Source organism: Rhipicephalus microplus, chromosome X, assembly GCF_043290135.1.
Source record: "Rhipicephalus microplus isolate Deutch F79 chromosome X, USDA_Rmic, whole genome shotgun sequence".
NCBI lineage: Eukaryota > Metazoa > Arthropoda > Arachnida > Ixodida > Ixodidae > Rhipicephalus > Rhipicephalus microplus.
In genome coordinates this window covers 418,436,463-418,580,641 of record NC_134710.1, presented here as the reverse complement: position 1 = coordinate 418,580,641, position 144,179 = coordinate 418,436,463, and the positions used below count along the sequence as shown (strand labels likewise).

Here is a 144,179-nt window from a genome sequence, read left to right as displayed (position 1 = left end):
ACAATCTGTTCTCAATGATGCAGTGCATTGAAATAGCAGAAATGGAACTCAGGCCCCTGTGGCTAGCATTTTTGGATATCAAGGGAGCGTGCGATAGCGTGGTTCAAGAGGACTTGTTGGGAATACTGGACACACTGGGTGTGGAAGAAGGAGTCAGTAATCTTTTAAAGGAAATCTATAAAAGTAACGAGGTAGTTATAAAATGGTAAAAACAGGTATCCAAGCCCACAGAGGTGAAACGGGGGCTTAGGCAGTGGTGTCCTCTGTCACCCTTGTTATTCATGACGTACCTACAAGGATTAGAGGCCAAATTATAGGAAGTGGACTTGGCTTCAACCTCTCTTTTGTCAAACAAGAAAACTCCTTGATCAGGCACTACCAGCATTAATGTACGCAGATAATATAGTGCTCTTGGCCGACAGCAAGGAAGATTTGCAGAAATTGATGAACATCTGCGATAATGATAGAGATAGGTTAGATTTCTGTTTCAGTAAGAAAAAATCAGCAGTCATGATTTTTAATGGTACTGAAGGTTGTGAGCTTAAGATACAGGAAGTCGCGCTAGAGATAACAGATAAATACAAATATCTGGGCGTATGAATAAGCAATGGGACGGAGTACCTAAGGGAACACGAAATATACGTGACGACTATAGGTAACAGGAATGCAGCAGTGATGAAAAATAGGGCACTGTAGAATTACAATGGGTATGATGTTGTGAGAGGAATATGGAAATGGGTCATGGTTTAATGTCTAACGTTCGGCAACGCGGGTTTGTGCATGAGATCAGAAGTTAAAGCGAGATTAGAATTAAAGCAACGTGGAATAGGTAGGCTTGCTTTAGGAGCTAACGGGAATACACCAAATCAGGGAGTACAAGGTGATATGGGATGGTCATCATTTGAGGGCTGGGAAGCTAGCAGCAAGATAAAATTTGAGAATCGACTGAGAGAAATGGGGGAGGAGCGTTGGGACAGGAAGGTTTTCAGCTACTTGTACATGAAGAATGTCAATACAAAAAGGAGAAAGCGAACCAGAAAATTTACTAGTAAGTACTTAGAAAACAGCAGGTGGCCAAACCAAAAAGAACTATCGGTTAAGAAGAAAGTGAAGGAAACGGAGACTATCATGTGGAGAATCGACATGATTAAGAAGTCCACACTGGAGATCTATCGAATTTTTCAGCAGGAGATTGCCAAGAAAAGGATGTATGATAATACTCGGGGCCGTTCGCTACTGTTTGAGGCCAGGACGGGAGTATTGCGAACTAAGACATATCGGGCCAAATACGAAGGGGTGGACACGGTATTCAGTGCATGTGGAGAGGAGGAGGAAACTGCCGAACACTTGATAATCTTCTGTAAAGGGCATCACCCTATATTTCAGGATGTTGGCGCAGAGTTTTTCAAAGCACTGTGGTTTAGGGACGGGGAGGGCAAAATAGACTTTAAGCGGGTAGAAATAAGTAGAAGAAGGTTATCTGATTGGTGGCTAAAGTCAAGGCATGAGTGAAAATTGAACCCTTCACTGCAAAGCACCAGTCCTGAATTTCACTATTTAAAGGAAAAAAAAGATAAATCTAGTGGTTAGTTCACTAAGTATTACGGCTAGTTGGCGTTAGCCGCCACCCGATCTAAAGGGTACAGCCACACCCATCCATCCATCCATCCATCCATCCATCCATCCATCCATCCATCCATCCATCCATCCATCCATCCATCCATCCATCCATCCATCCATTCATCCATCCATCCATCCATCCATCCATCCATCCATCCATCCATCCATCCATCCATCCATCCATCCATCCATATTGTGACGGAGCGAGGTCTTGGCTTACAGGACAGCGTCCACCGAGAGTCGGCAGTCGAACAAGATGTCTGAGTTGCCTCTCGTGCAAGCGCCTAACGCACAGGCGTCTTCTTCATCTTCGCTAAGTGCCACGCTTGCTCCTGTCGATGATGCACCGTAACATCACTCCCCTGCGGCGGAAGCGCCGTCACGGCACTTAGTACGGCGGCGACGAACGAGCAGGGTGATACGGTTTCAGTCTGGAAACGTGTACAACGTCTGTCTGGAGTGAGGTGGTCGAACAGGCATTGTTTAGGGGTGCGATCTCGTAGCTCACGTCACTAAGTTGTCGTAACACTTTGTAGGGGCCATGGTAGTGTGATAGTAGCTTCTCTGATAAGCCGACTTGGCGGTTTGGTGTCCAGAGAAGTACCAGAGACCCCGGCGAGAAGTGCACGCTTTGGTGGCGACTGTCATAGCGGTCTTTTTGCTGCGCTTGCGACAAGTGCAGCCGATCACGGGCAAGCTGACGGGCTGCATGGGCTCGAGAAACGACATCGCTGGCGTACTCAGTAGACAAGGGGGCAGCCGAAGGAAGGAGCGTGTCAAATGGGAATGCTGGATGTCGGCCAAATGGCAAATAAAACGGCGAATAACTAGCTGAGTCGTGCCGTGAAGAATTGTACGCGAACGTGACAAAGGGGAGTGCTTTGTCCCAGTCACGGTGATCTGGCGAAACGTACATTGACAGCATCTGCGTCAGCGTTCGGTTCAGACGCTCGGTCAATCCATTTGTCTGTAGATGATAAGCGGTGGTAAGCTTGTGCTCAGTGGAGCAGGCGCGGAGAATATCATCCACAAAACGTGAAAGAAAGTACCTTCCTCGATCAGTAAGCAGCTGCCGCGGAGCGCCGTGATGAAGAATGACTTCATACAAGAGAAAGTCAGCGATGTCAGTGGAACAGCTTGTCGGCAGTGCTTTAGTGATGGCAAAGCGTGTGGCGTAGTCTGTGGCGACTGCAACCCATTTATTTCCGGAGGTGGACGTAGGAAACGGGCCCAACAGGTCAAGGCCAACACGGAAGAATGGTTCCGTTGGTATGTCAATGGGCTGTAGGAGGCCAGACGGTAGCACAGAGGGGCGCTTGCGGCGTTGGCAGCGGTCGCAAGCAGTGACGTAGCGAACCACAGAACGATACAGTCCGGGCCAGAAAAAGCGACGTCGCACACGATCGTAGGTACGAGAGACGCCTAGGTTACCGGCTGTAGGTACGTCATGTAGTTGTTCGAGAACGCTGGTACGCAGGTGATGGGGAAGCACGAGTAGTAATTCCGAGCCATCAGCGTTGAAGCTGCGACGGTACAGAATGTTGTCGTGCAGTTCGAACCGGCGAACGGAAGGGTCTGTCGGAGCAGAGGTCAGACGCTCGATAATGGAGAGTAACGACGGGTCACGTCGTTGTTCGGTGGAAATATCACCCAAAGCGTGGATGGAGAGAACGCAGGGGTCTGAATCAAGGTCTGTCAAGTCGGGCGTTTCAACCGGATAACGTGACAAACAGTCTGCGTCTGTGTGGAGGCGCCCCGACTTGTAGTGTACCAAGAATGAGTATTCTTGCAGACGGAGCGCCCAGCGACCAAGACGTCCACATGGGTCCTTTAGCGATGACAGCCAGCAAAGAGCGTGATGGTCCGTAACAACGGAAAAAGTTCGGCCATACAGGTAAGGCCTGAATTTCGCCACGGCCCACACTAAAGCTAGGCATTCACGCTCAGTGATGGAGAACTTCCGTTCGGCAGGTGAAAGAAGACGACTGGCGTAAGCAATCACGCGGTCCTTCCCGTGCTGTCGTTGGCCAAGGACCGCTCCAATTCCATGGCCACTGGCATCGGTCCGAAGCTCTGTAGGTGATGCTGGGTCGAAATGGGCCAGTACTGGTGGCGTAGTCAGCAGATGGATAAGAGCCGAAAAGGCGTCCGCTTGCTCTATACCTCATGCGAAGGGAACGTCCTTCTTTAAGAGATCAGTAAGCGGTCGAGCGATGTCGGCGAAGTTGCGGACAAATCGACGAAAATAGGAACATAGCCCTACAAAACTTCGGACGTCCTTGGTTGAGCGTGGTTCAGTAAATTGTTGTACTGCTCGAACCTTTTCGGGATCTGGTTGAACACCATCGGCACTGACAAGGTGGCCGAGTATGGTGATTTGGCGACGTCCAAAATGGCATTTTGCAGAATTGAGCTGGAGAGCAGCTCTTCGAAAAACATCCAGAACAACTGACAGACGTGTTATATGGCTGTCAAAGGTGGGCGAAAAGACGATGACATCGTCTAAATAACATAAGCAGATGGACCACTTATATCCTCGGAGAAGGGAGTCCATCATGCGCTCGAAAGTTGCCGGCGCATTACACAGTCCAAACGGCATGACTTTGAACTGGTAGAGGCCGTCGGGCGTAACGAAAGCGGTTTTTTCACGATCCATGGGGTCGACGGAAATTTGCCAATAGCAGGATCGAAGGTCGATAGACGAAAAGTATTGGGCACCATGGAGGCAATCGAGGGCGTCATCAATCCGAGGCAAAGGGTAGACATCTTTGTGGGTCACTTTGTTTAAATGGCGATAGTCCACGCAAAAGCGCCAGCTGCCATCTTTCTTCTGAACGAGCACGACTGGGGAGGCCCAGGGGCTGGATGAGGGTTCTATTACGTCTTTAGTAATCATTTTATCCACTTCATTTTGAATTACTTGGCGTTCCTTGTGAGATACGCGATATGGACGCCGCCGTATAGGACTGGCATTACCAGTGTTGATCCGGTGAGTCACTGCAGTTGTTTGGCTGAGAGGGCGGTGGTCAAAGTCGAAAACGTCTCTATATGATGTTAGCAGACTACGGAGGCTGGCAGCTTGCACTGCAGTGAGGTCGGGAGCAATCATCTTGTTAATGTCATCTGCAGGCAGAGTGTAATTGCGGCCAAGACAGGGGGATGTAGTATCGGTGTCCAAACCAGTAACGTTGCAGCTGTCAAGTGGAGATAGGGTGGCCAAAGACATGTCTTGCGGAATAACTTGAGTCAAGAGACTCACGTTGAGTAGTGGTATAACCACTGTATTATTAGCGACGGCGACAACAGTGTGAGCAAGGGCGACGTCTCGGGCCATCAGTACGTCGACTATAGGAGTGACGAGGTAGTCATCGTCAGGCACATGACGTGAGCACGACAAAGTGACATATGTAGCAGCTTGCGGAGGCAAGCGAACGTGGTGACGAGAGCGTAAACGGGGAGAATAGTCTGCTGGAAAATCGGCAAACTGCGGCAGTTCAAGCTGAAGAGCACCAGTGGCACAATCAATGAGCGCAGAATGACGTGACAGGAAGTCCAAACCAAGTATTAGGTCATGAGGACACATTTCAATGACGGCAAACTGAACTAATGTAGGATGACCAGCAATAGACACACGGGCCGTGCACATCCCTTGAACATCAGGGGTCCTCCCATCAGCGACACGAAGTTTGTGGGAAGCGGCAGGCGTGAGCACTTTATGTAGGCGTCGGCGAAGGTTCGCACTCATTACAGAAATGTGCGCTCCAGTATCTATAAGGGCATAAATAGGCACACCGTCAACGGCAACGTCTAACAAATTTTGTCTCGTCGGAAGCGTCAAGCGAGGATTTGTGGAAGGAGTCGAAGATGCAGCGTCACCTCCGGGCGCTGCACCGTTTAGTTTTCCGGGTAGGCAGGAGCGGGGTTGAATGGAGATGACGGCCTGTGAGTCTGCGGTGAGCGAGACGACTGGCGACGTCCTGGAGGCGAACGCGACTGATGACCATGCGGTGACGGAGATCGGCTGTTGAACCTTCTGTAGTTGTTTTGCGAAGAAGGCTGCACGGCAGACGCGAAGCGGGTGTTGTCCTGTCGGTAGTGAGGTTGAGATGAAGTCCGAGGTGGCGAGGACCAGCGGTAATTGCAGTAACGGACGACATGACCGATACGGTGGCAATGAAAACAAATTGGTCGATTGTCGACGGTTCTCCACGCCGCAGGGTCGCGAGATCGGGCCGTGAACTGCTGCTCGCGATAGGACGAGGGTGGACGCCATGAAGCTCGCTGCGGGCTGGGCAAAGCGCACACCGAGGGAATACCTATGCTGGCGAGTTCTTGGCGGACGATGGCTTGAACCATGTTAGCAGTGAGTGGGGTGGTGTCACTTGCAGCGGTGTGAGCCGGAGCAGAGGCAATGGCTTCAAGTTCGCGCCGTACAATTCGGGTCACCTGATCCGATGAATCTAGAGATGGTGGCTGTGTTCTTGCAAGGTCTTCGCAAGATGATTGTCAGCCGTATTCGGAAGGCGGGTGAACACGCTGTTAATCCGCCGGCTCATCGCTTGCTCAAAGCACCGACATTCTTTAATAATGGCGTCCACTGTAGAAAAATTTTTGCAGATGAGGAGGTTGAATGCGTCATCTGCAATCCCCTTAAGAATATGCCCGACCTTGTCAGCCTCCGGCATATCGGCATTGGCTTTGCGACACAACGAAACCACATCTTCTATATAGGAGACGTAAGACTCGGTCGAGGTCTGCGCCCTAGACGCGAGCATTTTGTACGCGGCCATTTTTCTTACAATTGGCTTTCCGAACAGGTCTAGCATTTTCTCCCTGCACACTGCCCAACTCACAAGTTCTGTTTCATGGTTCTCATACCACGATTTGGCGGTTCCCCTAAGATAGAATAACAGGTTTGCCAGCATAAGAGTCGGGCCCCATCGGTATCGAGTACTCACACGTTCGTACTCTGCCAGCCAATCTTCAACGTCAACTTCATCTGGATCGCCGGAACCGCTGAACGTGCCAGGATCCCGCGGGGGTTCGAGCACAAAGGTTGTGGTCGCAGAAAGAGATGTAGTTACCGCATCATCTCCGGCCGCAGGAACACCAGGAGCAGATGCAGACACCGTACTCTCCGTCATCGTTGTGGAATGACCCTTCAAACGTCGGCTGCTGCGAAGTTCCGTTGAGAGGCGGTTGCCCAGCACTTCCACCAAATGTGACGGAGCGAGGTCTTGGCTTACAGGACAGCGTCCACCGAGAGTCGGCAGCCGAACAAGATGTCTGAGTTGCCTCTCGTGCAAGCGCCTAACGCACAGGCGTCTTCTTCATCTTCGCTAAGTGCCATGCTCGCTCCTGTCGATGATGCACCGTAACAATATATTCAACGTTGTTTCCACGTTTCCGACAATTTTGTCGGGCGCGTTTGTGCTCGTTTTCAATAGCGGGGGCCCTCTGATGCCGATGCTTCTGTAGGCACTCTCATAGCGCGAAAACAAAGTCATTGCTTTGTCCTGCGGTTCACTACAGGCTACAAGTCAGCTAAAAATAGCATGAGTTGTTCGATGTTCCGAAGGACGAGGCTCTGTTAGCGCAGTGGCGGAGAGCGATCCCGCGCTCTGACAAGCTAGTTCAAGAAAACTCGGCTGTGTGCGAGCTGCTCTTTGGCGAGGGGTACGTCGCCCGGCACTTCGAGCACACTGTGTTTGGCAAAGTTGTCCGCATTGAAAGAGGTAGACCCATATGGGCGTGCTTGCCGTTAAGGGGGGGGGGCGAAGGTTGAATGCAGGGCACCTCCTTTTCATTAAATAAGTGCATGAGGCAGATTTTACGCCCCCCTTTTAGATGACTAAAAGAGTGCGCTCTGCTTAGTGAAAGTATAGAACATATTTAGTGCCCCCCTCCCAAGTGGCCACCTCCCTTCGCTCCCCTCGTGCGGACGCCTATGGGTAGGCCTTTTGGAGAAGCTATCTTTGCATTTGTAGACGCCTTTTACATCACTTTTTCAAAGTGATTTAGCTACAACGAGCTTCACAATGACAGCTTGAAAGAGCTTGTTTCCTGCTTGAAAAAAGGGATGTCACACTGGGCGTTGCACAACATGGTCCGAACCTCACTAATCAAGTAAACGAAATTTTTCTGCTCGCCCATTCGGGTTTTTACACAAAGGCACTCCGGAAGGAGTGAGCATCTTCCTGTGAAAAGAGGAAGTACCTGAAGCTCAGGCACATCACCTAGGCTTGCAGCCCAATGTTCTGAGGGGCGCTTGTGAACTCTAAATTTTTTCTTGGTGATAAAAAGCATGTGCGATAAATTATTAAGAATACAATGTTGTAAACAGATAGTCAGTCACTACTCGGAAATGCATTGTATAACCTGTGTGAAGAAAAATAAAGGTTTTAATCAAGATACCGCTCGTGATTCCCGTCTCTGATTGTGACGTTTTGAATCATGCGGCTTCATTATAGATTAGTGCTTGAGAAAATGACGGTAGCCGTTGAAGGCGTTGCATGCATTGGCTAACAACTGAGTTTATTGTTCATCTCTTCTACTTCACATCTGTAAAATATTTCAGTGCCGCCACGCGCTCACTTTTGGCAAATTGTCGACCCGACAATATTTCACTTCAGTCGTGCATCCGCGTAGGCATCCTGTTTTTCAGTAGCTAATTACGATATTTTCCCGGTCGCCATTTGAGGCTAAGTACGAGCCAAAAAAATATATTTTAAATGTTTCAAATTGCCCGCACGCGTGGTTGTTGCCGTCTCTGCGCAGCGCATTGCCACCCGCCTCGGATACAGTGGCTAGAATAGGAAAGTGTGATGATTGCGCCGGCTAGCGCGTAACGTCTTGGGAGGAAACCGCCAGATGGCGGTGGCACACGTTTGCACGTCACCAATTGCGGCGATGCGCTGCGCAGAGATTGCAATCAACCACGCGCGCGGACATTGTGAAACCTTTAAAAAATATTTTTTTTTCTCCAGCATGGCCTCAAATGGCGATCGAGAAAATATGTTAATTACCTTCTGGAAAACACGGTGCCTACGCGGGCGCGCGACGGAACTGAAATATCCTCAGGTCGACAGGATTTCGAAAGTGAGCGCGTGACGGCACTGAAACATTTTATCGATGTGAAGTGGTAGAAGAGTGGAATGATGAACTCGGTTGTGGGTCATAGCTTGCAACACTTTCCACGGCGAACCATCATTTCTTCAAGCACCAATCTGTAAATAAAGCCCCATAATTCAAAACGTCATACTCAAAGACGAGATTCACGAGCGGTATCTGGATGAAAACCTTTTATTATCTGCACCGAGGTCATGCAACGCATTTCCGAGTAGTAACTCACTACCTGTTTACAACAATTCATTTTTAATAATTTGCCGCACGTCCTTTTTTATCCCCAAGAAAAAAGTTTTATAGTTCACAAGTACCCCACAGACCTATAGGTTGCAAGCGTAGGTGATGCGCCTGAGCTTCACGTACCTCCTCTTTTCACGGAAAGATGCCGCTCTTTAAGGAGTACCTTTGCGTTTTAAGGAGTACCTTTGTGTTTTAAGGAGTACCGCACGAGGGGTGCAAAGCGGGCTGGCCACCTGGGAGGGGGCGCTAAATCTGTTCTATACATCAACTAGGCAGCGGAGCACTCTTTTAGTCATCTAAAAAAAGGGGGCGTAAAGTCTGCCTCATACACTGATTTGATAGGAAGGAGGCGCCATGCGAAAAACCTTTGCCCCCCCCCCTCCCTCCTTAACGGCAAACACGCCCATGGGTTTACCCCTTTGAACGCGGACAATTTCGCTAATCACAGTGTGCTCGAAGTGCTGGGAGATGTATCTCTCGCCGAAGTGCAGCTCGCACACATCCGAGTTTTTTTTAAACCGCTTGTCAGCGCGTGATGGCTCTTCGCCACTGCGCTAACAGAGCTTCGTGCTTTGGAACGTCGAACACCGCATGCTTTTTTTAGCTGACTTGTAGCCTGTAGTGAACCCCGGGACGAAGCAATGACTGTTTTCGTGCCATGAGAATGCATACAGAAGCATTGGTGTCAGAGTGCCACCGCAATTGAAAAGCGAGGACGAACGCGCCCGACGAAACCGTCGGAAACGTGCAAACAACGAATAAACGATTGCGCACGCCCCCACACGGCTCCTCCTCGGAGGCTTCAGTGCGCTGTGTAGGGTCCGCTCGCCGCTCATCACACTTTCCTATTCCAGCCACTGTACCTCGGGTGACGTGCAAGCGTGTGCCAGTGCCATCGGGCGGTTTCCTTTCAAGGCGTTACGCGCTAGCCGGCACGTTCATCACACTTTTTTATTCTAGCCACTGTAACCTAGGCAATGCCCACAATGTTGCCGACTAAGAAGTAGCCGTCGTCTTGCGCACGCGCGAGAAATCTGGGGACGTTTGCGTCGTTTTGTTTAGGTACAATCGGGAAAGACGATATTTCTTGCATTTGTCTCTAGATTCGTAGGTGCTGGCGTGCTGCTGTCCCAAGATCGCGCCCTGCTGTTCTCTGGCCTTGCTCGAGTGAAGTTTTTCTTACATCGTGCTCTGTCTCCGCGAATCGTACAGCGCTCTTGTAGACAACGTAGCACGCAAATCACTGCCCCGTAGCCATTTCATCTACACCGGAGTGACTGTACTACTTCCTCGATCGACAGACGTAGTGAGCTGCAGTGCGCTACCTTGCCACAAAAGGTAAGCAGTCAATTGTTTAGTTGTCCTCTGCGAGGTTGATCGCTATCCAATATGTAATGGTCAGAAATACCTTTCATATCTGACAGCGTCACAAAATAAAGAGCTATGCTGCCGGGATTCGAGAACACTTTCCCAGAGGCTTCCATTGTAAATAAGCAATAAAGTGCTGAATTTTTCGGCGCCTGTTATAGCATCCTGAAGAAATGTGTAACTTGCTCCGAGTCATTCTCTAATCACGCTGATATGCGAGAATGGCGAAAGTAAACAGTGTGTCGCGTCGGCCATTTATGATTGGAGAATAACGCTGGTGTAATTCTAATGACTTCAAATGATTACATTGAAATATACATACTGTTACGGTTGTGATGGGTTTAATTACACTGAAAAAATGTCAGTGCTCTACCGTCACTGCCCAATCACCATCGCTCGAGAGCGTCCGATCTCTTCTTCTTCCTCGCTCTTTCAGTCCGCGTTACGAATGGTCCATGATGAATGGTCCTGAGTACTTAGAATGAAACTTCTGGCAAAGTCCCTTCTTTTAAACGGGCGTCCACAGCCAGATCAAATCACTTGTAGCGAAAGTCACGGGCGGGTGTTTTGCGTTGTAACGGTTTTTCACGCGAGCGTGGGCGGAAAGAGTTCAGAGCCGAGCAAGTCGACGAGCTTCTTCGGCGCGACATAAAGTCTGCGCGACACTGGCGTTTTCGTTTGTCGAAAAAGGATGTATGGTGTCAAGGAAACTTTGGGGATGACGAGCATAGAGAAGAAAGAAAGGCGCATAACCTGTGAGTTCGTGTTTCGCGGTAATAAAGGCGTATGTAACAAGAGGTAATACGGCATCCCAGTTCTTGTGATCTGCTGCGACGCACATTGAAAGCATGTTGATGATGGTACGATTGGTGCGCTCAGTGAGCCCGTTGGTCTGAGGGTGGTATGGCGTGGAATGGCGGTACTGACACACACAAAGCCGTAGCAACTCTTCGACAACCTCAGCGTTAAACTGCCGGCCGCGATCACTTATCACCACACGAGGGGCCCCGTGACGGAGTATGATCGAGTGCAGAAGAAACCATGACACATCAGATGATGTGGCTGAAGCAACCGCCATCGTTTCAGTATACCGCGTCAGGTAATCTACGCACACAGTATTCCAGCGGTGGCCGGTGTTAGACTTGGGGAAAGGGCCCAGTAAATCTATGCCGACTTTTTTGAATGGTGATGTCGGCGGCTTAACCGGCTGCAGTGGACCCGCCACTGTTGTGGTAGGTTGTTTGTGGCGTTGGCAGACATCACAACTTGTCACGTAGTGCTTGGTGGTCTTCCAGAGTCGAGGCCAGTAAAAACGTTGTCGGATACGGTGAAGCGTTCGGGCAAATTCAAGGTGCCCAGACGTGATGTCATCATGCATGGCTTGGAATACCGCAAGACGCAAGCATTCTGGCATGACGAGGAGTATTGTGAAACCATGGCTGGAGTAATTCTTGCGATATAGTAGGGCGTCATGAATCACGAATGGCGTGGCGCGTTTAGAGCTACGAGCCACATCAATCATTGGTTTGAGCGAAGGGTCACGCTGTTGTTCGTGACGAAAGACATCCAAATTTGGGAAGTTGGATAAGATTGCAGCCAGGTAGTTGTCAAAATCATCATCATCAGCATCCACAGGTGGAGATGGAAGACGAGATAAGCAGTCGGCATCTGCGTGACATCGACCGCTCTTGTAGGTCACAGAATATTTATATTCTTGAAGCCGTAAGGCCCAGCGAGCCAACCGACCAGCTGGGTCACGTAGTCCGACAAGCCAACAAAGCGAATGATGATCTGTGACGATCTTGAACTGCCGGCCGTACAAATAGTGTCTGAACTTTTGGACGGCAAAAACAACCGCAAGACATTCCAGTTCGGTGGCCGTATAATTCCTCTCCGCCTTAGTCAAAGTACGACTTGCATACGCCACTACGTGCTGGCGGCTGTCGTGATACTGAACTAGCACGGCACCAACATCGATACCTCTAGCATCTGTATGCAGTTCCGTGAGTGCCTCCGGGTCGAAATGGCGCAAGAGGGGCCCGGAAGTAAGCAAATACTTAATCTGCTCGAAAGCAGCCTCACACTCAACGGTCCATCGGAATGGGGTGTTTTCGCGGAGCAACTCTGCCAGGGGATGAGAAACCTGGGTGAAGTCTTTGATAAACCGACGAAAATAAGAACACACGCCCAAAAAGCTACAGAGATCGTTCACAGACGTTGGTTGCTTGGAGTCTCGGACAGCACTGATTTTTTGCGGGTCTGGCCGTATACTGTCCCTGTCGACTAGATATCAAAGCACAAGAGCTTGACGCTCACAAAAATGACACTTCTTTGCTTTTAAAACGAGAGCAGCTTGTTTGACGCAATCTAGAACAACGCTTAGTTGATGGTTGTGCTCGTGGAATGTCTTGCCAAAAATAATTACATCATCGAGATAACACATACATATCTCCCATTTGGGACCGCAAAGGATGGAGTCCATGAATCGCTCGAAGGTAGCTGGGGCATTACATAAGCCAAACGAAATAACGTTGAATTGAAATAACCCATCAGGCGTGACAAAAGCAGCCTTCTCTTTGTCAGACGGATGTATTGGTATTTGCCAGTATCCAGACCTTGACGGACGAAAAGTATGCGGCCGAGTGCAGATAATCAACGGCATCGTCGATGCGTGGTAGCGGATACACGTCTTTCTTTGCGACGGCGTTGAGACGGCGGTAGTCTACACAAAATCACCAAGAGTTGTCTTTCTTTTTTACCAATATAACAGGAGCGGCCCAGGGACAGCTTGACTCTTGAATAACGCCTTTCTGCAGCATGTCGTTGACCTGATAGGCGATCACTTTCCTCTCTGACGGGGCTACGCAATAGGGTTTCTGGCATATCGGTGTAGCATCTCCCGTGTTGATGCGGTTGTGCATACGGGATTTGGGCAACATGGAACAACGCTTGTTTTGGGTGAAATCAAAGACTCCCGCGTAGCGTGTAAGCACCTCCTCGAGGACATTCTGCTCAGAAGAAGGCAACGACTTATTTATCATACGTTTCATCTCGGTTGAGTAGTTGGGCGCAGTCTGACTGATGGCTGGAGACTCTGAGACCAATCTGACGTCAATTGTGGCCTGTTCCTCGAACGTTCCCAGTTTGAATCCAGCTGGTAGAACAACAGGCTCTGAGGCTGCGTTGAGCGCCCACAAGCAAGCATGTCCGTCGATGGCTGTAAGGACATACCGTGGGACCAGCACATTCTTCTTGATGGCGTTTGCATGATGTGGCTAAACAAGTCCAGTGCAGGGTCCTGAGTGGACATGAGGAGATGCATACAGGTACAAACACTGCTTTCCGACCAGACAACGAAAGCACATCGATGGGCAGAGTCGGAAAATTGTCAACTATTGCAGCTGGCAACGTACTTTGTAGAAGAATCTCTCCAGTTCCACAGTCAATCATAGCACCGCAGTCATGAAGGAGGTCTATCCCTAAAATGACGTCATGAGTTGCGCGAGCCAGTACAATGAATTCTACTCGGAAATTTTGTCCACCGATCGTGAGTACAACTGAACAAATACCAAAAGGGCATAACGCTATTCCTCCAACTCCACGAAAAGTTTCTTTACGATTCCACGCGAACATAACTTTGTGACCCAAGAAGCGATGTTTAAAATGATGATTCATAACCAAAAAAGCAGCACCAGTGACTACAAGAGCGAGAGTATCTACACCGTCTATACACACACGCACTTTGTTCATCAACATCACAGCAGACGGAGGAATTGGCGAAACTGACCGTCCCGCGACCGCACCTCCGTCGGTCGCACCAGTTAGTTTCCCAGCTGATGCGGGGAAGGTGACCGACGACGCGAAGACGGCTACCGGCGGGACCGTGTCGGAGGCGGCGTGAGGCTTCGCTCAGAGACGGGGGACTCGCGGTGAAATTCGTTAGGCCATTGCTGTCGCGGACGGTGGTCGGCAGGGTGAGAGGTCCAGGTTTCGTGCATACGAAGCGGGTACGTCGAAAAACGTGGCGACACAGGCGTTTCGTACATACGAGCTGGATACGTCGAAAAACGTGGCGGTGCAGGCGGCCGTCTGGGACAGAAGCGCGAAATATGCCCTGGGAGACCACATGTGTAGAAAACGGGGACTTGTCGGCTTATATTGGCAGGAGCAGAGGTGGCAGAAGTACGCGGAGACGGGTCGTGCTCTGCAGGAACATTTTGGGATGAAGCATAGTAATCCTCTGGTAGAGGCCTGGTTGACGACGGTTGGAGGTCTGCAGTGGCACGTCGAGATGATGACATCCGGTGGTGGCTGTGGCCCGTCGAGGAAAATGGAAACCACGGGGTAAAATTTGCAGTTTCCGTGCGTGGTCGGTTTTCGACGTGGCGCTCTGGTATTCAGTAGGGAGGTAGTTCGGGGCACGCGGCGGACGAGCATCGGTGGCGAACGTCACCTGCTTGAAGTCGTACGAGTTCTTCTCGAACTACCCGACGTACGAGGAAGGGAATGTCTTCGCAGGTGGCGACGTCCCTACGTGCAATAGTGGGAACGTTGTCCAGGCACCCGAACTTGGGTAAAATTCTCCGGGTCTTCAACGCCTCGAATGCGCGACACTGCTGCCTGAAAAGAGAAGGAGTGTTCAAGTTTTCTTTCGTTATCAAAAAATTGTACACGTCCTCGGCGATGCTTTTTAACAAATGGCCGACTTTGTCTTCGTCAGACATATTTGCGTTGACAATCCCGCAAAGCTTCAATAGTTCTTCAATGTAGGTTGAACACGTTTCGCCGGGCAACTGAGCCCTACGTGACAGTGTTTGCTCAGCTTTCTTTTTCAAGGAACTCGTGGCCCCGAAGCGGGCCTTCAGTTGCTTAACAAATATATCCCAAGCGAGGAGGACCTGTTCATGGTTCTCAAACCAAAGCAAGGCTGTCCCGGCAAGGAAGAATACTACGTTCACGAGCTTCGCCGGCGCGCCCCATTCGTACTAGTGGATCACTCTGTCGAAGTGTTTTAGCCAAGCGTCCACGTCTTCGTCAGTTTTACCTGAGAATATTCGTGGCTCAGGTGCCCAGTAGTCTGGTTGTCGAGGTCAACGGCCACCTTGTGCCGTGTCGGTGGCACTGGTGGATGCCGCAGCGTAGCACGTCGTTGAGATTGCTGTGTCGTCGTTCATGCTTATGTTGTCCAAGGGTGGGCCAGCTAAGCGTCTGCTTCTTCGAAGAACTTCTGCTGCGGGGTCCAGGATGGCAAGTTACCCAGCACCTCCACCAAAGCTGTTACGGTTGTGATGAGTTTATTTACACTGAAAAATGTCAGTGCTCTACCGCCACTGCCAAATAAATCACCATCGCTCGAGAGCGTCCAATCTCTTCTTCTTCCTCGCTCTTGCAGTCCGCGTTACAATACGTACGGTTTTGTGGAACTGTACTGAACTTAGTTCCCATAGGAAAAAAATCATTGCTTCAAGCGCGTTAAAAGAACAAACACCTTTGTTCTCTGGAGCGCACGTACAAAGGCAGTGAGGCCGAAATTGTGAATTTCAGTTTAGTCAATTTGTATTTGTATTTCTGTGGACTTCTGTGAAGCCGAACATGTGAATGCTAATTAGGTCATCTTGTAAATGACTTTACCCTGTGCTTCTACGCAGCGCACGTGCATAGCAGTGAAACCGAACTTGTTAATTCATTGCACTGTTCGCTTTTCTTCCAGGAATAGAGGTAAGCGTTCCAAGTTAAAACCAGTGTGCATTTTTCTTTAGGTTAATGCAACGACTTAAATTTTCTTAAATTATGTGCAGGCATTTGTCATTCACTTGCCACCAAAATCCTAAACTGTAATAATACGGAAGAACACGTCATCTTTTGGTGCTCTCTACACACTGCTGTACCAAGAAATCGACATGGAGGCTACCCCTCATGCAAATACTTACTGGGCGACAGAAGGGCCAAGGGATGAATCTGTAAGCAACTATTCAGTCGAGCGGACATCCTCAAAGCCCATATACTGGGATCACGCATTGACCCAAATTTACTGACACACTCACTGCTACGCTCCACAGTGTACCGAGATAAGTGCCCCTGGAGCGTAGAGGTGCTAACACTTACACATATTATGTACGGGTGTCCTTCATGTTTCAGCGAAGTGAACTCAATATAGACCAACACAATACCACATCAGTCGTTAGAATTGCAACTTTCTGAGGAGGCCTTGAAGATTCTAGTGGCTGCCTTGGGCCAGGCCCCAATAAGCGGGTAGTCGATGAAGCCCTAAGGGCCCTTCACTCTGAAGAACGCGTCAGCTATATAAATGTTTCCTTTACTCTCGCTACAGCCCAACATATGCAAGCTTGTTTGGACAACTCGCTTTGCTAACATCTGTGCCTTCTGCCTGCGCGGTGCAATGGCTTCTCAACTTTGCGGGCGGTGGCGTACCTTCTTAAGCAGGCTGTCTGCAACTGAAATTAGGTGTAGCTCGAGATGGCCAGCACCAGTAAGCCTTTCAGCTTGACACTCAATGGCTTCAGAAGTACAATGTGGGCAATGTTTGCCCAGAGTGCCTGTGGCACGACGTGGCAACAGCTTGTTTAACAAGGCTGACTTCAAAGGCAGTAGTGGTATGTTTGTGCATGGTTCATCGCACGAGCAGATCGTAACACCTGCAAAACGAAACTGGATATCTAAAAATATAATTTGGCCATTTACTGGAAGTTCTTGGGTTAGGCTAAATGGGATCATCTCATTGAAAAACACATCAAGTTGCACTTTGTTTCGTAGTTCTAAGTCATGCACGTCACAATTTAAAACTATTATGTAATCATAAGATACATATTGGAATATGCTAAGAACATTTTTATCGGTGATCGGACCATTGAGTTCACTATTGAAGTGAGCAAGAAGTCAGTCTCTAAGAATCGAGCAATGCAGGAACCAGTGCATACGCCTTGCTTCTGTAGGTGTGGGATCTCTTCAAACATTACATATGTAGACTGTTAATAAAAGCTTGGAATTTCTAAGAAACCACTAGCAGAAATCCCTGCAGAGTTTTGGAAAGCAATAAAACCGTGTTCCTTAGAATGCTCAACACACTCAAGTATTAGGTTATGTGGAAAGGTATAAAAAAAGATGTTTGATGTCAATCGATAAAGCCTGATAGCACTTGTCAGTGAAAGTGTCAAAGACGTCCGAAACCTGGTTAGATTTAGTCACGATAAAAAGGTAATAAAGATAAAAAGTCACGATAAAAAGTCACGATAAAAGGTAAAGCTTGAGATTACGCTGATTCATATTGAGGGACAAGAGTCTAAAAAGGTACGTTCACTTTTTGCATTTTTGCACTAAAAGAAATTTGAAAATTGTTTATGCTCTTATCGATTGCCTTAACCAAATTTGTAAGGTTAGGCTTGTCACACAGTCTTTTTGCATAAGACTTTTGTTTACTCACTGAAACATGGCAGTGAGAATCGACTGCAGCAATCGCTTCTCTTGGGTTTGATTCAAATATTTTTTCTCAGTAAAACCGTAAAACCACCTTCCTTGTCGCCAAGGAGAATGTGGAAAGAGTGGTCGCATAGAAAAGAAGCCGCTCAACAAACGGTTGGGTCGGGTTTATTGTTCTTGCAGCTGTAAAGAATGTTTACACCTTCTGAAAGAGAACGTGCACTATCATCGGCAGAGGCTTCATGCGAAACCCTATGAAGAAACGAAAGCTGTGCTGGCCTTGACTCCCTGAGTGCCACAACAAAACTTTGCTCCAAGGAAAAGAGCACAGGTTACGACGGCTGTAAAAGTTTCTTCATTGATGATGTGGGCATTGCATTGTGACTCTTACCTCTGTGGGGTAAACTAGGTCCTCAGTCTTTTTCAGAACAGTAACAATATACGTGCTATTTCCCAATAATTATTGTAGAAAATTCAGCGCACATTGTCGCCAATTGTGTTCGGTTCATTGTGTCTTTCTACACTGTAGTGCACCAAAACTCTTATTGTTTCACGAGTACATTCAAAGACCAAAACTGTCGCCAAAGTCTTTGAGTCTCACTATTTATGTTATGAAGGTGCATAATCATCTCTTTCGAGTACATGTGTGGTGAAACAGGCACCTTTAACTCTCATACGCCCTTCTGTGATCGGCATCTGCAAAGAGCTTCCGAGGTCATGTTAGCTGAACGTGACAAGGAAAAGTTTTATCAGCACCTTTCATTTTAAATATTGGTCTGCATTGACTAGTCAGTTTTTTTATTGTTTATAAAAAGAGTGTGCTCATTATCACTTCTTCATATGAGTGATGTAATTGATGATTAAAGAACCTTCACAGTAATACGATGAAAGAACATACGTGATAAAGCATGTGTGTCCCAGTGTGGCGAGATTGATGTTATGCAAAGTGAGACGGAGGGAGTAGAAAATACTCTGGGCAAATTTTCATAGCTTAAGAAAGCTGTATGTGACGCATTATGCCTACTTTATCTTAAAAAAAAAGATACCTTAATAGAGCTTTCTCCTAAGGTTTGTTTTTGGATCTTTCAGTTTTATTGAATGTTACAATTGTACCGTGCTCTCAAAATCCCCCCCCCCTATTTTTTTATTTTTAAGTACACCACAGCACCCCATCGGAAAATAATAGGCATGACCTTGGCCCTCCATGCTGCAATTTTTTCTGTAATGCAAACAAGATTCATTCATATGGATGAGGCAATAAAAAGTAAAGCAAACTTCAACAATGCACCGGTCTCTCTACTCATTTACTGAAAGGCAGCATTCTTCCATGTGGTCTAAAGGGAACTGTGAGCAAAACTACGTCAATTATTATAATTTTTTATTTGCTTTTGTTTAAATATTTTATCAATTATATATGCTTCCAATTTGCTCTACAGTCTTAGCGCTGACTATATGAAGGCATCTGGGAAGGCTTGTCCAACATAAGAAAGATGAAGGCACCTGAACTGCCAAAGGGTGTCAAAAAGAGAACGTTTTATTCACATTGAATGCACGTTTCATATAGCTCAATGTAAGAGTTCTCAGGCGTCAAAGTGACAGAAAAAGTTAATAATATATTAACTTCTCATGGTCACAAGCTTTAACTTGAAACTAGACAGAAGTACCATGCCTAATTATGAGTTGACCACCTGACGAGAAGCGGCTTGACCAATTATGTGTGAGAATACTGTAAAGAACAGATAAACTTGATTACAGTATTAGTGACATGGCTGGGTAAGGGGGGGGGGAAAGCCTTACACTCTAAAAAATATCGAGTAAAAAGGGTGTATTTTTGTCCCACAACAATAATCGTCATCAGGCTTGCGTGCGCTTCCTTTCTTGAAAACTCAGCGCTGGTCACTTTCCTATCGAGAATGCAATGTAACCCTGATAATGGGCATGTCGACCGTGACCGGAATATACCAGGCGCGGGGTGATAGCGCAAGGATGAAACCCAATATATATGACGATTATTGTTGTGGGACAAATCGACACTCTTTTTACTCACTCTTTTTTTAAAGTGTAGTCGAGGGCCCCATTGGCCTTAGCCGCCCGTTCAACACTTGCGCCTCCCTCTGCTCCAACGTGTGCGTCAGGGTCATTTCTGTTTGTGTCAAGTGTGGGGGATGCTTTGGGCAGCCCAAGCAAATGTAATAAAGTGTGAAACTTCTTCTGCAGTAGGAGCAGGAATTCAGGTAGCACATAGAGAACATGGCACGTATTTTTTTAAATGGGATGAACTGCAGTGTAAATTTTACTCTTGTTCATGACCTTCTTTTCAGTTAGGTATTTGTGAAGAGAGGCGTACACTTGTAGGGTGAAACACTGATGGCCAAGCAGGTCCATCGCAAATGTTGGGTTGCGATTTTTTTTAAAGTGTAGAGACTAGGAAACCTGCTGAGGTGGCCAGTGTGACTGCTCAGAAATTTCGGGCTGCACATACATCATCCAACCTCTTTTGTAGTGCCATCTGCTATGTTAGAACCCTACTGACCGCTGAGTTCATTGCTCTATGTATGCATGTATGCGCAATGTATGTGTAGTGTCCAGCCTCATCAACTGATGCTATAGGGCTATAATATTAGAGTGAATAAAAACCGATCTCTGTAACGTAAAAGGGAAATCACAGCTTTTTAATAAGTTATACCTGCGAAAGCTTCACAAAAATTTCATATTCTTTATTCTGCCTAGAATTTTGGTTTAACTTTGGCTCGTACGGTGCGCTAGCCCTCTTTTTGACTTATAGGCAGCATAAGAGCACCATTAACCTTTGCCACATTAAGCCTCCTTGCAGATTGCACGAACACCGTTATGTTGATTTATACAAAATGCATTAATCTGGCTGTCTTTTAACCATACCATATGTAATTGACTGAAACCTGCTTGTGGTTATTTTAGGGTGTGTACAAATGCCTGGAGCCTTTGAGAACAGTTGAAATTGCATAGTAGTTTTCCAGGGCCCTTCAAATTCCTGCATTTGTTTTCGTTCCCAGAAAAATCTTCAATTTTCGGCATATAATTTCTGGTATAGACTAGAGCAGGTGTTGTGTATATGTAAATGTTTGTCAGGTTACTTTGAGAGCACAGGCCATGCTCCTGTACTGGCTCCCACTAAGTGTTTAACCCTGTTTGTTTCCTGCTATTAGTTTCATCTCTTCACCAGGTCCACTTACAACTTTTCTCTGGGTGAGTTGACTTCACCTAAACCTGTTCTGTAATTTTTTTATTCTCCCATATCAAACTCTGTCATAAAAGAAGCTCATGAGGTGAAATTACACATCTTCTAGCTCAAACAGTGTCCACTGTTTCTATGCAGCACAAGCTTTAATAAAGTGCTGTGTGTGAGCCGAATAGTAATTTTGTATTCTTAATTTGTAAATAACCATGTTTCCAAACCATGTTTGTTTGGAAGCGTGGTTATTGCAAAAAAGATTTTTACTTGGAACATCGCTTTCTATTCTTAAGAAACCTTCCGTAGCGCCTTGAAAGTCTCAAAGTCTCTTGTATTTGGGCTACTGAAACTTGTACAGACCCTGCTACCTTTTAACTCTACATTTAACTAATGAACAGGTATTGTCATTCATATTTATGAGAATGAACGCAATATAGTTTTTACCTACATTTTAGCGTGTGAAAAAATAGCCTTTATTTGTGCAGGTGCGAAAAGAAAGCTTTTATTTGTGCAGGTGCCCATGCTGCAAGTTCTCTAAATTTCACAAGCACAGACACCCAGCATGTACGTGCACTCCATTCTATTGTGTAAGAATTCTTTTAGGCTGGGTGTTCTCAACGTTTTAGTCTAATTGTGTGAACGGTGTTTATTGTGCAAAAATAAAGCAGTCTTTATAACTGAAGTTGTGACTGTCTCTAATAGATTACTTCGCTTTCACCTTGTGCAATTATTAGCTTAAAATTAATTTGAACAACGGAATGAAAAGAATGCACTGACCAGTTGAAACAAAGTGTGGATTATGTTTTCGCATCCAGAATAGAAGCCCTATTGACAATAAATGCATAACCAGAACTGGTTAATTTTGTTTTGCAGATGAAATATAATAAACATTTGGTTTGAAATAGTCTCCGTCTCTCGCTATTTTTTTTCCGAGTACAAACGTTCGCTCAACTGCAGAATTTTTTGTTGAAAATTGCGTAAAAGACTAGGAGCAGCGCGATCAACGTTAAGATCTATTCAGTGTGTTCGAACAAAGCAAAAGGTCCACAAGAGCCTTACCATGGGGACAGTGGCTCATTCTTTTCACTACATTGCATTTTTCTCAATAAAGCTTTGAAATACAGTTTCTGTGATATGGCACAAGAAGCAAGAGCTGTTTGATGAGCGTGGTAGCTTGTAATGTTTTAATTGCCACAATCTTTCAAGAGTAGAAAAATTATCTCAATGGAGCCATTTATCTGTAATGGCAATCGCAAGTTGAATAATGTAATGGAGAAAAAAGTTCAAAAGCAAACTTTTGAAATTTGCGCCGAATACCCACTGCCCAACAGACAGCACGAGGTCGCATATCCCAACAATCTTTTATTTATTTATTTATTTATTGTTTATTTATTTACGGCTGGTTTCTACAGATCAAAATGTTACAAAGCCTCAGCTAGGGTGAAAAATTTTGAGACTAAGATCTCTTACTTCAACGCCTTGAGCTTAGCCAAATGTTTTACAGTAATAAATTTTGCCATTTAGAGAAAGTTTGCTTTGTGCATGTACGGTTGGAGCCCACGAGTGACAGGTCAATCAAAGAAGCTTATAAAATAGCGATTGCAGTTTCGGTTCTTGATTACGCGAAGCGCTACCTGCATCCCGCAAATAGGTGTCATGGCAACTTCCTGTTTACCTTTTTGGCTGCAAGGCGTGCGTTGAACGTCGAAGCTTCAGCGCCGTTCTACATTATATTGTGAAATGTATATGCATACAGACGTGGCTATCATACTTTGCACCATCCAGAACACTGAGTGTCAATATTTGATGTGCGAAACTTCGCCCACTGGTCGTCAGAAGGTAAGCAAAACGCCGCTGCTTCCTGCACAAACTTGCGCCACGGTCAGCGTGTTGAAGCGAATATCGGTTGCTTTCACGGCTACAGCAGTCGTTGCATTTTATGAATGATGCTTGGCCGCTTGCACGTTGCAATAGCGATCAAGGTCTGGGTCTTTATGGGAAAGAACGTGAGCTGCGCAAACACTGACCTCAGAGAAACAAACTACGTACCTCTTCGATGCATGTCCTCACGTATCGATCGATTCCTGCGACTTAGCGCAACTTTCTGACTAATTTTGTCAAACCATATCGGAGTCGTTCGCGAGCAGGGTCAGACATTGCCTTATCCCCCTCCCCCTTTTTTTTCTGCGCACAGAAAAAAAAATTGCTTAATATGCGCTCCTTGGAGTGGCCCGTGGTTGCATAAATTGCAGGAAAAGCGAGAGTTGGGCTCATTGGTTTGTGTTCTCTTTGAAACGGCGCAACGACTAAACACAGAGAAGAGAGCGCTCGTGTTGTCCAGTCTTCTGTGTGGGTCGTCTTTTGCTGTTTTAAAATGAATTTGCATGAACTGCATTGTTTACACGTTTTCTGCACCGCTCGAAGCCAATGAGGCTTTCGACACAGCGGCAAAAGCGAGCCGGCCTCGCACCGGCTGCTGTCGTTCTATGCTGGCGTCAGCCGTCTATTTTTTGTCGGTGCACTTATAAGCAAACCAGCTTCTGTTTTCGCCACTATTAGCACAACTAAGTGTGGACAGAAAATGCAGCCAACCATCTCGAGCACACGTGAACGCGATGGTTGAAAAAACAGACGCCCACACTATTTTCTTAATTTTGCAGGTTCATAAATTTGTGCGTACGCATGCACAGCTCAACAGGCGGAAAATACGGCGGCATACTCGTTTATTTACAATGACACGATATAAAAATCAGTTCGGAAAAATTGTGGGCAATTACTTTACTGCAGTATTTGACGTTCTTAAGTATTGTTGCAAGAATTTTTTTTTGGTGTCCTAAAAAGCGATTCAAAGTTACCATGGTGGGTAAAACCATCATGAATACAATGCTGCATGAATTAGAACCAACAGACGCTAATGCCAAATAACATCCAAGGGCGTTAGTTGTAGCAATTATCATATAAATGTGAAGTGGGCAAAAATACCATTTCTTGAGACATATAATTACTACAGATAATATCTTTTACACTTTTCTTGCCTTTACTGTTTGTTATCACGATTATTGTGTCTAACAACAAAAAAGTAAGCCCTTAAAATACTTTCCTCAGTACTGCAATGATTGTATTGAACATCTGCTGAATGCTGGAAAAGGAATGGTGCTTTCTCATCTCTCGCACTGGCGTGCACCTTTACGTCACAACATGCATTGTAGTGAAAGCAAAATGCCAATTCTGCACCCATTCTGCCATTTTTTTTTCAATCCTACAACATATACAATAGCGTCATACGCCAGCATAGTTGCTAGTAACTTTGTCAAATGAGCATGGAGGTCGATGGTAATGTAGTTTTAAGGAGTGGAAATGTAGAAAAATGTGTAAGTTGGGGTGTCACACTGCTTGGTACACCTTAATGGGAATAGATAGCAACATCAAAGTCGAAGTGCCAAAATGTCACTGAAACCTTTTCTTCAATCAATTCCGGCCGAAGAGAGCATTCGCATAGAACTACCCGCTCCGCTGAGTTGCCAACAACCCAGACCATGAATATTTTCAAACTCTCTAGCGTAACATTTCATAATGTAAATGTATTAACTACTGTCCTTTGTACACTGGTTTTGAGAGTATAATAAATTATTTATGTTTAGCTCATGCATTTTGGTGATGCAGTTGAATTAAAATTGCATGCTTGCACTTGTTTAGAAGGGCATACAAAGAAAGTGCTGCTTTTAGTATTTCCACAGCTTTCTGCATAGCCACCAATTCACCAAGTTCAAGAAAGTTCATTTAGATATATACTGTCATAGTTAAATAAAAGTACATAAACACTGTGGATAAACCTTTTATTTCAATTTTTCTTCTGTTATTTGCAGCTCCTCTAAAGCTGACTCGTATACATCATTTCTTGGAGCCGTATGCTGCTTCAGTTTCTTACACTTGGATCTTCAGCAAACGACCACTTTGCTCTGGAGCTTACAGCGCCAATGGAGAGCACAGAGTCCACAGGTCTTCCTTTGGCCAGATCCATTGGAGGCCTTATGTAACATAAGCAGTGTGAATGCATACTTAGCGTATTGCTTGCTCATCATACTTTTCATGGAGAGCCTGCAAAAAAAGGTGGGGGGGGGCGATGAATACCCAAAAGGGTGGTGCCACCTTACAAATATTGAGGCATCACTCTCAAAGACAGTACATTTGAAATTCAAGATGACAGAAATAAAGCAATTGGGGAACGATTTGTTCCTAGAAGTGATGAACAACCAGTTAAAAAGCAATTTGCCACTTTCAAATAAAAAAAACAAACTTTTGACTGTGGCGCTGTGAAAAATGTGAGGCACATCACAAAGACATGGACTAAGAAAGATAGTGAATCGTCCCGTCGTATTTCCTATTGCTTTTGTGTGCCATACCTTTTCAGGATTCATCACCAACCAAGCCTATCTTACATCTTGTCAATTTACCTTACATAGGTTCTCTTTTAGTTCTGACACTGATAGAAAAACCGGCGGTGGTTGTTTGACATAAACTACAACAAAATCATTGTGATCTTATCTGTCCGAGAGTTGTTTCCTCTGTCTTTCAGAACGTCACTGATATTCTCCATTAATTATGAAATAAGCTTTTTTAAATTCAGGCCAGATCACAGAAAATGGTGCGACATGTATGTCCCACTGACTCAGGAGGGTGTTTCAAAAAGTAGGAAAACACTGTCTCATGAAGGCACCATCTCACGATTGTGTCAACAGATATTTTGATTATCACAACACTGCTTTTGCTTTTCCCTTTCCGGGTATCCTCTCTCAAAGCCACTTTGCCCCTTCGCTGAGCACCCTTCTTGGTGCTTTTCGGTCCGTCACCTTGTTTTTTTAGGCTTACTTGATTGAGCCCCCCCGCCCTCCCTTCACATTCATGCACCATTTTTTTACCTCGTATTAACACGATGGCGTTAAAGAGCTCGTGTCGCAAATGACACCGTCGCACTGTTGGCTGTGAGGGAAAAATCAAGGAAGAAGCAAACAAAATAATAAAAGTTTTGGTTCCATTGAGGATTGAACCCGTTCGTGTGGCAGGCAAGTGTCCTATCCCAAAACCACAATGTTACTTGCAGCTGCTTCGGGAAAAAACACTACATGAATGTCATGTAGTAGAAGGACTCTAGTAACGCATTTTCTTCAACAGGTGTCACGACGAAAACAAGCCCATTCGGCGATTTGTAGGCACATTTCGGAGGCCATCAAACTATGTCAAAAAAGGCCTGGATATAGTGCAGCAATCGCCGCTAAAAACACACAGAAACTACAAACAGCTCAAAAAATCGACCACGACGTCCATCTAGCGGAAAACATATCATGCTTTTCCAGAGGAGTTGATCAAGCAAACAGCAAACGATAGATCGTGTGCTGCTATCTGTGAGGCAGCACACGATCTATCGTCTTTTAAAGTCTCACAATGCCATCTGTGAGGCATTGTGAGACTTTATGCCCCTTCAAGAAAATGCCATTTCAACAAACCACTACACTTGCGTAGATTTAGCTTTTCATTCTCACGACACCGTTAAAGAAGTGAAGTACTGTATTTGACATTCCACCGACCATAAGGCGATGCTTGTGGCGGTTGGTTGGAGCAGGTCGTCAGAAGACTAAGTCGAACAATTGCCAGATAACTAACGCAAGACAGATGACAGAATGTGACCATTTACGAATACAAGTGTCACGTCTACGCGCAGTTTAGAATACAGAACCATGTGACTATATCACGGCACATATTTTTCATGAAGTTGTTATGAAAACGCTGTTAAATTGATCAAAAACCTGTATTATTACTATAAATACGTCGCACTTGGGCGCGCGCGCGCGCGCGCGCGCGTGTGTGTGTGCGTGCGCGTGTGTGTGTGCGTGCGCGTGTGTGTGTGTGTGCGTGTGTGCGTGTGTGCATGTGTGCATGCGTGTGTGTGTGTGTAACAAAACATGTTAATAAGTATGCACTTAGTTGTTGAAGGGCACACTAGGGTCCGGTTTTCACTATCGCGTTCAACTCTTAAAGGCGAAGCTTAAGGGTCCCTCATTTTTTTTCCTCTCTACCCCAGTCTTCGTTCCCACGGCCAGTTTATTGAAAGCATTGATACAACATGCCCAGATTGTGACACCGTATCTACGTTAAACCACATGCTCTAGCAGTGCTGCTTATCACGCGATTCGTGGTACATAACTGAAGAGGAACGGAACCCTGCGCTCAGGAGCTCAGAACTTGCACATCAACTCTGGGCTGTCTAGAGGGCCCACAACGCAGCGGTGAGGCTCGGCTTAGCCGTTTCGACGTGGGAGCGGCCCACTGCTCTACCTCCTTGAGGTAGTGTTCCTCGGGACCTCAATAAAGTTCTGTGTCTGTCTGTCTGTCTCTCCTTAATTCTCTTCACTCTCACTGTTCTTTCGATTCCCTCGCGAGTGTGCAGTTGAGGTGTAATCACATGACAGGTAGTTATCGTGCACTCTACGCCACATTTTCTTACCTTTCTGTCTTTTCGAAAAGATTAAGCCCCTCCCCTCCACTATCACGTGGCATGCAGGTGTACATGTGGTCTCTGCGTACTTACAAAAATGTTTGCCGCGGGGAGGTTGCACACGCAGGAAACACAAAGAACAGCGAGGGCATGAATACGATATGCGTCAGAATGAGCTGTGCGTCACAAGGAGGCTGGAAAGGCACGAATTGTTTTTTTTGGAATGTGCGGCACATCGATGGCTCATAGTGCCATCACGAGTGGCATCATTGATTGTAATGACATTCTGCATACGATGCGCGTGTTTATTTGAGTGTTTGAAAAAAATATTGGAGGAGATTTACGGGCCCTTCAAGGAACTGCCCCATACAAGCACTAGGTCGGCTCCCTGTTTCCGATGATGTCAGCGATGGCCTAGGCCCACTAGGCAGTCGGGTCGGAGCAGCCAAGCAAGCCTGCGTCCCAGTCTTTTGAAGATGGGTAGGGTAAAATGGGTTAGGTTTGGAGCTTTTGGCACAACCATACCATGAGAAAAATGTCAGAAAATTTTCTCAAAGTCCCATGCACGTGGGGTCAAAGTGTGTACTATTCCTAGGCACAAAACAGTTTTCGTATGACAACAAAGGACGATTCACGCCTCTGCCTACCAGAGGGCCCTATTGGGTTCTAGGTATATGGGGCCGCAAGAGTTGATAAAATTGTATGACCTTCTTAAAGGTGTAGCTCAGAATTTATAGGGGTGAAGACAATGCTTGGAGAGCGAGTGGGCTGCCCTGCCGCGGTTGTCAATTGGCTAATGTCACTGCGAACTTCTGTGGCTTCTGACATCACATAAGAAAACTTCTGGAGGTGCTCGCGTTCTTTTTTAGGGGACGAGAAGGCAACGATAACAAGCAGAAATCTTGGCACCGATCGTTCATGAACTGGCGTCTGACGTTCGTGAGTCCAAGTGGGTGAAACGCAATCTTTACTCGACCAAGAACGGTGTTTTCGCAGCTCAGAATTGATAGGGGTGAAGACAATGCCTGGAAAGCGAGCGGGCTGCCTCACCACGGTTGTCAATTGGCTAAGGTGACTGCTAACTGCTGTGGCTGCTGACTGTTCGGTCGCAGGTTTGAATCGCGGCTGCGGCGGCTGCACTTTCGATGGGGGCGAAAATGCTGTAGGCCCTTGTGCCCAGGTTTAGGTGCACGTTAAAAAACTCCAGGTGGTCGGAATTTCTTGAGCCCTCCACTACGACGTCTCGCATAATCATATGGTGGTTTTGAGACGCTAACCAACACAGGCCCTTTTGTAAAGTTCATGAAAGAAATGTTGATAATGATCAAATATGGTGGACTTTTCCGTTTAAGCCTATACAACTTACCTCTAAAGTGCTCTGCGACTACTTTCTTCAATGTTTTTCACTGAGACTTAGCTCATGCAGGTCCTCCTCTACTATCGTACTTTAGCAAACTAGTTCTATAAACATCGTTGTAAAATTTATTTTGTCTTTGCATGAAACAACATGCCACGTTTTTACCTCGTATACTGCTAGTACTCAAAGCAGTCGCGAAAGTCTGTAAGGTACGTTTTAGTCGATGCACGTTTTGATGCTGTATATAATACTGGCACATTGATTTGAGTGGAGAGGGAGCGATAAGATTCAAGTTAAAAAAGAAGGCACAGCATATTACGTTTGTCTAAGCCCCAAACCGCGAATCTACCAGAATCAAAAAAATCAGTGAGACATTGTTTACTGAGGAGACAGATTCATGTAGAATGGAATGCCGCTGGAGTAATATGATAATGAAGAATATCAATAAACAAATTAGAAAAAAATGAAAATCTTGGAAAAGGCGGGTACAAGGAAGTGCCAGTTTCTTTATATCTTCAGGGAAATCATTTTTAAAAAGACTCGACAATGTCTATGCGAAAACAGCGGTGTGTGTATACAGTTATATATTTATGCTGCGGCCACACCGTCCCTTATTTGAGGCGAACCAGCGTACGAGCATACTTTTCAGGAATTTCTGGCATTTCGTGCAAGAAGCTGGTTTGAGATAGCATTCTCTTGTAGCGATTCGGCGAAATGTGCACTCACTGTACAATTTCTATAAACAGATAGTACCTGTAAACAACTTTGTGCTTTTTTTCGTCCAAGATTAATATTTTGATGGTAAAAACTCCTTCTGCTTGACAATATTTACAAAAATGGCTCACAGCTTCCAAGCAATGTGTTATTGTGGTAGCAATAATATGGACAGTCTCGGCTAATTTTTGGCGTCCCTGCTGCCGTCATTCACGTACATGTATGTACGTATGTATATATATATATATATATATATATATATTTATATATATATATATATACACACAGGGAAAGATGCGCTAGCCTCCTTTTTCTGCGGAGCGAACACCGCTGAGTTGTCCGCGCACGCGCTCGTTTCGTGAGCGAATAGGGAATGGAGACATGTGGTTGCCGTGCTATCGCGGCAACGATCAGCACCCGGCTCTTGCCCGCACAGAGGCGAGAGCTTCTACGGGATGCACTATCAACACGAAAAACGATCCCAAAAGAGTACTTGGAATACCCGTCTACACATACATGTGCTCTACACATATTAAACTGCCACCAGCGGCGAGACACGACGTATAGCTTTTAGTATAAGCATGCGCTGTCCACTGGAGGCGCTCCTCTTCATTGCCGCCACTAAGCACTAGCTTCGTTGTGGTCATCTAGTGTGACCATTTCGCAGGAAACTTGGTTACTTAACAAGTGCACGTTTACTGCAATTAATGTTGCTCCTAAATAAGCTAGCCTTGCTTCGTAAAACATTCGATTATGTTGGTATCGTATTCACTGCTTCGCCCTTTTAGCAAAACTGGGACTTTTTATAAAGCGCTGATAGTCAAATTTATGAGGAGTGTGCGGACACTGTCCTACCTAGTACGCAAGCGAGACGCATCCATTAGGGGGCGACTTCGTAATTGCTGGCCCCTTATACTATGATAGACTATGCTATACTTTATGCTCCCTAGTCCTCCTAAAATCATTCCTCACCCTCTTCTCATTTTCAAACCCTTTGCTATATTATACACTATGCGAATCTATGCTATGCTGGGAGCTGCATGGCATATATTTGCTTTTTTGGGTGCATATATCTATGGAGTTTTTGCGAACACCTCATGGCAGACCATTCCGCTGAAAGAGCTCTGCTTTACTGTAACATAAATCGCGAAGCCTCCGTGGAACACACAGCAGACTGTCACAGTGAAACCTTGAAAGGAGCAACCAATGCTAGCACACATGCCTGGTACCAACTAGGCCACTTTTCGTTTTGCGTGCACAGACCCGTGGGCATGATACTAATGCTGCCCTCATTAGTTTCCCAACTAATACCTTCTTTTTTGGTAGTGCTAGAACACCAAAGTATTACACTCATTTAAAATTACAATTGCCTGGCAGGTAAATGCACACAAAAATAGAGCGAAAGAATAAGCAATTACGATCAAGTAAAAAAGACTGAGTGCCGATATACAGGCTCCTAGGAACTTTCTTACACTGATGGGGCTGATTTTTGGCCTTCATTTCTGTTGTTGGTGCGAAAAAACGTGCCCAAAAGTTTAAAATAGCGAATATTTTTTTTGTTTACCTCCCTAAAATAAACATACATGCAGAAACGTTTTTATGTACAAGATATGTGCTGCATAAGTATCAATCATCGTGAAATAGTGAACTGTGTTAAAACATGTTTATTGAAGGATTTATGCTTTCACTATTGGGTCTCACCTGGCATGAACTTTACGCAAGACTGCAGTAACAAAGCAAAATGAGTTTTCATAAAAAAAGTTAAGGTATGGTGTTTTTTACTGTTCTAGTTTTGGTCTGGCCCTCGTGCCACTTGGCATTTACTGCATGTCCATGACTTCGGTGTACGATTAAGCTTAACACATTTCAAGGGAAAGTTTGCTGTACACAGGGAACACTGAACAATACGGCCTGACATGGCACCGTGAGAATAACATACTTATTTGGCAAACTTTATCTGCTTCAGAATTTATTTAGTGTGCCGTTCAGGAAAAACGTTGGAGATAAAAATGCTTGCTGCTCTAGGCTCTGCAAGTGACCAGAATGATTTGTTGAAGCTGATAAGCTCAATTGCTAGGAAAACCCCGGTAAATACTATACAGTAGGCACGGTTAAGGCTTGTGGCAGCCATTTGGGCTTGTACTTGGGGAAAATAAGCATGGTCTTGTCTCAACTGTAAATAAGTATTGAAATATCCTAGACACTTTCATTCATCTTTAAGGGGAGTACCTTTCAGGGATGCAGGGCACTTAATATCTACAACAGATTTCCAACAACATTCACAGGCGGCGAATTCATCAGAGGAAGCAGCGAGAATAGGTAGTGTTTTCATCACAAAGAGACCACACTCCATTAACTGAAAGGATTTGTGCTTTTTCCGCTCATCTCATAGAAAGGCCTCTTACCTTTTGGCTCCATTGAAACACCCTAAGAGAAGCTCGAGAGCCTGAGCGTCTTTACGTAACCCATATTTTCAGCCACAATGCCACTGATGCAACTTTTAGAAACTAGCACACGATGTAAAAAATAGGCCGTAATTCGGCCTTTCCGTTCGAGAATACATCGAGCTGTTCGTGACTGCCCATGGGTAACAGCTCAATTTCTGTGCAGCATTCCTTGCTTAGCTGGAAATTTCTCGCACTGTTAAAGTCTGAATTTTCATAAATGTCCCCCACTGCTGACAATGACGAACACTGCTAGTTTTTAGTTTTCCTTTCTTCTTCTGCAGTTTCCGGAGAAAGATCTGTGTCCTCACTGTCTGTTGTGCAGCTTAAGACAAGTGTGCTGGAGGAAAATGTCTGTAAATGAGCCAAATAAAAAAGCGTTCAGTGATCTTGCCTGTGAGGCCAAACAGATTTATTTAGGAATGCATTATTTTCAACAGAAAAAGGTAATCAAAGTGCTTGGGGACAGGTGAATGACATAATTTTAGCTTTCCAAAACTTGACGAAGCCAAAGAAGTCATTACTCTGTGCCTAGTTTGTTCTTTCCGATCGGAAGAATGCTGACTGAAATACATTGTCTATGATGTAAGATTTGAAAGCTTCAAGTTTGACCAGAATTATCTCTCATATTACCTTGACGTTCTGCAGGATGGTATGCACTTGATCCGAGCTCCATGTCGGGATAGGCACTTGTTGCCTTGCGACTTGTTCAGGAACGTTTCGTTCAGGACTTGGATTGAAAAATTACATTTTACAGACAGGTTCAGCCTGAAAATACATACCTCTGCTATTTTATAAAAGGAACATTAACACAAGAACATACGTATTAGGGAAGACAGTATAAGCTGCACATAAAGATACCCATTGTTGAAGAAAAACCTACCCTGCTCTAGAATTTGAACGCAGGATTGAGGACATTCTAGGATGGTTGCTTCAACATAAAAGCTAACCAGGCTGCTAGCAGATTACATTCTGAGGACATTTAATTCACAACTTGAGTGCGCAGGGGTCCTTAATTTTGCTGTTTCCTTATATTCGAAATTACGTAGATGCATTGATTGACTAAGACCTCACTGTGGTCCCGCTGCAGTGGTCTAGTGACTAAGATACTCGGCTGCGGATCCGCAGGTCGCGGGATCGAATCCCGGCTGTGGCGGCTGCATTTCAGATGGAGGCGGGAAGGTTGTAGGCCCGTGTGCTCAGATTTAGGTGAACAATCAAGAACCCCAGGTGGTCCAAATTTCCGGAGCCCTCCACTACGGCGTCTCTCATAATCTTATGGTGGTTTTGGGAGGTTAAACACCACATATTAATCAAACCTCACCGTAGATTTCTTCGACACTTTGGGCCACCTGCACGCTGTCTATGTTGGGAAAGGATTGTTCATCCCATGTTTTATGGCTGACTCTATGGTAAATAGTAGGGCAGCCACGTGTGCGCAGCATCCTCAGAGTCTGAATAAAAATGTTGGCACACATTTTATGTTTTAGCGAGCACTCTTAACCAAACAAGTCCTAACCCTTAGTACCTTGCACCACAAAATGTATACATTAGGTAGCTTGTCTAGAATTAAAAACTAAAATTAGGTGGATTTCGCTCATTCACCTGACAAGCTGTTTGCATAGTTCTAACCCAACAAAAATAAATAGTTAATACTGTAGTTTTATATACTGAAATTGAGATACAATAAACGCTGGGATTTATGTGCCGAAATCGCAAGATGATCATGAGACCCTCAGCTGAGGGGCACTACTGAATATTTTGTTCACCTTTCCATACTAAATAATACGCGCGTCATTGTCAGCATGTTTTTTCATCGTTTTTTTTTCAATATTGCTGCCACCATAATGCACCCACCATGGGCGACTATGACACCCGCACCTTGTTTCAGAAGCACGAAGCCGCTAAGCTTCTGCACTCAATCATGGGCACGTGAAAATGGGTAATGTAAATCGTGCTGTCGAGTAGGAAGCAGATTGTACTTACCAAGCCATGCACGTTCACTGAGCGCTGACAACAGTACCGTCCTTTTTGACGCACTAGGGCCGGTATATTTTCAAGAGCTGCTGGCGGGCATCCACTGATGCAGTTAACAAGACGACGTGAACTCCGCGTTTGCCTGCCTTTAAAGACATCACGCACTGAACTTTCCCACTAAGGAAAGGATTGTAAGCGTCGTTCAGTTTGTGGCTTTTGAATTGTTTCTTGGTGTAAAAACAGGCTGCTTTCACCAAATAAACAAAAATACCGCTGCTGTGCGAGAAGGAAAGCTCCTTGAGCCTGACGAAAAACGGAATTGCACACCATCGTCATCCAGTGGGTCCGGCATCTGTGGACTATTGAATTACAGCTTGTCCTGGTACCGATCCTATGTGGTCGTGTCGAGGCCCTTACAATATGCACCTGTCATGCTTGGGAAGCAGTGCTTAGGGGCGAACGACAGCGCATACTACGAAGGAACATCAGCGATTTGGTGCACGCCACGTGCTTGCACAAGAATTTTCGCTCCGCAGGCGGGTGGAAGTTGTTTGCTGGAAGTGTCGCAGGAACACCAATAAGACGTGCACGCGATTTGTTTACAAACATGAAAAGGGTGTATAGACTACTGCAGAATGTAGGTGTTGCTGTGCTTTGAGCTGTGATTTTCTGTGCTAAAAACAAGTGTAAACAGGCTTCGGAGGTTCGAAACTGAGCTGGGGCCCTCGCCTACCACAAATTTAATTCGGAGCGGTGTCGCCTACATTCAACGTAGGCTTCTCCCGTTGAGTTCGTAGAACGCAGCTCATGGGCGGAACGTTGGTTCTAAAAAATTGACTGTAGTTTCCGTTACAGCGTAGACACAATATATGACGCCCGAAACATCGCGTAGAGCGTACCATGCAGTTACTATTCGCACTGTGTTTGTTTTCAACAAATGTATTCATCTTTAGTGAAAGCTTTTTGCACTAGCCGACACACAAAGGGGATGTGAAACCGTCGGTACTTACATAAATGTATAGATTGTACGACGCTGAAACATTCGTGAGCTTCGGTGAAATGGTTTTCGTGTGTTGACAAGCTATAAACAAGCGTTCGCTGGTTGGTAGCAGTGTGATGTAATTTCGTGCCGGGCAGCAGCAACACTGACGCATTCTGCTGTCAGCGGTCTCATTCACATTCATGCATAAGACAGAAACTTGAACGTGCGTTGCTGTGGTGATCAAAATAGAAAGTTGCAGGGTAATGTGCTGCTCGTATTGCCTAACTTTTCTATTCTTGATTTTCGTTCTGCTTCTCTGCCACGGTCAGGGCAGCATCCTAACACGCACATTCTTTCTAGTACATTCTGATACTCGTTCAAAAATAAATAAAGCATTTGAAAATAAAGAGATGCAACATCTGAAAGCGTTCTCCGCAGTTCTCGGTTCCATTCCTATTAACAATATCTGTTGCATTATGAAGTGTCGGGTGAGGTCTGTGGCATTGGGGAGCATTTTTGGCTGCAGACAACATCAAAAGCCTACAACACGAAGTTCAAGTATAATTTATCGTTATGACTGATATCTGTCACTTCATGAAGCAGTGGGTGCGCTCTGTGAGTGTACAGAAAATTTTGGATTCCAACAACGTCAAAAAGTCTTCCATAGAGTATTCATTGCAGTATTATGAGGAATATGTGTGACATAATGAAGTGCCAGGTACAGTTTGTAGCGTCGGAGCGTAATTAGACTAAAAAAATACCCAAAAGCATTCTACACAGTGCTTGATTCTTATTCTATGCCAATATCTTTTGCATCATTAGGAGGCAGGTGTACTTTATTGTATTAGAGGATATTTATAGCCCACACATACACATCATTAGAAAGCTTACTGCAAAAGGCTGAATTGCATCCTTATGAACCTAATCAGTAACATCATGAAGTGTCGGGTTCACCTCGGTGCATAGGATAACATTTCGACTGCAGACAACTCTCAAGAGTGGTCGTGTCGAGGGTTCAGTTGCCATCTTACGACTGAAATTTACAAGTTTATGAAGTTTGGGTGGCGTTTGTTGCTTTAGAATGCATTTTGAATGCAGACAACGTCCACAAGTCTTTCATACAGGATTCAATTACAGTTTTATTACCATTATCTTTCACATCAAGACAGACAGCCAAAGAACTTTAATGGGTCCTGGAAACGCTGCTCCTTTAGAGCAACATCACGGGCAGTTCACATGCAGGAACGGGGAGGCCTAGCCTCACCGCCGCAACGTGGGCTCTCTGGATAGCCCGTAGTTGTGGGACTGTGCGTTACGAAGTTCAGAGTTCTCTAAGTTTGAGGCATATAGTTAGTTGCGTCAGGGCATATTCTAACTATAGAAAATGCCCTAAAGCATTCTACGCAGTGCTTGGGTCCTATCTTATGACCAATATCTGTTGCATCATCAAGAGCCAGGTGTAGTTTGTTGCACTAGAGGATATTTCTACTGCAGAAATCATCCAAAAGCTTTCTACACAAGGCTCAATTGTAGTATTAAGACATAAATCTGTCCCATCATGAAGTTTCAGCCATGATTGTTAAATAATGAGTGCTGTAAAATATGAAGTGTATGTGCACGGAATGTACCAGCATACACACGATACAAATAATGAATCTGGTAAAGCAGGTATATGAATACGGAAATTTTATTATAAACCTTGGTGATTTAAAACCTGACTAGAGTGTGGCCGCCCTCTTAGTCAATGAATTTCAGGAGGGGGTGCAATGTCAACTCTAGAGACTATGTTATTGGAGACGGAGGTGCTAAGGGAGTCCCTAAATTGACATAATAGGGAGGGGGAGCCCAGCAAAAAACTTTCGCGCACTCCCTTAAGGAGTACTCTGCGCGTGCCTATGATAAACGTACAGTATCTTAGAAGTGAATATTCGTTAGCAGGAGCAGCGCATGCAACGATCTTGATTTCTGGCGCATACCGCACTAGTTATTTTGGTCACTGCTATCTTAATTATTTGATAAGAAAGGAGATTACAAGGACTTGAAGAATTACAGGCCCATCAGCTTGCTCTCTGTAGTATACAAGCTATTTACAAAGGCAATTGCTAACACAGTAAAGAAAACATTAAAATTCAATCAACCAAAGGAACAAGCAGGATTTTGAATAGGCTACTCAACAATTGACCACATTCATACTATCAATCAGGTAATAGAGGAATCCTCAGAGTATAACCAACCACTATACATAGCCTTCATAGATTATGAGAAGGCGTTTGATTCAGTAGAAATATCAGCCGTCATGCAGGCACTGCGGAATCAGGGCGTAGATGAAGTATATATAAACATTCTGGAAGAAATCTACAGGGGATCAACTGCTACTATAGTGCTTCATAAAGAAAGCAACAGAATACCAATCAAGAAGGGTGTAAGGCAGGGGGACACAATCTCCCCAGTGCTATTTACCGCGTGCTTACAGGAGGTTTTCAGAAGCCTAGAATGGGAACAGGTAGGGATAATTGTTATAAGAGAGTACCCTAATAACCTGCGCTTCGCTGATGGCATTGCAATGCTGAGTAACTCAGGGGACGAATTGCAACTCATGATTACGGAGTTAGACAAGGAGAGCAGAAAGGTAGGTCTTGAAATTATTCTGCAGAAAACGAAAGTAATGTACAACAACCTCGGAAAGGAGCAGCGCTTCGAGATAGGTAATAGTGCACTTGAAGTTGTAAAACACTATGTCTACTTAGGGCAGGTAATAACCGCAGAGCCTAACCACGAGATTGAAGTAACTAGAAGAATAAGAATGGGGTGGAGCACATTCGGCAAGCACTCTCAAATTTTGACATGTAGATTGCCACTATCCCTCAAGAGGAAGGTATATAACAGCTGTATCTTGCCGGTACTTGGCTACGGAGCAGAAACCTGGAGACTTGCAAAGAGGGTTCAGCTTGAATTGAGGACGACGCAGCGAGCAATGGAAAGAAAATTGGTAGGTGTAACCTTAAGAGACAAGAAGAGAGCAGAGTGGATTAGGGGACAAACGGGGGTTAAGGATATCATAGTTGAAATAAAGAAAAGGAAATGGACATGGGCCGTGCATGTAGCGCGTAGACAGGATAACCGCTGGTCATTAAGGATAACTAACTGGATTCCCAGAGAAGGGAAGCGGGTGAGGGGGAGACAGAAGGTTAGGTGGGCGGATGAGATTAAGAAGTTTGCGGGTATAAATTAGCAGCAGCAAGCACAGGACCGGGTTAATTGGCGGAACATGGGAAAGGCCTTTGTCCTGCAGTGGATGTAGTCAGGCTGATGATGATGATGATGATCATAATTACATCTAGAATAGTCAATACTGTGGCGCGTGAGGCACAATCAATATTAAAGACGACAGGCTTTCTTGGGGACCTTCGACGCAAAAATTTTGATCTGTCCGTCCGTCCGTCAGTCCGTCTGTCTGTCTGTCTGTCTGTCTGTCTGTCTGTCTGTCTGTCTGTCTGTCTGTCTGTCTGTCTGTCTGTCTGTCTGGTTGTCTGTCTGTCTGTCTTTCTGTCTGTCTGACTGCCTGTCTGTCTGTCTGTCTGTCTGTCTGTCTGTCTGTCTGTCTACTCTTAACGACATCGGGTATTCGAAAGGGCCGACCCTATCCGCAGCGCCCACCAAGGTCGCTCAAGGTTGAGCGTTCATGCTTGTGCACTTGCCGTTTAAGAAGCAATTTTTGCGCATGTCTGGGGCACCATAACAACACATATACATTCTGCATGTGCGTCTTTTACCAGAAAAGGCATATATAAGTAATTTTTAGAACCGTAGTGCTTATCACGCGGTGGTGACCATGCAACGCTTGCACAGACAGGCGAGTGTTTCCAACGCTTCGCTAAGATGGGGTGGTGGTGGCACCTACCCGTCGCCTTGCGTTATACCACTTATAACCTCTGAGATCGGCGCCCACATCCGTCTCAGAGCCACGTGCTTTATTTTCTTCGAAAAGTGCCAAATGGCGCTCTTGTCTCCAGAAAGAAAATAAGATATCTTTCTAAGCTGTAGAAGGAATGCATTCCTTCTGATCAATGAAAATATTGGAAGAAACGAACCTCAGTGGCGGGCAGAAGTACATAAAGAAGATAGAAAAACAGCTGTGAAATTTTCGAACCCTCTAAACTCCCTAAGAAATGAGACGAGCCTAGAGCAGAAGTTTATAACTACAGCTCAAGGTGCTAGGCTTGAAGGGGACGAAGCTATTGAATATAAAAGAACAAAGGTGACGGAAAATTTTCCACAAGAAGTACTTTATGCACCACAATAGACAAGGATGAATCAAGTGGCGCAATGGCTCCGTTTTCACAACAAGAGTGGGAAACGGCTGAGAAAAGTGTTCCTAGTAGTACATCAACAGGCCGAGACGGGATTCAATTATGCTGATAAAAACATTAGGTCCAAAACTAAGTGGGCTTTCAGAAAGGCAGTGAGCAGAAATAATAATCGATGTTGATGTCCCCGATGAAGGGAAACTTAGCATATTGAGCGTGATCTATAAAGGAAAGGGGGACAAAGCTGACATAAGCAACTACCGTTCTATAAATGTGACATCAGTGGTCTGCTGGCTGGCGATGCCGATTATAAAGGAAAAACTGCAGGCATGGATAGAGGATGAGGGGGTGTTGGAGAAGCTGCAGAATGGTTTTCGGAAACACAGGAGATTGGAAGACAATCCGTTCTCACTGACGCAGGGCATCGAAACAGCAGAAAAGGAACACAGGCCCCTGTGGCTAGCAATTTTGGATATCAAGGGAGCGTATGATAGCGTGGTTCAAGAGGACTTGTGGGGAATAATGGACACACTAGGTGTGAAAGATGAAGTCACTAATCTTTTAAAGGATATCTATAAAGGTAACAAGACAGTTATAAAGTTACACCTTGAAAGTATGTCGAAAAGCTTCAAGTAAAACAGTTTTGAATTTCTTAGCGGGTATACTTTACAGCTGATTGGGCTATGAAAAAAAGATAGCCCTCACACCTAAGGCTAAAAGCACATAGTTGTGATGAAACATCAGGGCAGTTTACTTATAGCCACAGCTTTATGTTACAAGTTCCACTTACAATTTGCATTCACTACTATTGCATTTACTTTTATAATGGCAGCAAATGAAAATAAAAAAAGAATTGTTCAACTGCGTTTTGAAGATGCAAGATATTTCTTCTGCACCCACTGCACCGACAAAATGGCGGCAGAAAATTTGGTAGAAAAATATTGCACATATACAGAAAGTATTAGTACAATAAAAAACAAAAACTGCAAATGCGAAATGTGCCAGAGCAGTACTACCACAACCAAAACTATGTCTTAGAACAAAAGGTGCCAAAGAAAATCTAGAGAATCAGGATGGGTGAAGACATGGGATATGGTACACCACTCACACCTTGCTCTATCCTTTCTGTTCACTTAGTACGAAAAAAAAATTGGCACAGTAAGAACATATAATTTTTGAATGAATGTCAACTTTTACAGCCTATGCCAAAATGCATTCGTGCATTGTTGAAATCCATAGTTCCTTGGTTGGGCTAACAAATGTCATGATTTTTACATTTGTGTCTTCTAAGGAGACAACTAACAAGCCAGAACATGTATATGGGCCTTTGTGTACTTGAAAAGGCCCAGAATTGGATCGTGTCCACTTTTGCAATTCGAGTAGGATAAGCATTTTCAAATGAAGTATAAAGCAGCTGCCCCGTGGTTATGCTTGGTAGCAAAGTTTCAGAGTCATTAGGTTGTTATATAATACCGGCTGATGTTCACATGACCAATCTCACACTTAACATTACAGGAAGTACACAAAACACATTCTCCCGCACTTTGTTCTTGCATAATAAAAAAGAGTTAATATTGAGAAGTGTTGCTCTTATCACAGCTACTGAAAATGAACAATTAATTATGGTACGTACACACGGGACCTCGGGTAATTTTTTCCATGCACTCTGTCATGTCAGAACTCGATAAAGTACACCCAGCTGTTGTGTGCCACTGTATGCATCATATGTTGCATATACCAAGACTCCATCGCCAACAAATTTTGATTAAAATTGTATCATATTGTTTTTGTTGTTGCCATTGAATGATTACACACTCTCAGTTGAAAACTTTCTATTGCAATAAAATGAACAAGCACACTAAAAGTTGGTTACTGTCATTTTAATATATAGAAAGCGACTACTAGAATTTTTAAAAGCAGAAGCACAGCATCTGCTGGAAATAATCAAGCTCTTCGAATCCACAGAATTCTGTTAAAAATGATAAGTGATCATTGTATGACTGGTAAAATCACTTTTCTAAGGTTAGGTAGCCAGCTGCATTGCATACGCTCTCATATTTTGCACTATTAATCTGCCAGAAGGAATAAAATTCATCGTAGTTAAACACTATTTGATTCGGAATGTTCAATTCAATATATTTGGACAGCCTTAGACAATTTGCAGGGTTGGAGTTCTCAAAGTGCAGATATTTTTTTATGTTGACTTTGCTTGTTTTCTGCAAAAAGCTTCTGTGCCATGTTTTAAGAAAACCTTCATATAAAGTGCTCTAGTCATCCTACAAAGTTTTTGCCAAGCAATTGTATTATTCATTTATACCTAATTTGGACAAGCATGCCTGTCTAGCTATGTGGTTTATATATTACCTCTCTTTGGTCTAGACAACTCGAAGTGTGGAGGTGGGTTGGTAATTGTGAAAGCTGTCCATAGTGAATAGAAAAATTTGGATTAATGTTGTGTGAAATGCAGGGCATGTCAGTCAAGAATTAATATGAGAGAAGGATGTCGGGCACGGGTTGTGACAAAACAATAACTGAGTGCACTCAGTTGGTACAATCAGATTTGGCCTGTGTTTGTACATGTTGATAATTCGAATGTGTACTAACAGCTATATCCTTGATATTGTAGTGAACTATGTAACCAAAAGGACTAGTATTGTGTGCTACGCATGTTAAGAGTAAGACAGACAGTTAAGAAGTTGTGAAGAATGAAAATGCGAATTCAGCTTTTGTCGTCCATAGTTTGAGTATCGTCTTTATGACTATGCACGATTGTTGTAAAAAAAACTGATTTATTCTTCAGTAAATGCAAAGCATAAATCTTTGAAGGTCATTCAAAATGTAGGGGTCATTTGGTTCCAATGTGGTGAATATCAATGGCTAAAGCTTATATTGGTGGACTTAGTTTAGCGAAAAGAAACTTCACTGTTCTACAGAATCACTGCTACTTTCTTAGCACTTTTCGTACCACCGCAGTGGTTTCATTAGTCAATCTGCAAAAAAGGTTACTACCTAGTAAATGAACCTGTAATAAACGGTGAGCTTGAATTTCTCACTCTTCGAATCTTACCCCGAGCCACTGTTTCAAGTTGAAGAAGAGGAAATAATTGAATGGTGCTGGCTCAGAACAGTAGGGCCTGCGTTCCCACCAGTATTCCCAACCAAAATATTTTATCTTCCCATTGGTTCTGACTCTGGTGCAAGAATGCATGTTGCCATGTAGGAGGACGATTCTGGTTGAAAATTCGTGATGTCATCAATGTTTATCATACTTCTTACTGTGGTGAGTGTTTCACACAATACGTCAGCTGTAACTGTGACCCATATTTTATAAAATAAACATTAAGAATGCCTTTTTTCGTTTGGAAAAAGATAGCCATCATTTTCTAATTGGAGTAGGCTAATTACTTGAATTTTTTTTCGTTTTCGTAAAAAAGAGTGGAGGCACCACTACAATTGTTTCTGCAATTGCGTACACTATAAAGAGTCGTCACCTGCGAGCAGTGTGTGAAAACAAATCATCTTTGTGGTAGCAGTCCAAAAACGCTTGTCTACTTGACGTCTTTTGGTGTTTGATTTGGTAGGTAAGCATTTTTGGAACCCAACTTGAATTAGCTTTGTGATGTCTGGGCATATCAGCTACAATAATGCAAATTGTAGTGAAGCCAAGAAGGGAAATTTTGTCTTACAGACCACTATTCGTTAGTTGTCTATCTATTGCAATATCCAGCCGACTTGAACAATTTGCTTCTTCTCGATGCTTGGCGTGGCGCTTCACTATTTGTCCTAGATTTTTGTGCATCCATTTTGGAAGTCTCAACACCGTGTTTTGATACTTGTTTTATTCTTCACAGTTGTCCATAAACAAAGCACAACTCTCCGTAAATGGCAAAAGCTAGTGATTATTTTGCATGCAAAGTGTAATTACAGTGTGCACCTCACAACAGATGGGAACAACAATATTCGCCAACACTGTTGCCTGCGTCCCCCGACCACGAGACTACTACTGAGCCAGAACAATCACTTAGGATCTTTCGCTGCGAGGTAGCAGATTGTGTTGTGCATATAACTCTTCAGTCTGACGTGCAAATATAGCAGGATTAAGAAATGGCCTTTACTTTATGAATAACCATCGTAGAAAATTCTATTATACATATTTGACTGAAAAGATTACTCACTGCCTATTTTTCCAACATAATTAATGCCATGACTTTCAGCACTTCTCAGCTGTCTAGTGTTACTAGTGTTTTATATGTTCCCATATTTCATGTATATGTCATGTGTGGTGTAGTGTGAGTGCTGTTTCTTGGTGCATAATTTCTTTTTTTACAAATGAGTGCTTTTTGAAGTATACAAACAGGCATCCATTATTTCGTGTATCAGCTGCTCAACAACGGGCGAGCAAGGGCAGCTCATAATCTGAACTTGTCATCCGTGATAACTTTCACAAGAATGTCGACTTGCTGAGATGTCTGACTCAGGCTCTCATTATTCGTAAGCTGTTGCTCAAAGAAAGTGTCTGTCACGGCAGCTTTTTTACCTCTCTTCAAGCGTTAACTATGTTTTCTTTTCAACATGATCCGGTAAATGGTATGTTTCCAGGACTTCCGTGCTTAGCACATCTACAAGTTGATCTAGTTAGTCGTAAAAAGATCGGACGCGCAGGCAAAACCATAGGAATCAAACACAATATCAAGAACAATTTTTTATGCAGATATTTCTAGTACAACAGCGTGGGCAATTTCTTTTTATTCAACGCGATGTGTCATTCGCCAGTGTGTTGTCAAATAACATATTGCGGCTCAGGCTAATCGTACTGACACAGGACTTTTTGGGAGCATGTGTGGGGAGAAAGACAACGGGCAGCACGGTACCAAGTACTATGCAAGGGGTGTCCAGTGTAAATATTGTTGTCTGACTGAACAAGACAAGAGAGAAAGTTGCACAATTTTAGCGGATCATTTCATAAACAGATGGATATTGGTGTTTTATTTGAATATATGGTTGTTTACTTCTATTCGCAGTACCTATTGCCTATAAATGGCGCACCTTGCAATTCAAAGTGGCCCCAATGCTTTAAAAAACTCAGCGCCATTATCTTCGACAACAGGGTGGAGCCCCTTAAAAAACAATATCAAATGTTCAGCCGTTTCCTCCTCTCCACACGCACTACATACCGTGTTTATGCCTTCGTATTTTGCTTGGTATGTCTTGGTCCGCAATACTCCCGTTTTAGCATCGAAGAGCAGAGAACTACCGCGCGAATCATCGTGGATATATTCCCTTGCAATTTCCTGCTAAAATGTTCGGTAGGTCTCCAGTGATGATTTCGTAAGCATTCCCATCTTCCACATGTCCCTTTATCTTTCCTTCACCTTCTTCTTGACCAATGCTTCTTTTTGGCTTGGTATTCTGCTGTTGTCTAAATACTTGCTTGACAATTTTCGGGTTCGTTTCCTCCATTTAGTATCCACATTCCTCACGTACAAGTAACTGAAAACTTTCCTAGCCCAACGTGCCTCTCTCATTTTTCTCAATCGCTCCTTGAATTCTATCTTGCTGCTAGCTTCCTTGCACTCAAACGATGTCCATCATGCTAGTATTAGCATTGCTATCTCTAGGTCGCAAAAGTTAGTTGACAACGCCCCCGCTACCCTTATTATTTTGCAAATTGTCTATGGTACAGTTTTCCTTCTTAAAATGGTAGTATATAGGTGTTTTGTCGTACTACGTTCTTGACACGAAACCTGCACGATTCGCGAAGCTCGGTCAAAGTCGCTCGAGCCGGGCACTAGCTTGAGAATCAGTCCTCACCACCGGCAGAGTATTGTTGGCGGTGTTCCAAAAAACACCACTGCTACGAACGATGCCACCGCGAAACATCCCTAGCTCAAAAAAGTATCAAAAAACCTCTTCTTAGGTAAGTATTCTGCAAAGTCAGTCTAAATAGGTCGCAAAATTCGGAACGAAAAGTGGTCTGAAACCTATTGCGACAGACATCAACAACCGCTTGACGATTGAAGCACGACTGGATAAGGGGAGGACAAGTAGTGAAAACTAGGAACTATTAAACGTTTGTTTGCAATATTTTTAAAATTTTATTCGTTAGAAAAATTAGTAGGTCACTTTAATAAATCGCCGGTCTTCGTGGTTGAGCACCTTTTTTTTGTTTGGTTTTATAAACAGTGGGTACATGCAGGCTGTCTGGTAACATTGGCCAACGAATGTGGGGGCGTATCCAGGCAATATGCTTGTGTTTAGTTCTGCGTGATTTTATCCCCTGTGTAGAGTAGCAGGCTAGAGCGAACTAGCTCAGGCCGACCTCTCTGCCTTCTAATAAATTCTCACTCTCTCTCTATCTCTCTCTTGATTCGGCATGCACATTACCAAGTCAACGAGGCATCACTCACTTTTCCGTGGTAATTTCGTGCGTAGCTTCACAAGTTTACTTATTATTTATGTGCATTTCCTAGCTCAACTAGCTCACAGAATGTGTAGATAGCCGCTCCTGTGACTGCCGACTGTTTTCGCTGGCGCACGGACGGCATGCTCTCGCCTTTGGTGACTGTGAACGCAACAGGCTAAGCAACAAAACGTACTCTAGGGCTGCCAAAGCTATATTTTCAAAACTGCTGTCTCGCTGTAGTGGTTTTCAAGGTTTCAGCAACGCGACTTTTTGAACTATTATTATTTTGCTCTCGTAAACAGTTGTTTGACTATTACCTCTGCTAACTTTCTTGTGCATATTGCAAGTATGCAAGTACGTCACTTGGCTAATAAAATAACATTGCTTCCTCAATCTTTGTTATTTGTATTTCTTTTATCTCACATGCAATTACATAGATACAATAAAGGCGCAACAACATTGCGTGATAATAAATGCACGTAGCAGGTCAGCAATAGGAGAAATGTTAATTTCGTGCCATGTAGGGCAAATGCGCAACGTCGCTATCACTTCCGGTTGTGACGTATTATTTTATGTTTATTTTTTGCTGTTAAATGTCCTCTCCTCACGTAGATGGTGACGGAGGCAACGAGCCGCCGACTACTGGATTGATGGGCTTCTACAGCTACCAGTCTACATATACCTTGGATTCTGTACGACAAATGGGCGCTCGAACAACCGACGACTATGTCGAAGCAGTATTTGCTATCATAGTGGTTCCTAACTCGGCTAAGTTTATGATGCCCTCTCGTTATCACAGTTCGTGATTACTTCCCGCTCGTGCTAAAATTCTCGTCACTTGCATAAGCTTATCACATGTGAGTCATGCTGTTTAACCCTCGCTTCTCACAATTATTTTGTCGGCTGCTCTGCAATCTCTGATAACGTTGTTCTATGGCTCACGTAGATGTTTTGGCCATTCTTTCAGTACCTATTATCTTTTATTAGCTTCGACTTTCATTACGTAACCATCGAATTCTTTAGAAAAACAGTGGCACATTCAGATTTGTAGGAAAAAGACATCGATTGTCTAACGTCTTGTGCACCCCATCTTGTTGTGCAGGGTATGGCTATTACCCTGTACCCTGCATTGGGTAATAGCCATAAGAACAGGTGAAAAAGAAGAAGAAGAAGAAGAAGAAGAAGAAGTAGCAGCGGGAGTGTAATAAACGCTAAAAAACAATAAGAACTCACCTGCCGGGGCCAACACCCTGCATTGGGTAATACCCATAAGAAGCGGTGAAGAAAAAGAAGAAGAAGGAGAGTGATTGCTTCCGATCTGGGATTCAGCCACGAGAACAATTTCTATGCAGTTTGCAAGTACCTTAATGAAAGTAAAAGAATTAGGCTTTTATTGCGTGATTATTATTCTTGCCGAAAATTCCAAAATACACAGGAGCTTTGTTTATACACGCTGATTCCTCTTCAAGTTAATGAATGATTGTACGATCTGAACAAGTCACAAACAATTATCGCACTCCTTTCATTCTGCCTAGGACGTCTTTTATTTTTTCTTTCTTTTTTTCTCTGGTAGGTGGTTTTAATATTGAATTGAAAAAAAAATCTTACTGAAATAAGTCATCGATTCTTGGCCAATCCCCCTGAGTGGGTACGAGCTATTGCTGTGGAATCATCATCATCGTCATCTTCACCAGCAGCAGCAGCGTGAGTACGTCTTGCCTCTGCGTGATCGCTAGGTCTACGAGATGACGCAGTCAATAGTCGTACAAGGTGAGTTCATTCTGTCTATAAAACTTTGAAAATCCCACGCACAGCGAAAATCAGTGGTATGCAAAGCACGAATGAGGAAGGCTGATACGTCACCTACAAGTCAGCACAACGTAAAGAGGCGGACATAAATCCTTCGTACACGACTACCACGTCATGATTATCATGTTTGAATGCATCATTTACCTTCATCATTTATTCACGTCCATGGCTCACATACATGAGACAAAATTTGGTATATGTTAAGCTAGTAAAACGGCCGCGAGCGTGCTATGAGCGCTGTCATGATTGAGATGACCCGTAAGCATACCATGATTATCATTCTTGAACTTGCCAATATTCTTTGTCGTTCATTCACGTCTCGTAATACCATATTTGTATATGCGGAACTAGCAAAACGGCCAAGAGCACGCTATGAGCGTACGATGTAATCATGTTTGACATGACACGCGTATTGTGGTTATCATGTTTAGACCTGTCATAATTATCTTCTTCGTCTATTCATGTCATCTAATAACAAATTTGGTATATGTGGAGTTAGCAAAATAGTCGGGAGCACGCTATGAGCGTAGAATGTAGTCATACTTTAAATGACCCGCATGTTATGATTATCTTGTTTTGACATGTAATTTACTTTTGTCATCCATTCACGTCACCTAATACCAAATTTTGTATCTAAGAAACGAGTGAAAGGGCCTCGAGTGCATCCTGATCATGGTATTTTGCCATGTTTTTACAAGACGCGTATTTATTGATTATCGTGTTTGCAACGATAAAATACCTTCGTCATCCATCGACGTCATGTAACACAAAATTTGCTATATGTGAAGCCAGTGAAATGGCCGCGAGCGCATTGTAAATGTGGCATGTAGTCATGTTCTAGCATGACAGGCATCTTATGAGTTATTGTGTTTTCACCAGTCATGTACCTTAGTCATTCATTCACGTCCCGTAATACTAAGTTTCGTATATGGGAAGTTACTGACACGACCGAGAGCGCACCGTGAGTGTAGCGTGTTGTCATAATATACATCACTCTTGTCATAATTTGCCCGTTAGTGTTTTAACTTGTGTTCCCCATGCAGTCATGTGATACCATACAGTTTTGCAACAAGTATTGTGAACCAAAATACCGCAAAAGCAGCGAGACAAGGAAATGTAAATCCTAACATTCATGACATGTCTAATGATTGTCATGTTATGACTAATCAGTTAAGCTCGCTCTACCGTCATGATATTACTTACCAATTTTGGTATTGATACCATTATCGTAATGGCTAAGAGAGTTAAAATTTGTAGGCGCCTCAATAGATAGATAGACATAGTTTACTAAAATTAACTAGAAAAGACTCTGGCGCTGCGATCGCTCAGGGACCATGGGAATGATGGAGAGTACAAGAATTTGCCTAATCTTCGTTGTTAATGGCTGGTTTCGGTTTCGTTTTCAAAGAAAGGATGAACTATTTTAAACTTTGTGACCTTATTCGAAATGGTAAACCTAAACGTACAAGGTGATGAAGCGCAACCACTGAACAATTGATGATTTTTGTTTTGTGAAAAAAGACCTCCAAGCCACACGAACACACACGGAGCCAGAAGCAGGCCAAAAGTAAGAAGATTAGAAGAAATATGTCTACCCATCATTTGCATGCTCGCTGAAGCGCCGTGCATTGCAACCAAGGAGGTTATAATAAAAGATTTAGTATAACCTTCTTGGTTTCAGCTCCCATAGGCACTAGCGCCAGAGTTCCCACTAGTCGTCTGTGTAGTTATTCTGTCTTCTTTGAATTTCCGAGTTTTACTACCCTTTTTATTAATATTATTCTTGTTTTTCAGTAGATGTGCACATAACTATAATCATTCTGTATCATTTTGAACCCGCTCCTGTAAGAGCTTGTTAAGAATTATAGTATGAATAAATAAATAAATAGTGTACATTAGAAAACTTTAGATAGATAGATACGCTACCTAGATAGGGGCCTTATAAGGTCCCTCTGAAATTGTGTCTTTTAATATTGTCGTGCATAAATGCCGTTATATGCAGCGTTCTGCACATGCTGAAACAAACTCCTCATTACGGTTTTACAGTCGGCCAGTGCGGGAATCAGATCGGATGTCGTTTCTGGGACCTAGCGCTCCGCGAACACACGTTGCTCGAAGATCGAAGTGTAAGTCACTCTGCTATCGCACGAGTAAACGCCTCGTCTCGTCACCTTGACGCCACCAGTTTTTGTCAGGGGACACCCATTTTCGATCCGTGTTTTTTGAAGAACGGGATGACGGTAACGTAGTTTACGTCGCCAGCGCGGGGACGGAACCCCACTCCTTATAGTACCAGAGCCGGTTCGCGTATTAAGTGTCAACCACTGGCACGCGTATGGTCGTGTCTACGCGTCAAAAACGTCAAATGCGCCTATCGGCGTCGCCGTCGGAGGTGCGAGGGATCAAGCCAGGCTTGATATTTTCGCCGCGCGTACAGCGCTTCGTATGCTAGAACGACTACGAAACTACGAACGACTGCGAGTGCTGCAAGCGTGACGCGGTTTCGTGCCTAGTTTGAGCGACGCCGACAAATCCAGTGAATGCCGGTCGGCTGTGCTTGCGCCGGTCCCGAGTGCGATAGTCAGCCGAGCGAAAACATCGCACAGACTACTGGAGCATGTCGGTGATATTGCGCTTAGATCTATGATTTTCTGTGCTAAAAACGAGTGTAAACAGACTGTGGAGGTTCGAAGCTTTGAGCGTGAGCCCTCACTTACCGCGGAGGATATTCAGAGCGGTGTCATCTGCAGCACCGTAGGGCCCTACCGTCGAGTTTGTATGAACCAGCTCATGCGAGAAACATCGGCTGAAAAAAATCGACGGTAGTTTCCGTTGCAACAGACACTCTATATACGATGCCCGAAACATCGCGTAGTGCTCGCGGAGTTTTTTATTTGCACTGTGTTTGCTTTTGACATCGGTATTGACCATCGCTGAAAACAAACCTCGCACTAGTCAACACATTTCGGTGATGTGAAAACGTACGTACCTATAAAAGTGTGTTCGCGGATTGTACGACGCTGAAACGTTCTTTGGCTTCGGTGCAAATCGTTTCTGTGTGTTACCAAGATAATAACAAGCGTGCGCTGATTGGTAGCAGTGCGATGTGACTCCGTGTCGGGTACCACCGACGCTGACACATTCAGCTGTCAGCGTTCTCATTTCCAGTCACGTACAAGATATAAACTTGAACGGGCATTGCAGTGGTGATCTAAAAAGAAAGTTGCATGATTAAGTGCTTCTGGTATTGCCTGATAATTCACTTCTCGATTGTTCTGCTTCTCTGCGACACTCAGTAGCACATACGTTATTTGGAAGCATTCTAACACAAAAAATCTGAACTTCTATTTCATTCTAATACTCATAGCTATAGGCATACAATGGCGCTTCTCCGTCGTTTTACAGTTTATTATAATATAACACGCGTTTTGTTTACAGCTGGACAGATAACTGAAAATCTTGTGAGAAGCACCTGATTTGAAATTAGCAGCACGATGACACGATAGTAGGAAGGGAAGGTCACCAAGTATTTGCAAATAATGAATGAAGGTTCACTAGTACTGTACTGCACTTTGTTCAGAAAAAGTGCAAAAAATGCCTCATGTGACCTATGAGGCCATTCAGAACTGTGCATGTATTTATCTGTTCCCACAGACTGTAATGAGCTGAAGAATTATGAGATAGATTCAAACAATGAATCTGTGTATGTGTTTGCAAAGACTGCTTCATTTCGGTTAAGTTTTTTATACACATTACCTTAAGCATATTCAAAGTATCAAAATATTCCGCTTAGCTTTGTTGGAAACTTACTAAAAACTTCTATACAGTGCTCTGGCGCAACCCTATGACCGATATCTGTCGTATCAAAATTTTGGGCACGCTTCATTGTATTACAGGGTATTTAGACTACTGATGACATGTGAAAGCCTTCCACGGAGTGCTTGGCTGCAATCTTATAACAAATATCTGTCTCATCAAGAAGCTTCCGATGCGTTTTGTAGATGTAAAGAATATTTAAACTACCAAAAAATTGCAAAATTCTTCAAGACAGCACTCATCAGATATCACAGTCCAGTTTAGAGTGATTTTAGTGCTCTCTAACACCTTCAAATAAAGCTTAAAAACACTAGAATGATATACTTGGTTTGGTTCGTGATACCAGTGTGTCTGACATTTTGGAGGCACTTGTATCATAATAGTGTTCTATTTCTCACACTTTTTACCGGGATGCGATCAGGGGGTAGTGATATTTGTTTATGTTAGCACACTTATTGTGATATTACTGTTAAAATTCCTTAATTTTGTAGTTAGGTACATCACTACTGCAGTAGCCTCGCATTGGGCTGGCATATTTGGAAAAAAATAGATATACCATCCGAAAGCGCTCTACACTGTTCTCGGTTCCAATCTTATCACTGATATTTAGTGCATCATAAGGTGTATGGTGTGTTTTATTGCATTGGAGAACATTTTGGCTGCAGACAATGTTCGAAAGCCTTCCATACAGGGTTCAGTTCCAGTATTATGACCGATATCTGAGACTTCATGAAGAGTTCGGTGCGGCTTGTCGCTTTAGAGAATACTTTAACTACAGACAACATTCAGAAGTCTTCCATACAGGGTTCAGTTCCAATACTATGTCCGATATCTGTGACTTCATGAACTGTTGGGGGCGGTTTGTCGCATTAGAAAATACTTTGACTAAAGACAACGTTCAGAAATCTGCCATACAGGGTTCAGTTTCAATATTATGACCAATATCTTTGACTTCATGAACATTGAGGTGCGGTTTGTCGCTTTAGAGAATATTTTGATTAAAAACAATGCCCACAAAATTTCCATACAGGGTTCAGTTCCAATATTATGACTGATATCTATGACTTCGTGAACAGTTGGGTGTGATTTGTCGCTTAAGAGGATGCTTCGACAAAAGAGAAGGTCCAGAAGTACTTCATACAGGGTTCAGTTCCAATAATAAGACATATATCTGTGGCTTCATGATTAGTTTTTTGTGGTTTTTCGCTTTAGAGAATACTTTAAATACAGACAACATCCAAAAGTCTTTGGTACAGGGTTCAGTTCCAACAGTATGACCAATCTCTGTGACTTCATGAACTGTTGGGTGCGGTTTGTCGCTTTAGAGAATAGTTCGACTAAAGACAACCTTCAGAAGTCCCTGATAGAGGGTTCTGTTCCAATATTATGACCGATATCTTTGACTTGATGAACAACTATGTAGAGTTTGTCACTTTAGAGATTACTTTCATTAAAGACAACATTCAGAAGTTTGTCTACAGGGTTCAGTTCCAATATTATGACCGATATCTATAACTTTATGAGCAGTTGGGTGTGGTTTGTTGCTTTAAAGAATACTTTAACTACAGACAACATCCAGAAGTCTTCCATACAATGTTCAGTTGCAATATTATGACCAATATTTGTGACTTCATGAACAGTTGGGTGTGGTTTGTCACTTTAGAGAATACTTCACTAAAGACAACGTCCAGAAGTCTTCCATACAGTGTTCAGTTTCAACATTATGACCGATATCTGTGACTTCATGAACTGTTAGGTGCGGTTTCTCACTTTAAAGAATACTTCAACTTAAGACAATGTTCAGGAGTCTTCCATACAGGATCAGTTGCAGACTTATGATGAGAGAAAATTTACTAAGCACTTATCATTCAAAATCCTCCACACTGGGCACAATTACAGTCTTGAGAAATAAATCCGTAACATCACGAAGATTAGGGCGTGGGTTGTTGCATTAGAGATGGGTTGTTGCATTAGACAACATTCAAAAGCTTTCCATACAGAGTTCACTTGCAATGTTATGACCGATATCTGTCACATCATGAAATGCCAGGCAGAGTTGGTTGCATTAGAGCACATTTCCAATATAGAAAATGCCCATAATGCATTCTACACAGTATTTTGTTCCCATCTTATGACCAATATATGTTGTATCAATAAGAACCAGGTGTGCTTTGTTGCATTAGAAGATATTTCTAACACACACATCAGCCGAAGGTCTGCTAAACTGGACTCAAATGTAGTCTTATGACTAAATCTTCAAATCATCACGTTTCAGGCGTGATTATCAAGTTAAGTGCTATAAAATGTGAAGTGTAAATGTACTGAGGGTTCCAGCACATTCACAATATTATTAATAAATTTGGTGGTGCAGGTATAGAAACCCGGTGGCTTATAAACTTGATTTGGAAGGCAGCCGCCGCCTCATTCACCGAAGAGAGGAGAGGGGTGCAATGTCTGCCCCATATAGTACCATAATGGGGAGGGGGCGCTAAGTCAGCCACTACATTGACATAGTTGGAAGGGAGATGGGGCACTGCGACGAATTTTCGCACCCGCCCCCTTAAGGAGAACCCTGCACACGCCTATGATAGACGTACAGTATCCTAGACGCGAGTTTTCATGCGCGGGAGTGGCACACGCACCGATGTTGATTTCTGGGGCATACCGCTGTAGTTGCTTTGCTCACTGCGATGTCAATTATTTCTAAAATAGTGAGAACTGTGGCGGCCGGATGAAGCACTACCAACATTTTAACGCGCTAATATATTTTCGGCGTCGTATGAACCTATTCCAGTTCAAAACACGCTGTTCTGTGCTGAACTAGGACATTTTCAAGCCAGAAGATCAAGCAACACTGTGGAACGGCCTTGGGCGCGTGGGCGTCAACACGGTTAACGCGTGCTAGTAGTTGCGCGCCCTTTTCCTCCACAGGCGCGACTAGACACTGCGCCAGAGGTTAGCACTTCACGCAGTATGCCTGTATTTTGAAATGCTGGCGCCGAATCGCACGCGAGAGCAAAAACAGAGTGATGAGCGTTCCAGCACCTCCAACAGTAGCGCTCGCGCGTTATTGGTTCCTCGCTTGACGTGACGCGGCTGGGCGAGCACGCGTTTGCAAACGGACGCACACACGCATGGAGCATTGTACGGCACTCTTTTCGGCTGTTCACCTATATAAAAGCACCCCCTGCCTTCGGCACGCGAACGTTGGGGGTGTAGTTCTTGCCCTTTGAAGGGGGAGTGCATACTCTGCACTTTACAATGACATAATAGGCAGGAGCTTTTGTGAAGAGGGAGTGGGGCTGACGGACCTTCACTCTCATCTACCTGTACCCTGAAGGAGAGCTGTGCACGCCACGTTCTCTACATTTTCTTTCTGCGTTCCCTTCCCCTCTCCCTAAAAGAGCTAAACTCAACCATGCTTCCGCTATGGTCGATCGAACCAACTCGCAACTTTCAGGGATTATAGGGGGCGCCACAAGAAAACCAATATGGCTGTCGATGCGGTGATCCCCTGCATGCGTGGTGCCTTCGTCACAGGCGTTCTCACTGCGTGGTTGCCGCTGCTTTTGGCTGGGATAACTTTCCGTGGCATTTAAATTGCCATCTGCAGCTCATGCTAGAGTGCATAAAGTGTGGGACACGTGGAGTGATCTTTTACCGGATTCGACGTCCAACGCGCTCGTGCAGCAGCCGTTTCGGTGACGTTGCGTCACATTGCATTGCCGGATTAGGCATCCAGTGTGAGTCAAACTTGGCAGATTTTTGTTATCCACTCAGTCCGCCGATTTCGCGGCCGAATATCATCCATGGTGAACAACACGAGAGACAAGTGAAATAGGGCCGCTTTTGCTACCGATTGTATCTTTACAACTATGATCAACTTCACCGAGGGTGCCGGTTTCATGCCAGCAAAGATGGGTTACAGTAGTTTTATTAGCAAACTAATGCTTAATCCAACAAACTTGTGCTCCAGTATGTGACTTATTCAAAACAGTGCCGACTTACAAGCTTCGAGCGAGCTTGGGAACCACGATGCTTGGACATTTTGCGGGCAAACATGCGGCACTGTAGGCAATCTCGCCAAACCGGATTCTTTGCTGCAATCTTCATACCATTTTTGTGGAGAAAACTGCTTGCGTATCTCGAAGCAGGCATAAGACTAGAAATGGCAATCACGTTGATGAAATTGACGTGATGACAATCACGTTGGTAAAAACCGCGGCGGTGCCGGGGCAACCTGCTGCGCAACCGACTCATGCTGCTCGCATGTGCCAGTTGCGGTGAGCTGTTACGTGTGTTTCACTCGCGAAAGCATAGTTGTATTTAGCATGTTGTTGTAACTCTCCTCCCCACTCCAACTCAAAAGAAAAAAAAAGGCACTTGCCAGTTGCCGCAAGATTAGGCACCATGGTATAGCACAGCACGCCTAGGGCAGTGTTGCTAACTTTGGTGGCATGGGCTAGATTGTCGGCTTCGTTGATGAATTTTGATAGGGCCAAATTCGAAAGAACAAACAGGTACTAAACTTTAAGAGCACTTCCTAAGTGGCCAAAATGACTCCCGTAGTCCTTACTACACCGTCTCATCACTCATCGTATCGTGGTTTTAGTTAAGAAAATCGAAGCAGTTTTGTTGCGTCCCAGAAGTGGCCTCATTGTTATTCTGACAAAATTCAAGATGTGCAGTGCGATAGTCCATAGCTTTACTGGTCGCCAGCCGAAAAGAAACTCAAACACGCTTATGACGCCTTTCACGGTGCGGTTTGACCATTGCAGCCTGCAGCACACACAGTTAATCTTGTATTATTTGCCCATTATTGAAGCTGAAAGGTTCCATAACCTTGCATCAACAACATTTATCGTACTCCTTTTCCCGCATGCGCAAGAAGTTGTCCGACAAAACGACGAAGCACGGCTGGCACGTTGTCGCCAGGCAAGTTTTCATTCTATCGCCCTATCACAGTTTTCGCCGGTTGCCGTATGCCGGCGCCAGAGTAGCTGAAAATTGCAAATTAGCACGACTTTTACAAGCTACTCACCACGCTTAACTAGCGCTCATACTTTTCACGGGTCAGAACCTTTTCCTTTTCACTTCTCTTTTATTTATTCCGACCATGTTCTCCTCTCTCTGTCTCTTTTATCCCCATCCCCCTCGAGTGTTTTTTTTTGTTGGGTGTCCTCCCTGAAACAGTTATTGCGCATTCCTCTCTCAATTTTCTACCTTTTCGCGCCAAAATTTTTTTCTGTTTAAATAAATAAACAATTACTCATCTGCAAAGGCTGTAAAAAAGAGTTCCTCTTTTCTTCAATCAACCACTTTATCATCCGTGCCATGAGCAAAGTGGACCCTCACATGCGAGTTAAAATTCTAACGTACCACCTAATCCTCGAGCTGGTTTCGATCAGCAACGTGCTTCCAACTGGCATGGAGAACTTCACGAGCGTTTCGGTGAACGACGTCAATCTGACCGACATTCACGTGCAAAATAGACGCCAGTTCTAAATGACCATCTAACGCGCTGAAAGGCCTCCGCGTCGACAAGTCACGGCCGACAAGTCATGGCGACAGTGATCCGTCACGGCCGATAGATCCCTGTGGTTCCGAAGTACAAGTCATATTCAGAGAAAACACCCGGTGTTCCTTCTCACTAATTCCCAAACAATACTGAGCTGTGCGGCAAGAGGCAAAAGAATATTGCGAGAAACAACCTCATCAGCAACGACAAGTCCGCATGGACAGTCGTATACAGCACACTTGCCCGATGATGACTATGTGCCTGCGTTCCGCATCAGAAAATTTACTTCTAACTGCGCGCGCGCCTTCTCTTTTCGAGAACTCTATCTTCCTGCGTGAGTCCAAGTGCATAAAAGCCTCGGAAAGGTCCTGCTTCATCAGTTTGGCCCTTACGTCAAACATCAAGGAAGCGAAAGGCGGACACCAACGAAAAAGATCTGGATGTCGCAACTTCACACGACGCTTTTTCCGAAGAAGCAGCAAGTGCTTTAACCCAAGCATTAAACAGCGACGCTCATCGGGTGGGTCGACACCAGACAATGATAGGACGATTCCGCCAATTGCGCTCCCAATAGTCGCACCATCGTTCAAAGTGCGAGAATGTTCAGCGATTGCTGAAGGAAGAAAATAATGCCTCCCAATATTATCGCGAAATCAACCACCACGCATGCGTTAAGAAAATTGCAGCAGATGCACAGAAAGGACAAAAATGGCTGTGTTTTTTTGCATCAATTACAATGTGACGAAAAAAAACATTCAGCGTACCCTGACGATATTGTAAGGGGTGTGTGGTATGCCACTTTTTGTCACAAACAGGCTGCGATCATGCGCGCACTTCGGGGCTTGTGACACAGCCCGCAAAGTGCACTCTTCATAGGTGTATAGGTTCAAGCCCAGCATCATCAGGTATGAGCGATGTCATAAACCATTAGTGTGACTTCAATGATTAAGCAACTCGTTTTTCAACGCGTGGTGAGTGGAGAAGACGCCCCAACTCATGTGCTGCCGGCGATCGCACTGCACGGGGCAGCGGGAGATGGCTAGGGAGCCTACATACGCCGCGCCGCGCCTTCGTCGTTTAGGGTGGTGCCACTCTTTGACACAGCTCGTGCCGCCTCCCGCCGTCGGGCAGCGTAGCCAGCACACGTTGCCATAGTAACGGGGCAGACACGGCGCCATCTTGTGCCCCAGTCGGTTTACTGCCGCCGTGTGCGCGTGTCTGCGTGCGTGCCGCCTGTAACTCGCCGTGACTTTTGTTGACCACGGGAAGCTTTTCGTAACCATGCCAGCTCGGTGAACGTGTTGGGAGTTGTATGAGCACCGAAAATGCCCGGCTGTTGCGTTCCGCAATGTACGAACCATTGCAGAAAAGGCATACGGATGTTCCGCTTCCCGGCCAGCCCGAACCGAAGAAAGCGCTGGCTCGTACGAGAAAAGGGACCACTGGGAGCTCACTGCTGCTTCTCGTGTTTGCGCTGTGAGTATTGCACCTCACTTTATGTTTTTCGCACGCGTACTTGCAGCTATATTCTATTATGTAAGTGCTATGCACCTGCAACGCTTTCAGCGAGCGTCGTCGTGTCCTCAACCTTTCCTCCGTCGCCGTTGCGCGTCGGTAGTGGAGGCCATGGCCTGTTTTGATGGCTTCCAGCGACGGCTGCGCATAGCCGAGCGGCAATTTAGCGTGCGAATGCAGCGTGCGCGCAAGTGGATGCTTTGCGTGGTTCGATTATGCCGGATTACGCATGCATGGAACGTGAATGTTCAAAACTAAGCCTGGTTATAAAACATCCCCGAAAGGCCCGGACCGTTCACGCTTGCTAAAAAACAAAAAACAAAAAACACGCGATTCTCGTCACTGTGACAAAAATTGGTCGAGACCAAGTGACAAAAGCGGTCAATAAGTGACTGCCAAATCTTCGAACGCGCGGCAATTCATAGTTCGGCAATCGATTTAGAAGCTGCTGTGGGCTGGATATTCATCGGGTTGCCAAAAAAATTGGCTGGCGATTTCCCCCTCTACCGTAGACTCTCCTCGTAGGTGTTGTAAAATCCCCCCTACCGCAGACGGGCAATTGTTCCCTGCGTTGCTTGTGCTGATATTCCGCGCGGGGGTGGAATATATGATTGATTCTTTCTTGCAACACTGCCAAACTGCGTACGAGGGGTAACTTAATTCTGCCAAGATTTCTGTGGCGAGCCGCCCCATAAAAATTGCCATACTGCAATTAGAGGGCATAATCAATTTCCATTCCAAAAGATAAAAAACGTGCGAAAGCGGGCATTATGCCTCGCTAGCGAGTAATTCAAATGCATTATGTGGTTTTCAAATATTGTTAAGATTGACTTTTTTATTGTAGGCACATTTTAAAGATTCAATTTTTGTGCAGCACCGACAAGATGGACTGAAAAAGCTGAGGCCGGATGCTGTCCCAACTCTCTTTCCCTATCGTGGTAAGAACATATCTGAACTTGTTATATCAAGCCATAGTATGGACACAAGTTTAATTTTCCTTTGAATTTGTGAATCTAGTTTGGGTCATTCAGAGAAAAGACACACTCATCTGAATGCAATGCCTCAATTGCACTGTGGCGTTTCGCTCTTATTTTCTTCTCGGAACATCTATAAGAAACAGTAATATGCTTTGTGTGGTGCAGACCATGCAAGAAAGTGCATGATAACATTTTGCTTGTAATTTTTAGTCTGCAAAGCGAAAATGAGTATTGGAACTGTTTGCTGAGTGAGATTGCATAGGCAAGCATGTTATTGTAGTAATGTTCGTATGTTTAATTTTTTCCAGCTGCTCCAAAACACCGGAAGTTCTCGAAGAAGCGCACTTCTGCCACGAAACCTGCGAATTCTTTTAACACCAAACGTGTTTGCCCATCTGAAGACATCCCACAGCAGCCTATGGATCCTTGCGACATAACAAGTTTTGAGAACAGTGTTCAGTTGAGTGCTCATGTTTCAGCAGCCGTTTTACAGCCAGATGCTCTTCCTAATGACACTGCTGAATTCGCGAGGGGTGATCCTCCAGAAGCCCACTTGCTGTCACGTTTGCCCACCAACAAGGCAGCAAGCTTCAGTACCAGTGATCCTGAGTTCAGGCTTGCTCACGCATTGGGAGCCGTGTCATTTCCTCTACCGCCTACAAACAATCTAGAAAGTGATGCGGACAGTGCTGCTGAGTGTAGGTGCGAGTGTACATCCGTGTGTGTGCCCCTGCCATTTGTTCCTCCAGCCAATGACGCAGACAGTGCAGGTGAGTTTCGGTGTCATCATGAGAGAGTAGCCGCTTCTCCACCCCACCTCTCTGCCAACAATCTAGCAAGCGACACAAACGCTACTCCAGGTGCATCCGTAGCCATTCTGAAACAGCTCCCTCCCAACACCGTAGCAAATGATGCAGGTCTCACTCCTGCACAAGAGCAGTCAACCATGCCAGCTGCATTTATGTTTGGAGGCAGCACAACTCCCACATTGTCGATGTTGCATCGGGAAAATTCCGAGCTCCGAAAAAAAAACGCCGACTTAAGCAGAAGGTTTAAAAACTTGGTAAAACTGCATGAGCAGACGAGATCAAAAATACGTAGTCTAAACAAGAAACAAAGGTTAGTTCAGCAAGAACTGAACGCATTGAGATCATCGACATTTCTTGCTGCAGATCAAACGAAGGCTCTAACAACAAAACGCAGAGTTCACAAGTGGTCAGTTCAGACTATACGCGTAGCCCTCCAAATAAAGCACGCATGTGGTACAACAGGCTACGAATTGCTCAGGTCTCTGTCGTACCCACTGTCATCTAACTGGACATTGATTAGAAGAATGCAAAACATTCGCTTTCTTCCTGGTGTATTTACTGAAGTGCTGGGTGTTCTGAAGCGCAAGGCAGAAACAATGGAGGACATTGTGAAAGATTGCGTCCTCTTCATGAATGAGATAGAAATTAGTCAAGGGTTTGAACATGACCGCTCTCTGGATTGCCTCTTTGGGGGTACGACACTTCCAGAGTTAACTGACAACGTTGCCAACCATGCTCTCGTGTTTATGATTGGAGGTCTTAACACGAGGTGGAAACAGGTCATCGCTTACCACTTCACTGGTCGTTCTACTGACGGAAGCCTTTTAAAGGAGCTTATATTTCATTTATTGCGCTTTTTTTGAGGTGTCCTTGAGAGTTCTTGTTGTAACAAGTGACATGGGAAGTGCCAACAGGAAAGTGTGGCAGCTGCTGGAGTTTTCAAGCCACAGGCACTCGGAAACTGTCTGCTCTATACCACACCCTCACTTGGATGGTAGGGAGCTGTATTTCATGGATGATCCTGCTTACGTTTTGAAAAACATACGTGGGCAGCTTCTCCGCTCAGGAAGTTTTACTCTGGGGAAGGAGACGACAGAGGAGCATTGCATCCCAGGAAAAACTGTTAGCCTTGAACATGTTGAGGCTGTTCTCCATTATGATAAAAAATGACCTCAAAATCACTAACAAGCTGTCGGACATTCATGTCAGTGATGGGCATTTCGCAAAAATGAAAGTAAACATCACCGTGCAGTTGTTCCGTGAGGCACCTCCTGCCATTCGCTACCAAATCAAGCTCAAAATCTTGAAGCCGGAAGATGAAGCAACTGCCTGGTTTTTGGACCTTGTCACTAAGTGGTACACTTTGATGTCATCACGACACCCCATCGTTGCTTTAAGTCATTTTGACCGCGCAAAGCACCAAGAAGCAGTTGGGACATTCCAGCTGGCATGTGCTACGTTCACTCGGATGAACATGGGAGCAACTGCACACTGGAAGCCATCGCAGGCCGGTCTTTTGGTGTCAACGACTGTTGTGCTGCGCCTGTCAGAGGAGCTCCTGGCGAGGCATGGGTACTAGTACCTCCTCACTGCTAGGCTGATACAAGATTGCCTAGAAAACATTTTTTCAGTTGTGAGATTGAAGAAGCCAGTTCCAAGTGCGTATGATGTCAAATGGGCACTGAAGGCCATTTGTGTGAGCCAGTTTGTACACACCCCTAAGACTTCGAGCTACAACATCGACGACAGCAATCATCTGGCTGACTTGCTTGACCCAAGCTTATAAAAGCTAGATCGCGACCCCATTCAGCAGGCTGAGGAGTTAGAGAACTTGTTTGTGATTGGCCTGGCGGAAGCAGAGTGCGACATCGTAGCGTACATCGGTGGTTTCCTTCTGAGGTCTGTCTTAAAGTTTATAGACAACTGCAAAAGCTGTAAAGCAGTACTGACTGACAGTGCTCCTGGGAAATACAGCAGCCTCATCCAGTTGAAGGAATACGTAAAAAATGCCGGAAATCTCATCCAGCCGAGCACGTCTGTAATGACAATTTTGATGGATTGTGAAGAAAACTTCAAAACTTTTGCAGAAATGGGTGAAGTCATGAAGGTGAAAAAACCATTTTCAAGCATTCTAAGTGCCCTGCAGAAGTCTAAAAATGCACTTAGGATGTTGCAGTTTGCACAAGCCTACTGTAGAGAAGCTGCTTCTCGAGAAATATGTCCGAACAAGACTAAAGTTGTATCTCAGGCAGCAGCATAAACACAGAGTAAATGGGGCAGCAAGCAAAACCTGTGCTGCGGCAAACTTGGAGTAGTTTAGCAGCCAGCTAGAACCGTAGAGCGTACGCAGCTGCGATCATTTTTTTATGTGAGGACACTTGAACGACCTGGGTGGTACGTTCAATCATAATTTAGGACTGCCTTTGTTAAGGACTCTATGCAACTTCATTGCCGTACAATGATGATAAAGGAAAATTGATGCTTATTTGTATAATTTACTTTATAGTGTCTTCAAAATAGCTGTGAAATATTTTAATGCTAACATTTTCTTTTGCTGTTCCTCAATACCAGCCCGAAAAAAGCATTCAAAACCAGGAACCCTGGTGTGCCTTTATTCACATTGCACCTTTCTCTTGAGACGTTGCTCTCCATTGTGTCAGTTGCTCACGACGTGTTTTTATTCTCGACTAATGTCATGTAATTTTCAGCGGGGTAATTTAAATTAACCCAGTGGGGCTCGGGGTTTTTTCTTATCGATTTATCTCCACAATATTTTGGTTCATGTAGGTATCTGTGCTCAAAGTACTATTTATGCAGCTGTTGTGTAAAATGCTTTCTTCTCACTGTCATCAGTGTGGCAAGCCGTATTCTTCTCTACTTGCTTTCTCTTTCATTAGTTATCTCTGCGTTGGTCTCATCAGCATTGTCCACTTGTGTAGCCCATCTGGGCTTTAATCTTGCTCGTTGCCTGTGTGTTCAGTTTTTTTTCAACAGCTTCATAGAAAAAAAGTCACAAATGAGTGATATCACTTTTACATGCATTAGTCTGCTACATAAAGTGCTTCCTGAAATTCGATGCCTTTATTAGCTCGGACACATTTACTTTGTGTGTTTGTTGTATTTCTCATGTACGCCTGTTGTTCAAGAAGGGGGCATCTGCATGTCACGCAAGCAATGTAATAAAATAATTTTACGTGAATTTTGTCTTGCTTTATGCGTGTAATAAAGTACGCTACAAGGCATGATGACTTGGATGTTCAGCCATAGATGTAATATTTTGTGTTGCCACCTCAACAATATTCTTGTTAGTGTGTGTAAACATGTTAAATTACACATTGGGCACGTGCCTAGTACGAGCAGAACGATTCAAGCATAGGCTGGGGAAGTTCTATGGGCAACAGTGGTTTATTCTGTGAGGGTCATTTTTCTTGTATCAGAAACTTTACTACCACACCGATATTTTCTATGCTAAAGCATTTGCGGGGTAACCTAATAACTTGTAGTGCCTTGTATCTGCACAAAAATGCGTAATTGAATAATAGTGCATAATAAATAAAATGGTAATTGTGCCAAAACAATTAAAATGATATAAAAGGCAAAAACCAAAACTGAAAGTGAAATTACCGTATCTCTAATTGGGCGTCATCGTGCAATTACCTTAACACAGAACCTTTCCGGGTTAAGAACGACGGCGAAGCAAGGCGACATAAAATCCCCGGCCATTTTCGCGCTTCTACGTGCTTCTACGTGCAGCTAGTGCCTCCAAAGGAGACACTGGCAAGCTTTTACCAAGGACGTGAGTGCTGCAATAAACGAATAATCCCGCGATCTCAACTGTTCCTAGCAGCAGGAAGTTTTTGGAAAGCTTCTTGGCGATAACCGCTAATCACGTACGATCGTTTCGAAGCAGGTCGTTCTAGAGATAGTCTGTTTCGCGCCTACGGAGGCGCGGCGCATGCCGGCTCCCTGGGTCGGGCGGGCACCAGGGGACCAATATGGTGGCCCGTCAAGTTTGGCGGCCGCCGCAGCCACCGTTAGGCAACCTTGGACTCTGTTGTCGCCACCCTAAACAACGAAGGCGCGGCGTATGTAGGCTCCCTAGAGATGGCCGGGTCGCAGAGCCCCTCTCGAAGGAGTGGCGAGAGCCATGTACTACACCCATTGCGAAGGCCGTAAGAAGGAAGCGCTCAGGTGCAGTTTAGCCTAAAGCCTTTTGATCTTGGGAAAGTATCGCCATCCACTGTACTCGCCACCGCGCGCTTGACCTCCTCTCTCCCTTCTCACCCCCTTCACGTCTTCCCGGTCTTCGACACTTTTGCATGATGAATGGTATTCTTCACAGTTGCCCTTGGAGATTCGTGGGCCCTACGCTTTGGTTGTGTTTTTCTTTTTCGCTCGCGCCACTTTTCGCCCACGCTCTGCGCCACAAACGTAGCGCGCGCTTTGATTTCAGTGCCTTGTGCGGGTGCCAAGCTGTGTTGTTGCACCTATGACTACAACAACCACAGTGAAAATGGTTACGCACTTTTTACGATACCCCATGGTAAGCGTAATGGCTTGCACAAACAGCAGTGGCTGCACAACATCGTCTGAAAAAACTTCGTTTCGACAAAGAACCGCGTACCTGGCGAGGTAAGGCGCCTTTTTATTGCTCGTACCAAAGCATCACCAAATGCTGCATTTGAAATATTGTTTCAGGCTGCTCATGAACATACGTGTTCTTTAGCGGCGAAGATTCTTACGCCATGGGTCATATGTGCCATGTCCTCGTAGCCATGATAGTAGCCAGTTGGAAAGCATTGGATGCCAATAAAAACGTTGTCACGGCATATCCACGGAGCTAATGATGATGAGTTGGACAAAGCGTCCGTCAGTCCGTGCATGCTTCTGTGCGTCTATGTGTGCATCCATCCGTGTGTCAATGTGTCCTTCTGTCCGTCCGTCTGTGCGTCTCTCCATCCGCACGCTTCCCCCCACTCGTCATCTGTAACCTCGTGGATCTGCTGTGATTTTTTTCTTTGCTATCCGTGTGTTGCTTCAAAGTGTAGTTGTCATCAATATACGAAATGTCTTTGGAAGAAGCTAATCCTTTATCAAACGATTGCCTCATGGGTAATTTTATTATTATCATTAAAAAAATTCAGCACTACTGCGGCGCGCAAGCTGCCGCAAATAATCCGCCTCCATTGAATTCTGTGGTGTGCCTACGGGAGCATCGCCGAAAAATGGCGCGTAAGGCGAGCGGGTGAGAAGACTTGAGGAGAAAGCGCGTGCGTGAATGAGAGTGTCGTTACTTTACCAAGATCGAGGGGCCTTAGCCTGGCCCGCCCGTGGCTTGAGACTCGCGGCGGCGCTCGCGTCGGCGGTGCGCGTTAATCACCGTCGAAACATCGTGGCAGCAGACGCGGTGGTGCCGGCGTACTTGTCCGAGCTCCTGACCATCAAGGAGCTCAGCAGCGTCGCCATCACTGCCAGGGAGCCTGCTGATCGTCGCAGCAGCGTCGGCTTCCTCCACGGCCTGGACAGCGACCTCACCGACTCGGAACTGACCACGGGTCTGGCATCGACTGTTCCGATTCTGGCTGCAAGCAAAGAAGGTAAGACGGTGCGGTCGCGGTTCGCCTGCAGCTAACCACCGGACCGGACCACCCTCAGCGATCTGCAGCTGCGGGTGCGGCACGCCAGGCCATGTCCGCTGCAGTGCCGGCAATGCGGTCGCTTTGGAATCGTATCGCAGAGATGCCTGCGTGCCGGCGCCTGCATCAAATGCGCCCATCAACACCCGGCCGCCTTTACAAGCCGTCCCCGCTCAGTGAACTGCGGAAGGGGGCATCCTGCTGACACGCTGACCTGTCCTCGCTGGCAGGAGGAGCGGAGAGTGGCCATGCTGCTGGCCATAGCACCAACGCTGCTCTCGAAAAGGGCAGTCAGGGCCGCAGTTTGCGAGGAGTACCAAGGGGTTCACTCCTAAGATGCTGCGGTCAGGGCAAACCTTCCGGAAAGCCCCACCAAGGATCCTGCCTGCAGCGCCCGACACCGGTGCCGCGCCGATCCATTCAGCCACCGGTGAGCCACTTTATATTGAGACCACCCCCTGCCCCGCCCACTGAACCCGCACTGGACCCGCGGGATGCCCTCATCGCTTCCTTGCTTGGTGCACTGCACGTGGTTGGCGACGCACTTCCTCGGGTCATTCGGTGTGCGCTGTGTGTCTGGCAGCGCTCAGAGGATAGTCCGGAACCACCCAGCTACACTAAGAGCCATGCCGCGGGGGCATATGTGCTTCACTAACATCGAGACGCTCCACAGGACTCTTGACTACTACTGGCTGCTGTTGATGCTGTGGCAGTTGCCCCTTCGACCATGTGTTGCCACCTGCGAGCTCTGCTGACTGCCTCTAACCCTACCTTCTACTTTCTTATTATTTATTCTCCTTCCTCCGTTCCCCTTCAAGACGCTGTGTCTTGCTCCCTTAAAAACCACAGAAATAAACGTCTTCCTTTCTTTACCGAACCACTACCACGCAACCAGCTCTGGTACAATGAGGAGTTCTGACCCGGTTTTGAAGAGAAGACAAGTAGGAAATCTCCCCTGAAAAAACCGGTAACGTCACAATTTCTGTATGTGTGTGTGTGTGGGGGGGGGGGGGTGACGGGTAGTTTGATAGCTGTGAGAACAAGCCTGAGTTTCCTGAGATTTTCAAGGGTAAGGCACCTGTCAATATTGCGCATTTTTGATACATTATCCTGTTTTTCGTTCGTGCCAATCTGCTCCAAAAGAATTAAAGTCTCGAAAATTGCACCAAACTGCTCCAAAGCAGTCTCGAAAGGTAGAACTTTCCTGCTAACCTCAGCTTCAGTGGAGAAAAAAGGCGAAGTTGGCTACATGATTTTCCGAGAAGCAGCAGGAATACCAAGAAAATAAGACGCATGCGAGCGATTTTTTTAAAGACGATAGTCTTTCCTGTAGACCTTCGACGCAAATCGTTTTTTTTATCTGTCTACACGTCTGTACTTTTGTCTGTTTGTCCACTCTTAACAGTCCCTAAACGGCATTCAAGTGACCAAATAATACTCCGAAGGGCCGATCCCATCCGCAGTGCCCACAAATATTGCTCAAGGTTCAGCGTTCGTACTTGTGGCATTGTCAAATAAAAAGCAATTATTGTACATATCTACATATCTGAGGAGCTATAAAAACACGTCAATATTATGTATGTGTAAATTTTACCAGAAAAGGCATACAGAGGTAATTTTAAGGATCGTGGCCTTTATAACGCTGCGCTGGCCACGCAATGCTTTCAGGAAACGGCAAGTATTTCCAACGCTTTGCTAAGATGACACTATGGTGGCACCTACCCATCGCCTTGCGTTCTACACCTTATCACCTCAGAGGGGGGTGCGCATGGCGCTCGCCCAATTTTACTGGATATCTGTCAGATAGCGCTCATGTCCACGTGTGACATTACTTGATGCGCTTGTTCACCTCCGCTGCATGCTAAAGGCACTGTAACACAGCGCCTCCAGAATACCATTCACCAATTTTCTTGCGCAGAACATCAAAAAAAGGTTTTGTTCACTCTCTCCAAACGCAAGAACATCGTCTTTCGACGACATTTGTGGTGTAACATGCAGATACGGGGCCAATAATTTCAACTTAGCAACTTTCTTGTGACAAAAGCTTCTATAGTGCCAGCATAATCTCCTCTAAGCGGTTTTAAATCCATGTGACCCTACAAAAGTGTGCTTCCGTGCATCAAGGGTGCTGCTTCAATTAGCTAGGCTGTGTGCTCTGGAGCCCCTGTCGTTTAACGAAAAGCACCGTGTTGGCCTCCCTATCTGAGTGGCAAGTGTAGCGGGGCTGACTCTCAGGTTATGATGTGTGATAGCCCGTTCCTTCGGTCGGTGCAGATTTCAAGTCGACGCTGCTGCGTGCGGTCACCTACACGTGCACGTTTGTCGTGAGCGAGTAACTAAAGGTAGAGTTACTGAGAAACGTGGCGCGTGCACATCAGTATCTGCAGGTAATAAGAGACCCACTTAGTTATTTGCGAGCCCGTGGTGACAGAATGCGTGTTCAAACCATTTCGAACAATATTAACCTCTAAGCTTTATTCGTGACTCATGACGCGTCGGTGATAACGTGGCGCAGTTTTACTAAATGGTGCCCTGTGCTTCGTTTTGTAATCGGAACTCGCAACAAGCTCTTTAAGAGACGTACCTGCGTGCCGGCTCTGGGCTGCACAAGCTTTTCGGCTTAGCTTTAAGTTCAACCAGTGTTTTTTTCAGCGGTCGTTCGACAGTACTTAATTCGTATTCGTTCTTCTTTTATTTTTGGAATCAAGCCGACCACTGTACGTTTGGCGGTTTCTTTGCGTGGACATAAACCTATTTCGTGCGCTGCGTGGTGCTATCATATGCTGTTATGTCAGGCTTTTGTTAAGCGGAAGCCTACTGTTACCTATAGAAATAACTACGATTCTTGCGCAATCGCTATTTCTGAATTTATTTTTAGTGTGATCCATCTATTTTTCTTTTGAAATGTTTCCGGGGACCCTATTTTTCAACGAAACATTTTTACAATATTATTGGACATGTTCTTTACAAGGGCTAGATAGCTCTGGTTGTATAAAAAGTTAGTGCACATCACATATATATATATATATATATATATATATATATATATATATATATATATATATATATATATATATGGCAATATTCTGTTGAAAAACTTTTTTCAATATCTGTTTCAGTGTTGTGTGTATTATCAGCCAATTAAAATATGCGCTGGTGCCCACACGTTGCTGAAATGTCTTTTCAAGCTCTCCCAGTACCACATAATAAATAAATGCCTTCTGGAGCCTTCAACTACGGCGTCTCTCACAATCATATGGTGGTTTGGGGACGTGTATATATATATATATATATATATATATATATATACATATATATATATATATATATATATATATATATATATATATATATATATATATATATATATATATATATATATATATAGTTATAGGATGTGGGAGTGTTGTCAACAAGGATAAATATTTTTATTCTTGTTGACAACGCTCCCGTTGTGCCATATCTCATACCTTCAAGAAGACTAACTGGCCCATTGAATTATTACTCCCACTATATATATATATATATATATATATATATATATATATATATATATATATGTGTGTGTGTGACGCTACGATGAATGAGTGACGTGGCGTGGCTCATACGCCATGTTTATTCTGTTCTGCCCTTCTTCCTCATCTACTTCTCCTAACCATCCCTGCCTTCTTACGTCACACGATTCCCCCTCCCCTCGAAAGAAGTCGCGTCAGACGAACATAAATGAAAACTGAACATGCACGGCATAGAACTGAGCACTGTCAAAAAAGAAAATCATTCCAAGTCCGAGGAAGTTTCCGTTAACACACAGCTTCACAGGAGAGGACAGCAATCCGGGGTATCAAATACAGCTCTGGAGGGCGAGGCTGGCTGTTGCGCTGTGGACAACATAAGCATGCTTTGAGCGTGGAATCATATGGAAACACAGCCGGTATTCTTGCGATGAATGAACGTGGTGTGATGGCCTTGAAGCATTGGCTGGATGATTTACGCAGGTGTCGTGCTATTTGTCTTGATTGGAACCCATGCGTCGCCACCCGTTTGCGTGCTTGTTGACCGAGGCTGGTGCGGTAATTTCTGCGTCCTTGCGGAATACAGGGTATGGTTTGGCGCCTTTCTCGACGTTGTATGTCGTGTTGCCGGAGTCTTGATCTAGACTGGAGAAAGCTTACTCGACGTCCCTTGGGAAAATATGCTGGATTCGATGCTTTTTTTGTTTTGAGTGAGAAATCTTGAATATGTCGTCGGTTTGGTTGACATGTTTGTAAACGGCTTTCGATAAACCGCGTGTGTTCTTCCGAAGATGATTCCATTCGTCGTCGTCCTTGTTCGTATAGTCCTTGGAATCTCTGTTGTTCTTGGGCTTGCTGGCATTGATGATGTTGCTGTGAAAAGACCTGAGGTGGCAGCCCTTTTTCACCATGACACTGACTTTCTGGGCAATCGAATGTGGTGTCGAGTGGGCAGGTAGTCGTCTCTAGGCTGTTGTGCTGCATTTCGGGTAATGAAGGTAATGCTTCAGAGTTGACAGATACATCATCAGGGGCTTCTTCGCTGTTCGCTGCGAGTGGTTCTTGCTCCTGAATCTGGATGGTAGGTTCAGGGCTTGGCTGAGTATTCTCCGAGCTCCGCAGCTCTATCCCGACCATTGTGAGCGTGCTAGATGTGAGGTGGGCGTTGTGAGCGACGAAAGAGCCAAGTGGCGGAAAACCAGGAGGTAGCCCAATTGTGCTAGATGGAAAATAAACTGATCCAATGTGTGAAGACTGATTTTCACTCTTTGAGTCGTCATGGCGTTGTTCGGCATTTTCCTCATGTGTCAGCTGGTCTACCATGAACAAGGCGTCCTTATGACACGAATAGTGACCGTTAGGAGCCTTTGAAGAGCTGCGTCGTAGAAAACCAGGTGGTGGACCATGTATGCGAGACGACGCGTGAAAGGCGTCAGTAGAGTGAGCGACGTCTCGTGTCGTATGTTGAAGCGATGACTTCGGAAATGCTGACTTTCGCGCAGAAGGGATGCGCGTTTGACGGTTCGGTTTTTCCCAGTATACGCATGGCCTTCTGTAAGTAAACGCATGTGCCACTTCGTCTTGAGGCACTTGTCGTTTCGCACTGGACTTTCGAATGCTTGAGGACTGCTTAGGAAGTTGACGATAATGTGCAGTTGTCTCTAGATGGTTGGCAATGAGTAAGTCTTGGTCATAGTCATTAAAACGGGTAATCATCTCCTCTTTGATTTTTTGCCATGACTCGTCGTTCTCGAATATGTGAATTAGGTAAAATTTGAATGCCTCACCGGTGACGTAGTCGCTGAAGTTCGTAACCATCTGCCGTTCCGACCAAGATGCAGCGGTAGCGTGGAACTCGAAAAGGGCGAACCAGTCCTGTACAGGTCCACCGTCCGCTGCTCCGAAGTACTTGGGGATGGGAAGGTCAGTAGATGCTTCTGACATGATGCTGGTCGATGCGTAATGCTAGGCGCTTGCACGGTTGTCCATGTGTGGTCAGGGTGTCTTGCGTAGAACTGCGTCGATGCTGAGCGACTGATGAAGGGGCAGGCAGGTCTCCATCCTGTCGACTAGTGTGACGCTACGATGAATGAGCGACGTGGCGTGGCTCATACGCCATGTTTATTCTGTTCTGCCCTTCTTCCTCATCTACTTCTCCTAACCATCCCTGCCTTCTTACGTCACATATATATTGAATTAACTTGCAGATAGCACATAAGAAAAGGATCGTATTTACTAACGTTTCGGCCGTGGCACGGCCTTCGTCAGAGTAAGTAGATATGATACAATGCAGCCGCTTTTATAGGCTCACGTGATGAACTCTCGGTATAGCAGCTAGGACAATCAAAGTAAAAAAATGGTAATCTGTCAGAATCTTGTGTTGACATGACTGACATGTGACGGGTGCATGAATATACAAGTCTCAAATTTCTTTGCGCATCGACACGCGAAGCACAGTATGGTTGGCAGGACATGCAATATATATATATATATATATATATATATATATATATATATATATATATATATATATATATATATGAAGAATGGGAGACGTGTGGTCTGGCTCATACGCCATGTTTATTCCAAAGCACTTATTTCTCATCTACTTCTCCTAACCATCAATTCATATGTCACACGATTCCCCCTCGCCCCGAAAAAAGGCATGGATATGGATTACGAACAAGAAAATGTAAACAAGTAGAGGTTAAAAAGTCACAAATGTAAAAAATTCACAATTGGTTCTATGCTCCAGGGGAGTTTCGTAAACATTCGAAGACTTCAGGGAAAGTGCAGCAGTCCTGTTAATGCACGAGTTCTGGTGGGCGAGGCTGGTGGATGCGTCCCGGATAACTTAAAAATGCTTTGGACGTGGAAACAGATGGAAATACAGCCGGTATTCTTGCAAAGGACCAACAAGATTGGAACGCTTTGCAGGATTGAATGTTTCGTATGCGTCGCATTTTTTGTCGTGGGTCCTACAAACGCCGTGCATGCAATTTGAGCGCCCGTTGGTCGTGGCTGATTAGGCGCTGCTTGTGTTCCTGCAGAGCACAAGCGGTTGTTTTGTGGCTTTGGGGGAGTTTTCTATGGTGATGACGCAGATGTTCAGACCAAAGGCGCATTCTTGAATGCTGGAGCCGAAAAGTTCCTTGGCTTTTCTTTTTGCAAGATAGCTCAGATGCACAATCAGTCTATTCTTTAGTGTATGTTGATCACGACACTCATCAGGCCGCAAGTATCCTTGAGATGTAGTTTTAGTTGTTCGTTGCGAATGTTGGTGTGGGCGTTTTAGCTGTTGGGTTTCCTCTTGTGGTGGCATTGCTGATGTTGCACTGTCTGACGTGGTGGACTTCCTTTGGAACCATGAGCCCGCTTTTTTGTAGGTTGACGTGACCAGCAAATAGTTGATACTTGTTAGGGTGTCGCAATTTCTGTCAGGCAATGAAGATAGTGCGCCAGAATTGGCGGAAAAATCTGCTGAGGCTCTTGCAACGCCATTCTTGAGGGATCTTTCTGGCACTGGGCAGTGCTTGAGAGTTGATCCTTGCAAGCCTCCTGTGTGGGTTGGGCACTCAGGTGGCTGGGAATTCGACGGCGACACTGCGAAAGGATCGGTTTGGTCATATGTTAATTGGGAATGACTGTCTTTCTGTGGAACGGATGTTGCGAGCTCTTCTGGCGTATGAAACTGAGCTGTAGGTGACGGGCTTGGCCGAGTGTGCTCGGAGCTTCTCCGCTCTATTCCGACCATAGTGAACGCGTGAGACGCGAGGTGAGCGTTGTGAGCGACCGAAGATCCACGCGACAGAAAAGCAGGAGGTTGATCAATGCATGAAGGCTGCTTTTGACTGTGACGACCAAGTGCAGCTGTCTCTGGATGGCGGATTAAAAGCAAGTCTTCGTCCTAGTCGTCATTGTATTCTTTAAACCAAACGATCATCTCTTGTTTTATCTTTTCCTATGACTTGTCGTTTTGAAATATGTGGGTGAGGTAGAATTTGAAGGCCTCACCGGAGACGTAGTCGGTAAAGTTGGTGACCATCTCCCGTTCCGACCATGATGCAGCGGTTGCGTGAAGCTCGAACAGGTCGAACCAGTTCTGTACAGGTCCATCGTCCGCTGCTCCGGTGTACTTGGGGATGAGAAGGCCAGTCGATGATTCTGTCGTGGTGCTGGTCGCTGAGTGCGGTTAGGAAATGATTGCGTAGTCGATGTATGATCAGGGCGTCTTGTGGAGAACTGCGTTGATGGTGAGACACTGATGAAGTGACTTCATCCTGTCGACATTCGTGTGACGCTATGATGAATGGGAGACGTGGCCTGGTTCATACGCCATGTTTATTCCAAAACACTTCTCGCTTCATACGTCACACAGACACACACACACACACACACACACACACACACACACACACACACACACACACACACACATATATATATATATATATATATATATATATATATATATATATATATATATATATATATATATATATATATATATATATATATATATATCACAGCTGCTAACTGCTCCCAATTCAGTCTCACTCGTCCCACCTCCCGATATCCGTCGGGTCCGTCCAGTCAGAATCGATTTTCTTGGTCGTGGTTGGCTCCTTTACAAAACTGCAGAAAGAGGCCAATCGCTGTGGCCAAATGTGATCCCGATTGAGCATAATCGTGATCAGCAGCGCCCTATGTGATACTGAGCTATGAAAACATGAGCTAGAGAAGCAATAAAAAGACTCAACGCAGCTGCCATGACTTTTAATTATTAAAGTATTGTTTTCCAGACCAGTAGGTTGATTTGTATAGCTACCTCTAGATGTAATCTATTTGGAATTTGAATGCAATAATCATGTAGCTTGTTGACTTCGAGTTCTAATCATACTTCTCGTGTTTTTTTTAGGACGCCGACATGTCAGCATGGAATTTTTTTCGCATGGAAGAGAATGGCAAAGATGAGCTGAGAGCCAGGGTAAGCTGGAATGACATCCACTGGACGCGAACAAGGCACATGAGACATTTATTTAGGTTTTTGGCTTCAGCTGCCGCACCATATTAAAACCATAGAAAAAATCATGAAAACGAGAAATGCTGGATTTTCCACTAACTTCAATTTCCTACACACCACCCAAAGATATACTTTCCAAATATGAACATGAAAGAACGTAGCACGTGAAGACTCACTACCTTGTAAAATATTCGCGTAGAAATATGGAAGGAGCAAGAAGATTTTTTTTCTGATACACTTGCAGCACTTCTAGGCCTGATGCTTCCGTGTTTTTTGCTATTGTGCATGTGTTCCGATACAGTATCACAGAGCTTAAGAAAGCATACTCAAAGAGCTATGGAGTTGTGTGATCAGGGACTTAAACACGATATGCTTTTGTATTTTTTTTTCTCAACAACAAAAGGCGGTGATGGTAGACACGGAGGAACGTGTGATTAACTCTATCCGGCGAACGCCTCTTGGGGGCATGCTGAGCAAACATCAGTTTGTGACAGACGTCTCTGGCTCTGGAAACAACTGGTGAGAAATTTCGTGCTCACAACTGACGATGAATCATTTGATGTCTCATAGTGCAGCATCAAAAGAGCCAGATCACAAGGTTATGTTCCTGGCTGTAACGATGGCATTCCAATGTAAATGTGAAAGTGCTCGCGCGTTTGATTTTGGGTGTGCAGTAGAAGATTGGGTGGCTGGCAGTAATACTAAGTTTTCCATTATAGCCCATCTCGTAACCATAGCAGCATTTTAGGCCACTGGGTAATGTAATGAAGAAATGCCGTGACCATTGACAGCGGGCATTAGCAAAACACTAATGAGTACCGATGTGCACAAAACAAGTGAATATCACGATTCTGCAGCTTCTGGCACTCAGCATCCATAAGAATTTTATTGCTAAGTACAAACTAAAAAACACACTGCTGCTTCTAACCTGTAGTTGTACCAAAAAAAAAGAAAGTACTTTATTGAGATAATACAATTTTTTCTCCCACGAACAGCAAATATATGCAAAATTTTCGCATTGTGAAGGTCAACTTTATTTTATTTACCAGAGCTGATATTTTAATAAGACAGCTAATTGACAGAAGTGCATTTAAGGAGGCCCTACTACATAGCAAAGACACTCTCAGCTTCAATTTTTTTCTTGGGAGGGGGGGACATTGTTTATTGCCAATATTTTTAGTAATAGAAAACATTGCTATATTATAGGAGTGGTTGTGTACTAACCTGCCATGCTAGGTTTAGGGCTATAGTATTGCCCTGTTAAACGTATGGGTTAAACTCTAGCAACAGCAGCTGCATTTCCAGGAAAGGAAATGTCGGTAATGCTGGTGCACATGCATTTAAAACTCTGAGTACAAAACAATCTGGAGCCCTATGCTAAGGCTGGCACCATAATTACAATATGGTTTTGATGTGTAAAGCACCAGCACATAAAGTGGAAGTACTATTTGTGTAATAAAAATGTTGTCTTGGATGTTTAATATTTAAGTTTAGCAATACACAGGAATCATCTTTAGTCTTGGCATTTTTTTTTCTCTCAGGGCTGTTGGCTTTCACGAGTATGGCGCAAAATATCGAGGAAAAATCGCAGAACACCTAAGGAAGGAAGCCGAACATTGTAGTTCTCTACAGACATTTTTCCTTCTTCACTCGTTGGGAGGTGGTAAGTGCCTTTCCTGGGCTCTCTTTGTGGGCACCTAGTGTACTCATAGAATGGGGTGCTTCGTACTATTCAATCTGTAAATATTTTACTGTTATCTGTGATGCCCATTTAGAAACTTACGTATATACTGAGTGATGGCTAACCTCATTCATCTTTCTGTAGTACTATCTTGCTTCTGCAAGGCAAAGGCAATGTGAAATTCTGATAGTGTTTTCCCGTAATTGATGGATCAAACGAGAAAACAAAGCTGCCTATTGCTGTGCTGAATAACTTGAACAAAATACAATTTCATTTTAAAGGGCCACTAAACCGCCTCTAACTTTTTTTACATCCTCTAAACAAGCTCCGAATTCGTACAGTAGACCACGGCAATCACATTTTCTAAATATTAGAGCGCTGTGTGCCGGAGAAATCCTCCATTTGGATAAACGATTCCCATGCCTCTTCCTGTCTGACCAACCACCCTCTTACCCGCTGTGACACTAACTTAGCTAGGGGCTACTTGACATGCTTCTGAGCTCGTACATTAGGCCTTGGCCGTACGAAATGACACCTTGGTGCTGGGGTGATGCAGTTTCAACTGTGAAGTCTGCTGTTCGATTTTCCTGTGCTGCCCTATGTGATTTTATAGAGCCTGACACCACCGAAAGAAGCAGTATTACCAGCAGGAAATCATCCAAGATAAAGAGGCGTCTTGCTACTTTGCGGCTAGGAGAAGGGTGATCCTTGCACCGCTCTACCTACCATGCCACTATGGTACATGCTCATGTCGAAGATGCCCAGCTCGGTCGTTGGCTCCACGCCAATGATGTAGCGCTGACGTCATGTCACACTCCTGAAGTGGTGGAGTCACGACGACGGGCTATACCTTTTAGCAGAGAAGGGTAATGAGGCCGCGTGAAGATGTGAAAGCAGTTGAAACAAATTTTGTAACCCCTGTTATTTCCTTATATAGCACGTGTTCACAAATTGTAGCGGCAGCAAGTTTACATACAAAAGTGCACGTATCTCTTTTGATAACACATTTTAGACCTCAAGATTGTTTACTGGCCCTTTAAAGTTGGAGCAAACACTCACCCCAGTGTTTATGATCAGTTTGGTCATGTTCGAAAAGCATGGTAAATTGTTTTGTTTGCTATTGTCTCACCAATATATGATGGTTCCTGTCGTTGGCATTGATCAGTGAATTTTTATGGCATGCAACAAATGTAAAGCTCTCGTCTTAGCCTCTTTCCCAGGATTCTATTAACTTGTGAAGCAAGGAGGGTTTTCTTTTCAGGTACTGGTTCTGGCTTGGGAACTGCTGTTCTGGAATTGCTAAGCGAAGAATTTCCTAAGGTGCTGAGGTATGTAAGTACGTAACATGACAAATTTCAGTACAGTTGTGATCATTAGGTTTCTCAATTTTAGGCCTTTGACCACGCGTGATATAGCAGATGTCAGCAACGTAATAGCATCAGAAAAATCATTTTAGGAGTGCTTTGTATCAGAATACTTCCTACTTTCGTTGCATCCTAGTAATAGAAAACAAAAAAAAGCTCATTTTTATCAATCCGATGCATATTCGCAACTCAAAAGAACATGAAGAGGGCACTACGAAGTTGCAGCATGGCGGATTCGTAGAGGTCACTGCATCCGCTGTCGCTAACAAAGTTATTGAGTTTTCTGCAGTGTGATTGCAGTTCACGCTGTTTTATAGAAGGGTGCAGGTTGTTGACGCTAAGCATATTATTTTAGTCGGCCCCAGTTGCCCCGCAAGCACGAGCGGCGTTGTTCAAGGAGCACTGACATCAAATTTCAAGATCGAGATGTGCCCATCATTCGATAGCTTGGTATGCATAGGTCTTCTTGGCCAAATATAATTGGCATAGATCGCGTCGAAGACATTTTATTTCGATTTAAAAGAGCGTAGAAAAGCTAGGGAGAAAAACAGAAAATACACTGCCCTGCGACATCTACACTATAGTGCTACGTGTTTGGTATGATACATTCTACAAATACCACCCTGGGTGACGATACACCAGTAACAATGACGTCGACGATCTGCGTGTGTTTGGAGCCGGCTTCCGGTCATGCTCTCACTAATGGCTCTCCTTGCTGTGTTGAAGCGTGCGTGTGATTGATCTTATCACATTGACTGAATAGACATGTGCTCCACAGCTTGAATACGATCATTCAGAGTGGCAAAACTAGCCAGAATGTCAAGGAACCGCTGTGCATTGAGAAGCTGCACATCGAGCTGAAGAAAAAGCGGAAATTGCGTGGCGTTTCATGCTTTTCCAAGCCACGAACCTCTACGCTGTCAGTGGGTTGACTTCAGACACGCCGTTGGACAGAGGAACTGCACACCTGTGAAGAACAGCCGCATTTGCTCCCTTCACTTTGCGGCGAGCTGCTACAGGGTAAATCCTGTGTTGGCGAACGAGTGGGGTTTCACTGGCAGTACGAGGCCCCTTCTCGAGGCTGGGGCTAAAGAGAGAGCGAATTACCGAGTTGGCGCTACTTATTCTAGCTGATGGAAAACGCGTGGAACGGCTTCAGCCTACATCATCAGACACAGAGCGGGATTGACTGCACGTGCGCTCCAAGCAGACAAAATGCCAGCGTGCGTGACGTCATAATTTTTTGTGAAAGCACCATCAGCTGTGCAGGAGCCTCGACATGACCGTGAGGTAGCGCTGACAGCACTACAATTTGGTGGGATTTTGGCCCATTTTGAACCGCGTTCGATAGCGGATATATCAATCAATATTACATATCTTTACTCGTACTTCATATGTTTTTTAGGTCGCAAATTGCTACTAGGGGGTCGATAGCTACTGGTTGACACAAAAGTCTTGACTTGAGTAAATTTGATGTCAGTGCTCCTTTCAAGCGGTCGTGTTGTGTGCCTAATGCACCAGCGCACCGCCTCTCTGCGAAATATGTTTACATATTTCGGGCACCGCAGCGACATGTAGTCAATGGATACAATTGTCATTTATTAGATCCGAGTTAACAAGTTAACGCTGGTGCCTCACCTAGAAGGAAGAAATCTGCTTAGTCGTTCATTTTTTTCGTCACGGGTGGCACCATCCAACCATGCTCCTGCCGTATAAGACTGGAGCTTCGACTGTTTAAACCTCAGTACGCAGCTTCACTACATTGTCACTAGGTGCCGCATGAATTGCTTAAGTCGCGAATAAAGGTCTAGTTGCTCAAAGAATGACTTATTTCGTTTTGTCTCTCTTCGTTCTTTTTATTTTTGTTCTCTTGCATTAACATGTGTCAGTAGAATATGTAATGCACTCGTATACGCTTTTCGAACCAGATTCTGCGCACCGGTGATCCCCTCTACTGTGGACGATGTTGTGACGTCGCCATATAACACAGTACTTGCTCTCGAGAAGATTTCAAGTCTCGCGAATATTTCCTGCCCGGCCGAAAATATGGTAAGTTAGAGATTTGAGTTTAACTACTCGTTTAGGGATAAAAAGATGTTTGCAAAAATAGTCCCAGTCAAAACGTATGACATCTCATGATTGTGCCTGTGCTTGAACTCAGTAAAAACTTGTAAAAAAAATCTGTAACAGTGTGTAGCTATCAATCGATAATGGTAAATTGTAAGATGCTATTTCATAGTGTCCTAATACTCAGTTTTCCAATGTAACCTAATTGTACAAGTAAATCATAATATGGCAACTTAGTACCCGTTTTTAACACCCAAGTCTGCCAAGAAAATTTTCGGATATTAAGGTAAATTTTGCTTCAGTATCTGAAGACGTTTGAGGTTAGAAAAAAATGTCATTTTTTAAAGTATACTCTGTTGATGTTCTTTGCTGAATATTTTTCGTTCACCTTGTAAGAGTTTATTGCTGCGTTTATACCTTGTCAAAACACATTAGGTTAAGTGGTGTCAATAAAAACGAAAAGCAAGCACTAGCGTTTTTTTTTCTTGACTGCGAAGGTTAATTGACGTAATATTTGCTTAAAATACCTTGTATTTAGGCACGGTTTTCCTCTTATCAAGCTATACTCTTTTTAATGGACTTTTATTCACATGCAAGCTGAAGGCATTTGATGATGCACTAGAGTCTGTGCCGTGGTTTATTGCAGGCACTGATTGGTATCTGTGATCGTGTTGCCAAGGCTGCAGCGAGCTTTAAGCAGACTATCGCAAGTAGTGCCAGTGGCATGCTGGGACAGAAAGTGACACCTTACGATAAAATGAATGACATTGTGGCGAACGTCTTGATCCATATGACAAGGTATGAATAATTAATTTTCTCTAATGTTTCTTGCCTGCTTTTTTCCTTGGAAGGCGTCTAGGGGATCGTTTCTTTTGATAAGCACTGCTAGTATGCTCAAAGGGGCCCTGCAACACTTTTCAGCATGTTCACAAAGTGGTGTCGATCAGTAGCCAAGGCTTTTTCGACCACGTGAGCACAACATATAACACCACATGCAGCTTCGCAGTTACAATTCTTCAATTAGCTAGAAATTGTTCTGTCTCTTCTGAACAAAGGATGACGTAGAACAAAGTCACTGGGCCAATAATTGAATGTCCCGACTATTGTTGATTTGAGCATTGTAAGCAGCGTAGTTACTGTGGTCGCCGTAAAGTGTCAGCACATGCTTGTGTGCATCATCGCGTTCACATCGAATGCAAGTCGCACTGTAAAAAAAATTGCCCGCAGCTTCCCTCGGGGGAACACCGAGGAGGATGCGGACCATATAATTGGTTAACGGGGTGTTAAAGTGCGACTTACTTGGGTCGATGGCTAAATTGGTTAACGTGGTTGTGAAATGGGGTGTTAAATTGCGACTTACTTGGGTCGATGGCTAAATTGGTTAACGTGGTTGTAGGAGGGGGTGTTAAATGAGTGAACACGTACACACGTATGCGAAAGGGCGGCGCTGGTCGAAGGGACGTCGATCATTGTGTTTGTGGATTCGTTGGAATTCATTCCACCGCAACCTTGGACGTCGACGCGCCGTACAAACCAACCGACGAGCGGCAACTGAGCGAGCGAGCGCCGACCTTGAGTATATATACAGCACGACGGCCAATGCACTGTCAGCTGTTGAATGTTCTCGAAGCGCGACGCCACATGCGCGTCCACTGGAGAATCAGGAGAATTGTAGATGTCGAACGCCGTGTGTAGAGGAGGAAGGGTGCACAGATGGTGGAGGAGTGAAGCGCGCGCGGTGTGTAGAGGAGGAAGGGATGCACAGATGGTGGAAGAGTGGGCGACGGCGCATGCGCGCGCGTCAGCTGTCGAATGTTCGAGAAGCGGTGCGGACAACGCACTACAAGGCGCGAGTATAAGATGCTCCGCATCTAAAAAGTGCTCAAGGTCATGACATGTGCTGATGAAAGCATCTTTGCCTTTTTGTCCTACCCCTTCTAGCGTAGCTCTCTGCACACTCGCTAGCACGAAAGGAGAGAGAAAGCACCTGAAGCGTGTGACTAATTCTTCTATCTCTCCTCGTGCGCGACAGACTCTGAATATTTTTGTGACAGCCAATACGTGAGGCAATAGGCTCTTTTAAAAATCCATTAGGTGATTACTCTAACAGGTGTTCCAGAGGTTCTTTAAATCATGCCGAGGCCTCTAAAAAGCTGATGCAAAGAGGTGGTACTTGTTTGTAACTCTCCCGTGAATATGAACACGTGCATAAAATAGTAGGCGAAGGTATCGTTGCCCAGGCAGGACTGACAATGCAGTGGCAAAATGGTGGGTGATGCTGCAGGATAGATGGTATCTGTCTATACAATGCAGCAATTTTGTACAATTTCACAACTGTGACCCAAAACACCAAGAGCTGTCTTTCATTTGCCGAGTGCGGAATTGCTCGCAACAAAGCGTACCTGAAAAAAAAAACCTCTTTAATAGTCCAGGTATTATCGCCGAACAATTATCCACTGGTACTGTTTCCGGAAATTCTTTGCTGACAGGCCATCCCACTGATTGAAGTAGCACAGCATTGTGGCTGTCAAATCCTAAACAGAAATGAAGCTTCACATCTCGATTCTAGATCATCACAAATTCAAATGCCAACTTCGCTGTTGAACTGCGACAATGAAAATTTTTCATCCATTTGCATGCAATGTGTTTAGTCTGTTAGGCGCGCATGACCTCCTGCTGGCCTTATAATTTATTACCATCAACATGACTGTCACAGGAGAGAAGAAACACAGGTGTGCTAGTCTGTGTTTCTTGTCATCTACACGATTAGCATCTCCTTTGTATGTTTTGTGTACAGAGATATATTGTTTGATTTATATGTTTGTATATGATTACCATATAGTCGATGCATTAAAAGCCACGTGGAATTATGCTTCACTGAGTAAATTTGATATCATCAAGTATTAACAAATTTGCTAAAAATGCAATCACGGCAAAGCCACAGGCTTTGCAATGGTGTAGTCGCATGTTAAAGAATTCTTATTAATCTAAAGAGAATGCTTGGGTATGTCGGTACTACACATCGAAAACCAACAGACCCAAAAGACGGAGTACAAGAAAAAAGAGGACTTAACAAAAAAAAGCTTATTCATCAGCCTCGTACGATATACAGGGTCCCCCACATAACTTGAGCCTAGAATTTGAACATAAAAGATACTTCAATGGTGACTTGAACCAAACGCGTACTACTCGCTCTAGCCTGTAGATACTCAGGCTATTTTTGATTTCTTCCTATAATAAATATTTTAAATTCCTAATTACCAAATTTTTTATATGGGCTGAAAACCCAAAATATGAACTCTGTGTGACAGCACTTTCAGAAACCACCGACTAATTTCTTTCTTGTGCGATACGTCTCTCGCTGTTGTTTTTTTCCGCGTTGTAAAGAAAGCCTACACCGGCACTATAGCGGTAAGTTAGTAGTCCGTCACACCGCGGCTTCTTTTTACATTTTGCGGGCTTTTTTTTACAGCGCGGAAAAAATAACAGCGCGAGACATATCATACAGGAAACAGTTTAGTCGGTGGTTGCTGAAAGGGCTCTACATCTCAGTGCTCATATTTTGGATTTCCAGCGCATAGTTTAAAAAAATAACCAATTTAGAATTAGTGTTGTGGGAAATGAAAAATAGCCCGAGTATCTACAGGGTAGGGCGAGTAGTATGCGTTTGGTTCAATTCGCCTCCTAAGTGCCTTTCACTTTCAAATTCCTGGCTCAAGTTATGTGGGACACCCTGTATATTTGTGCAGTCCTAAACGAAAGAAAGAAGTCATAATGACAAAAACAACAAACTATCACCTTCATGAGTAAAAAACCAAAGTGTGACGAAGGCAATAGTTTGTTTTTGTATCAGTTTTTATCATTCCGTATTGTTGTTTCTTACTTTTGCTTAGAACTTCGTAAATATATATTCCGCAGTGTTGATGAATAAACCTTGTAAGTCAGCACTGTTGTGTGAGTAGCCTTTGTGCTCCACCTAGTCAGCTGATTTGTTTCTTATTCATGCTTTAGATTCCAAATCTTATGCAAAGGTAACTTCATATGTATGGTCAGCGTCAAATGAAACCCGATCAGTGACAAGCCTTCGTGATGGTAGTGCAAGCCGTCCAGTTATCACGATTCAAAGCGTATGCATCCTGTCTGGCAGCTCCACGCATATACGAGTCATCCTGTCCTCTCTTCATTTCTGTTTATTCGCGCGCTTGAACTGACAGTTATACCATGCATATGCGACGTCTGTTAGAAAAGTATCTGACCTTTCGTGGAAGAAAAAAAACTGGCATATATGTACACTTAGATAACTGATCTCGCTCAAAGTAGTTCCCTTTGTACTTTATACACTGCTCACAGCGGTGCTGTCACATCTACCACTCTCAAAGTAGTCCCCTTTGGGCTCCACAGTTCTCCCTATGGTGCTGTCATTGTTGGTGGCATTCTGAGAAGGCTTCTTGCGGAATGAAGTTTAGCTCAGCTGTTTAGCAACAATAATGTTCTTTTTTGTCTGAAATCGCTGTCCTCTCAATGTCCTCTTGAGCTTCAGAAACAGCCAGAAGTCGCAGTGGGCCATATCAGGAGAGAAAGCAGCCTGTTGAACTACAGCAGTTTGACTTTTCGCCAAAAAAGTCTGAGCGATATGTGAAGAATGTGCAGCAGCATTGTCGTGATGGATGCGCCAGTCTTCTGTTGACCACAACTCAGGTCTTTTGCGCTGCACAGGACCACGTAGGCTACAGAGAATATCTATGTAGTATTCTTTGGTGATTGTTTGACCTTGTGGTGCGTACTCGTGTTTTACCACAGTATGAGAGTCAATGCAAACACTTATCATCACTTCAAAGTTGCGGCGCACTTGGCGGGTCTTTGGTTTTGGTGAGATAGAATGCTTTCTGACTATTGGGATTTGGTTTTCGGGTCGTGCCCATACAGCCAAAACACGTCACCAGTGATAATAGTGTTCATAAAGCTGGTGTCAGTGCTCGTGAATTTCAGAATGTCCTTTGAGACTTCTTGAAGTTGCTTTTGCTCGACCATGAGCAGTTTCAGCGTCAATTTCGCCTCAACTCTCTTCATGGGTAAATCTTCGGTCATAATGGAATTTGCAGAAAAAGTAATAATGCCCGCCTCTTCCGCAATTTTCCGGATAGTAACGCGAAAGTTCCGCATCGCTTCGGCAATGAGCTGGCCATTTCAGCATGTTGATAGCCAACCATATCATGGCTTGCTCTTTACTGCTGCGTAGCCATTTATAAAGCAGTTGTACCACTCTATAATATGTGTGCAGCACATAGTGTTGTCGAAGAAGGCCGCATTGATCTTTCGAATGGTTTGCACTTGGCTCTCGCCCAAGTTGTGGCAAAATTTGATGCAGTGGCACTGCTCCTGTCACTCCGTCATTTTCCTTGCAATAAAAAACCGCTGACAGCACTGTGCACTACCTAACTCAAACGCTTCTTTACATTGAGTGACGCTATTGGCAGGCAAAAAAAAATCACCCATATGCACAAAGGTACAAGGTGAACTGATGCAAGCGCACTTGTTTCAAATCGATGCAGTGTTCATACAAAAATATGGTTCCATACTACAGACCTCTTATGCGTGCCTGCCCATTGTGATTAGTGGATGGCGTGCAATATACCATCACGAAGGCTTTTCGCTATTAGAATTTTATTTGACGCTGATACTACAGTGTCTAAAACCATGAGTTTTATACAGTCTAAGCTTCATTATGGCATCACCTGCATTCGCAGTTCGGCACGCTTTCCGGGCTCCTTCAATGTGGACATGAACGACGTTTTCACCAATCTGGTACCCTATCCAAAGCTGCAATTCCTGGTGTCCAGCATCACACCCCTCCACACACTTTTTGATTTGAACCTTCCAGCTCGCAGGTGAGCCTTGCATTAGTGTACTGATAGGCAGGGAGCCCGATAAAAAGGTTAATTTAGTGTTTACATGAATGATGAATTCTAGGCATATTTACAAAAGCATTCTGCCAGACATATTTTGTAATGTTGCGGTCATATGCGATGTAGGTCATTCTTGGCAGCGCAAGGCTTGAAAAAGTGCCATCGAAAATCAGAGCTTGGTGGGACGCATTTTTCACTAGAAACGCCTATGCAGCTGTCCGGTTAATGATGTCGAACGGTATAATGTCTGTTGTAAGGTCATCAATATTGAACTATATCTCATGGTTTTTTGTAAACAAGCCGTCCTAAAGACTTTAAAGCAGCTGTTCAACATATGTTGCGCTTACTGTTTGATGTCTTCAAAAAAAGATAAAATCGTATCGATAGCGCGGCGTGTTTTTTTACCCTCAGACTGGACCAGATGTTCACGGATTCCCTTAGTCCGAACCACCAGCTAGTGGAGTGTGATATCAAGAAAGGAACTATGCTATCATGTGCCCTTCTGGCAAGAGGAGACATCTGCATGGCTGACATTCGCAGGAACCTTGACAGGCAAGTCCGGATCTTCTACCGAGTTATGTTGAACATCAAATGAAGTATCTGTTTGTATCCATTATGCAATGCGTTCAGTTCACAACAAGATCTTCATTTGGGCGAATTGGTTTATCGTGGTTGTGTTCTAGTTTCAATGTGAGAACTTCAGGCAGAGACAAAAACGACAGACAAGATCGCTGACTGTGCTCTTTCCTGTTCGTTTTGTCTCTTCCTGCAGTTGTCGCGCTGTTAATAGAACACAACATTCAGTTACATATTACTTTTGTGGAATATCTTGGCAAGTTATGATGAATCGTAAAATCTTTCCAAGAAGGAGCAGTGCAGTCACATATTTCAAAAACTCTTGTGACCATACAATGCTGCAAAGCACAAGCCAGCTAGCTCAATTATCTGCATTGAACCTACAGCTCTTCTCTAAAACTCTTGTTGATAGCTAAATTGTTATGAATAAAGGGCGCACCACGATAGAAGATTTCGCATTAAAATTGGATGCTTTAGTATGTCTCGTCAGGTAGTTGTATACTGATAGGTAGCACTACAGTATTAGCAGTAGCACATAGCATTAGCATACATCCGCATTCTACTATAACCGTATCTTCTGCATTTGAACAACGGCTGACGAGCACACTGTCTGTCTGCTTCTTTGTTTGCACACAGATTGCGAGGAAGCCTCAAATTTGTCCACTGGAACCAGGATGGCTGGCGGACAGGCCTGTGCTCAGTAGCGCCAGTGCGCCAACCACATTCCCTGCTCACTCTTTGCAACACCAGCTCCTTCCAACGTGTTCTGTGCCGACTGAAGTCTGGATTTCTCAAACTGTACAATCGCAAGGCAAATATGAACTTGTATATACATTCACACATGTATACTTACGCATGCATGCTAAAAAACGCACAAAAGAAAAAAAAACTGTAAAATTCTTCAAGCTAGGGACAGTCTTCTGATGACAAGCTCCCATAAAACTATGCTTTGCAGCTGTAATGTCTGCGCGCTGAACGTCTACTTGCTTGTTTTATGCATCGAATGCTGTGCAGATATGCCCTAAAGTGTTAGTGCAACACTGTTGTAGCCAGCAATTATTACATGTTCTGCAGGCGAACACTCTTGCTTACGATCTGCACTCTCAAAAATGATTAGAAAAAAAACATTTGATATAAAACACACACCACCACGGTGTTCTAGTGGCTAAGGTACTCGACTGCTGACCCGCAGATCGCGGGATCGAATTCCGGCTGCAGCAGCTGCAATTCAGATGGAGGTGGAAATGTTGTAGGCCCGTGTGCTCATATTTAAGTCCACGTTAAAGAACCCCAGGTAGTCAAAATTTTCGGAGCCCTCCACTATAGCGTCTCTTTTAATCATATGGTAGTTTTGGGATGTTCAACCCCACATATCAATCAATGAAAGAAAAAATTCCTGCGCTTTTTTTTTACAAAGTTGGCGTTTTTGCATAGCGACAAAGCAATGTCATGAAGCCACTTTTGCACACCAGCATCTGCAATGTTTGTTTAGACATTACATCCAACTTTTCTGTATATTTCATGCGATAGATTATGCATTATCAATGAACTCCATAGAGCCCAAACACTATAGAGAAGATAACAGCCCATGGCTTTGATAGGAGTATACTTGAACGGAATTCCGTGAAACAAAGCTGATTAAAGGAGCACTGACTCAAACATTTTCCATTTTGGTTTTTTTTTCTGGTTGCAATAGGTAGTTTATTACAGCTGGGAAACTTGTTTTCTTGAATGCACGATGGTTATTTATTTAAAGGCATTTATTTCAGAGTGCTCAATTGTAAACACTGTTTTATGTAGCACTGAGTTAGGCAGTCGCAGTACCAGAGGCAAGGTAAAAGTACAACTGCTCACACGGTCACCCAAAACCGTGACGGGAACGCCTCGCGCGAGCGGGCACCGCACTGCCAGCCAGCACGTAAGAAGCCGCAGGCAAGTATAAAGAAATTGCAGCTTGTGCACGAGCAAGCAACTAGCCAACAGGAACTCATGACTGAGGGTTTGTTTACATTATCTCCGTGTTGTTGCAGGCATCGCAGGGGGCTCCGAATCTTGTTCAGTCATGCGACATGTTTCATAAAACTCATTTTCAATCTGCTCTAGGTTACATTTTCCCTTGATATTTCATTGATGCTGTGTATGTCTCCACATAAATCAATCTTACTTACTATCTTGCCTTCGAGTTTTTGTGTCGGTGCTCCTTTAATTAAATAATGCACAGAATTGTCAAGTTATTTGTTTCAAGTACTTCTGATAACTGGCAGATAATTCCAGGATATAGGAAAATAAAGACTAGCTGTGCTTTTTTATCAATCTGCATGTGCAAATGATAAGTGAGAGCAGGCGAAATTTGGCACTAATTGTAGTAGATTGGCTGGAGTCTGTGCCGTGCTCATGAACATAAATCACTGCTTTGTTTTATAGGCGCACATGCACCACTTTCTCCAAGTGTCTTCCATGGAGGAATCTCACTTTCAAGATGCACTGGCAAGCTTAACCGAGCTTTCAACCTTGTACCAGTCTATGGAAGGCAGTGACTCCAGCGAGTATGATAATCCCAGGATTAAAGTTTTGCTGTGAGCTAAAGCGTGCCTTTACAGCAGCAACACTGAGTGGTACACTTGGGTACCAAGCACTTTGTGTCACTACTACTAGCACTGTTTTTACGCCATTGTTCTATGCTGTGCAATAATACTGATGATCATTGATAGAAATCAAAACTACTTGAATTTGCATCTAAGATCATCAAATTTCGAAGGCACCCTTGTTTGTATTGATATAACGTCGACATGGTTTAGTAGAAAAAAAATTGACGTTGAATTGCTTTGGTACTTTCTGTGGGCATTATCGCCAAGTCGAACTTAATAAGTGCACCACTTAGAAGTGTCAGTTATAGAACGTTTGTGTAACATGATATTTCTATGAGGTGCCTCTTTTAGCTAGACAAGTATTCTAACAACATTGCTGGATTATAGAATCATTGCTCAATTTTTTATGCCAATTTAGCAATTAATGCATGTCATCTACACGTTTGCTATGCTGCACTTGTTAAGCGAATTCAATGTTAACTCTGCATTGCCTTATCAAAAATACATTATAGAATGGAATGTGGAATACACTATGGCACGGAATGCGGAATACACATTATGCGCTGGCTCGGTGTGTCCATTGAAAATCATTTGGCATAGTCACTAACATTTCCCCCGACGGGTAGCATTATGGTTACGATGTTGCTACATGGGCAACACATCACAGGCTGCAAATGCTTTGCTACACTATGTTCACAAGCAAGTGATTATATGTTCACAACTGTAGACGGGGCTTCACATATTTCACTTCCAAATACTGCAAATTCCATTTGTGATGGCAGCCAAACAAGTTTACTCTTCGTAAAACACTGAACAGCTGCACTTCGCGCAAGTTCATTCTAACATACAAAGTGACAATTCCTATTTAAAACTGCTTTACAATACATTTTGAAACCCCCAGCTCCCGAATACTTGCAGATGTTGTGCTCTTGAGAAAATAGTTTTTGTTTTATTTATTTATTACATAGCATATTGTCCTACTTGACTTTTCTTCAAGATCAACAAAAAGTCACCCTGCTGGCTTGCCTAGGAGTCAATAGTTATAAGCAATCATTATTCCGAAATTCTAAATGAAAAACTTCGACGAGTACAGCCAGCAAACTGCAAAAATAAAACTGTAAAAACATTTGATAAGCGTTAAAGGCACAATAAACTGGATATGTTAATTGTAATGTACCAGCTGCCTTTTTGCAAGTGGGAGAGAAATCTTTGAGTATGTGCATATAAAACTTATGTGTCGCATGACATGTTGCTAGAATAATGTCAAATAACAAATAAAAGCAAACTCAAAAAGACCTGACAGAGCTGACTGTACAAAACCAAGAACATATTTTCCAATCTCCACGATGGCATTCCCACATCAATCTAGGACAGGCATAATGACTACGAATTCTAAACAATGCCAAAATCTCTACAGCACTTCATATTCGCTTGCGGAGTTGTTGCCTCGCCATTACAAAGCAGGCGATGGCTATTTCTTCCTTCAGGGCACCTTAGCTGAGGGAAGGTACACTTTATTTTCAGTATTTTGGATCTTCACTGCAGGTGTCTGTGCTTCTACAAAACGATATCACTCAGTTGAATTTTTTTGTTTACATCGATTAATCTAGTAATTTGTGGTTGTTTGTAATGCTGATGTAGTATTTATGCCTGGGTACCACTAAACTTATAGAGTACATTGTATGATTTTTGAACAGTAGCTCTAAAGACTGTTGAGAATCATCAAAATGCAATAAACAAGAGTACACGGGAAGCAAGTTACAAAGATAAAGCTGGTTGAAAACAGGTGCAAAGACCTAAGAACATGCAAACAAAATACTGTTGTCATAGATGGGATGAGTGGCCTGGAACAACCTTCAAAATGTTTCATGCTACAAATAAACTGAAATGGGAAAGTTAGTGGGGGAACATTAAAAAGTAAACGCTTGAAAGGGCATCATTGACTCGCAGCTTCACTCAAAATAGGTCTGCAGAAATCACAGGAATGGAGACAAAAAACGGTTACTTGCTGTAGAAGTTTCTGTAATGCTGCTTCTGTGCTGACCTAAATGAGTACACAGAAAAAAAAATACCGTTCCAAGAATCTATTGTTTGAGCTAAATTAGAGGTACAGGCACCACTCATGCTGACTAGTGTTTAAAGTATTTGCACATGCAAGCATTTTCCGTGCAATTCAGATCATGTTACTCGGAACTTTTCGTCGCACTGAACAGATACCCTCGGTTTTGGTCAAAATAAAACTCTGTAGTTCCTTCATGTAGTTCCTTCATGTAGTTCCTTCATGTAGTTCCTTCACTTCCCCAACAAAATTTATAATATAAAGGTGATAAACAGATTATAATAATCATCCATTTATTGTCATATTAGCTTCACCAGCATGACCTCAAGAGTGCTCTGAAAAACCAGCTAAATATTTCGCAGTATTGCCACACAGTAACTTAACGTGAATATCGTTGTCTTATCACAGACTACAAGAAAAACAGTAGTTCATCATGTTAAAGAATAAAACCTTTCCCGAAGTACTACGTCGATATGTCTAACACATCAAAACATCATTCTTATTACACTGCACTGATTTCCTTCTCAGGTTTGAGGTTGTAAACCTCAAGCAGAGATGACCACTCATCAAGCTGTGTGGAGGGAACTTAGCCCAAATCCGTCTCTTCACAACACATAAATTTAAATTGACCCCTGTTTTGGAAGGCAATACAAAAATACAAGCGCACTAGAATTTTCTAAATACACAGATTAGTGTGGCGAGTGAAAACAAAGTAATTGTGACGGGAAAGAGAAATCTGCCAGATAAAGAAAAGAGCACACACCACCCTGTAAAGACAAAGCACTGATTAGTGGTTCCTGCAGCTGCAGCTATGGGTTGACAGAGTGTCATAATTTAACATGGTTCGCCCTTTTTGCGTAACATGCATCCGCAGTACAATGTTGGCTGGCTAACGGCACGGGCGAAGTTTCTTCTTGATTTCGTTGCAAGGTCGACGGACAATGTAGCTTTCATCGATGTGGTGCAGCATGGCCACGCCCAACGTTTTGTCACTATGGCCTTTCATCATCGCGATCGCGTACTCAACTCAGCTTCAGTGAGGAAATAGTGTCTGCCTCTGTTTCGGGCCAGGCATGGGTACGAGCCGTATTTTAAAACAACGGCTGGGCGCAGGCGGGCCCATGCATGGCGAATTCGGGGCGGGCCCGGGCTGGAAAAATCAGTCCAGCAGTGCTCTATTGTGTCTTCACTTTTTTTAGCCCTGTTCCACCGCACATCACGAGTGCCTGTAAACTAACAGCGCGAGTTCGTGTAGTTTAGTATCATGCGAACTGCTCGTCCATCTCTTTGTAACTCTTTTTTTTCCTCTATCCTTTCCTTTATATTATTTCCTCCTTTTTCCACCCCAAGTGCCGGGCAGCTAGCTAACTGAGCAAAGCCTCCTTATAACTTCCCTATCTTTATATCCTCTTCATTTCTGCCTTATTCACTTACTGAAACTAACTTTGTCTTTCGTGTCATTAAAGTATTTAGTCTCAACAAAACGTTTTTTTCTGAAATCAATTTTCCAAAGTCTCATTCTGATCCTTACAATTAAAAGGTTTTGGTTAGGTTTCAGCAAAGGATTGCATTATGCTTATGTTTTGTGCGCTGAGAACGACATTACTTCAGCGCTCTAAACACAAGGGAGCTCCTTGCACTCAACAATGCCACTGCAGGAATATGAGCTACTGCTGTTGTCGAATGTTGTTGAATGGAAGTGCACTGTACAGGCATAGTCAAATTCCCTCAACGGTCGCGTGCTCTCGGCTCCCTGCGTGGCCATCCGTCGCATCAGCACAGGCAGGGCCCCAGTCAGGTTGCGCACCAGCAAGGTCAGGTTCCCCCTGGTCTGCTCCGTTAGCCGCGCCACGTCGGTCCTGGGCAAGGACCGTGTCACGTTTTGGATGTTCTTCAAGTCTTCCTGCGTTTGACCAACCAAGGAAAGCCGAGAAATGAATTGTATGAAAGCTTAAAAAGGAATACACGCGATACAGGATCTCAGCGGATGATGAAGGCTCGGGGACTTGTAAAACAGCTAAGTTAGGAATCCTCTGCCTGACAAGCATTTATCTACTGCGCTTTTTCATTTTTCAGAAATTTTCTTCACATATCATATTTTGCACCAGTGACCGCATTCACAAACGTGTTAAGATAAAAATATTCCCAAAACAGTATTTCAGCCAAGCACAATGCTGGAAAGCCAAGCCAGCTCTCTGACAAAAAAGAACACTTATGAAAACGAAGTTAGGTACATATACTGTAAAAAAATTACTCCAAGGTCGGAGTAAAATGCTTGTCCTCTAGCGTCCCCCTTATTCGGAGCAATTTTCGCTCTGGACATCCGGGGCAAAACTTTTGCTCTGGGTCATCGGAGGAAATGCGTGGCGCACCCGGAGTACTTTTAAAAGATATTTCACTCCGGCTGACCGGAGAAATCGCATGGCGCCGTCGGAGTACTTTTTACTAACATTTTCTTCCGGCTGGCCGGACTGATTACGTTGAACTTCCGGAGCATTTTTCGCGGGTTTTTCACTGCGGCTATCCGGAGCTTTTGTGTGGTACCTCTGGAGTATTTTAAGGATGTACTTATTTCGTCCGGACAGAATTTCTGCGACGTGGATCAGTACATTTTTTCAGTGTTTGCTCCACTGTTTATTTATTGTATGCTGATCGTTTCACGTATTGGTTAGATGAATGAAGTCTCTATTCTCATACAAGCACTGCAGAGGTGCTTTGTAATTTTTTCCACAGAACTCCAGCAGAAGAAATTCAAGGGAACACTTGAGTTCTTACTCTTTGATTTATTGAAAATAAGCTGCCCATTTTAGATGATTATCAAGAATTTAGAAAAATGAGACAAGAATAAACAAACATGCGAAAAGCCACCAAAAACAAAACACAATAAGACACATCTGATCAAATCAACAGTACCCAAGTTTGAAGCGCAGTGCTTCAAAACGAACACCATAATGCTGCAAAACGATGCACGACAAACAAAAAAGCGTGGCCACCAAGAACTCTTCAGCATCTCCGAAGGACCATCCATCAGATTAATTGATGACGCAAGGGTTGAGCTGAATATTTTCTGCATAATTTAGTAAAGAAAAGTAATTATACATGACAACTGCAAATCATGCAAGAGCCACTGAAACTGAGAACACTCAAGCCACGGATTATACAGTCTGTGAGTCTATGAGAAGAAGCAATTTCTAAAACTGACCCAACACACGCGTACCACACACACACACACACACACACACACAAACAGTATGAGCGTTCAAAATCAAGAAGCGCAGCCGATGTAATCCGGTGTGAGACAGCCACAACATAATAAAACACACCTCCCTGACGCAAAAAGTTCAAAACTAGCCAAAGTTTTCTATATATTATTAAATTGATAGCTGTACCTTTGCTGAAACATTCAAAAGCAATTTTTGACTAAAAAAAATCTTATTTTGGAACTCTTGAACACGGCAGGACAAATGCCACTCCCAATAGTTTCCTAATTTTATCAAATAGTATTTACAAGTATTAGAGTCCCATTTTAGTGCGTGCTCATAGTCACACTTCTAGCAAAGTTGGCGCTTACAGTTTGCATGGTTGCAGCCTGTCTTTAAGGAGAGCCTAGCTTTATCTCTTTTGTAAATTAATTTTCGGGATGATTTGCAGTGTTTTATTTTCATTTTTCATAGTAGTTATTGTATGAACATGTATTTAAGAAAAACAGCTTTAAGTACAAAATAAAGAAAAGTTCACTACAACGTAACAAAACAAAAAAGTCGCAGCTTTGCCGGAAACGCGAAGCAATGAACGCGATAGGAACAAAGTGAAAGGTCATGTGCAGAATGGAAAGCAGATCGAAGCATGCCGTTCTTCACGCTCAAATAACGCACAAAAACGTACTCCCAAGTACGGATACACGCGAATAAGCGTCTCATATATTACTTTGCTGCGTCTGAATAGCGCAAACGGAGACTGCAATGATTGCAGTGACATTTGTGCACCCTGTATCTACAGCATAAATGTTCCAGGTAAAGCCCGAGGCCATCCAAGGCGTACGACCTCCCCTTCTCGCCGCCACGAGAGTAGGGCGCGTGACTGAGCGTTGCTCCCCTTCTCTATGCCGGGCAAAATACGCGTAGAAGGTTTGAGCGGGCGCCGCAGCGGGATGTGGTGACGCGCGCTCATTGCGCTGTGTTGCTGGTAATGCTGAAAACGAAATTCCCCCGAGATCCCCGTAGCAGGGGTAAGTACTAATAAAAAGTAGCTTGCTGTTTGAACGGGGGAAGGATGTGCTCCGGTGTAGCTCAGTGGTTAACACCTCCCTTTCTCGACGCAGAGGTCCCACGTTTGATTCCGTTCACCAGAGTGTTTTTTCGGCATTTCTTTCTTTCTTGCGTTTTCATAGATATATATATATATATATATATATATATATATATGACGCTGACGCTGGAGGCAAAATCCAGCCAAGAGTGTTCATATAATTGCTATCGTATCGTTATAACAAGCAACATAAAAGGCACAAACATTACGCAAGCTAAGAGCCAACTGCGTTTTCAAAGAAATAAGGAAAGGCCAACCAGTGCACTCAACTGAAAGATCCGTGCACACGTTCGGAGGCCACAAAAGGTGGTGCAGCTACAAGCGTCCTGACGAGTATCCCAGGCTTGAAGATATTTTTCCCCTTTTTCTGTTCACAAGCTAGTGTCGTTGTATTGCCCAGGTCAAAACTACGTCTGATCACTGACGATAGTTATAGCGCGAGAACAAAACGACGACACAGAGACAAGAAGGAAACAAAAGACACGTGTCGTCTTTTGTTCTCGCGCTATAACTATCGCCAAGCCATACCAACTAGCCCAAGCTGCCACACTTCTAAGTCTGATCACTGTTCGCACTCCCATGTTTTGCCAAAAAAAAAAAATGCTGCCACAGCAGCACGACTGAAAAAAGAAAAAAATGCAGCAGCAAGGATAGTAATCTCTCCTATCGTCAACACAAGAAAAGCGGCTAGTTTTTCGAAAGAGTGGCTTCTCCTTTCTCTCTTTCTTTAACTACAGTGCCCCCTCCGTCTAAGATTCTTGAGTCCGCCTGTCATACAGATTAACTTTACTACACCCCCCCCCCTCCACTTTCAGAGAAACGTCGAGCGCTTCACGACTCGTTCTGCCAAGCAACGTTTCCTTTTTTTCACATTCCTCGTCTTTAGTATCGTCAGTTTATTTCACCCCTCTTTCTTTTCTTGAAAGCACGACGTCCCGCGAAAGGTCTAGTGTACTTCTAGATTAATATCTCAGCACCATTTATCCAACCAAAATACCCTTTTCACAAGTATGAGCACGTGTATACGTTTTAAAAGTCTGTACCATTTACATTGCCCTGCCTCACTTTACTATATATATAAAGAATTAAGACTGATTTTAGTTATTAAAGTTTTATTGGTTCAGCTAACATATTTTATCAAAATAGTTTTTACGCAGTGCCTCGACCTGGCGTGTATTGATATGGAAAGCGGACAAATGCTACCGTTAATGTGTACTGACAAGACCAAAACTATCTTTTAACCAGTTAGGTTCAACCATAACAATCATTACTCTTTCATAGAAATAACCTAAAACTATGATCTTTTCTATTGTTGCATATCTCATCAATACTCCAAAAATTACGGCGACATGATTCTATTTACCGACGTTATTAAGGCGTTAATGCTGCGCAAAAAAGACGAGTACAAGAAAGTGAACAACCACAAGTGCTTGTGGTGTTCACTTTTTTTTGCGCTACATTTACGCCATAATGAATCGTTTCCAATTCGCTCACCTCTTCGTTCGGCTTTAGTGACGTTATATTAAGAAAAAAAAAGACGTAGTCCAAACAACGCGTTATCAGAATTCCGCTAATTTTCACTGACGTCTTATGAAATTAGCCAAATATTGATCACACGTTTAATTTATCAACCCAACATTATCCTATATTAACACTACCTGACAAGAATAACACATGTAATTCAAGCAGAGCTCATTCACCATTTTTTCGCTGCACCAACAGCCGCCGGGTTCCTCAACACTCGCGACATCACAATGTGTCGTTCGCTGCCAGGAACCATTGCACGAGTACCGTTCCCACAACTCCCTTCTGTCGTTGATAACCTTCGCTGCTGCTTGTCGCTTGTGATATCCAGAAGGTGCTCAAAACGATATCCTTTTCTCCAAAGCGGCCAAACGCTTCGCACCATCCCCACTGCACTGGCTTTGTTCACGCCATGTTGGTTTGTGGGGAACAGCCTCCTTGCGGCGAGGCTGCCTACGTCACTCCTCGAACAGCCAACAAATGCCAGTGAGCGATGACCCGGAACAATTAGGGACAATCCACCGAGGCAAAACCGATGCGTGGGAGCATTTCCAGAGGGACCACGGGGGCATAATCAGAGGATTGGCCCCGTTTTTTCCGGTTTCCTTCTAACGGCGATGACCGGAAGAAAACAGTGAAAAACGAATGTATTTGCTCCGGTACAATCCGGTTTGAGTGAGGCCACCGGAGCAGAGCGGACGCGTCGTTCCCCGATTCCTCCCAGCTGGCTATATTTTTGTTTACAGTGTATGCACTCCGGTTTTCAAATAGTGAGGCGCACGTTTACACAAATGCTGCCAGTGAAATCACCTGCTTGTTTAAAGACGAATTCTCTTACCGAAGCATTAGGTATTGTGGCTTGTCTTGTACGGCTAGAGTAAGTGACTGGGAGATTTGATTATGGGGGGTGCTTTCGAAGTTGTAATTCGTGTAAAAGAGAATTGCAAGTATAAGACCATATCTTTCCAGTATTCATGCAAAACGGCAAGAAATAAACGGTTGTTGTTCTCTAAAATAAATAACAAAATAGAATGAGTCCCACTTGAATCTTGAAGTTAACTAGCACCAGGCTGTCCATTTTCCCCAAAAGTATGAGAGCAGCGTTACACAATTCGCTATCCGATGGCTGCTTAAGCGATGCCACTCGGATGCATGCCAGTAAGTATAGATGGAGACGACGTCACGTTTAGTTGTAGCTACGGAAATTGATTGGTATTCTATAGATAATGCGAACACTTAATTTCTTGTCTAAGTCTTGTATATCGATACTCGTTATGATCGGTTAAAAAAAGGGCTGCATGTCTTGTTTTTTTAATGTAATGACGCGCATACAGCGTTATGGTTAAACCTCAACTCGTATTTGCGTTTTTGTAAGACCGCAATTGTTCTGAGGCCCGGTAAGGTCCGACAAAGCACACAGTCCTTGTTCTGAACAAAACTTCATAGACAAAAGCTCGCGTTCAGAGCTTAACGTCGGCAGGTAACAATTTTTTATTTTCGCGTCCACTTTACGGCTTATCTGTGCTTCAGAATAAACTGGTGCATCTGTTGTGGAATGCAGGCAATTCAGTGATAAAAATACCACTAAGAAATTAAGGACACATGTAACTAAGTACACGCTGTCCCTGTTTCTTGCTCACTCTGTGACAAATTAAGCGTCCAAAAATATTATAATCGCTATAGTTCGCACGATACACACAGAAGTAGCATAGTTGGTCACAAGCATATGCGAAAATTTCCGGATTAGTTCTTAAACAATGTATCAAAGCATGAGTCGGGACTCGGGAAGTGTCGTAACTGAGACGAAATTCCGTTGCCAAAATATTCTACTTAGAACAAGGTATAGTAAAAGCTCGTTATTTTGAACTCGGTTTATTTGAACTTAATTAGCTCGTACATACACCTCGGTCCCGATACTAGCCTGTGTATTTATACGGACGGAAACTGCCGATAATTCATACACGTCACTATCCACGATGGTGAATTCACGCTTGGAGCCCCTGGTTTTCATCGCTATCTTAGTTGTTGCAAAAAAAAACCATGCCGAATTCACTAGAGACAGCGAAACAGCATTTCTGAGCAAGTGACAATTCAAAAGATGCGCCGGAACTATCGGGCATTGTGCAAACAATGCTCACGGTGTCACTAGAGAAAAAAACAAGCAAATGCAAATTACTTGAGGCTCTTTAGTTTGCTTGCATTAACTCTAACGCAAAAATAAACGTGCATTGCAGCATAAATAGCGTCATGTACTTCGACATCAAGGATCGCTGCTCACACGAGCGCATAAAAATGCTTCTTACTAGCGTGTTATTGACTGATAAATTATATTTATGATCACTGTTCTAGCTCCATCAACCCAACTTACAAAATCACCTGCCCCAGACGTGTTGTAGCGCCTATTTCGCGAAGTCAGGATGCGGCTTTTTTTGGGTTCTGGCCAGGAAGTCGGGTGCAATTTTTGTTAAATGTAGCGGTCACCCACTAATTCAATCATCACTTAATTAAAGGAATTTTATTGCCCCTTCGAGTTCGGATGAACGTGCTCTTGAACTGTATAATGGTAGACGAGTAGACGCAGAGATTAAGATCAATTTTTGGTGCAAACTGACAAGGAAAATGAAAAAAAAAACAAAGAACAAGGTCTGCATTTCTTTCCCGTCTTTTTTTTCTTATTCTCTGTTTGCACCATGAAATTGTTCGTCAAGCTCTGCTTAATAGCGCGCAGAGAAATCATTGTGAAAACCAGCCGACGGCAACATCAATATATTTAGTGCGTCATCGTGTCCCAGCCACTTGTAAAAACTATATACCTAATGAATATTTCTAAAAAGTGGTAGGCTCCGTCGACATTATGAGGCGTTTATAGCGACATCTCGGTGCGCGAGCTCCGCTAGGCCTAAAGTTCTTCACCGCTGTCTACGATCACGCGACAACTGATGCAGCATGGCGGAGGCTCCTCCCCTACGCGCTTTGCTCGGAGCCAGCTTCAGTTTGTAGCTACAAGCATGTCACTACAATGCGAAGCCAAACGTAGTAATCACTTGGCTATCCGGGTACTATTGTTGTGGTTTAACGTCCCAAAACCACCATATTATCACACTTACGAGGCGGTCTTGCCCCGTAAGCCTGGAGACGAGGCGACTTGAAAACAAATTTCATTTGAGTGATCTAGTGCCTATAAAATAATTGCGAGGGAAAAAAAAAACTTTCAGTGGCCTCGAAACGGCCAGTGCGGCTCAGCGTCGGTGGAAAAATATCTGTTGTCTCGTCACAGATACGCATCAGTTTCTCACGTGGTCTCACTGCTTATCAAAAACTTGCTCAACGCACGAGTGACGGAACGACGTGCTACCGACGTCACACTGTAGATAAGCTGAGGGTGGCGCTGCGCAAAGAAGTGGGCACCAACAGAAATGGTCGTGGCAGTGCTCCCAGTGCTATAAAATGTACAAATGAAACTTCAAGCTTTTTTAAGAAATAACCCGGTTAAAAATACATACCAAGAAAGATTATCTATGAGTCCACTAAAGCAGGAAAAACTTTTTCATGCGCAAGACATTTACGACTTCAGTTCGTGCCCGGTGTCGTTGAGATTGCGTAACCCCATCAAGAATAACTTCACGCGTGAGTGGCCCCAGACACCGTGTTATCTTGTAACCTCCAAAGTAGCGATGGAGGAGCTTCTCGCTGGGACCGTGACGGCGAATTGGTGTCCATACCATTACACGATCGCCAGGTGCGAAATACTGCTCGCGGCGTCGCAAGTTGTAGTGCCGGACATTGGCGTGTTGTTGCCTCGTTACGAGTGTTCGGGCAAGCTGGCAGGCTTGCTGTGCACGATGTAGAAATCCGGCAACATCTTCGTCCATGTTCTCATCACCGACGTGTGGTAGCATGGCATCCAGTTTAGTAGTAGCGCCTCGGCCATGATATATGCGTTGTCTCCTGCTGCATCGTATTATACGCGTACATAACGTTGGGGAGAACTTCGTCCTACGTCTTCTGCTTCACGTACACGTACATAGCGAGCATATCGACAAGCGTCTTGTTGTAACGTTCCATGAGGCCGTTTGTCTGGAGGTTGTAGGCTGTTTTACGGCGATGACTGGTGTGGTTGGAACGCAACGCGTGAGCTCTGCAGTGAACACAGTTTCCCTGTCAGTAATGAGGACCTCGGGTGCGCCATAATGGAGAAAGATGTTCCTCACAAAGAATCTTGCGACCTCTAGTGCACTCACTGACGGTAACACTTTCGTTTCGACATAGCGAGTCAGGTAGTCCGTCGCGACTACTACCCATTTGTTCGCGTTGGACGACGTCGGGAATGCACCAAGCTGGTCCATATTGATTTGCCGAAAGGGCTTCGTGGGGGGGGGGTGTCAACAGGCTGCAGGAGTCCAGCAGGCCTAAGAGGTGGGGTATGGCAGCTTTGACAATTGCAGCAGGTTCTTACACAGAGGTCAACGTCAGCGTTAAGACGCGGTGAGTGGTATTTTTCCCGGATTCTTGATGAAGTATGAGCAAATCTAAGATGTCCGGCGGTCGTATCGTCGTGGAACGCCTGAAAATTTCTTGCTGCAGATTGTATGGCACGACTAAAAAGTATGTCGACCCATTCGGTGCGAAGTTCTCCCAGTGTGCGCCATTGCAGAGGCACAGTGACGAGATGACACGTTTTTACAGCCTGGGTGGTGAATCGGTGTTGCTCTTCAAGAAGTCAATGACACTGCGTAGGTCGGGATGTGTGCGTACGAGCCCTGAATACTATCACTGATTAGCCGAGAAAACCATTGTCGTCAGGCGAAGCTGGTTCAACGGGTATTCTTGACAGGCAGTTTGCGTCTGAATGTTTTCTTCCTGACTTGTAGACCACTGTTACCTGTTACGTCCAACTCCTGTAGCCGTAAGCTCCAATGAACTAAGTGACCGGATGGGTCATTCAGGTTGGCGAGCCAGTACAAGGCGTAGTGGTCACTGACAACTTTGAACGGCCAGACTTTCATCTATAAGGTCGAAATTTCGTGACTGCCTATATGACGGCCAGACACTCTTTTTTGGTTGTCGAGTAACTGCATTCAGCCTTCGAAAGAGACCTACTGGCGTAAGTGATGACCTCTTCTTCTGCGTCCTTTGTTTGGACCAACACAGTGCCAAGGCCTAGCCCCTTCCGTCTGTGTGAACCTCGGTGTCGGTGTTCTTATCGAGATGACCAAATAGTGGCGGCGACTGTAGCCGTCACTGAAGTTCCCGGAAGTAGTCTTCTTGTGGTTTCTGCCACTCATATTTTACGTTGGCTCTTCTAAGACTAGTAAGGGGCTCGGAGATTTGTGAGAAGTTGTGGACAAAACAGTTGTAAAGGCGCAAAGTCCCCGAAATTTTCGCACCGTCTTCCTCTCAGTGGGTAGTAGAAAGCTTCCGATGGCGACTGTTTTCTGGTGGTCAGGGCGTACGCGGTCACGATTAACTACATGGCCTGAAAACAGAAGTTCTTCGTAAGTAAAGCAGTACTTCTCCGACTGCAATGTTTGACCCGACGATTTAATTGCTTCGAGTACTGCCTGTAGCCTTGGGACGTGTTCTTCAAAGTTTGCTGCAAAAACAACAATTTTGTTGGGGTAAACGAGACAGCTTTTTCACTTGATTCCTGCCAAACCTGTCATAACTCGCTGAAATGTGGCAAGTCTAGAACAAAGTCTAAATTGCATGATTTTAAATTTGAATAGGCCATCCGGTTTAATGTATACGGTCTTCTCCGGTCCCTTTCATCGACTTGAATCTGCCAATAGACGCTCTTCAAGTCCATTGAGGAAAAGTACTTCCCATTGCAGAATCGGTCAAGAGCGTCGCCGATCGCCGGTAGTGGGTACAGATCTTTTTTAGAGATGCTGTTGAGTCTGCGGTAACCGACGCAGAACCTCGGTGTACCATCTTTCTTCTTCCCAAGTATGAAGGTGAAGGCCACGGACAGCGCCTCCTCAATTTTATCAGTGCCCGGGCGAAGGAGCGGATTTCAATGGGAAGCGGCTGTCGGTGCTAGTGCGGCGTTTCGTCGCCAGGCGCCGCAACTGGAGTAGAGATGCCTCCGCGTCGTCTCTCGCGGAAACGAATGGCACAGCTGCATTCGAAGCTGCCCATATGGCTCGGTTTTCAGCTGTACTACGCATTGTTTAAGATGCAATGGGAAGTTGGAAACAAGAATCTTAAAGCACTTGCTGTTATAGACACCCATCTCATTTCAAAGGCATATGTGTCATTCACGACTACTTGATCGAGGCGCTCACGCGTCGTCTGCTAGGCCTTTACTAGATAGTTGATGCTAGTAATCTGCGTAAGATCGTTTTGTCACTGTGGCGTTAAGTTGACTGAGAGTTGAATTTTTGACTAACTGAAAGTCGATTTGTGAGACAAGCCTTTGCCAGAAGCAAATATTAAAAGATTGGGTGCCTAATGTTTCCAGATGCTCGCTACTCTATACTGTCGTAGCACATTATGTGCAAGCCAGGAGTTTATGCTCTAAATGGCACTAAATGCCACTTGACTGCTTCTAGGGATATAGGTCATCATTCGTTCCCATCGGAAACCAGTACATGTGTTGCTACCGAGAAAAAGCAAGTGCCAGAAAATGAGAACTATGGCAGGTTATTTCATCATTTGAGAGCTTAAACAATGAAATAAATGCGAAATAAACAAGAACAGCTCCACATGCGGCGCGATTTCGGCGATCATGCCTATGTTTTGAACGGCCGTTGTTAAAGTCGCAAGTTTACTACAGACTCTCAACTTGAGCCAAGGTGAAAGGCGTGAAAAATGCTGCCTGTGGTCAGTTGTTTGAGCTTGTCTGTGTATTCGTGGGCGGATTGTTGTAGCGTTGATACCCGGCAGCTCAGCTTTTTTTTCTCTCTTTTTCTTTGACCTCTTGATTCGGTAGCGAGCAGAATATAGGCCGAATGGTTGTGCATGGTGCCCATGAACCCCCGTTTAGCTTTGGGGCGTAATGTTATCGTTGCATACGGCAGTGATCGCGAGATAGTGTTGTTACTGATAGAGTCATTTATTGACTGTTCGGATGCACCGCACTCCCGTATAGCGATGCCAATTGTCATGTTGCCATACGTGACGTGTAGTCTTCAGCCACCACTACTTATATAAAATATTCGAGTTCTAAATAACGGTTACATATACAGTGTAGTACGAAGATTTATTAGGAGACCAATGGTTCTGCCTAATTACTGCAAGCACGCTTCCCCAAACAAAAGCGGAAGCTGCGATTTCACTGAGCTACAGCCATATACTGCATCAAAGTGATAGCTCTAGATGCCTCATGAAAAGCGAAAATTTATCGCCGGTGGCGTCCGGCGTCTTCTCGCGTCGGCAGCGTGAACACGAGTGATGCAAGAAATCATTATTACGTGAAAACTTCATCATATGACGTCACATACCTCAAATGTTTGTGACCTATAGAAAGGTCGCATAACCTGACGGCATCATATAACATCTTCGTTTGGTTGAAATGAGCCGCTCATGAGAGCAGTGCATAACAAGCAGAGTGGCAGAAAGCTAGCTTTGTCTCCAATTCTTAAGGCAGTAAGAAAACCATGTTCGGCGCGGAAAGATCCCGGAGGGAAGTAGGAAACATACAGTGCACTCAATCGGAAGAAAACGAGGAAAATTTTCGCCTTTCAGTTGCCTCAGGAAAATCCATAAAGGGACTGGCGAGTTTTTTTTTTGTAACGAATGAGAAATGAAAAATAAAGCGAATCATTTTTTCCCGTAAGATATGCAGAGTGATACACAGCATTATCATATACTGAGGCATGCAAATAATGAGGCTGCAGTAGCTTGAAAGAGAAAATAAAACAAGATTGCTTTAAAACTCGAACGCATATAACGAACCGGTAGCACGGCCTGACAAAGCCCGGTGAACACAGCGCACCGCTATGTTCGTGTTACTTTTCATTCTCCCTGCATCCGAGAAAGCCGTCAAGAAACCGGACTGCTAATTAACTCGCATGAAAACATGAATTCATTAATTCACAAGCTTCCCAATACGCGTGTCCGTTTAGCGCCAGCATCCCGTAGTCCACTCGCGCCGCGCCACTATGCGGCATCGGCGAGCGGAGGCGGAGCGCGCGCTCGACGGCCTGAAGAGAGCGTTCACCCGGGCCCTGAAAAAAGAGAGGAGGCGCTGCCACGGGCTGATTGATGGCTTAATGATGTTTTCACGAAGCGTTTCCTCGACATGTGATCTGGCTGCTTCGCACTCTCGAGGTGACACGCGATATGGGCTCCGGCGGATGGGTCGGGCTGATTCGTCGGTGATTATACAATGCTTCGCAATCGGCGTGTGCCCGATTGTGGATATCTCTGATAAGCATAATCAAGAAGAAGGCTGCGTAACTTTTCTTGCTTGTGCTTTGGAAGGGCAGGGTTGATGTCAAAGATCGGGTCATCTTTCATGGCGGATAATACGTCGTTGGATGATTGTGACAGAATACATGCGCTTCATACTTCGTCAATCTGTTCTACAAATGCGACCGTCGTGTTATTATTCAACTGTTTGTGCTCGGAACTGAAGTTACGTGAATATCTGCTTGGCCTCGATGTAATTAAAGCGTGCTAGCCGTTAGCGTGAACCGGCTCTACGCTAGCGGCAAGCATGATCGCCATTTGACGGTCTCAGGCAGACGTGCGCGGCTGTTTGCTTCGCGCACGTTTTCCGTTTTTTCCCTTTCTAAAAATGGGTCCGAGACCAAGACTCATTATTGTGCCATTCGCCGGAGAATGGTTTGGCCAATCAGTGACGAAGGAGCGACATGGCTGAGCTGCGTCATCTGCTTTTGCCTCTGCGCAATGTCTGCGTCTACAGCGGAACTCTTCGAGCTGCTTGCTTCTTGCTCCACCGTTTTCGAGATATGCGGTAAGTGTTGTTTTCAGACTACGTTCTAGCAATGAATAGAGCATTTTCGTCTATCCAGTATTTCAAAAAAATAACACACAGTAATTCAAAATGACGTCCCCAAAGCAGGCGTTTGGACAAGTAATGCCAGCTATCCAGCGTTACCAAAAAACAAACAAACGTGTAATGTATGCCCTCCAAGATTTGGGTATACTTTTTTAGGCATAACATCAATTATGTGAGTAAGGTTCTCAAAAACGGTGCCGAATCGATTCAAGTACTTTGTTGTCGAAGCTAAAGGACATGAGTCTAAAGCCAGTGGAAGCATCAGTTCGGAGCTTTCGAGCTACAGAACGCACGGCGGCCGCTTGATAGATTCGAGGTGGTCGACAACTGCATTTGTAAGAGCAGCCATATTTGTCGGAGGAGCTTGCCGTGAAAATCTAACAGCTCTCCTGCGGGCGGCGCTGGTCGCCGGTCTACGGCACCGCACCATTAGGGCCGGTTCCCGCTTGCGGCAAGCCTGGCGTGAGCTTGAACGTTTCTGAAAACCATACTCAAATAATTGACGTTCTAGGCTTAAGCAAGCCTTTTCGAATCTCGGAGGGCATACATTACATGTTTGTTTTTTATGCTAACACTGGATAGTTGGCGCTACTTGTCCAAACGCCTGCTTTGGGGACGTCATTTTTAATTTATGTGCATTTTTTTTAAATATCGGACAGGCTAAAATGCTCTATTCACTGCTGAAACGTAGTTTAGGGACAACACGTACGACATATCATGATAACCACGGAGCAAAAAGCAAGCAGCTCGAAGTGTCCGGCGGCAGACCCACACAATGCGGAAAGGTGAAAGCAAGCAATGTGGCTCGGCCATTTCGCTCCTACGTCGCTGATTGGCTAAACCACTCTCCGGCAAATTGCAAATGGCACGAAAATGGGTCTCGGACCCATTCTTTGAATGGCGAAGAACGGCAGACGTGCGCGAAGCAAACAGCCGTGCACGGCTGCCTGAGAACGCCTAACGGCGAGGCTTGCTTCCCGCCAGCATGAACCGGCCCTAAGTCGGCACTTGGCGTGCGTCTTCGAGGTTGAGGAATGATAGATTTTGAGGTGTGTCGCTTGGACTGGTCATGGGTACGTAGTGTGAAAGTTTCGAAACTTGGGCGTTGTCGCGTTGTGAAGTCGTAGTGACCCAGCATCGGATCGTGGCGTCACGACGTCGGGTTGTTGCACCGCGGCAACGGTTCGTGGCGTTGCAGTGGTGGTTCGTGCTGTCGCAGTTGGAGGGTCTTGCTTGGTTCGCTGGGAAGCGGCGTCAACTCCGTACGTTGCTGTCGTTAGTTTCTCTGATGAAGGCTTGGAGATTGCCCTCCTGTTCCGTAGGAGCACGCTGTGTGTGGCGACTGGGCGTTGCGTGATTGCGGTGAAGACGACTTGGGGCGAGACTGCACTTGCCCTTCCATTTTTCTCAGATATGCCTCGAATTCATGCGGCCGCTGGCCAAGAAGGGGGCGTTGAGGCTGAAGCCTCATAGGCCTATATGGTGGCAATGGCATGTTCAGACCACGTGGCCAGCTTCCCTACAGTGGAAGCATAATGGGCGTCGGTTTCGGGTCCGCCAAAGGTCAGCCTTCTTCGCGGTGGCTTTTGGATAAGCCATAGGTCGGCTTTGCAAGCGGCGCTCGTGGTAACGGCATGCAGGGTCGGGGAGGCGGCGACAGTGTTTACGTATCAGTGCGCGCGACTACAGACATCTAGCTACAGACATCTAGCGTCGACATAAGTCATCCCTGCGGGCTGCGGCACTGGCTGCAGGACCTCCTGGGTAGGAAATGCTGTTCCGAGCACCTGATGCAGCTCGTCGCGAATGATGCTTGTCAGAGGTGAGACGTGTGGGCTTGCCACAGGGAGCAATTTTGAAGTTTTTCTTGAATTATATTCCGTATGGTCACACGAAGACAATGAGCGTGTAGTGAATTGATTGATATGTGGGGTTTAACGTCCCAAAACCACTATATGATTATGAGAGACGCGGTAGATTATGAGAGACGCCCAAATCTGAGCACACGGGCCTACAACATTTCTGCCTCCATCGGAAAGGCAGCCACCGCAGCCGGGATTCGAACCCGCGCCCTGCGGGTCAGCAGCCGAGTACCTAAGCCACTAGACCACCGCGGCGGGGCAGCGTGTAGTGTATCGAAGTCTATGTTGCCCGAAGAGACAGCTGGCAAGCCACGGTTGTATTGCCTGGCTCGCAGGTGAAGCGTTTTCTTTTTTTTTACTTGTTGCCGCCTCTGTGACAAATTCTGCAATTGTGTTTGGCTGGTTACGTATGAGGCCAACGAACAGCTGTTCCTTCACGCTTCGCATCAGGTACTGGAGTTTCTTTACCTCAGTCATATCGTCATCCACGTGTCGGAAGTTTTTCGCATTTCCTCGACAAACACAGTTACAAGCTCATTCGGGTGCTGCTGACGGGTCTGGAGCAGCCTGTTACTTACGCGGGCGTGTAGGAATGTAGAAGATGCCAGTCGTCTTTTAAAGATGTCCCAAGTCGTCAGAGAAAGTCTTCTGCATTTCATACCACACTAGGGCGGACTCTTCAAGAGAGAAAAAGACGTTACGCAGCTTGTCTTTTTCCTTCCATTTGTTATACGATGCGACTCTCTCGAACCTTCCCAGCTATTCTGGTGAGTCCTCGCACGTGGAGCCATGAAATTTTGGTGTTTACTTCGGTTGTTGAAAAGTAAACGTAGCGGTAGCAGTGGTGTTCGTCATCGTTGTTGAAAGATGAGGTTTCACGTGTCGTTCAGGGTCACGCAACAATCCGTACTACGGGGGCCGTCCCTGGCGCTTTCGACTGGTTTGGATTTCTCTCGGGTTCTCTACGTTCACGGCTTCAATGCGGTCGCCTTTGCGTAAGGGGCTAGTTTCACGGCTTGAAGTGGTGTCCCACCATAAGCACTTCTACCAAATGTCACACTTACTTGGCGGTCTTGCCCCGTAAGCACGGTGACGAGGAGACTTGAAAACAAATAAACGGCATTTGAGTCAACTTGTGCCCATAAGAATTGTCTAAAAAACTGCCAGTGACCTCAAAATGGCCTGTGTGGTTCAGTGTCGACAGAAAGAATGCCCGTCCTCACTTCGCCAATACGCATCAGTTTCTCACGTGGTCCCCCATCTTATCGAAAGCATGCCGAGTGCACGAGCTTCTTTCCGCGTTCTGTGAAGGACTGGAACGACCTCCCAAACCACGTCGTCACAATCACCTGCCCATCAACTTTCGCTAAAAATGTAATAACTCATCTCTGTCAGTGAAACTTTATGGCAATGTATATACCCACACCTATGTAGCATATTTTATATTTTGAATGTAGCAAAAGTTTTATATCCTGTATACCAGCCCCTTATGTGGCAAATGTTTTTTATATCCTGTACATCCACCCCTTATGTAATACCCCCTTGTGGGGTCTTTAAGGTAATAAAATATGATGATATGATGATGATGACGAGCGACGGAACAACGCGCTACCGATACCGCACTGTAGATAAGCTAAGGGCGGTGCTGTGCAAAAAAGTGGGCACCAGTATAAACGCACGTGGCAACATGATTATGAGAGACGCCGTAGCGAAGCGCTCCGAAAATTTCGATCACCTGTGATTCGTTATCGTGCACCTAAATTAAGCACGCGGGCCTCAAGAAGTTTTACCTCCATCAAAAATATGGCCTACTTGCGTCCGGAATTCGATCTTGCGACCTGCAGGTGAGAAGACGAATCCACTAGACCACAATACCAGGTTCTATTATAGATATACTTGTATAATTTACTAAGCAAGTGGGTGATAAAGGCGACTGAGCGTGAGTCGGAAAAAAAGGAGAGGCTTAGAAAGAAAAAAAGACGTGGAGAAATATAGAAAGGGAAGAAAGACGCAGAGAGAAAGAATGAAAGTTGAGAGAGGAAAAAATAAACAGAGGGAAACAAACATACACAAATAGAAGGCGAGAAACAGAAAAAGAGAAGAAAAAATAGAAAAAGCGAGAAGTAGAGAAATAAATAGAAATAAATAAATAAAATAGACACGTGAGAAGGTAAATTCAGAGCTAAGCCAGAGCCGTCTTGGTGTCTATACTCTGGTGTTAGGCAGCGTTGCGCGCCTTAGTGCAAGTTGCGCTAACCTTTTTTCTTTTAAGTTGCAATAGAAATTTTGTTGTCCTGGTTTTTGCAAGTAAAAAAAGCAAGTAACTACTTCGGCAATCGACTTTCACGATTTATCTCAGCATACAAAAGAAAACTATCTCACCAGTATGCTGGAGGCTACACCACCGACAAAGTGCCATTGATTGCATCTTCGAGTCTCGTTACACTTCTAAAAAATGATAGATTGGTCTGAGTTAGCTGGCCCTGGACACACTGCATATTGGAAACAGTTCTTTTTGATTTGATTTGTGGGGTTTAACGTCCCAAAACCACCATTTGATTATGAGAGACGCCGTAGTGGAGGGCTCCGGAAATTTTGACCACCTGGGGTTCTTTAACGTGCGCCCAAATCTGGGCACACGGGCCTACGACATTTCCGCCTCCATCGGAAATGCAGCCGCCGCAGCCGGGAATCGAACCCGCGACCTGCGAAACAGTTCTTTTTAACAGGTTCACTGGAAGTTTGCTTCATCGAAAGCAGGGACAAATCCGTGAACACAGCCTTGAAAGACACGCACACAAGAGAACAATTTCGACAAGCACACAAGGTAGAATTAGCAACAGTGTGATGACATATTAGCTATACTTACTCGAAGACAAACAAAGACGCACAATTGCTATTCATGATATCATGAATGTGAGAGCTTGTGACAAACTCAGCAAAATAAAATAGCTAATGCGCCTTAAATGACCCCTAAAGAACCCGTGATAATACGAGGTTTCGAGTGCGTTATAGTATCGCGGCGTTACCCGATTTTTCGGCACAATTTGTGACGCTATAGCTGTTTACGTGACGCGTGACGTCAGGATATAATAGGCACCCCATTGGTCGATGTACGAGAAATACATGTTATGAATTGTCTTCTATCCTGCTTTGCCATATTTTCGCATGCCCGTTCTGCCTTCTCGCGCAGGACTGTCATACTTGTGGCGCATACCCACTGCGGGCGAATGACTATTGTGAGCCATAAACTGATTTCTATTTGTTTTTTTTAATTGCGTGGTAATTATATAAACGGTCTCGGCTAGTTTTTTTTCGTTGCTGCGGTCATTCGCCGCATTAATATATGAACACCCAAGAAAGAAAAAAAAAAGCCGCCTGCACTCGGCACCCAGCTTGTCACGATGCGCCGACACGCGCTTATCTTCAAGGTGTACTTTGCCCCGCGATTAGGGGAGGGGGGTTATATGCTTGTTCGCGAGTGCTTATCCACAGGTGAGGAGAATCGTATGCCTCAGGATTTCACCGGAGCGATTGCGTTAGTCGCTGCAGGCCCTAAATTAGCACTTCACTCACTACATAGACCCCGTTTGCGAAGAGAGCGCGTGCTTTTCATACACAGCGAAGTATAACAACTGGGACCCTTGTTAGTTTTCACTCATCTGTACTTGTGATTAAGTTTAGTGCGTCTATTTTGTTTTAACAGCACGTTAAGTGTCGAGCGGTAGACGTTGTTATACTCAAGGACAACTTTTATTGGCTACGAAAGGAAAGCTGCAGAGGTGCAGAAACTTCACATTTGCTCCTCCAAGTAGTCCGGTTCAGCTCGCGTTTCGAATGACCGCCGTGTTCCAATAATAACACTGCATTCAATTTTCTATGTCTCCTTAGACAGCCATTTGTGAGCGAAATTTGTCACAAGTTGCTATCATATTCATTGAGTCGCCATGGTGGCGGAGCTATGATTTTTTCATAGTTTGCGATTGCGCAAGCGGACATAGGAGCGTGCAGTTGAAAAGTGCGAAATACTTACTAGTTCAACGCTCAGTGCTGACATTCAACGTGTTTTCCACAGAACTGAAGGGCGAGGAGAAGCTGGTGGTTGTATAGGAAGGTAACAAAGGTGCGAAATGAACTGCTTTCTTATCTTTGAGCTCGGTGTGGTTGAAAGCCCTTTAAAAACGTGTAGATATGAGCGCATGCGCAAGAAACCGTCAAATCACGGTTCCTTTGAAAATGCCACTTATTTTTTTTGCGTTAACTATAAAGAAGGTACAGGCTGTGATTTGAATTTCACTTTTCACTCGGCCGAGCTCAGCACAGCGCCGCCACGCAACCTGAATTGACGACGCGGTTTTTATGAAATGATGTCTGCTATCACTCCTGCAGAATAGGAGTGAAACTTTATTTAACTAGAACAAGAAACCTCGTGTTAGAGCTTCTATGGTTGGATCTCTATATCCAGGGCTCCACTGTCCTTAACTGAGTAAAGGGACGCTCGTTAGAACATGTAGGTTACACACGGATCCTGTCCATGCTTTTGCATTTCACACGCTTCAATTATTTGCCTAACAGATTTTTCGGGTCCCCAGCCAATAATGTCAAAATGGTGGAGCAACCACACGCTCAGTAATGAGCAGGCAAGTTGGCACCTCCTTTTCATGTGGCAGATGTGTCATGTGCCTTCAAGTAAGTATTGCCATGGTGGCGCGCCTGCCTTATGTGCACTCTACTACAAGAAGAGTGGTATGCGATACACGATATTTTTTTGTGCAGTCGATAAATCTAGCGGAGTGGCGAATGTACAATTGCCATTTGATTGTTCAGAAAATTGTTCCTTGTTCACCCCTTACCAAAAGACTATCATCATCATGAACAGATATTCGGCACAGAAAGCGGGTAAATCCCTAAAGTCATCATTGACCCTTCAACGCGGAAAAACGCAACAGTTAACACGGACATGTGCCACAAAAACTTGTGCAGCCTGTAAGAAAACTACCCGTCATTCATAAACGCCAAAACGCCACCGTAACGGGGTAAGTCGCCCTAAGCACAGTTTACACTAAAAACAAAAACAAAAACTTAACAGCTTTTCTACAAATGCGATACAATGAACGCAATAGCAACTAATTAGAAGGTCATGCGTAGAATGTCAAGTAGATCGAAACATGCCCGCGTTTCTCCCGCACAGATAACGCACGAAATGTATTTACAGCTACCGATGAATGGAATAAGCGTCTAAGTAGTTACTTCAATGACTCAGAAAAGCATGCTCTTTTCGCAAACGGAGAGTGTGCAATGAGGGCAGTGGCCATTGTGCACCGGGTAAATACCACAGAATCATTCCGGTGAAAGCCCAAAACGTACATTTTTTCCACTGCGAGATAAGTGAGCGCACAAGTGAGAGTTCCTTCTCACGGGACAAAGTACAGGTGGGATATGAGAGCGCGCACCGCCACGTCGTGACGATCTGGTGACGCGTGCTCATTGCGCCATCTCTCTGGTAATGCTAAAAACACGACAGCAGTTCTTCCGAGATGCCCATCGCCAGCGGTAAGTAGTAGATATAAATAGCTTGCCATTTGAACGGTCAAAGAGGTGCTCTTTCGTGGCTTGGTGGCTAACGCATCGCTCTCAAAATTCGGAGTTCGGACGTTCAATTGCGCGCGCTGAAGTTTTTCTTTCTTGATTTTTTTGTGTTTTCATATACATAGATACATAGACATATACGGTGAACAATGGTCGAAGCCTACGGGAAAATCCAGCCGAGAGTGTCCATATAATTTATGACGCAATAATACTGCGATATATTGGTCGCATTCAAATAGAGCGCTCTTCACCGTGCCAATCAGAGACCGTGGCAGCAAGAACATCTGGCCATACCGAGCTCTGAGGCTTCACCCGCTCGGGGTTCTGGTGAAGAAAAAGAAGAGGTGTTCTGAGATTTCTTTGGTGTTTGACGGACTCGCACTTTTCTCAGAGTCACTTTAACTTGTGGGCACAGGTTCACCCTAATGAATAGGTTTGTTTTATAGGCGTTTTGGCTTTAGTATCGCTACATTAAGAACAAGGCAACAATTGGCAACAAACGATTGCGAAGCGACGGTGGTGAACCGTATACACCGTAAAATTTTTACACCCAGAATGGTGTAAGTGAGCTTGTCCCGTGGACGACACCCTAAGGGTGTTAATTCAGCACCTTCCAAAAAGGGTGCTTTACCATGCACCCTTAGAATAGGGTGTACATGTAAAAAAACTGTAGGGTGTTACAAAAACACCCTTAAGGAAGGGTGCCTTCAATGTCCATCACTTTTTAGCACCCTCTGAGGAGGGTGCGAGAAGGATGCACAAAGGTGTTGAGTGCCCATGGCAGGGGTGGCAGTATTCTTTTAGACTGCACTAATAGATATCAGCATGCACTGATTACACACTACCTGAAGACAGTGGTCCTGATTATCGATGGTGCGCCACCTGTCGAGCTCCATTCATTGCGTGTGGTCAAAAATATAAACGCGTACAATCGTGTATGAACTTGTGCTGGATCTATATATACTTCACAGTATATGCATAATGGGCGTTACAGAAAATAAAGCCTTGCTGCCCTTGGAAATTGCATTTATTTAATAGGCAAATAAAACAAACTTTTCTTCTGCCACACAACTTTTTCACCAGATATACGTTCACGTATATGTACACTACACATGCAACACCTCAAATGTTTATTATATTTTTTTCAGTTTCACTTTATTGACAATTCTTCGCAACATACAATTACACTGGTTTCAGTTTAGTATACTGCTTCAAGTACATAGAGACTACAAATGAAATACACGCTAATATATCCCTATAATTCTTTCAAGTATCTACAATCCCAGTGGTTTCCAGTTTAACACTTCTTCATGTACACAATCGGTTAATAGGAATGAAATACAGGCAAATATATACTTATGATTCTTTCAAATATATACAATCACCATGATTTTACAATATACGCCTTCATGTACACAATCATTCCCAAGAAGTGATGCACACAAAAATATATATGGATAGTGTTTCAAATGCATACAATAACAGTGGTTTAAGCTTTGTATTCATGGATGTCTATTAATTGGTTATGAGAAATGATGTACATGCAAACATATACGGGTTTTCGCACATATAACTTTAGCGAATACTTAAGAAGCCAATACAATGATCAGAAACACAATAAGCTAAAAAGGAACACAAAACTGAGTCAGGACACACAAAAAACAAACATAATTGGTTTACCTGATAAAAAATACTTCTACAAACGTTAAACTGGCACTAAGTAAACCTATTTTCGTGACGAATGGGGCAAGATTGACTATTCCTGTTGCTGTTTAGTACACGCACTTTTGAAAGCTTGCAAAGGGTGGAAAACTACACGGTAATATCATATCTGCTGGCTATTTTTTAATTGTGAGAAACGTGTAGTGGTATAACATGCAAAGGTTTTGGTCATTGTTTTTTGTTGGTCATGTCTTCTTTAACTTTACTTTCTGCAGGAGGATTTTGCGAACGGGTGTAATGATTCTGTTGGGATACCCAGCATCTTTTAGTCTTTTAATCTGGTTTTTAAGCCTGACCTCACCCTTGTGCTAACATGACTTCTGAAGGGTGGCCTGAATACATGTGGTATCAATTCCTCTTTCTACTATTTTTGAATGCCCACTATCAAAAGGCAGAACATTCTTAGCACTCCTGGGCTGAAAGCACCAGCCAATACCCCAACAGCATCATCACACTTGTTTGCGAAACCCGCCTGCAGAAAGTTAAGTTAAAGGAAACAGGACCAAAAGAAAAAGAGAATGACCAATCACCTTTGCATGTCACGCGGTACTACGTACATAAGGTGTCTCACAATTTCAGAAAAAGAGCCAGCAGATATGACATTGTTGTTTCTCACCCCATGCAAGCTTTCAAAAGTGCATGTACTTACAGCAACAGGAATAGTCAATCTTGCACCATTCGTCACTAAAATAGGTTTACTGAATGCCAATCTAATGTGTATGAGATACCGCTCACACGTGCAAAAGTAAACATAGAACAAACTGGGCAATGCTTCAATGATCAAGCAAGACAGCATGCTTTATATGTTAAGAAGGGCTATAGTAGTCTCATGGCCGGACACCGTAAAGAGTGTAAGTGTAATCCTAAGTTTCATAAAACACGGTTTTCGAAAAAAAGCAAGCAGAAATGAGAGATTTTAGAACTCTTTATCAGGAAGGCCAAGGATCAATGCATCAGTACACCTTCACTTATCTTTTCCGAAAAAGAGTATTCTTTTCTCGGTTAAAATTATTTTGTCATGGTCACACATGTGTTGTTGCAGATGAGTCTGGTCTTGTGCTCAGTATAAAAACGCTCGTAGCACCTTCAATAAAATTCAATTGACAGCGCTCTTTCCTGTCCTTTTTGCGATAAGATTTTTATTACAGAAAGAATTTCATTTTCTTACAGTTTAGGTATAATGATGAGTTTTCATTGTATCAAAACATGGAGCAAATTCCATCTCAATACGGGCAAAAATCACGATTTTGTGAAATTCGTGATATTTTCTCGTGTATTTCAATTTCAGCAGCTTGAGAGTTATAAAGATATTTTTCCTCAAAATATAGTTTCTGTGGAGTAAGTATTCACTGCTCAGATATTCATACAAAGTGCGATATTGCAATAAAAAATGCAAACATAACACATTTTGGCTTTATTCTTGGAAGCGAATGAGGCAAAAATATTGCACTATTATTATTGAACTTCAAATACCTTAAAGAAGCACATTTGCTTAACAGGTAGACCGAATTCACTTTAGAAAAAATAAGCGGTAGTTTTAAAACGAAATTTTCCACAAACAGCACACAGACGGCATTATGCCAGGAAGTTATAAGCCAGCCACATGAACAAAACGTTTTTTTTCTCGATGAAATATTCTAGCAGTTCACTGTTTTCAACGCAGTAACTCAGCACATTTTTTTTCAGATACAATTCAGATGGTCGCCAAAGTGGATGGGACGTTTGGCATGGAATGGTCCAGCTATATTTAGGCAAAATAACTTACACAAATAACAATATTTGTTCATCTACCATGACCACACTAGAAAAAGTTGTTCAGGCATTGTGACACTAAAGTTTTCAGCGTCGTACTGCCTGAAAAACTTCTTTAATAAACTCCAACTCACGCCGAGAAAAAGCCGCTCAATCACGGTGGTTGCTAAAGGCTTTGCGGCCGTAGACAATGTTGAAAATAAAAAAAATCAACTCATCACTGCTGTCACTCCTTCTTCGTCATTACGGACACGGAAGATTTTTCGGTTATCCATGTGGAGGTTCAGGAAGTAGGCTTGCTCTAGGCTGGGGCCGGGGTAGACTACGCAGGACGTCAGCGGCACCCTCTCATTCTGTAATAAGAGCAACTATGACTTCTCATAAAAGGATGTTCGTGCGGTTCTGGCAGCACCATATATAAAGAATGTGTAGTGTGTATCCTTCGAAATGGCGTGTAATCGACATTACACTAAGCTCGAAGCATACAACTCATACATTCCAATAATTTCGTATGATAAAGACAAGAGTTTTCCAGCATACAGCAAATTCCCGAAATGAGGTGAAGTGTAAGACTACAGCTCAATAATGGCACTTACGAAAGCCTGAACTCACCTAAGAATCAAATTCCTTCTAGGGTAGTGAGCCAGTGTGAAAAACAATTCTTAAAGTACAATGTTCAGAACATGTAGCATTAATCAAATCGCACAAGAAACTTACTTCTACATGTACAAACAGTGAAGACATTTCTGCTTTCTCTTTTACATGAGAACAAATGATCTTGGGCGTGGCACTAGCGAGGAGGTCTGCAAAAAAAGTAAAAGATTTACTGACTTTAATCATGCCTCTAACAATCTGAGGAATTGTTACAAGTCACCAATCAGTGCAATTCTGACTGCCTCTATAAGGGCATCAAAAATGAACAATTTTCTCGTTCTTTCTACCCTCACAAGACGCTCCGTCAATGGAATCTAATCCAAATTTGACGCTGTGCTTCCTGCTTTCTAGACGTAGGGCTGCGAACATGTGTTTTGTGCACCTAATCTAGCACAGAAATTCGTCATCTATAATTCAATCATCTTAATTCATTGTAATTTGATAAAAGATGTGATAGCTCGTCCAGTTTTAAAGAGTTGTGGGCCTGCAATAGGCACTGACTAGCACGTATAAAAGTATTTCTTTAAAAAAATTCTTCAAAGCTTGCTTTCAGAAAAAGCGTCTGGCATATTTCGACAACCAAGCCCATCGTCTGATGGCAATCAGGGGCACACTATTAGCGATTACTGAGCACGGGATTTACAAACGTAACCCGTGCCTAAATACTCAGTTAAACACAATCAAGCAAGTAGGAGCGCTGGAACGACACCAACGCGCGCGGACGCCGTCTATGTTGCAGCAGCTATGGCTTATGCTAGAGCTACCGCACATAGCTCCCACAGTCACGTATACTTTCTCGATTCTGTTATAACGCCGAACGTTATCGCAGATGAAGGCAAAGCACGAAAACTGCAAACAGAAACCAGGGAAAACAACGCACGGCGATGGCCACAACAACGCGCCTTTGGATGTCTGCTAGATCTTTCCCAGTTGCTGATGACACTTATCCTAAATAGCTTAAAAAACCGAGGCGCACGTGCTGGGAGCATCGCAGCATATCAGCACCTCCAACTATACCGTCTTTAAGCGTAAAAAAAGCCATTTCGTACAGTGCGCCTCTGTACATAATTTTTTCTTTTTCTTTCTTTTTTTACGCTTACACCTACAGAAGCACGTTGCACATTTGAGTATTAATAGAAATGTTATTACGATGTAGCCCAAAGCACATCTTAAAACAATATCAACCACTTTGTGCAGCGTAGAGACAATGTGCGATCAGCAACTAATCCCGCCCTTGTTAAGTGATCACATCACTCACTGTATGAGTGATGCAGGTATTTACACAACATCGCGCATAGCAGTATGAACTCGTTAAGTCACACGTTTAATCGGGCATCTGCAACAGGCCCGCGAACGCATGCTGTTGTAAATGGCTGGCAGCCTACTTCGGCAGAGCTGCTGCAGGCGCCCAGCTAGCGCTGTATGATTACTACCTACGAAAACAGTACACTCACCGTTAACAGGCCCACGTTGTCCGTGTCCGCCACTCAATGAATATTTGTTAATCCGAGCGTCACTTCGAACACGGTGTCATGCGTGACCACCATTGAATATGCGCCTGTTCGCTAGAACACACACAGCGACCAAGACTCCAGACCAACGCAACGCATTTGAAAGACGAATGAGACAGAGAGGGCAACGTTGAGAGAGAGAAGGAGGAGGCACTGGCGGCGGCGGCGGCGCAGCTGTCGATGCAGGTGTTTGCTGACGCAACTATTCGCTTATCTACGCCGCCGTTGTGGGAGCAACGCTGGCCGGGGTGAGCGGGAAACCCGCCAAGACGGCGCCTAAAGGCAAACGCTATGGCGCATACGGCGGACGGCCGTTCGACGCGGAATGACTCCTTGTAAATGGCAACTCTCCTTCCAGCCAGTCGCACAGCGATTCAGGTTATTCACCAGCTTCTGGTTCTTTGAGTATTTTGACGGAATGCGATTGCAGTGGGCGAAAAATAGTGAAGCAAAACTTGCGGAAAACGAAGTGCACCATGGAATGGCCAGAAACAATAATTATTTCGTCCTCAGTGGCATTAGCGGGAGAGCATCGCTACACCTTTTTCCAGATGAATTTCTTTTCGCATTGTCTGTGTCTGGCAATTCCGCGTATGGTGCCGCAAACACTGAATGCGTAGTAGAAGCTGGAACAAATTAATCCACAGTCGCGGATATTTAGAAGGCTTGTCACGCACCACGAAACGTGCCGAGGTTGTTATAACAAACTTTTTGCTGACCACATGATCAGCACATAAATCCATATGGTTGCCCAATGAGCTAGCTAAGCACTTGTAGCAAAGGCAGGGCACGTTCTTGTTAAACATTGTTAATATAAACGATGGTTGTGCATAAGTGCAGTGACAGCTTTCCGTGTGAATTGGTCATAACCCACGTTTTCGAGCGTAGAAGCGCCTCAGCGGACCTAATCAGCTACCACAGCAAGTTCGTAAGCAATGGTGAGGTACGAAAATGTGCAGCTGTTTTCCATGTACTGAATAGTCCGTGTACAGTGCGTTGACCACCGTCATTTCTTAAGCCACCTCCCATATAGACTCCCAGTCTGAACAGGTGTGTAACCTTAAACACTAAGAAGCAGTGCCCCCCCCCCGCACACACACACAAAAATCGAGGGCGCACGAGCTGATATACATGCATACTTATTCACAGGCGCACACACATACACGTACACACATATGGCAGCACACACACGCGACCGTAAACGCACGCATGCATGGGCGTACACATGCGCACAGGCACACTTAACACAAGCACGGACTCGCACCTACACGCGCATGCACACATGCACGGGTGTACACACAATCGCGCTTACACGCGAACACATGCGCAGACTGACGCACACACACCCATACTCGGGCGAACATTGTGTTCCTGTATATATTCCACAGCAAACATGTAGCTTATAACCAACGCTAAGGTGAGCTTTCGTATCGCGGATTACAGTTAATTGCCATTATAGATGAAACGCGATTTGCTTTTGCTGGCATTCTGCTGTATTCGGAGAGCACCTTCCCACATTCTAAGTCTAGGCCGTCATTTAACGCAAGGTCCACATATTGGTGCAGTAGCTACGCTGCTCGGCCACCAACCCGAAGGTCGCGGGTTCGATGCCGGCCGTGGCAGTCGAATTCAGATGGAGGCGAAAAGGTAGAAGCCTGTGCACATAGCGATATCAGTGCCCATTGAAGAACACCAAATGGTAAAAATCTATAGAGCTTTCCACAACGACGACCCGCATAATCATATCGAGGTTTTTGAGACGTAAAGTCCCAAATATTATAATTATGTGTTCTTCTTGTGCTGCATATTCCATCTGATGAATCGTCACCTACACCCTTCTCAGGCACAAAAGCACCCTTAGAGCCTATTTTAGGGTGCTATCGAGGCAAACACCCAAACAAATGGGTGCTTGTTTTTCAATCGACCGTTTATGGGTGGTAAAGGGTGCTTTCTCGTAAAAGCACCCTTTTCAACCTTTTGGGTGTAAAATTTTTTACTGTGTACCTAAAATGAGAGAATGCTAGAGAATTAGAAAGAAAACGACGGCTACGAGATGACTACGACGCAATGGAATGTCCACGCCAACGACGACGTGCACGTGTCGTGTCTGTGACTGTGACGGTTGGCGCTCTAACCTGTATGCGCTCAGAATTCAACGTATAGAAATAACCTAGCATCGCGTAGCTATACAGCGCAGCTATCGCTCAGAAGGAAAACGTCATCTATCTTAGGCCTACAAATAACCTACAAGCAATCAAATTAGTCTTCAAAATACTCCAGTATCGCTCTGTAAAGCCTCACACGGCTCAGTGCAAACTTCGTCTTTTGATTTTTATTTAGTAATATCTTTTGCAGTTAATATATCCAAGATAATCGGATTGTGTTTGAAAAGATTAGCTTAAAATCTAAAAACTTGATCACGTGCCCTGATGCCAGTCCCTTGAGACAATCTCAAACTTTACTGCATGTTTTGTATGAGTTTAAGAGATCACATTTTACAATTTTTCGGTTAGCTAGGTTCTTCAATTTAACGAAATAAAAAAATAAACAACATACCTTAAGACTTTGTGCACTTTATTGTTAATTAAGAAGTAGAAGAAGGGTGGACAAATACTGAAAGAAAAATCTGGCCCTGAACCAGGTTCACACTGTACTCTATACAAATTTTGCTCTTTTGCGGGAACAAGACTTCGTCAAACTCAGAAAAAATGGGTGACAAGCACATGGTTAAAAATGACCTGAGGGAGTCAAAGGAAGGAGACAGGCATTTCAAAAGAGGAATATTCCGTTTTCCTAAATATGTTTCCGAACCGCTATGAACAAATTCACATGAGACAGTGAATAAATAGGTCTATAAGGTCTAGGGAGAACGGTGGTGTTAGCACAAAGCTGTTTTCGTGCTTGTCGCTCCAAGACACGTATAGCTAACGAGTTCACGGATTTCCTTGGCTATGTGTCACAGGAAGGCCCTTTACGTCTACCACAGGTACCGAATCCCCTTGAACTAGGACGTCCAGCTAAAGTAGACCGGATAATCTGCAGCATACAACAAAAAAGTCACAGCTTTGCCGCAAAGGCGAAGAATGAACGCGATAGCAACAGGATGGAAGGTCGTGCTCAGAATGGCAAGCAGATCAAAACGTGCCCCGCGTTTCTCATGCAGAAATGCCGCACGAAACGTACTCACAGGTACAGATGAACGCAAATAAGCGTCTCAGTTGTTACTTCGATGTGTCTGAAAAGCGCGCCCTTTTCGCAAACGGAGACTGTGCAACAAATGCAGCGATGCGCCCGGTAGCAACAGCAGAATCATTCCGGTGAAAGCCAAACTCCAGCCAAGACGTACAACCCTCCGCACTGCGAGATAAGCAAGCACACGGGTGAGCGTTATTCCTACCCCCTTTACTCAGGGTAAAGTATGCGTGAGATCTAAGAGCACGCCGACACGACGTGACGATGTGACAATGCGTCCTATGACGCCATCTCACTGGTAAGGCTGAAAACACGATAGTTCCCCCCCGAGACGCCCATCAACAGCAATAAATGGTAGATATAAATAGCTTGCCTTTTGAAAGTTGAAGGAGGTGCTTTTTTGTGGCTCAGTGGCTAATGCATCGCACTCACAATTTAGAGGTCTCACATTCAATTGCGGGCGCTAAAGTATTTTGCTAGATTATTATTTCTTTCTTGCGTTTTCATATATATAGATACGTACACATATACGGTAAGTAATGGCGATGCCGACGCCGACGCCGATGCCAGCGGTAATATCCAGCTGAGATTGTCCATTTATTCGCTACTGCAATAAAAATATAGACACAATTCTTCAAGTATACACCCGTTATGGTCTTGCTTGGTGACCTTTATGATGTGCCTTATTTAGAAATGCAAGGATTACTGTCGGCCAACAAATCTGTATGACCTCAACAGTAGCATAGCCAGAAATTTTGTTGCTGGATGAAAGATTGATTTCACGCGTTTCACGCGTTCACGCGAAAACATCCAGCGAACGCGTGAAACGCGTTCGTTTGCATGTTTTCAGGTACATTTCCACACATACAAATTTGCAACACTAGGGGGGGGGCGGCTGAAGTCTTCTCCCAACGCTACTACTGCACTAGCTACGCCAGTGAACGTCTTTGGTTAACATTACTACATTCTTCTCACCAACCTGAAAGCGGTGCATGAGCTGATTGGCCGTGGGCGTCATGGAATGCACGCCTGCATGCCGTGGCTATGCTGTTGAATGTCTGCAACGTTCGGTTGAAGTTATGTACCACCGTCTGCAGAGCGGCACCTGACGTCACGGACTTGGACATGTTGCGAAAGGCTTCGCTGGCCGACTGCAATGTTCGCTGCAAGGGTTCGGTGCCTTGTGCGCCACCAGAATGCGGCAGTCGCAGCCTCTGGAAGCTGTTCTGCAAAGCTTCGAGGTTCTTGACGATGTTACCGTTCAGTAGGTGAAGGGAGGAAAGGCTTCGCAACGCAGTGCCCAGCTCAGCTACGTCCCTGATGGGCAGGTGATCTGTAATATTCGACTTGACGCGATCGTACAGGTTTCAAGCACACTGCGATTGAGAACATTAGCAGGCGATGCTATGAATAAATTATGATTACGCTACTGGTGCAAATTGCGAAGTCAACGTGCTAGACTTCACGCAGAATAGAAACTCCATACAATAGATCGCTTGTTACTTTTATGCATTAATATAGTTAAAGCTGCCGCACCGATTAAGGCCCTTCGTTTTATCGGCGTTCTAAGAGGCTGTGTCATCGAGTACCACATGCAGATTTCCTTTGAAAAGCATAAATTTTGTCGAAAGGTGGCACCATAAAAGAGAAGTCAGTGCTTTTACGCCAATTGGCGGTTACTTTTCAGTAATAAGTTTGCGGAGTATAACAATAACGTGTCTATTTCAATGTTCAAATTTCTTCACAAAGAACCAACCATGGAGATCGGGCGTCTCAGTGTATTAAGCACTGAAACAAATGGTACGTGTTTCTGGGAGCACTAACGAAATAGTTACAAACTGAAAAATTATATTCGTGTTTGCGTAATCAGTACGCATGCACCAGTACTGAAGTGTGATTCTGGCTATGGGCTCCTGAGTAATGTGTTGTCATTGCACTTATTGGTGCGATAATTGCGACCATGTTTTTTTAATTCGTCTGGCACTACGAGTATTTACAAATTCACATATTGACAGCCGTGAACATCCAAAAGAACAAAATGGTATGCAGATATTGACATTTTTACATCGGGTACATGGGCACCGTCATCATGAGAGTGTTAAGTGAATGCTTTCGTAGTATCTTGTATCGTGACGTGAATAAGTAAGGTCATTAAACGTAGAATGCACCAACCCATTTTTTTTCTATTGGTCTACGGTTACATCAATATGGCAGCTCCGAAGCCCACCCGTAAGGAGGTCTTTAAGCTGCATAGTAATGTGTAACAGTAATCTGCATAGTAATCATTCGTGGGGGTCACGAGCATACGGACCTTCCCAAACTGTGTTTGTGAGGTGGGGTGAGGGGTGGTTTATGTGTTATGAGGTTATCTGTGTATACATCATAGTCATCACCCTGCTCCTGCAGTAGCATTTGACGCAAACAGCCAGGCTAACATCGCAAGCTTTAATGTGAAAGTGTATGAGCGCACAAGGTAGAAGGAAAAGCACTCGACAGGAAAGACGCTCACTTAAAACTGAAATTTTATTAGAAAACCTTCATTTGCACGAGAACACAAACGCGCAGGTGCTACCAACTATCATTTCAAGGTTACACCCCCCTCCCCCAAAAGAAAAGAAGGTATACGTTTATCTACTTCAAGAGCTCAAAAAGACACCTCTTTTTCACTTACTGATACCAAAAGAACACTGATACACGTGCTTCCATTCGTCCTAATCTGTTCTGCTTCCATGATTTCTCTGGTCATTTTGTGCTTTGATTTGCCCAGAATTCTCATGCTGCGAAACTGCGGATTGCACCCACAATCCCTGCAGTGCATTGAAAAGTGTTTGCCACCTGCGAGAACCTTCAAGGACGTCGCGTGTTCTCGGATTCGATCATTTAAACAACGTCCAGCCCAGCCGATGTACACTTTTCCGCAGCTCAAGGAGATTATGTACACAACCACTGGAATACACAGCACAAACAGCGTGGCATGTTTTTTAGTGCAACAGCTCTTGTTCACCTCTTCTATCATTTCCTAACATGGGGCACAGTTTTGCCACATTGCAGGGAGCTGTGAGAACAACGCGTACTCCGTGCTTGCACCCAATCTTCATCAAGGAGTACGAAATCTTGTGCACATAGGGCATAGCTAAAACCGTTTTTGTTGGCCTTGTTTTCGCCATGTTGGCGGTACTTAACCTCTTTACTTCTTTAACATGGTACTGCCTACTGCCACAAGCAAGCTGTCCGGGCTACCCGACCTGAGTTAGTTGTGAAATGTGATGATTTGACAGTTATACAAAGCAAGGGCATATGCATTGGGCCCTGTGTGGCCTCTGTGCTTTGTGCAATATTCTTAGCAAAATCTTACCGGAAGCCACATGAGCTCGTGGGACAACCTGCAGTTAATGTCTACAGATATGTTGATGACTTCCTAGTGATGTTAAACATAGCGGATAACTGTTCACCTACTTGATTAGTAACCAACATCTTGGATTGTTCTAAACAATGCACAAGTTCATTGTCAATCACACATGAACAACCGGCCAGAAAGGCTTTGCAGCTTTTAGATCTTAACATTGATTTTAGTGCAGTTGGTCACGTTTGCTGGCAGTTTTAACCGTGGTCAAAGAAGGGCCTGTTACCCTTTGACTCTTCTCACAGCAAGCTAGTGAAAAGGGCGATAGCTAATTCCTGCCTTAGTTTATCACTCAGCAAAACATGTCCACATAAATTGGAACGCAGTTTCCGGAATCAAGTAGGACTCCTATTCAGGTCGTGTTACCAGGACAGCTTGCTTGTGGCAGTAGGCAGTACCATGTTAAGGAAGTTGAAGAGGTTAAGTACCGCCAACATGGCGAAAACAAGGCCAACAAAAACGGTTGTAGCTATGCCGTATGTGCACTAGATTTCGTACTCCTTGATGAAGATTGGGCGCAAGCACGGAGTACGCGTTGTTCTCACGGCTCCCTGCAATCTGGCAAAACTGTGCCCCATGATAGGAAATCATAGAAGGGTGAACAACAACGGTTGCACTAAAAACATGCCACGCTGTTTGTACTGTGTATTCCAGTGGTTGTGTACACAATCTGCTTGAGCTGCGGAAAAGTGTACATCGGCTGGGCTGGACGTTGTTTAAATGATTGACTCCGAGAACATGCGACGTCCTTGAAGATTCTCAGAGGTGGCACGCACTTGTCAATGCATTGCAGGGATTGTGGAGGCGATCCGCAGTTTGGCAGTACTAGAAATCTGGGGAAATCAAAGTCCAAGCTGACCAGAGAAATAATGGAAACAGAAGAGATTAGGGCAAATGCAAGCACGTGCATCAGTGTTCGTTCGGTAGCAATAAGTGAAAAAGAGGTGTCTTTTTTGAGCTGTTGAGGTACATAAACGTATACCTTCTTTTCTTTTGGAACAGGGGGGGGGGGGGACCTTTAAGTGATAGTTGGTTGCGCCAGCGGGTTTGTATTCTGGTGCAATGAATGTTTTCTAATAAAAGTTCAGTTGTAAGTGAGCGTCTTTCCTGTCGAGTGCTTTTCCTTCTACCTTGTGCGCTCATACAATTCAACATTATGTTGTACCAACTGGCCAAGCATTCCACTTTATCGAAAGCTTTTTCATTAGAACGTTTACCTCTATCTCTCAAGTGACATAAGGTTTCCATTAAACCATATAATGATGCACCATCGAGTGGCTTTACAATTTAAACGAACGTTTTTCTGCTGACGCTAGCTTCAGGACAACCCTATAAAGAGGATGTAAGTTAATAAAAAGTAAAATTGCACATATATAGTTTTCAGCCGAATGTGAGCAGAAGCAGCTCTTCAAACCTACCTTGTTGAACTTCACAATGTCTACGGTGTTGTTTTCCTGAAAGAAGTGAATCACATACACTCTTAACACCGTTTCTGTAAAGGTTCAGCTGGAAGCTCGTCGATAGAAGCAACTGCACTCACCTTTGTTGCTTCACGCTGTAGGCACTGGGGTATAGGAAAAAAAGAGAAGTAGACAGAACGTGTTAGTGAATATTTACGATTTTCATATTGTAGTAACGAATTGTATAGAGTAACGTCAATCGCACCCTAAAGGGTTCGCAATGTTTCCTCTTGGAATATGGGTGTCGGACGTGATAAACTTAACTGAACCTGTACTTTACAAGCTATACTAAGGATGGCGCCCCATCTCTAGATTATGAGAAAATTAGTAAACTGCTAGATTTCATGAGTCACGGTGTGCAGCGCCTTGGATGTCATCAATATAGTGTCTTTGTGTGTGCTACGAGCGGCCATGAGGACAACTGCCTCTTTGTAGATGTCTATGAGTTGCGTCCTAGCAGTGGTTGCAGATATGCAGGTAAGACTTCATAAAAGCGCCTCAGTGAACTTAGCCATTATAATAATAAATGTAAAGGCCTTTTTTTGCATGTGTAAATCGAAAGTTAAACCGCAAGTGTTCCGGTTTACTGTAAGGATATGGCCGTACTTGGTCACAATCTAAAAATTGTGAATTGGATGAAGAACGAAAGGCAAAGAAAGAAAGCATAGGTATCTGGGGTTGATGTCCAGTCTCCGTGCCACAACCCCAGACACTTTCCCCAATTAACCCGACTTCCTGTAATTTCTCCAAAATTTTTAACAACGGCAACTGTCTCTTGTACACTTTCTTTGGTGGTGCAACACACTGCTACATCATCAGCGTATGCCAAAACCTTTACCTCGGCGTCAAGCAGTCTGAAACCACGGATGGTCTCGTTTTCTATTATGGCCAAGCATAAGCTCTCTATGTACAATGCAAACAAGAGTGGACTTGCCGGACATCCCTGGCGTACAGAACGTTCCAGCCTAATGGGAGACCCCGGGATCTTGTTAATAATTAGTCGTGTAGTAGAGTTCTTATACGCCAAAACTATGCCCTCTGTAATCACCGATCCCACATTGACGTGTTCAAGTATGGAGAATAACACATCTTGCTGGACGCAGTCAAAAGCCTTTTCTAAATCAAGCTGGAGGATCACAAAATGGGAATTAAAAGCATCGCAACTCTCAAGGTCACATCGCATTGTGTGTGTGTTCATCAATATTGAGCGCCCCTTGATGCCACACGTTTGGTGCTCCCAAACTATTCCTGTGATTGCGGACTGCAATCTACCTGCCAAAACTTTCATGAGTATTTTGTAGTCAGTGTTGGTTAGCGAAATGCGCCTATTTGACAAAACTAGTTTTAACTTTGCGTTTTCATCCGTCTTAGGTATTAGTATAGTGTGAGTCTCGGCAAATGAAAGTGGCAACGCTTTGATTGCGTAGGCTTCCTTGAACACAGCTTGTAACACTGGAGAAACTTCTGTTTTAAAAGCTTTATACTACATCGCACCGAGACCGTCAGGCCCCAGCGACTTCCCAGCGGCGAGACTATCTATTGCATATTCAATTTAGGAAACGGTTATAGGCCTCTCTAACGCTCCTTTCGTTCAAGAGATAGTTGCGGCATCCGGCTGAAGAAAGTGTCCTTCAACTTCGTAACATCTACTATTGCGGCTGCTAAGAGAACCTTTTAATACCGAAAGAAAGCTTCAGCGATAGTGCTGTTAGTATTTGGCATAATTCCATTTTCCTCTATTTCGTCGATGTGATTACGACGCGCTCGTGATTTCTCGATTCCAAGTGCGCGCTTGGTAGGAATCTCCCCCATAGCCCACGCCACTGTTCTCGCTCGAATAAGGGCTCGTCTGTAGCGTTCCTGCTCTACTAGCGCAATTGGTCGTTTCACCGTTCAAATATCTTCCTTATATGCACCAGGCTTCTTGCTTTCTAATGTTATCAATTTCTTAAGCGTTGTTCTGAGTTCATTTTCTTTCATTCTTTCTTGATAGTTTAAAGTACTATATCTTGATATGGATTTCATTTTAACGCTTTGTTTCAAAAGCTCTAAGACGTCCCCCGCTACGCCACCGATTACCAAAGAGAGGGAAGACCACTCAACCCCTTGTCTATCCGGTCCCTCTTGGCTATGTGTCTCAATCACTTCTCACATACAAGGAATCGTGCTGGGGCCGGGAAGTAAGAGACGCTACGATCTGTTTCTGTTTACTGATTCAATTAATTTAATAGCAAGTGCAAATGGCGTACACACATACTGTCCGTGAACGACATCTCTGTTAGACCAAATTGTAACACATCAGCAAATACTCGTGACATGCGAAAAAGGATACATAGGTGAAGTAATGGTGACAGAATACAGAATAATACAGAATAAACACACGACGACACAAATGATAAAGTTATCAATGAATAAAACCACGCAATGTCTCAACAGGCCACCTCCCTTCCCGCAAAGCTAATCTAAATAGGGTGCATAGAGTTCGTCTTACGAATGGTCCGTGTTGTCAGTCTTCATTGTCTTCGTTGTCTTCGTTGTCTCTCTCGGCGATTTCCATCTTAATCTTCTTTCATAACGTCCCGCAATCACTAGCTTCCTCGTTTCTCCTCTCTAACTTTCATTCCTCGTCATATCACCTTTGCCTCAGTCGTCATCTCATCGACTCTCATTGCTATCTCTTCGCACCATTATCTTCCTTTTCCATTCCGTCTCTCTACCATCTCGAGCTCATCGTATCGTATCTCTCTGACTCTTCACATCGTATCTCGGCCCCCTCGTATCGTCTCGTAGTCCCTTTTTTGTAGGACCCGACACCGCCCTACCGGGGCACCAAACCGATCGCCACTATCCATGCGGCATATTAGGGGCGAAGCTCCTTAGGGCGTGGGCTGTGCGTCCCCTGTAGCCTGTATGTAGCCACCTCTAGTTTAGTTCTTGCAGTGTTCACTAGATGGCGGTACCGTCCCCTGTATGTAGCCAGCTCTAGTTTAGTTCTTGCAGTGTTCACTAGATGGCGGTACCGTCTCCTGTATGTTGCCACCTCTCGTTTAGTTCTTGTAGTGTTTACTAGATGGTGGTACTTGTAGCTGATGATGAAAAGATGCAAGATATTATAAACTAGAAAGCGGTACTTGTAGTTGATGAAAGACGCGAGATCTTATAAAATAGGAATGATGTCACATATGGCGCGTGTCATTGGTTGAAGGCAATCGTTCGATTTAGTGCGGCGACGTACGGTAGGGGGAGCGATGTAATAAAATCGAGTGGGCAAATTGTACAGAGGATTCATGGTTTACCAGGTTTACCTCCGGAGCTTCGCCCACTCATCATCATTCACTTCGTGGATATGGCGGAATTTTGTTTCTGTCAGTCGTTGTGTGTCATCTTCGACGGCCGCTCCCGCGGCCCGCACCAGTAGAAAACCCTCTCCCAAACAAAGCTGAGCAAGTAACAATGTACCAACTCAAGCCTCAGGGAGAGTGATCGGCGAGCCGTCCGAAGACACTTTAATAACGGGCGAACAATCGTCCTGATGCTTCCGGTACTAGGTGAGCCGATGTCCAGACCAAGTCTCAACGTTTCCATGTAGCTCGGTGTCTTCCGCGAAATTCTCCGTAGCCGCCACTTCTTCGTCATTCACCGCCGCGGGCGGCCATCCGCGCAGAACGCAGTAATGAGCCCTGGAGCTACGGAGGCTGACGTAAAGTCATACTGGACCCGGCACAAGCGCTGCGGCCGCGTCGCATTCCCCGAACCAATAAAAGGTGCTCTGCTACTCCCCCATGCCACAAATCTGAAAGGTTCGCGCTGATTATCTCCACCGTACACTGTCACACGGTCTGTAGACGACAAGGCGCCGCCCGGTCCTCGTGTTTGCGCGGGGGAGCCCGTGAGAATAGTAGAAACAATCCTTCGGGTACTTCACTCCGGAATGCCTATTCGTTACACCGAAGGTTTTCTTTTCCTTTTTTTATGCGTGGGTTTGAACAACAAGCGAAAACACCCTGACAGGTCCGCGGTTCAGTCCGTGTTTGCGTGGACGTCACAGCTCCCATTCCTCGCCAATATTACAGGCTCCGATCACTTTATTGTTCTTAATTCCCTCAATCACAAAATTAATAAAAATGTCATCCCGAAGTATAGTTTAGCGTTAAACTTCCATAAATCTCAACTAAATTTGTTTTCTTTTTGTTTAAGTCTCACGTTATATTGTACAAGACAATGGTCAAAGAAAGCGACAGGTAAGACTGTGTAACTATTGCTTTTAGCTAGCGTCTCCCCTGCCATGTATATCCTATCAAGACGTGCGTGACTGGTTCCCTGAAAATGCGTAAATTGAACTTCGCGACCTGCTTCGAGGCACTCCGCAACATCATCCAGGTCAGATTCATTCAGCAAGTCATAGAGCACATCAACACGTCTGTCTCGCACATGGCGGTTATTAATTTTATCCGTCGCGCTCAATACACAATTGAAATCCCCCAATAAAACAAGCTGTTTTGGTGTCCGTAAATTTTACCTAATTAACGAAAAGAAAGTTTCTCGGTCTGCCTCCACGTTGGGCGCATAGACACATATGACGCGCCATTCAATTTTGCTAGTACTAAATTCACAAGTCACTGTTCTACCTGAGTCACAAAAAAAGTGACTTCCAACAATCAATCCCGGAATCTTTTAACAAAAAGCACACAACTGGCTGAAGTTCTATTTGCGTGAACAACTATGGCATAATATTTAGACGTAAACCGCAGCATCATGCTCCGAGTCTCCTCCTCACCTTCCACTTTTGTCTCCTGCACGGCTAACACGTCAATATCTTGGTCAATTAACAAGCGATACACTTGAGCATGCTTCTTCCTGGAGGCCAAACCTCGGACATTTAAGGTTGCAAAGCTCAATGCCCAGTGACTATCCATCGTTACTCACTAAAAAAGAAGGGGGTAGGCCCGAAGCATGTTGCTTACCGTGTACGTCTAGCTCCCTTCTAGACGTCTCCGGGGCCATCCGGTAGTCCGGCATCAGTTAGTCGCTGGTCCCTTGGAGTGCCAACCGGTCGGTCCACACGTAGATTGGACCTCGCTCTGAGGCCCGAGCGCCGCCTCGGGGTCGCTTTCCCTGGTGCTCCCTCAACTTTGCTCTCGTGAGCAGTGCCCGCTGATTGCTCCAGCGAACGCTTGACCGCCGAGCTCGTGGTGATCCCACGGGTCATTCCGTGCTCTGGCATGTCGCGTCCTCTCGCCGCTTGCGTCGACATGTCCACCCATTGGCTTTGTGCGTATTCAGTGGAATTCTCTTGGCTGGTGTCCGCCTTAGCCGTTTCTTTACCTCGTGTTCCGACGCTGTATCGTAATCTTCAGGCGAAACCGGCCCACGTTCAACCAGAGAACTAGCCGCGCCTCCTGCCCCCTTAGCCGCGTCTTCCGCCTCAGCGACGTCCATTGTCTGCTCTTCGATTTCATCGCACGTTGCAGCGCTCGTAACTGCTGCATATGACCGGACGCACTGAGCGTCTCGATGTCCAAATCGCCGACCAATCGAACACCGTGGTACCCTGCAGTCTCGCCGTACATGACCAGTCCCTTTGCACCGCAAGCATTGCATAGGCCTGCCCGGCGCCACAACTAGGGCCAATTCCCCTGCAACGCGCAATTGGTGCGGAAAGTCCTCCACCGTAACTCCACTCTTTAACTTGAGTAGCACGGTTAACTTGAGTAGCACGGTTAACTTGAGTAGCACGGTTAACTTGAGTAGCACGATTCTCGTCGTTGATGCTTTGTCGCTGACGCCGTCGACTCTCCAGCGCTCTCGATTCACTTTGACAACATTGCCGAAGGTCGCGAACGCCGTCCGCACATCCTCATCGGCGACTCCGTAAAGCAGCCAATGAAGCCGCAGTTTTATCTGCCGGTCCTGGGGATCAACGATGAGACACCGGTGTCCTTTCACATGAAGTTCCTTGAAGGCCAGCAGTTTCTTCGTCGCGTCTTCTCCGTTCAGTGTAACCGCCCAGACGTGATTAATCTGGTACGCTCCGAGTGCTATGACGTCCGTTAGCACTCCAGTGGGGCCTAACGCGTCTCTGAAGTCTTCAACCCTGTAGGGTCTCACTCGAACGTCTCGGTGCAAAAACACAGTATTTAAAGGCAACGCGTCTTGTTGGCAGATGAGGCAGAATCACTTGGTACTCTTCAGTTGACCTGTTACCGCGGCCCTTAAGGGCCGCTGAAGCCGCTCCGACGGAGCCCTGCATCCTGCGTTGGTTCGCTACCGTGGCCGAAAGCAGAATCAACAGACTGCACACGTTGCTCAATTACACTTTGACAATCCGGTACAAATAGGCATGACTTTTTGCAACGTTTCCAGAACTAGGTGAGTTGCAAAACTGAGCGATGATGCGCGGCGCCGCCGCTGCCAGCGACAAATGGGGCGCTGCTGTCGCATCCGGATTCACTCACTGCATGCTCACTCATGTCACTCCCGTAACCTCCATTGGCTCTGCATGTTGCAGTGCGTCTTATCCGTGGAGGCTTCTTTCTGCGTGATCAGTTTTATGCTTCAGCGCACCCTGTGCTGCTTTGTATGTGTTGCGTGTTTTCATACTGCCCAGATGTTGCGTTCTTGGCTGTAGAGTAGCTACAGGAAATGAGAGACACCACAACATTTCTTTTGTACCCACGTGTGTCTGAGCAGCGAGAGGTATGGGACCACGCTATTCTTCGTGCGGATAAGAAACTGCCCAGCACCTCACGTGTATGTGATATGCTCTTATGAAAAGGACATCCTAAAGACTTTCACTCACGTCATATGGTAAGAAGGTACAAATCGCAAGAGGAAAGTGGCACCTCGTCGAAGGATGCGTTCCACCAATATTCCCGAATTTGCCCGCTTACCTTGCCCGCTTACTTTTGTTGCGGGGCCCGCGACGAAGAAGCGAAAGCTGCCCGATAGGAGTGGGGTCTTTTCCAGAATATCATCGGCGAAAAAGAATAGTCTATCTCCGAGCACTGATCTCGAAGACAGTGAAATAAGTCCCGACATGCCATCAACTAGTGGCGTCATTTCGCTTAAAGACATAGAAAACGTTTGTTTGCGTGCTGGCGGAAAGTTGTTGAGGATGGCGAGAAAAGATGTCTTGTGGTGTTTCTAGGGTTCAAAGAAAAAAAGCGCTATTTGTGCAGAAATGCGGTTTCGTCGCAGAAGACACGACAGTCACCATTAGCAGCCGTCACAATCGCTTAGCCAAGTCGCCTGGCAATGCAGATACTATCACCCTATTGGCCGAACTTCTGGAACACAAAGAAAAGCTGCAAGTGTGTTCATGTTGTCCCAATGCGTCAACAGGCAGACTCGTGGGTAATGACTACAAAGTGCTCACCGATACCACAAAGTGTGGTCTCTGCTCGAAGCTTTGGCTGCAGCTGTGTTAAAGGTTTCATTAGAGGAACTCCATAAGAAGCAGAGGGAAGAGATACTCAAGAAAATGGCCGCACGCGTAGCTTTTCGACAGTCTAAGTTGCTAAAGAATCTGACTGACATGGAAAAAAAAGCTGACTACATAACCAGACAAAAGCCACAAGATTGCGCCACATAGTTGTAATTTATCTTCAAGCCCGAAAAACACGGCCACAAAAAAGGATGCCAGACATTGTAATTGGGTTTTTCGCATCTAAAAATCTATTGCGAACGTACGCTAACTAGCAACTAACCGACAACTCGTATGCCATGCTATATATTGATTGATTGATTTGTGGGGTTAAACGTCCCAAAACCACCATTTGATTATGAGAGACGCCGTAGTGGAGGGCTCCGGAAATTTTGACCACCTGGGGTTCTTTAACGTGCACCCAAATCTGAGTACACGGGCCTACAACATTTCCGCCTCCATCGGAAATGCAGCCGCCGCAGCCGGGAATCGAACCCGCGACCTGCGGGTTAGCAGCCGAGTACCTTAGCCACTAGACCACCGCGGCGGGGCTAACCCCATGCTATATATATCAAGTATTGTTTATTGTGGGCAGTTCAGAAAACCATAATTATACTGTATTGCCTTACACCGCTTAATATTACGCAGTATTAAGTTTCTGCGGCAGCACAACAAATCTCGATATTATACTGTTGGCAAAGCTCTTGCATAACGGCCGCCACGGCGGCTTACCACGACGACTACGCGTTTTCGTCTGCTAGCGGAAGCTTGTTGTGCCGCCAGCGCCACCAAACTAAAAGCTGTCCTGGCGCCGTGTGACGAGTAGTCTGACGCGGGGAGTTTTGCAACTTACCTAATCTAGAAACCTTGACATTTTGACCGGCCCTGTAGTACCGGTAGGAGAGCTCTTTTTTTGCATTGATTAAACACAACGGTTGCAGGTGCAAGCGTGAACTTAAGGTGGGCTGCAGGGCACTAAGTGTCACACCGACCTATTATTATAAATCTACCCGATTTCACATTTTGAGTATCCAATAATTACTGGGCACACCGGGCTCATGGCCCCACGCGTGTTAGCACTGCTGATGCACAAGTCCATAAATATACACACCTAAGTACGCACAAACCATGGTAGCTCAATGATTTTCATTGAGCGACGGTGCACAAACACAGTAGCAGGACGTATTCATCTAAACGAGCATAGAGGAGCGGTGCACGCCTGCACACAAGCTTTTTACTGACGGCGTACTAGGCCATTTCGAGGAGCACGGCTATCCGATGGAACACAGCTGGCGATCACAGAACACATATCCTGTGCGAATTTTGTCGTCATTTAAGACACAAATGAACACGTGACCGCTATCTTACGGGAACGGGGCGGTGTATGCATACTTCCGACGAAAGACCACCGTCCGGATTTTCTTCGTGCTCACCGGCAGCCGCTTGTTGGTTCCGTCTGCCTCGAATCGGCTTCGCGCTACATGTTTGAGAATAGTTTGTGCTTGAGGTTGGCGATTCGGGCAGCACTTTACTCATGCAGACATCGCCTATGCTGTGGAACAAAATATATGCGATGCTTCTTTCACCTGCCCCGGCGACACACTGCCACTGGTCACTGGCGGCCGCGGCTCGGTGCCCACGACAGAGTGAAGCATTTTGCTTATTGCTTCTCCAGTAGGCAAGCACGGACGATGACACCAGATTGATTTTGTTATCACTGGCAGATCTGCACGATTCGACTCGGAAGCCAGATATCCGCGACGTGCAGGTTCGGAGGCGCTCGGAAGCGCACGGTCGCTCGATGATGTAGGAAACACGTGAGATCTATCAGCCCAACGAGACACACAGATACCGAGCTTCTTGCGCCGTCTGTCTCCAAGGCCACCGCCGAACAAAAGCCAACAGTTTGCGAAAATATGCAGGACAACTTTCCACAGCACGTTTTCTTTCTTTTTTTTCTCTTCTTTTGAGATCCCCTCCCCCGTCTTTTTTTCTTTTTCGTTCACGGAATGCTGTTCTCGCTTGTTGTGCTAATGCTGCCCCCCGTTCCAGTGAAAGTGCGTTGACTCGAGGTCAGTCCTGTGGCACGGTGATGCCAAAAAAAAAGATCTGTGGTCCTCGGCTACCTTCAGGTTTCACTGAGAGCGTCACAATGGGGGGTGTATGGGGCAAAAGCCACCGAAGCAGCTGCACCTTGCAGTCACGTGGTAATAAACTCTGAAACGCAGAATAAAAATCCCGTGATAGAAAACTCCCTATGCCCCGCCGCGGTGGTCTAGTGGCTAATGTACTCGGCTGCTGACCCGCAGCGCGCGGGTTCGAATCCCGGCTGCGGCGGCTGCATTTCCGATGGAGGCGGAAATGTTGTAGGCCCGTGTGCTCAGATTTGGGTGCACGTTAAAGAACCCCAGGTGGTCTAAATTTCCGGAGCCCTCCACTACGGCGTCTCTCATAATCATAGAGTGGTTTTGGGACGTTAAACCCCACATATCAATCATCAATCAAAACTCCCTACGTGGCAGAACTGGATTTTGAGATACTTTTACTACTTGCCTGGGAGGTGGTGGTAAAACTATGTCATGTATCATCTTTTACTCCTACACGAGGTAGTTATTTTAAACGCGAGAGAGTTTTCAGAGGCGATGAGCCGCAAAAACCCCAAACACGGATAATTTTGCTTACAGTGTGGTTTTATGTTGCTCGCGGTATCTGATGTTGATCCCTTAGTAAGTGGTACCTCCTGGGATTGATTAACACCTAATGATGGGAGAACATAGAGTCAGTGAATCTGAGGTTACCGAGATCTCGGCACTTGTCGGAGATGAAGGTGCAAAATGGACTGTTTTAAGAAACGAGAAGGTTTATATAGAGAGACAGGATATGTGACTGGCATCTGTGGCCCTATCTAGGCCAATTATGCGAGGTGGTTGGTCGAGATGCATCAATACACGCTGCACAACAGGTGATGAGATGAGACAAGTAAATATAAGGGACAAGCTACGGCGTTTACCTTACACAATAGTGTCGTGCCTCGATAGGAGGTGGGGAGTGCCGGCTCGTTGGAAGTGATGAAGCAGTCTCGATATCGACGAGGTGAGGTGAAAATTGGAATTGAAAATGGGTCACGGCGTCTCCCCGCAAGAAAGTGTTGCACCTCGTAAGGAGGCAGGGAGCGTCGTCATCGGTAGTGATGTACAACGCCCAATGTCACAGTTTCATAGAAAAGCATATACGCTACTTTCTCAGCCCATCCAGACAGGCAATTCACGTTGAAGGTCTCTTTCCCTGACCGACAGATGCAGCAGAGGCCAGGCAGGAAATGGTTATCGCGAGGGTAATTAAGTGTTCCTGCCTGTATGACCTATGTTCTCCCGCCATCCCGCTTTTCGTTTGGTTTTAGATGTTCGATAAGATCTTAAAATTTTGTGCATGTGTGGAATGAAAGCGTATTGAAATGTGTGTATCCTCTGTTCGTTTGTGCCGAGAGTGGAGACTGCAGGCAAACTGTATGATGTGATCACATGGTATACTGAACCTTCCGCACACTTGACTGAACGTTGCGTGCCAAACCATCCGACGAGCAACTGTGACCAGTCTGCGTTTTGTCCACGCGTCATCCACGAGTTTCTGCGGTGATACTCAAGGTTTCAAGTGTGTTGTGCGCGGTATATATAAACACGGCATCAAAGTGCTTCGTGGTGGGTGATGATACAGCGGCAATCACCGATTGGTTCCTCTCAGCGACGCACTGCCGCCAGGGCTGAATCACAAGTGTGCTGTGTTCGCATATACCGTATTCCGAAGACTGCCGGAATGTCTCAATTTCGCTGCACAAACCGGAGGTGCTATGCGCCCGCATTTCTCCTGTTTGAATTTCCCCGCTGGGAAAATTCTTTTGCAAGATGAAGGGATTGTGACGCCCCCGCAAACACGTACGGAACCCCAGCCATTTCAATATGCTTACGTTCATTTCTTAAACGTACAAAAAAAGGAAAAGAAAACATTCTGTGTAACGAATGGGCAATCCGTAGTGGAGTACCTGGAAGGATTATTTCTACTGTTTTCACGGGTCCCCCCCACTCAAACACGAAGACAGGGTGGCGCCTTGTTGTCTACAGACAGTGTGACAGTGTACGGTGGCAATAATCCGCGCGCACCCTTCAGATTTGTGGCATAGGGGAGCAGCAGAGCACCTTTTGTTGGTTCGGTGAATGAGACTCTGCTGCAGCGCCTTTGCCGGGCCCAGCCTGACTTACCGTCAGCCTCCGTGGCTCCAGTGCTCATTACTGCGTTCTGCGCGGATAGCCGCCCACGGAGTTGAATGACGAAGAAGCGGTGGCAGCGGATAATTTCGCGGTAGACACCAGCTGCATGGAGACGTTGAGACTTGGTCTGGACAACGAGTCATCGGGTACTTGAAACTGGAGCTATTGGTTCGGCCGAAAACAATTCGGCACAACACTGGAAACTCCGGACGATGGCCATTACAGACGACGCACTTTGTCGGAGCGTTGAGACCATTGTTCGCCTGTAATTCACGTGTCTTCGGACAGCTCGCCTACCTCTCTCTCTGAGGCTTGAGTTTGTACATTGTTACTTGCTCGGCTTTGTTTGAGAGAGGGTTTTTCACTGGTGTTGGCCGCGGGGGCGGCCGTCAAAGATGATACACACCGACTGACAAAGAAATGTGTCGTGTCAACAGTGGCAATTGGTTAGGTGCCACGGAGGGGCGGAGTCGGGTCCTACAAAAAGGGACTACGGAACGGTGATCGGAGATATACGATGCGATGAGCTCGAGATGGTAGAGAGACGGAATGAAAAAGGAAGATAACGGTGTGAAGAGATAGCAATGAGAGTTGATGAGATGATGACTGAGGCAGAGATGATATGACGAGGAGTGAAAGTTAGAGATGGGAAATGAGGAACCGAGTGATTTTGTGGACGTTATGAAAGAAGATTAAGATGTAAATCAATGAGAGAGACAAAGAAGACGACGAAGACGATGAAGACTAACAACAAGGACCATTCGTGAGATGAACTTTATGCACCCTATTTAGACGAGCTTTGTAGGCAGGGAAACGGCGCGTTGAGACATTGCGTTGTTTTATTCATTGATAACTTCATCATTTGTGTCGCCGTGTGTTTTTTCTATATGCATATCCTTGTAATGTGGCAGTTGTTTTCTCTATGTGCCTGTCCTGTGTCGTACGTCACGAGTGTCTAAATCATGTGTTATAATTTTGTGTAGTGGTTGATGTACGCGGATATACGATGTTTGCAGTTAGTGATAAATTAAATGAATAAGTAAACAGGAACAGGTGGTAGCGTCCCTTACTTCCCGGCCCCAGCACGAATCCCTGTATGTGGGAAGTGATTGAGACCATAGCCAAGAGGGAACCGGATAGACAAGGGGTTGAGTGGTCTTCCTTCTCATTGGTAATCCGTGGCCTAGCGCGGGACGTCTCAGGAGGATACTGGGCCCTTTGCAATCAATAAAGGTTTGTGATTTCTTTAGGCAAGCATGCGACTTCCTCTCCTCCCTATAGTGTGGCTTCCCTGTGGCTCGGCGTGTGAGTCCTCGAACCGCGGCATGAGCCACATCGAGTTTCCTGCTTCTATGTATATGCATTCCCTTTCCAATAAACCAAGCAGTTCGCAGTCAACGCTGGTCCTGTGTGAATGCTGCTCAGTGTTTACTTCATGCTGCTTTTAACTTTGTACGTAACAAGTGGCTCGCACTCGCGCTCTATTAGATTAGTATGTCGGGCGTCTGTTGTCGCAGGCTGTAAGGTCGTGGGTTTGCCTCCCATTCACTGATTTTTTCCCTGCCATGTAATCTGATCTTCTATGACGTCAGTTCCGTGACGAAAATACGTCACCGAAGTCTTGGTGGACCACGGCACAAAACACCATCATGTTAAAAAAGGACGTATCACGTGGAGGTGTGGCTCGAATGACGCGACTGCTCCGATAAACTGTTTATTTTAGAAATGTTTAATGTGAAATACACATTGTTGCTCGTCGATGGCAATGTGTCGATGCAGGCTGCCAGTGCTTGCTGTTTAATTCTTTTACTGCTTCCCTTTCTTCACCTCTCCTTTGCACTTCGCAATATTTGCCTTCCGCAAAGGTGCTCTGACCAGTTCTATCACTGTAAGCAAAAACTATCCGAGTTTGGGGTTTTTCCGGCTCATGACCTCTGAAAACTCTCTCGCGTTTAAAATTACTACCTCGCGTAGGAGTAAAAGATGGTACATGACATAGTTTTACCACCACCTCTCCGGCAAGTAGTAAAAGGATGTCAAAATCCAGTTTTACCACTTAGGGAGTTTTCTAGCACGTGATTTTTAACCCGCATTTCAGAGTTTATTACCACGTGACTGCAAGGTGCAGCTGCTTCGGCGGATTTTGCCCCATACCCCCCTTGTGACGCTCTCAGTGAATACTGAAGGTACGCGAAGCCCACAGATGTTTTTTTTTTGTTTTTTTTTTGCATCGCCGTGCCTCTGGACTGACCTCGAGTCAGCGCACTTTTACTGGAACTGGGGGCAGCATAAGCACAACAAGCGAGAACAGCATTCTTTGAACGAAAAAAAAGAAAAAGACGGGGGGGGGGGGCCTCTCAAAAGAGAGAAAAAAAAAGAAAGAAAACCTGCTGTGGAAAGTTGTCCTGCATATTTTCGCAAATTGTTGCTTTTGCTCGGTGGTGGCTTTGGAGACAGACAGTGCAAAAAGCTCGATGTCTGTGTGTCTGGTTGGGCTGATGGATCTCACGTGTTTCCTACATCATCGAGCGACCGTGCTCTTCCGAGCGCCTCCGAACCTGCACGTCGCGGATATCTCCATATCTGCCAGTGGTAACAAAATCCATCTGGTGTCATCGTCCGTGCTTGCGTGCTGAAGAAGCAATAAGCAAAATGCTTCACTCTGTCGTCGGCACCGAGCCGCGGCCACCAGCGACCAGTGGGAGTGTGTCGCCGGGGCAGGTGAAAGAAGCATCGCATATATTTTGTTCCACACTAGGCGATGTCTGCACGAGTAAAGTGCTGCCCGAATTGCCCACCTCATGCACCACCTGTACTCAAACATGTAGCAAGAAGCCGATAAGAGGCCGACGGAACCAACAAGCGGCGGCCGGTGAGCACGAAGAAAACCCGGACGGTGGTCTTTCGTTGGAAGTATGCATACACCACCCCGTCCCCGCAAGATAGCGGTCACGTGTTCATTTGTGTCTGAAATGACGACGAAATTCGCACAGGATATGTGTTGTGTGATCGCCAGCTGTGTTTCATCAGATAGCCGTGCTCCTCGAAAAGGCCTAGAACGCCGTCGGTAAGAAGATTGTGTGTAGGCGTGCACCGCTCCTCTACGCCCGTTGTGATGAATACGTGCTGCTACTGTGTTTGTGCACCGTCGCCGAATGAAAATCATTGAGCTACCATGCTTTGTGCGTACTTAGGTATATTTTATGGACTTGTGCATCAGCAGTGCTAACACGCGTGGGGCAAAGAGCCCGGTGTGCCAAGCAATTATTGGATAACCAAAAAGGTGAGATCGTGTAGATTTAAAATAAAAGGTCGGTGTGACATTAATGCCCTGCAGCCCACCTGAAGCTTACGCTTGCACCTTCAAGCGTTGTTGTTAATCGATGCAAAAAAACAGCTCTCCTACCGGTACTACATCGCCGGTCAAAAAGTGTTGCCTATATATATACCAGATTGTCGAAGTGTAGTCGAGTAACCCGTGCAGTCTGTTCAAGTGGTGTAGTATGCTGCACTTGATGTGTGTGCGTGTTTGTCTGTATGTGAATCTTTGTGTCACCAATTGTGCCATTCAATTAATTCAATCAATTCTGCTATTCAATAAATTTGTCGCCTCTGGGCGAATGCACCCGTCAATTTTTTTACCACCAGAAATAACTCCCAGTAATCACCTCAAAAACCTTGTGAAGGTAGTAAAAATTTACTCTCTCTCTATACTCGCTGAAAACCTCACTGGGGTAAATATTAACTACTCTCCCTACGTTCAAAAACTCAGTTAGCACGAGAGTAAAGTTTTACCTCGGTAGTAGGTGGTAAAAAAAACCCAGGAAAGGTAGTGCGATAGAGGACAAATGGTTTACCCAGTTTTTGGGGTTATTTCAGGTCATTTTTGTTTAGTGTGTGCCCATAAATTTGTTATTTGAAAAGAAGGCATAGGCTGTCATGGTGTGATCCATTTTTCTGATGCAATAAACTTCTCTCCAAATAAAGAATATTTCTGTGAATATTTGTAATCGAGTACCTAATTATGCTAATTATAACTTCAGCACAAAAATATGTGTAATATTTTCGGTATATGGTTTTATTCAATTACAATCTTTTCTGTCATATCTATCACACCACTCCTTCTTACAAAGAACTTGGTTTGAAATCCACACTTGTTCTTTGTAAATCATGAAAAGAAGTAAATTATGAAAACACGTCAAATATCACAAGACAAACCTGAAATCACAATTTTTAGGTGTCTTAGAGACGTGAAGAAAAGTTGAAACATTAAACGAAGCTTTCTCAATACTGTTTTTACGACATTTTGCTCAGCCCCTCCACATGATTCAATGAAGAAATAATTTGTCTCTCGTAAAGCATTTGTGGTATCGCTTCAAAAATTTTATGGAAGCACTGTGAGGTCATTTTTAGTGTCTGTGCCAATTTTCATCATTATCCAACGAGAAACAAAAAGTTCATCAAAAAAACCTGTCGAAAACTTCGACAGGCTTTTTCTCACAAGTGTATTTTGGACATTGTGAATTGCTCGTGGAAAGAGTAGCACGGGAATCACTGGACCGATTTTGATTCTCTCTTTTTTGCTGAATCCCTGAACACTGCTTGTGGGTACAGCAGCCTTAATTTCTGTTTTATGGCCCTATTTTTTTCTAGACGATGATTTGTCCGTGCCACTGTTTCTGACAATATGTCGGCAGCCATGATGCGCTCTAAAAAAAGGTAACTTATTAAAGAATTCTGAGAGTGCCATACCTTGTAGCTTTCTTTTGAGTAAAGATCAACGCCATTCGGAGCTTCCTGGGATGTTTTGTTACAGCGCTATAGGTTTTCCACGACCAGATCATGTAAATGGACCATGTAGCACTTTGTAACTTGAGAACTACTGAAGGTATCTTGATGAAACTGCATATTTCTTTATTCTACACACTTGTGTGTATACATTCCAAATTTCATTGCTGTAGGTCAACGAATAAAAAAGTTTTTTTTCAATGCCACCTCCCCTTTTAAGTTTTTCTTTTTGATCCGTCCTGTACCGAATATTGGTTTCTCCAAAACCAAAATGCTTGCTTGCAGCCCGGTTGCCGTTCTCCAGCGCGTACTGCACTGCCTTCACTTTTAATCCAGTCATGTAGCTTGCGTACTTCCCCATGTTGGAACGAAAGTTGAATACACGGCCGCAACATACACAACCACTTGCAAAATGGTGTTTCTTTTTTTTCAGATGATAGTAATGGCGATGAAGCCCACGGCGTTCTACACGTGACCTCCAAGAAGCATGGCGATTGGGAGGGTATCAGTAATTAATGAAACAGCCATTTTTTTCACTCATGAACGCTTTTTTTCTCATGTTTTATATCGACAAACTCGTTGGTTAGGTCGTTGCACTTTGAATTTTTGTTAATTGCTCGTCGATTTGCCTTCTTTTTTTCTTCAAAGTACGAGGGCCACATTCCAACTGTACCGCTGAGGGGTATAATAGTTTATGATCACGGTCAAAATTGGGGTGTGCCAATTATGCGCGGAATTGAAATAGAATTTTCCGCGATGAAACTGGAGGGGGGTTCACCTATTATGCAAGTGTGCCGATTATGCAAGTAAATACGGCACTCAATTTCTTTTTGTTTGCATGGTTCAATCAATATTTCGAAAATTCGAATACCTCTGGACATTTTCACTCGTCACGCGACATCCGGGTTAACGAGGTTTTACTGTAATATGGTTTATTGGTTCCTTTACATTGTTGTGAATACGGTTATAACATTTAATTACACCTAGTACGCATAACGTATGCACCTATAACTTATCAGGGATCCCACGACCTTTTTGCTGCCTTTGGTTGATATTGTCTTCTGCATTTTTCAGTTTTCAAGGTCAGCGAAAAACATACAGAACACTCCAACAGGGACGAGATTCTTACAAACGAGACTCTGAACCGCCGCTACCATAGGCAAATTCAAGAGCTCAAGGATCAGGTGAAGGTATATTTGTATCACTTCTTTTCTCGGGTTGTTCAGT

The 144,179-nt window shown here is 44.7% G+C and overlaps 1 protein-coding gene and 2 pseudogenes across 1 annotated transcript; 2 read left to right on the top strand and 1 right to left on the bottom strand.

Moving 5' to 3' along the window:
• Nucleotides 1–47,423: 47,423 nt before the first annotated feature.
• On the top strand, nucleotides 47,424–88,467 carry LOC119161735 (tubulin epsilon chain-like). Its single transcript, XM_037414253.2, has 12 exons — nucleotides 47,424–47,448; nucleotides 49,534–49,613; nucleotides 74,189–74,257; nucleotides 74,697–74,812; nucleotides 75,835–75,956; nucleotides 77,236–77,302; nucleotides 79,267–79,387; nucleotides 80,052–80,203; nucleotides 85,153–85,293; nucleotides 85,723–85,863; nucleotides 86,524–86,698; nucleotides 88,312–88,467. The coding sequence occupies exons 1-12, from the start codon at nucleotides 47,424–47,426 to the stop codon at nucleotides 88,465–88,467; spliced, it is 1,365 nt and encodes a 454-aa protein (XP_037270150.2).
• Nucleotides 57,963–62,437, top strand: LOC142777049 (uncharacterized; annotated as a pseudogene).
• Nucleotides 88,468–90,584: 2,117 nt separating the features above from the next.
• Nucleotides 90,585–131,392, bottom strand: LOC142761775 (uncharacterized; annotated as a pseudogene).
• Nucleotides 131,393–144,179: the final 12,787 nt, after the last annotated feature.

Coding starts and splice junctions, on each gene's coding strand:
- LOC119161735 (XM_037414253.2), top strand. CDS start 47,424: ATGACGCAGTCAATAGTCGTACAAG. Junction 47,449..49,533: donor GCAGTCAATAGTCGTACAAG/GTGAGTTCATTC, acceptor ACGGTTTTACAG/TCGGCCAGTGCGGGAATCAG. Junction 77,303..79,266: donor GAATTTCCTAAGGTGCTGAG/GTATGTAAGTAC, acceptor TTTTCGAACCAG/ATTCTGCGCACCGGTGATCC.